This window comes from Lynx rufus, unplaced genomic scaffold (assembly GCF_022079265.1).
Source record: "Lynx rufus isolate CCGP_SWC_20201006 ecotype Redwood Valley unplaced genomic scaffold, mLynRuf1.p SCAF_10, whole genome shotgun sequence".
In the NCBI taxonomy this organism is placed as follows: Eukaryota; Metazoa; Chordata; class Mammalia; order Carnivora; family Felidae; genus Lynx; species Lynx rufus.
The window spans coordinates 68,408,316-68,552,494 of NW_025814824.1; the positions used below are offsets into that span (position 1 = coordinate 68,408,316).

The following is a 144,179-nucleotide window of genomic DNA, read 5'->3' on the forward strand; positions in this document are numbered from 1 at the left end:
ATGGCTGGTTTCAAATTATGTCAAACAGGAATGATGAAAATAGAGTGGCAAGGGGACTTGGGTCCTGGCATGGGTGACTGAATTGATGCACCCTGGAATAAAAGCTGGATACGGAAAACAGTAAAGAAGGTCAGTGAACTAAAAGGCTCAGGAGGTTGGAGAGTGTAGAAGGCATGGTTGAGCAAACATTCTGGAAAGATACTTTTTGCAGTTGATTGGCTAAAGGGAATGAAGATGAGAAAGGGTTGAAGAGTTTGGGGTTTGCAGCCTGGCAGACTGGCCAGTGGTTACGGAACTGTTGGCAGGTGTAGAGTATTGCAGAGGTGAGCTGATTTTCAGGGCATAGTGATGAACTCCACCTTGAACAAGCTGAACTTGAGAGGACAATGAGACATCCAAGTGGAAACGTCACGGGAGGGCAGATGCTCAGAACAACAAGGTTCAAGATGTACCTTTCAGAGCCAGGACCAGAGGTATTATTGGGAGCCAGAGGACTCAACGACTTCCCCAAAGGAGAAACTAGAAGGCAGAATGCAAAGGTTGAGGACCACTAGGGAAATGTACCTTGTTAAAAGGAAGGGGTTTAAAGAGGACCTGTTAACAGAGAGGAAACAGAGCTCTCTGTCATCCAAGAGAAAGAGCTGCATGTGAGAGTCAAGCTAATCTGTTCTGAAGAGTACTTCATCCAAAAATACCTCTTCTTCCTCTTCCTTCCTAATTACCTTTATTGCCTGGTTATGCAGCTAAATCTCCTCCTACCTCTCAAGCTTGGTTTCCACATCCATAAAAGGAAGGTAATAATTGTATTTGCCTTTTAGGGCTGCGGTAAGGAGACAGTGAGGCAATGGGTGATATGCCTGGTGCAGAGTACAAACCCAACAAGCGTGAACTATCCTTATTATTGTCATGATTTGTCATATTTGCCTCTAATCAATGGTCACTCTTTTACAAGATAAGTATATCAAACTTATTTCCAGAGGGTTTGTGTTTTGTTTTGTTTTGTTTTGTTTTGTTTTGTTTTTGATTTTTTGCCTCCCACTTAGCTCTTCCCTTTGATAAAAATGGCACTGGGAAGAGAGACTAATTCAAACGCCGAGACCGCTAATAGTCTGGCACAGTTAAATAAATATGCTGTCATTGTAATACTGGTTTGATTTTCAAGTCCAAAGTTCAGAGGTCACTATTTTCTCTTAGGGACTATGCCTGTGGTTTAGAGACATTGCCACCAGCTGATTGATGCTTGCTGAATTACGACACTTGTTTACTGTATTAGTTTTCTACTGCTATCTAACAAATTACAACAAATTTAATGGCTTACAACAATATCCCTGTACTAGCTTACAACAATATCCCTGTACTAGCTCACTAGGTCTGAAATCTGGGCACAGCATGGTTAGTTTCTCTGCTCAGAGGCTCACAAGGCCGAAGTCAAAGTGTCAGGTACAGTTCTCATCTGGGATTCAGGGTGTTCTTACAGGCTCACTAGTTGCTGGTAGAATTCAGTTCTTTGTGGTTATAGGACTGAGGTCCTTGATTTCTCTCTAGTTGGTTGGCTGGGGATGTGTCTCAGTTTCTAGAAGCATATCCTTTCCTTTCGCAGGTCACTACATAGCTGTATGCTTTCTTCCAGGCCAGCAGGAATGTTTCTGTCTCCTAAAGGACTCACCTGATTAGAGCAGGCCCACGCAAATAATGTCCTTTTTGCCATATAACATACCATAATCAATAAATTGATATCACATCATACTCATATGCTCTTCCCACATTCAAAGAGGAAGAGATTATACAAAGGCAAGGATCGCTGGAGGTGAACTTAGAATTCTACATACCATATTTACCTAGGGAACAGCACTTATGTTTCAGGCACTGAACAAAGCATTGTGGGTACAAGGATAGATTAGATACTGCCTCTGAGTTGCTCATGCTCTAGCCCCACACTATCCAATACAGGAGCCCCTAGCCACATGTGGCTATTGAGCACTGAAAATGTGGCTAATCCAAATTATGAAGTGTCGTAGGTGTAAAATGCACACTGGATTTCAAAGAATTAGTACCCCCCCAAAATTGTGAAATATCTCATTAATACTCATATATTAATTACATATCAAAGTGATAATATTCAGGATATCTTGGTTTCAATGAACTACATTATTGAAATTAATTCCATCTTTTCTTATTCACTGTATTTTAGTGTCTACTTAAAAAAAAGTAACAAATGTAGCTCCCACTATTGGGCAGTTCTGGTCTAGACCAAAAAAAAAAAAACAAAAAAAACCCAAATAAGCACTTCCACCCATACCAGATGTCATGAGAGGAGAAGCCAGTGGTGTTCTGGGTACAAAGGAGAGGTCAGCTTTGGGAATGACAGTGCGAACAGGAAAGGCTTTGACTGTGTGGTTTCCCATTCACAGCTGTAGACGAGGGAGAGTGTGCTTTGGCCCCAATCCCTTCCCAATATGTGGAAATTCTTTACATCGAGCTGCAAAGCAACTACTGCTAGTGACTTATTTATTTATTTATTTATTTATTTATTTATTTATTTATTTATTTTTACTTTTTTATTTTAGAAGACACAATTCAGAGTACGATTCTGAAACAAATACAAATGCCCAAATCTAAGCTAATGCTTTCCTAACAAACCTTTAACTGTTCTCCATCCACCTGGACCTTCTCCTTCTTTCACTTGGACCCCCACAGACAGAGCAACTCTCCCTCTGAGCTACTTTGTAGGGTCCGAAACTTCAAGGCTGTCATTGAGAGCAGCCAGTCTTCAAAAGTCCTCCCAGGCAGTGTTTCTCTGGTCTTTGATCTCACCAATAGAGGGCAGCTATTACCAGCTTAATTAGAGAGTAGTTAATACCTTCTTGGCCCTCCCAATTAGTTCAAAGAGCTCTCTTTGGCTTCCTTGACTTTTGACAAATCACTAAAACAAATGTTGAAATGTGATCTGTAAAAATTTTTTTCTGTAATGGCTTCTTTTTCCAGTGGGAGATTCCCTTTCAGTAATCATTTTAGACTAGATCCCACTTCTCAAAAAGACCCATGTAAATAATGTTTACTTTTGAGACAAATAGTTTTATGTGTAAATAGTTAATACCTGTTATGAATATGCTTGCTATGCATTAGATGTTGTGCTAAGCATTTATATCATCTCATTTAATCTTTACAACTCAAAAAGTAATAATAGTAACAATTATTGAGGGCTTGCTACGTGCTAGGTACTTTCCTAATCTTTATTTGTGATGAAGTTAATTTCAGGATTAAGTAAAATAAAATATGGTAAGTGCTAAGAACAATGCCTGGCACTGGGAGATGTGCTGAGTAAATGTTAACTAATTTTTAATCCTCACAGAGATCCTGTCTCTTAAGTATTATTATTATTATTTCTATTTTACAGAGAAATAAACTGAAGCTTGAAGGGCTTAAATTTGTTGCTTTAGATCAGTTGTTAAACTTTAGTGGGCACCAGAATCAACTGGAGGGCTAATTAAAACAGATTGCTGAGGCCCACCCTTGAATTTCTGCTTTAGGGCTCTGGGGTGGGAGCCAGGAATGTGCATTTCCAACAAGTTCCCCAGCAATGCCACGACACAGCTCAGGGACTGCCTTGCTCTGGATCATAGAGTTCAGAAAGACTTCACTCCAGCCATTCATGTTCTTTACCACAACTGAACACTCCCTCTTTGTCATCTTATATTAATGGAGCTTAAAGTATCTACAAATCAAGCTGATATCAGAACTTAGACAACTTCAAACAAATTATAAAATTATACCCTTTAAAAATTTTATAATCTAACAACTGGTCAAAGGCAAGAAATTTAAGCCATCCAACAGGATAAAATGGTTGATTCACACTATATATTGAGAAATCCTGACCTAAACAGGGCATCAACTCCCTTTCTAAGAAGCATGCCATTCATAAATCCTCATGAGGCAGGGTCTTTTGCTCACTTCCAGCCACCACATATGCTGGCAAAGATGAGTAATATCTTTTCTAAATATACACAGAGACCTTCCCAGGCAAATTATGGCTTCTTACAGTGGAGGAATACACAACACCTTCACATTCAGGGTTTTCTCCAGGGAGGAAAAGACGGCGATGGGATTGAGAAGAATTCACAAAGGGTTTAGTCAGAATACCAATGTTTCTGTTCTTTAAGAAAAAAAAGTAAAACAATTCTGGCAAAATGTTGAGGTTAAAGCTGGTTGATAAGTACACAGATGCTTATTGCATTATTCTCCACATTTTTCAGAATCTTTGGACTATTTTCCAAATCCATATTTTGAAAGGCCCTACGCTACTTTCTAGTTAGTAGGGAAAGCACACACAGGAAAACCAGACACAGCCCCACCTCCCATGATGACCACTGCCCCGTGAAGAAGGTGGTCCTGAATCAAACAATCATAGTGGGTACAGAGGTACAGACAGGGCTGTTATGCAAGACTAAGGTTCAGAGTATGAGGAAGGCTTTCAACTCTCATACTTGACCTAGACATAGAGTCCAGGAATGCTACTCTGAGGAAGTGGAAATTCAGCTCTGTGCTGAAGGACATGGAGGTGTTACCTAGGAGCAGATGGGTTGCAGCTCGGAGAAAACTGTGTGGGGAAGGAGCAAGGAGTTTTCAAAGGAATGAAGGCATGTCTGCGGGTCTGCAGAAAGGTGAGCATGCAAAAAGGATGACATGAGATGAAGCTCCAAACATGGACGAAGGCCAGACTATATTGAGGACTTCAGATTTGATCAGTGCGTTGTCAGAATGTGACGATGGTCATTTGGAAATAGGCTGAAACTGTAAATATTAGAGCCTTGGCTATTAAGCATCTGTAGTATAACAAGTGGTATACTGGCAAACTGGCTCTCCCGGTTAAAAAAAAAAAGTCCCGGTTGGAGTGTTTGCCAGTTTCTGTGGTGTAGATACTCCCACCATGCCTGATTTCAAGCCATCCACACGATGTTACAGAACACGGAGTTGGGAAGAGATGTGTAGACAGGCTCTCATGAGCTGATACAAGCCATTGTATTATACCTCAGTTCTAGACAAACTAAATAGAAATGATACTGTGTACTCCGGTATTAGTGAGAAGCAAGCCGGTGTTGGTGGCAGACAGAATGCAACCCATTTTTTCACAGAGAATATAAAACGTTCTCTTATTTTATGAAGGAATTCACCAGACAAGTTTTGGATTTTGCCATTTGATGTAATCAAATCAAAACAAACTATGATTTCAATCTAACCTTGAGTTTATAAGCGTCATTCATCCTTTGTTCCCTTATGTGTAAAATGAAGAATCCCTTGAAGGGATAGAATCTTTATTTTATGAAATGAGGTCTTTTATAATCAAGATCTAATTTATGCTCATTAAGGGTTACAGCTTTCTTGTTTCATTGTCAGGGTATAGGGGAAGAAAAAATTAGCCATCTGCTTGCTAGTGGTTGCTGACTCATAAAATGAAATAGCCCTCTTCTCTGTATGTCAGAGAATCACCACTGAGGCTGGTTAAGTGATTTCACTTTGCACTTTCAACACCTAGTCCTTAGCCTACTAAGAGGAGGCATCTAATAGATCAAATACCTATATAACTAAACAAGCATTCTTTTTTTTTTAAGTTTTATTTATTTATTTTGAGAGAGAGAGAGAGAGAGAGAGAGAGAGAGAGAGAGAGAGAGAGAAAGCCCGAGTAGGGCAGGGGCAGAGAGAGAGGGACAGAGAGAATCCAAAGCAGGCCCTTTGCCATCAGTACAGAGCCTGATGCAGGGATAGATCCCATGAACTGTGAGATCATGACCCGAGCCAAGATCTAGTTGGACGCTTAACTGACTGAACCACCCACACCACCCCTGTAAGCATTCTTTATATCTACAATATATTCCATCAGAACATGGGATTCATTCTACAATTAAAATTTTAGACACCTGATTTTCTAGAGCCACTCTAGGTGATGGCCTACTGTGTATGAGGTCCTTGGATGCGCTTGACTTTCTGAAGAAGTTTAAAAGAAAAAAAATTCGGTGTTATCTCATGAATCCCAATTTGGTACACCATAGGTATTTTCAGTACCTTTCATAAACCAGATTGTTTAGAAAGTGAAATTTCCTGATTGTGAAGGTTTTTTTAAAGACTGCTCTGTAAGAGTGGTCTCCTTGACGGAGGATATAAGGCGGAACCCTCCAGTGTCATTGATGAGGCGCTACAATAATTTCCCTTGTAAAATATTCCTATATGATTCATTTATTGCATGAAATAAAAGTGAATGGTAGCACACGCTTGCATGGAATATCATTTGAAATCTCTCCAAGGACCTGTTATTACTTTAAAAACACCCCCATTACAATAATTTATCATGAAATCTTATTCATGTTTGCTTCAAGGGCTGTACTTGGAGCCCCAAAGAACCACCCAGGGGCATAGGCCATGGACTGGCCATATTGCTCTGGGAGATCTTCTAAATTTTTATTATGGACATGAATTTTCACACATACTCCAAATTAGGGAAAATAGTAGAATGAATTACCATGTACCCATCACCTAGCTTCAATAATTGTCAGTTCACGGCTGATCTTGTTTATCTTTACCCCCATCCCCTTCCCATTCATCCGACCCCACACTGAATTCCTGAGAGCTTTCAAAGGAAGTTAAGAATCTTATCCTGTGGCAATAACAACTACTCACATTCCCTACTGGAGACTAGACTTTCTTGTAACCTCACAGTAAAAGTACAGCTAATCAAAGAAGGAATGAACACATTTTCCAAGGCATTCTATTGACATGCTCAGGGTTTTTCATCAATCTTATGAAAGAGGGTGACATCTTCAGTTCAAATTAAAGTGACTCATCAAGCCAGAGGGGTGGGTCACTGAGGACATATGACACCTTCCAGTTTAACCAGCTTTTTGACTATGAACACCTGTATAGTCATCTTGCAATGAACCTCTTCCTGACCCATCTGTAGTGAAAGACTCTGTTTACCTGAACCCTACCAGTATAGAAAGAAATGGTTTCAATATTTACTGCAGGAATCCTCAATTTTTGGAGAGTTTGAATTTAAATCAAATTCAAAAGCAAGTTCATACCTTTACTTTAGAAGTAAAGCAAACCGTTGGAAAAAGCATTGGAAGAGAAAGAGAGACTGATTCTTTCAAACAGGAATTCTGTATCTATCAATTTTTCTTCAATAATCAAGCAGGTCTCCAAAGATGTATGTATTAGGGTGTTGTTCACAATAGATTGAGTATTAGGAAAACATTGAACACAATTATCCAACAATAGAAGACTGTGTAAATAAATCATGGAACACCCACACAATGGAATATTATGAAGCCTTAAAGAATGATGGGTAAATATTTGTGATTTTAATAGTAACAAAAATGTTTTCTTTAAAAAATAAATTGTAAAAACAAAAGAAATGACAGGACAACCTACAGATGAAAAGACACTTAAGAGACATGTTAACCAACTGCAATATATTGTATCATCCTTATAAATTCAAGTGTGCACACACACACATACACAAAAGTTGGGGAAATTAAACAATGACCATATATTGAATGATACTATGGAAATTTTTATGATGATTTTTTAAATGTGATAATAGTATATTATTACTTATTAAGTTTTGTATTCAGAGATGAAATGTTATATCAATGGTGTTGTAAAGCTATAGATGAAACAAGAGTCACAAAGTTTGAGGGTTCATTATACTCTACTCTCTAGTTATGCACATATTTAAAACTATGCATTATAAAAAATATTTTAAGTTATAAAACAGGATATATTCTGTGATCCTATGCCTTAGTTTATTTTAGATATCTTTTCTCTTACTCTTCTACACTGAAACATGACTTAGCTTTTTAACACAGACATAACATACTTTTTGGAATAAATAATTTAACAACTTGAACTACTTCGTGTTAGACATTGATCACCCAAAATTTTCTGTTTTCCCACTGTTTCTAATATATCACTGAATATAATTGTTCATAAACTGTTAAAAATAACAATGTAAGACATTATTCTCTCAAACCAAAATTGTTGATCTTCTATTAACCTAAAGCCCTTACATCAGTTATGAACTCACTTTTCTCCCATGGCCTGGGAGCAATTCATGCCTGAAGCAAGCAAAGAGATAAACACAACTCTTTTGAAATCCTGGACTTATAAAGCTAGATCTTAATAAACAAAATAAGGAAGCAATTTCCTAACAGGTGAGTATAGAGAAAAAACAAAAACTTTATATAAATGATTTGGATAGCTTATTATTCTAGGGAAAATTTTGCCTACATTAGTAAGAAAATGTGATTTTTCCAGGTACTAGTTTTGCTTTTGCTCTGTTAGGGTGGCTAGATTTACTTTGGATACGGAAAAGTTAAGTCACCAAGAAACTACACTTTCAAAGTCCTACAAGAGGCATTTAAGCCTCAAGTGGGGCTTTTAGAAAGTGACTGTAAGCATACAAAATGGAATTAGGATAAATTAAATATGAAGTATTTATCAGTATAGAGCCTCTGTTGAATAGCACGTTATGCTACATAACTTGCTCCTACTTTTAAAAACTAAACTACAGCTCCTGTGTGCAGGGAAGAAAGCAGTTTGGAAATTGGATTTTTATGATTCTGCTTGTGTCCCCCAAGGCTCCACATTCTTTAGCTGACTAGGAAATTCTGCTTTGCTTCTAGTGTTGATCTCCCCTCCCTGGCTCTCTCAACTACAGGCCCTGAACCCAATTTTAGGTAATTAAATTCTGTCTCACTCAAGCTCCTGAGCCCGAGAACATCTTCTGTCCAGAGTACATCTTCACATCACCAGAGAGCGGGGTCTGCAATGGGCCTTACTGCCCTGTCCTGTTGCCACATGGGTGCAGGGAGCAGGTGGACTGTCCCCTGACCCCTTCTCCACTAGCATTTCAGGTCATGTGTTTTGGTCTCCAGATTGTTCCTGGGTCAACACCCAGAGAGAAGCCCTAAGTCTCAACCTTCTGACTATTCCTCTAGTAACTGCAGCCTGAGGGCTGGCTGCCTGCATAAGGGACCACCTGGAGCCACACTGCCCCCTGGTGGATGCTGTTCTCCTTAGGTGGGGGCTGAACATAATTCGGATTATGGGATATCCCTCAGTGGTGTGCTGACTGATAAGTTTTCAGGCATTTTACAAGTTGGACTGTTAAACACAGCCATTATTAAAATTTAAATTATATAAACATACAATTAATTTACATTAAAAGCAAAGGTCATAAATACACAAACTCATCACTTCTCAATAATCTTACTACATTTTACTATTGCCTGTGCTTGTGAGTTATCTTTTGTTGTCTGGATGGTGGAAATTACTCCACTTATCAAATCATGGTTGAACTGTAACTACAGGTTGGCTATGGACACAAGAGTTCAGCAACAATCAGTGAAAACATTTAGTGAGAATCAATTGGCTATATGGAATTTAAAGGAGATTGTATGTTTTATTATTACTTATAAATTGTGTGCTACACAACCTTTGTATCAGTAAAACTTATAAATGGATATCATTTTGTTTTTTCCCCAGAGAGCTAACTGTTAACCATTTTGAAGCATACTGCAGTAGCCTTTCCTCCCACTCAGGGCCAGTTCTATGGACTGATTAAATGCTGCCAGTTCTGTTACCTCCCATTACTAACTATGATCCAATAGAAGGTGGGACTCTCACATCCAACCCTCTCTTGTTTTATCTTGTCCAGGTTGAAGGACATCCACTGGCATAACACACCCGGCCTCTTCGGTTCCTTTACACATTGCCCCCACTCCCACCCTGGGAGGTGAACTGACTTAGCCTGCTTGGTGAGTTTAGAAGGAGAAAGAAGTCACACGTGGCCTAGCTCTTGCTTCTGTTCCTTTTCTTAGGGAATATCTACAGAAGGCATCTTTCTGCACAAGGGGAAGACTGCCATGTTCTGGTGTGGCCTCAGGGTGATGAGTAAGTTGGTCAACTGCTGGAGTTTGGTGTGAGAATCCCACCTGCTCACAGATAGAAGCTCAGCTCTATAAAGCGGCATTGATCAGTAATGAGGGCCATAAACTGACCTCCACTGATGACTCCCTTGTCTTATTTCTCCTGGTTCAAAAATTGAATGGGGGTCCTTTCCCATCAGCTTTTGCTCCTGGAGTCCCAGAATGCCTCATGGCTGCACCCATGTGTATTGGTATGCATAAGCCTTTTCTAAGATTTGAAAACTTGAATGGCAAATTTATTTGATTCCAATTCCTTTTATTACCATCATGTGTATGTGATAATAATAATGCTGACACACAATTGGGCACCTTTTACATGCCAGATATTGTGAGTACAAAGATAGACCCGGAAGAACAAGTCTTTTACTGACCTAGAGTGTTTAAGTAACTTTCTCCCAAGGTCACAAAGTGACCAAGCTGGTTGTCTGATTGCAAAGCCCTTGCTCCTTCCATGATACTTTGTCTTCCTTTTCTCTCTCTCTCCTCTCCTTCACCCATCTTTCTAATACCTTCCCTCATTTCCACATTTTCTAGCCCTTTGACACAGAAAACTAAGACGGCATTTGAAACCTCAGATTGCAGTATTTGTGTGTATATGTATGTATGTAGGTATGTATATACATATGTGTGTGTGTGTGTGTGTGTGTGTATATATATGTATGTATATGTATATGTATGTATGTAAAATCCTAGAAAATCTTACCCCAACAGCTGGCCTCAAGAACTTTGGCAGCAAGCAGAAGGAAAATTGTGGCTGTCTTTTTAGTATCCTCCTCAGGTTTCTGATGAGGAATGTCCAGCATCTATTCAAGGTCCTGGGGGAAGAAGTCACAAAGAAAATCGTGTGTGACAGAGACCATAAGACTTCATCAAGCTGGGGTCTGTCCAGGCTTGACCTGGGGTGGGCTCTGTGTGGAAAATGTAGCCTTTCCTTAAATGGAGTGTTTGCTGTTACTTCCAAATTAAGGTTTCTTTCCCTGGAGTCAATAGTTGTGTAATAGGTTCAGGGATTGAGCAAACAGTTTAAAAATTACTTGAGGAATGATTGAGAAAAGCAGGGGAATACACACACACACACACACACACACACACACACACACACACACACATTCTCAATGGCGGTAATATCACCCTCCATAGGGTGAAAATTGGTTCTTGGGGGTTCTCTTTAAATATAAATCACAGGGGCGCCTGGGTGGCGCAGTCGGTTAAGTGTCCGACTTCAGCCAGGTCACGATCTCACGGTCCGTGAGTTTGAGCCCCGCGTCAGGCTCTGGGCTGATGGCTCAGAGCCTGGAGCCTGTTTCCAATTCTGTGTCTCCCTCTCTCTCTGCCCCTCCCCTGTTCATGCTCTGTCTCTCTCTGCCCCAAAAATAAATAAACGTTGAAAAAAAAAAATTAAAAATAAATAAATAAATAAATAAATAAATAAATAAATAAAAATCACAGAAAATACCTATCTACATGCAGTACCTAACAAATACACAGTACATCTATGGTATTAACGTGTCATAGAAGGGATATCAAGAAAAACATGTCTAAAAAGTCTCCTTAGGGGAGCGACATTTTTTCAATGGCTGAAAAGCACTGATGCATATACAGCCTAGCAGAGTATGTGACGCAAGGTAGATATTCAATACGTGTGAATTGTAGTTGTTACTATCATGGTCAGTTGTTACTATGATTGTCCTACAACCTCACTAGAGAACTATGCTGTCCCATCATGGTCAAGGTGGAGAGGCGTCTGTACTGTGGTAAGATCCCAGATGAAGTTAGCTTAGGGTGGATCCTGAATAAGCTAGAGGTCCAGGGTTCTAGAAAATAAGCAGATTTTTGCACACCACTAGAGGACCTCTGGATGCCCCAAAACATCTGTTGAAGTGTTCAAATCCAAAGAACAAGGCATGGCGCAGATGACTGTAGGAAGTGCACAGGCTATCACAATGCCCATTTAATCTTCTGGGGAAAGGAAATGCTCCCAAATTCCAATTCTTCCTGGCCACGTACTCCACCACCAAGTTTTGTGCACTTGCCTTGTTGCTTCTTACAGAGGATCTGGCTTCCAGGAGACATTCAATAAATGAGTTAATACAGGGCTGGGGCAAATGTTGAGCAACTTGTCATGCATGCTCCATGTGCTCTGCATGATGGAGGAAAACTAAATAATGCAATGATTATTCTTAAAACCTATGTCTATGTTACTTTTAGCTTACAAAGTGGCTCCATACATAGTGTCTTATTAAACAACACAACTCTGTTGGGTCAGTAATCTATCCCCACTTGAAGGATAAAGAAGCTGAGGCTTGTAGAGGTCCCTTATTTGTCTTCTTTAGCTACCAAGAAACAACTAACAGCAAGGTTCTTTTCTACTATACTACACCACTTCTAATAATCCTTTCCTACAGAGGAAGAGGACACATGAAATGGTAAAGCTATGGAGGAAAAGTCAAGCACTGGGACTTGGAGGAGACCTCCTTATAAGGAATATGGTAATGTCTGTGAATTGACCCAATCAAGTCATGGAAGACAGGGTGTTATCTTCATGGAGTATAAATCTGGCCCATGGCAGAGCCTCCTGAGGCTGGTCAAAGTCATCAACTGCCAAGTTACAGGGAAATGAAAGCCCATCAAAATAGAGTATGGAAGCATCTCAAGATGATGTGAAATTTGGGATATAAAAGACTTAGGCACAAATGTTTAGAACAAAAATATGACATGAAAAGTAAATGACTAGGTACACACTTGGCACAAATTTTTATTTCAGGGCAATAGCTTCAAATGTAGGAATGATGGATATTTGACTAAGAATGAAGAGAATTTTTGAAAGACTGAAAAGAATGTGTTTAGTCAGATACCAATTCATCTGGCCAAAAGGGCTGTAAATGGAAAACAGATGGGAAGGGAGAAAAAAAACACCTAGATAAAACTGAAATGTGTTTCCATGAATGACATTAAGGAGGGCTGGGAAGAATTTCAACAGTGAGGGAGGTGCCGAGTGATTCAATACGAAAACAATCAGGAAGGACATCAGAAACAAAATGTAGGTAGCAGATGTCCAGATATCATGCACAGAACATACATAAGCAAACAGCAACTTTGATATTAAGGCCCAGGGCAACCAACAAGACCTCACGGATACCACTGAGAGTTGGCGAGATGGAACAGATCCGTGGGAACACAGTGATAGAAGGGTGTGCTGAGCACAAAGACCTGTTGGAAGTAGATGGGGCAGCACTGTAGGCTGTGACAACAATAGATTCAGAGGACTCCCTGAACACTTGGATGAAGATGAAAGAAGAGAGGGACAGAAGTGACATTTTCATGGAAGCAGAGCTGAGCCACATGGAGGAAATCCACAAAACTGGCAGAGCACACACAGTGGAGATAACATTTGGACCCTTGATTCAGATAAAAGCAGAGTTTTTCACTTTCCTTCCTACAATTTCATGTCCTACAGGGTATAGGAAAGAATAGAAATAATTGTGCTCTGATTCCAACCAATGGGAAGAAGCCATTCATCGGAATGGAAGGGATGGGAACCTGGAAAAATGTGGCCACATCATCTTCAAAGTGGGGCAAGACTGAGCTGGATAAAATGTGTACAGAGGATTTTAGGAAGCTAGACTTCAACACTTTTTTTTTTTTAATATAGGCATAATTCCACAAGTTTTCAAAAGAAGACAAAACCAGGAAGTGCTCAGAAACATGACCCTGGGCAATTCCAGTGAGGAGAAAAAAGGTGGGGAGATTCTTAAAAAAAAATCAAAGTGATGGCATAGAACTCTTTAAGCTACGATACAGATTAAATATTTAGAAACATGGAGGCAAATGGTATCGCTACAAGACTGACCTGGAACCACACAAATAGCAGGAATGTTAAAATCCTAGAAGAATCAAAGCACAAAGCATGCAAAAATGGTAAGGACCAGAGAATAGTGTTATGGGACCAAAGGAATTATGATGAGGGATGGCAGAAAGGTTGTATTGTTTCTCAAATGATGTTATGTTCATTTAGGCTCTGATTAGCACTGTGATTCGAGGCTGAAAACACAAGTGTATGAGTATGGTGAAATCCAGGTCTGGGGAAAATGTTACTGATCCCTTTGGGAATCTAATCTGAGACCAGACGAGGTGGTCCACAGTCTGTGGATCAAGTGGCATACATTTGCCTGTCTGCAAACTTTCTTCTTACTATTACTAACGGTATTTCAGCAAGTTGATCTTCAAATTATTGCAGAAGCTACAAGATATCATTCTTTTTGGTCAGAAGAATTTCCTCCAGTTGCATTCTCTCTTTTACTATCAGAGTTTTAAAACTGGATACATCGAGGGGCCCCTGGGTGGCTCAGTTGGTTAAGTGTCCAACTCTTGATTATGGTTCAGGTCATGATTTCACCACTGTGAGCTTGAGCCCTGAGTTGGGCTTCCTGCTGGGTGCAGAGCCTGCTTAAGATTCTCCCTCCCTCTCCCCCTGCCACTGTACGTAAGTAAGTAAGTAAGTAAGTAAGTAAGTAAGTAAGTAAGTAAGTTACGTAAGTAAATTAATTAATAAAACCAGAAACATCTAATTGAAGGCGTTAACACTAACTAGCTACAGAAGGATAGTCCTCAGCAGGATCCCGTTTATTTCTGTAGGCCAAGGAATCTTAATTAAGGTACTCCATCTTTACCAATGAAAACTGAAATATGTTGGAGTTTCTTAAAACTTGCCTAGAGTGGTTTCTCTTGAAAGGACTTGCAAAAATGAGTGTCATCTTTTATAATAACTATGGAGTTAGCTCATAATCAATACACCATTTCTTCAAGCTTATTTATTTTGAGCAAGAGAGCGTACACACAAGTGGAGGAAGGGGCAGAAAGAAAGGGAGAGGGGGAATCCCAAGCAGGCTCCAAACTGTCAGCATGGAGCCCAACATGGGGTTCAATCTCACAAACCATGAGACCATGACCTGAGCTGAAATCGAGTCAGGCGCTTAACCAACTGGCACCCCTCAATACACCATTTTATGAAGTTCAAGAAGAGGCAAAACTGATCTGTGAGGATATAAATTGTAATAGTGGTTGCCAAGATAGATGGAGCAAGGATAAGATGGAAAGGGACCCTAGTGAACTTGCTAGGATGATGGCATATTCTATTTTTCAACTGGAATGTTGATTACATGGATATATGCATTTGTCAAAACTCATCAAACTGTCACTGTATGTAATTACCCCTGTATAGAATACATAAAAAGAATATAATAAATCTGGGTAGTGAGATGAAGAGAAAAAAGAATGATTTTTCTATGATGACTTGACAGTAATTAAATGAAGTTAACATGGTCAAGGAATCAGAAAAAACTAGAGGTTCAGAACTTAAAATTTAGCAGTGCTCTTGAAGTGGACTTAGGGAAAAGCAAGTTTCACCAATGCCCGTGAGTTGTTAATTTCCCATTGGCAAAGTTTTCCAGATTGTGAAGAAATGGCATCACTACCTTTTGTCCAAGTACCAGTGGTTTACAAACTTCCATGCACATAAATATCACTGTGGGTGCTTGTTAAAAACGAAGTTTCTGGAGTGCCTGGGTGGCTCAGTAGGTTACGCGTTCGACTTCAGCTCAGGTCATGATCTCATGGTTCATGAGTCTGAGCCCCACGTTGGGCTCTGTGCTGACAGCTAAGGAGTCTGCTTTGGACTCTGTCTCTCTCTCTCTTTCTCTTTCTCTTTCTCTCTCTCTCTCTCTCTCTCTCTCTCACACACACACACACACACACACACACACACACACACACAAATAAACATTACAAAAAATTTTTTAAAAATGTAGTTTCTGGGTCCATACCTGGAAATTATGGCAAGGTAAATCTACGTTAGTGCCTAGGAACCTGCATTTAATAAATACCCTTGGTAAGGTTTTTCTTAATGTTTATTTATTTTTGAGGGAGGGAGGGGCAGAGAGGGATACGCAGAATCCGAAACACTCTCCAGGTTCTGAGCTGTCAGCACAAAGCCCGATGTGGGGCTCAAACCTGAGTCGATCATGACCTGAGTCAAAGTCAGACACTCAACCGACTGAGCCACCTAGGCACCCCCCCCCCTTGATGAATCTGAGCAGGAACTACTCATGGACCTACACTTTGAAAAACACTTCATTTGATAATCAAATCATAAAACTGGCTACTACTTCCTCTAACTTCAGGCTCTCCAGGCAACATTCTGATAATAAGGCATTTTTCCATGCCTTCACAGAAAAAAATATGCTGCTTCACAGAAAACATGTATTCCAGCTCGTGTGACAGCACTCTTTCTCATTCTAAATAATAAATAGGCATTGGTTTTGTAGTTACAGTTTGGTGACCTTGGTAAATATTGACTTGCCCCTTATAAATGGATGTGCTTACCACGTGATATGGAAAAATTGTGCTTCTTGAATTGTGAGAAACAGAAATGTGATGTGTGCCAAATTTACTGAGATAAAGGGTATTTCCAAAAGTTCCTCTTTAAAGAATACCTATGCCTGACATCATTATGGCCGTTATGTTCTCTCTTTTTTTCTAATTAATAAACTTTATTCTTTTAGAGCAGTTTTAGGCACACAGCAAAATGAAGTAGGAAGTACAGAGAGTTCCCATATATCCCCTATCCTCCCCACCAACACAACGTTCCCACTATGGACATTCTGTACCTCAGCTGTATATTTGTTATGTTCAATGATGCTACGCTGACACATCGTTATTACTCAAAGTTCATAGCATAAGTCAGGGTTCACTCTGTGTCGTACATTTTAAGGGTTCTGACAAATGTTATGTTCTTTTAAGCAATTGAACTTAACAATAAGCATCTGTAAATTAATTTTTCATTCTAAACCTAATTCAATGGATTTTTCAATGATTTGTGTTGTGGTTTTCTGAGTCTAAATAAATGTTCATTACTGACATTTTGGAAAGTGGGAACACGTAAAAAAAATTACCCGTTATTCTATCACTCTGGGCTCACCACTGTGAATATTTGAATTTTTTTCTTCAAGTCATTATTCTATCTTTATGTACACGTATTTTTTTATTTTTTTTTAATTTTTTAAAATTTTATTTATTTTGAGAGAGACAAGTCAGTGCGAGCTGGGAAGGGGCAGAGAGAGGGACAGAGAGGGAATCCCAAGCAGGCTCTGCACTGTCAGCACAGAGCCCAACGTGGAGCTCAAACTCATGAACCGCGAGATCATGACCTGAGCTGAAACCAAGAGTCAGAAAGACGCTTAACTGACAGAGCCATCCAGGTGCCTTTGTGTACATGTATTTATCATGGTGGTGGTAATGGTTGTTGTTTATTTATTTATAAAACTGGGATTATACTATATAAACATCTCCTAACATTGCATCATTGTATCATATTTTAATAATATTAACTCTCCTCTTATCTGATTTTCATCTTTCTTTTTGTATTTATCACCACCTTACATATTTGTTTGCCTATTTTTTGTCCCTTCCTGAATGAGTGCTCCAGGATAGTAGTTATTCCATGAGAGAGTTCTGCTCACTATGAAAAGCCAGTATCTATAATAGTATCTGACACACGTTATTCATATATATTTGCAGAATGAATGAATACATGAATGAGTGGCATTTTATTCTATCAGTAAATATGCTCCAAAATCATGATTTATAATGCTTAAGCAGTCATATACAATGTACCTTGTTGAATGCTCTCCTAGCATTCAACAGTAAGGCCACTTCCACCTTCCCATTTTTATTATTATAATTAATAATGATATGTACATCTAACTTACAAAAGGGAGTTCTTTTTTCTGAATATTTCCCTAGGACAAATGCCCAGAAATAGAGTTATTCTGTCAAAAATTATTTAACATTTTTTTTAAGTTTATTCATTTATTTTTGAGGGAGAGAGAGAACAAGCAGGGAAGGGACAGAGACAGAGGAAGACACAGAATCTGAGGCGGGCTCCAGGCTCTGAGCTGACAGCAGACAGCCTGATGCAGGGCTCAAACCCATGAACCACCAGATCATGACCTGAGCTGAAGTCAGATGCTTAACCAACTGAGCCACCCAGGCACCCCCCAAAATTATAAAAAAATCTTAAAGACTGTTTCACGTATTGCCAGCTTCCAAGAGTGTGTAGGGGACCAGAATATGCCACTCCAAAATACACCACTTTGGCATAAGGATTATTATGAGCTGGAGGCTAAACTGACAGAGGCAGAAAGAAGCCTACCTGGAGCTTCCTTTATCTAACTAAAAGCAGGAACTTCTGAGAAATGAGGACTGCCATTTCACCTCTCCCAGGGAATGAGGTGCCATTCACCTCTCCCAGGGAAGTTTTATAGCCATGAAAAGGACAGAAAGCCAACACTGAGATGGACCTCCACGAACAAACCATACTCCATTAGTTTCCCCCAAATATTTACCTTCCCACAGTTGGTCACCCTTAGAAGCCTACAGCCCTTTTCCTTTATCCTGTCACTTCTCTATGAATTTACTGTGCTTTGCTAAGATGCCATATAAGCCCAAGTTCGAACCACCTCTTTGAGTTATTTATCACTGAGTTCTCCTACATGTATGTGCAACGTATGTGTTAATAAAATTCTTTTGTTTTTCTCTTGTGAATTTGTCTTTAGTTGGTCTAATCTGCAAGGGCCCAGCCAACGACCCTAAGATGAATAGAGGAAAAAAGCTCTTTTCCTTCCCTATAAGTGTAAAAGAGGAAGCTGACACGACTTTTAAAGGCTTAGATCCAAATGGCACAGCATTACTCTCACTGATGTACTGGTTAAAGTCCAGCTTTGATATGGTAAGGACTATACAAGCACATGAGTGCCAACAAGCCTAGTTCACTGGGAACATTTCTGTGCAACTATTACATCACCCTTTTTGGTTTCCCAGAGTTCTTATGGCTTTTCTTTCTTTCTTTTTTTTTTTTTTTTTTAAATATATGAAATGTATTGTCAAATTGGTTTTCATACAACACCCAGTGCTTATCCCTTATGGCTTTTCTTTTGATTGTATTATTTCAAAAAGATTTGGAGGAGTGAAAAAAAAGTATTCTTCATTTTAGTTCACCATATTCAAAGTAGAAGTTGAGTATTTGCTTTGAAAATGGCTATGTACTTTATTTTTTGGCATTTATATTATTCTCTCTCTCTCTCTCTCTCTCTCTCTATATATATATATATATGTATTATGTAATACATTTACAATGATCCTCATTCTCCAATCCCATCAATTGAAAAGGTAATTTTTCTTTGAGAATGAAATCCCTTAGAATAAGAATATATTAAATTCCATAATTTAAAAAAAAACATTTTTAAAATGCCTATTATGAGTTGGTCTTACAATTAAGATGCACAGTAATATTTTCAATTCAATTCAATAGTCAGTAACCACAAAGCATTTATTTTTTTTAAAGCATATTGAGCTCTTATTAAATACATGGCATGTAAGGGATATAAACAATTATAAGACACAGTGCTGTCTTCAAGGGACCTTGCAATATGGAAAATTATCAAATGTAATAAAAATGAACATCTAGTATCCACATGCAAAAGAAGGAAATTGGCCCCTCTATAACACCGTATGCAAATGAGACTCAAAATGGATCAAAGACTTAAACATAAGATCCAAAACTACAAAACTTCTGGAAGAACACATAGGGGAAGCCTTCATGACATTGGATGTGATGATGATTTCTTGGACATGACACCAAGAGCACAAGCTACAAAAGGAAAAATACACTGGACTGCATGAAAATGAGAGTTTTGTGCATCAAAGTACACTGGTATGGTCTAAATGTTTGCGTTCCCTCAAAATTCACATGTTGAAATCCTGACCCCCAAGGTGATTGTATTAGGAGGTGGGGCCTCTGGGATATGATGAGATCATCAAGGCAGAGCCCTCATGAATGAGATTACTGTCCTGATTATAAAAGGGACTCCAGAGACAGCCCTCATCCCTACTATCATGTAAGGACACTACAGAAAGATGGCCGGCCATCTATGTACCAGGAAGAGGGCTCTCACCATCCACTGAATCTGCCAGCACCTTGATCTTGGACTCCCCAGCCTCCAGAACTGTGAGAAATAAATTTCCTTTGTTTATGAACTACCTAGTTTGCAGTATTTTGTTATAGTGGCCTGAATAGACTAAGACAGACACTATTAATAGAACTAAAAGGCAACTCACAGGAGAAAATATTTCTAGATCACTTATCTGATAAAGGATTAACATCAAGAATACATAAAGAACTCCTGTATATTGCTGTTGACAACAAAAAACACCCCAATTCAAAAATGGGCAAAGGAATTGAATAGATATTTCTCCAAAGAAGATATGCGAATGGCCATGAAGCAATGAAAAGACACTCATCACTAATCATTAAGGAAATGCATATCAAAACCACAATGTGATACCACCTCACACCTGTTAGAATGGTTATTAAAACAAACAAAACAAAACAGAAACAAAATGAAACAGAAAAAAAACAAGTGTTGGCAAGGATGTGGAACAATTGAAACCCTTGCGCGTGGCTGGCAGAAATGTAAAATGGTGCAGCCACCACAGAAAACGGTATGGCCGTTCTTCAAAAAATTCAACATAAAAGTATCACTTCACCCAATAATTCTACTTCTGGTTATATACCCAAAAGGATTCAAAGCAGAGATTTGAATAGATATTTGTACATCCATGTTCACAGCAGCATTATTCACAATAGCCAAAAGGTAGAAAAGAAAGCAAATGTCCATCAGATGAATGGAAAAACAAAATACAGTATATACCTACAAAGGAATATTTTTCAGCCTTGAAAAGGAAGGAAATTCTGGTGAACTTTGAAGAAATTATGCTAAATGAAATAAACGAGACACAAAAGGACAAATATTGTACGATCCCATTGATATTATATACCGAGAGTAGTCAAAGTCATAGAAGCACAAAGTAGAAGGGTGGTTCCAGGGACTGCGAAGGGAAGGAATGGAGAGTTGGTTACTGGGCAGAGTTTCCATTTGGGAAAATGAAAAGGTTCTGGAGATAGATGGTGAAGATGGTTGCACACAATGTGAATGTGCCTAATGTCTCTGAACTGTACATTTAAAAATGGTTAAAATGGTAAATTTTGTTTTGCATATTTTACCACAATTAAAAAAATAAACATAGAATAGAAAGTGATAAATGCTAAAAAGGCACAAGTAACCTTTCCCTAGGGTTTTCTTCAGACATGGTATCTAAGATTTCAATCCTATTTCCACCCTGATTCTTCTTACCCACCTGCCCACATCTGCTTTATTTGTCCTTATCACCATCTAATATTCTATAAATTTAACTTTATTTTTATTGTCTGCTTTCCTCCTTAGAATGTAAGCTCCATAAAGGTAAAAATCTTTGCCTAATTTATTCACTGCTTTATCTGCAGTGACTTGAACACACAGTAAATGTTCAGTAAACATTTGTTGAATGAATAGACGAAGTGTTGAGGCAATTGAAAAGAAAGAAAAATAATTAACTGGGCACCTGGTTGGCTCAGTCCGTTGACCATCCGACTTAGGGTCAGGTCACGATCTCACGCCTCTTGGGTTCAAGCCCCATGTGGGGCTATGTGCTGACAGCTCAGAGCCTGGAGCCTGCTTCGGATTCTGTGTGTCTCTCTCTGTCCCTCCCCCGACTTGTGCTCTGTCTCTGTCTCTCTCTCTCTCTCTCTCAAAAATGAATAAACATTAAAAAAAAAAAAAAAGAAAAAGAATTTACTGAGCAGTTAAAGGAAATACTCGAAGAGAACAGGGAATTAAATGTACTTTTAACGATGAGCAGGATTTGAATTCATGAAAGGCACAAGTGATTTGCCCATCACAATGGCAAAAAGAGAAAATAACAGAGCCTGTTAAGTGTTGGCTGGGGGCGGGGAACTAGTAATCTCAAACAGTGTTGATAGGAACATATGTTGACACAGCAATTTGGATAGAATTTTGGTGGGGTCTATTAAATTTAAAATACACAATGTCTAGGACCCAGCAACCTCACTTCTTTGCATCTTTCATAGAAAAATTCTTAGACATGTGCACAGAGGAGGAAAACTGAAGCACAGAAAGATTAAGTAACTTGATCGGGGTCATCTCATAATTGACATGAGGGTTAAAAGTTAATCTAGCAGGCATTTAGAAAAACACCTGGCACATAATAAGCACTATTAATTGTATTTTCCCATTTTTCTGTATAAACCTTGTATGCTTTTGCTTAATTGGATCATAATGCTTTGTTTTCCAATTTGTGAGTAATTTATACATTAAGGATATTAAATTTGTCACATGTTGGAAATATTTTTCAGTTGGTTGTATGCTTTTTATTCTGTTCACATTGTTAGTGCATGATGACATCATAAAATCTTTATGTAGTCAATTCTATTAATTATTTATAATTTTATATATAGCTAGTTTATATATAAGGTAGAAACTATAAAACCAATTTCATGTAACAATAAATACTCAAGAAAAGAGGTATCAGTGGGACAACTGCTATATGAACTTCAAACACTTTGGGTCCTGGGGCTCTTCTTAATTAATATAGTGCAACAATTCTGCAAAAACATAGGCAGGCATATATTACAAAACCACAAATAGTAAACATGGGTCCAGGAGAAAGGAATGCACACTTCCCATTGAAAGATTTAAAAAACATGCTTTTTAAATGCTCTAAAGTTTCTTCAGAGAAGTTTGTAGAATTATATTAACTTACTCATGGTTTCCTTTAAAACAATATTCTAGTTCTCATAAAATTTTCAGAACATTTGGCCAATATACAGATCAGATAACCAACTGTGAAAGAGAGAGAGAGAGAGAGAGAGAGAACTGAAAAGACACTGAGTCCCTGTGCCCATCTTTCCCACCCTACCTAGAGTCAATCAAGCCACACTGCCTTCCTGGAGCCTGCCCCAATCCCAGCACTCTACACAGTTACTTGTTTGTTTCCCCCAGTAACCTCCTAAGGGCAGAGACAGAGCCTCGCTAGACCTGTGTAGGGCCTGGCATATAATTGTTTCCCAATGAATACTGGCGAATAAATGATAATAAACTCATTAGCAAATAAACATGATTTCAACAAAAAGCCAGCTCTGATTTTTAGCTCCAAAGACAAGTCAGGTATATTTGAAATAAATCATAAATTAAAATCAACTTTAGCTAGAAATGAAAAAACCTGTTGAATGAGAAAAAAACAATGTTGAGCTGGGAAAAACGAGAAAACAAAAGAACCCAAACTGTTTAAACACACTGAACTTTAGCAAAAGATCTATTTCACAATTTATTGCTAACGGTTTTTCTAGTCTTGCAAAACTAATGGGAAAATCAGTTCAAATGAGAAAAAGGAATGTTGGGTTGTGTAAATAATACTGTTTAAACATAAAACATGTGAATGCCAGGCCTTTGCCCCACTGGTTGGCTGACTACACCGTTAAATCAACTTTTCAAGTCATAGTTAGATAGCTAAGCTGAGAAAAGTAGTTTTGGAGATAATGTGTATAAAAGTTGAAATTCTAGAGGTTAAAAACCACCTATATGGCTAAAGGGCTTTCCAAAAGGTTGTTACAAATTGTAAACTCACTAGTAAACTATGGAAACACTTTTCCCATATACTTTTGATATTTTTGGAGGTTACTAAGTCTTAATTGTTAATTTTAACACAAAAGTGTCACCTTTGTTTTAATTTGCCTTTATTCCTGGGAGGCTCAATTTTCTTCTTTTTCTGTTCCAGGTACTTTTCCTGATGTTTAAAGAATGTGAGTGACAAAACAAAGATCCTTGTCATCTAGCAGGGGAGACAGACACTACACAAGAAACACAACAGATAAAGTTGCATGTAAGAAAACAGTTAATTTAATAGGGAAAAAAAGGAAAGCAGAGTAAGGGGCATGGGGAATGCTGGATGGGGAAGCGTGGGGCATTATCATTATGTCATATTAAATAAGATGATAAAAGGGACAGGGTAGGTTTCACTAAGAAGATGAAATTCGAACAAAGATTGTAGTAGGTGAAGGAGAGGGCAGATATCTACCTACAGAAGAGTGTTTCAGGGAGAGAACAAAAGACCCAGGTGGGAGTGGATCTGGCCAGTTCAAGGGATAGTAAGGGGGCCAGTGCAGTGGGAGCACAGTGAAGTCAGGGAATTATGTAGCTAATAAAGTCAGAAAAGTAATGAGGAGGAAGGAGGAAGGGCATTATAAAGACTTGGGATTTTACTGACTGAAGTAGGGAGCCATTACAGAGTTTTGAGTGTAAACGAACTGACCTGGGTATTGTAGTTAAAATAGACTTTTAGGAGGCAAGAGTAGAAACATGATGGGCACATAAATGGGTGACTGTGGTGGCAGAGATGGAGACTAGGCATGACCTTGCAGTAAGGCTGTTCTAGCTACCATCACCTCTGAATATCCAAACTGCCAGAAAGATTAGTGTTTAATTCTTGGTATGGTACTATTGTCTGAAGGATCAACCAGGCAGTTGGTGGCAAGTTGACTATCTTGGGCCCTGTGCATACCGGGGGTCAATTTGTTCTCATAAGAATAGACATTTATTCTTGGTATACGTTTACATCTCCTGCCAGCAGAGCTTTAGCCTGTAGCACTGTACAGGAGTTTACAGAGCACCTGATCCATAAACACGGGACCTCCATGCATCATAGCATCCAACCAGTGACCCATTTCGTACTGGAGGTCTAGGAGTGATCTCATGATCATAGGACCCATTGGTCTTTTCATATACCACACTCTGCAGAGGAGCCAACCCGAGAGAGCAATGGAATGACTTGCTGATGGTACAACTGAAGTAACATCTCAGACGGAATACTGTGCAAGAACAGGGTTTCATTCTCCAGAATGCAATCTATACACTGAATCAGAGAAGCCTATAGGGCACTGTTTCCCCAGTAGGAAGACTCTTTGGGTCCAGGAACCAAGGTAGGGAAGTAGGAGTGGTCCCATTTACCAATCCCAGTGACCTACTGGGTACCTTTCTGCCCCCTGGAGGGCCACCCTACAGAAGCAATGACCTTGTAATAAAGAGCACTACCAACCACAAAGAATAAATTCCCTAACTTCACTCTCTTTGCTCACTCCTATCTCCTGCAGGGACTCCCCCAGGAAGTCAGTTGTGGTAGTCCACATAGGTCAGCCTTCTTGGAGCCAATTGCTGAGGAAAGAAGAGGGAAGAAAGAATGATGGGAGGAAAAGGAATGAAAGGTATCTGGCACATTCTCTATAGCAACTCTACTTTTCTGAACACTATTGATCCTCTTCATGTGCTTTTTGTTTTTATTTCTTTTAATTTTTTAAAGTTTATTTATTAGTTTTGAAAGAGAGCATGCGCGAGTAGGGGAGGCTCAGAGAGAAAAGGAGAAAATCCCAAGCAGGCTCCTCTGTCAGCGCACAGCCCATTGTGGGGCTCGAACACATGAACTGTGAGATCATACCTGAGCCTAAATCAAGAGCTGGATACTTAACTGACTGAGCCACGCAGGTGCCCCAAACCTCTTCATGTGTTTTTTAAAAAATAGCACTTATCACCTGATTGTAGATATCTTTGATTTTTAGTTCTTTATCTATTATCCCACTAGAATATAAACTCCATGAGGGGGACTTTGTTTTGTTCCCTATTGTATCCACAGCACCCAGAACAGTTCCTGGCATGGAGAGAGTCTCAACAACTATTTGCTGAATGAATAGCTTGAAGTCTGGCATTTTTGCCATAAGTCAGCAGTTGCTAAATCTCTGCTTGCTCATCTACTTCTCTGAAATCATTTGACTGATTTCCAAAAATGAAAGCAAAATTACCAACCTTGTTATCAAGTATTTGGAATTAACAACTCCTACCCATCTTTTTATCCTGCACAATAGCTCTTGAAGAAGGCCTTTATCCTACAAGGCCTTACTCATGAGCAAACTCACCTCAGTGGCCTTTGCAGGGACAGTTGGGGAGTGAGGTCCTATCATCTATCATGTGAACTGTGGGACTCTGAGTAAAGGCATCTACATCTTCCAAGGAGGCATACAGTCTGTCCAACCTGTGCTATTGGGCCAAGAGTGGTTATGCCTGGCATACAGTTTTTCCAGAAATTAAAAGAAAACAAAAACAACCTTTTATCTGAACACTGGACTTTAGAAAATGTATCAGGTGAATCTTTCAATTGGCATTTAAAATCTACTGTTGCCACAACTATTTGAAAGAATATATTCTCATATATGTATCTAGAAAATTTCTAAAGACCCTCAAAACAGTGGTTATTTCTAGATATTTCTAGAATATTTCTAAATCAATATTTCTAAATATCTATTTATTTTGCCACAAGCAAAAGATTTTTTAAAAAATATACTCCAATATATGGAGAGGCATTTCTCACTGCCCTTTTACTTCAGATGGATAACAGTAGTTGTAGCAGGAAAGGTTTTAATTATAACAAATTAATACAATAAATAAAAGTATAATAAATTTAATATAATAAAAGGTTATGTTATAATAACAGTAAGTTATAACTTCATATTATAAGTGAATGAAATTTATAATAAAATATAAAAAAAACTACAATAAATTATAAAATGTTTTCACAGGCTTTCTTACAACTATTTAAATTTCAACTAAAATGACTGTTAACTAAAGTTCCTTCACCATTTTTTCAGCCAACGCATATTGAGCATTCACATTGCACTATACTTTAAAGATACCATTATGAGCAAGATTGACACAACACCTGGCTTCATGGAGCTTACAAATGAGTTGGGAGTCAGTCAACATACACTACTGAGCACCTACTGTGTTCCAGGCACTGTTCTAGGTGCTTGGGAAAGACCATGAGTAAGGCAAATGAGTTCCTACCCCTAAAATACAGAGATGGGAAGCAAGTAGTATTGTGAGACAGGCCATAAACAGGTTGAAAAATAATAATTTCAAGTAGGTCCATGAAAAAATTTAAGCCAGGGTAATGTTGCACCTATCTCACGTAGTTTTGTTGGGGCCCAAATGAAATTATCCACATAAACAGAGTAGGATGGAGCCTCACCTAGAGGGTTATTATACGTCTATTATAGATCATTGCAGTTTTTGGAGAAATGCTCTCCAAGGAAGTAAAATAGGACCTGCAATCTGAATGATGAAAAGGAGTTAGCCATTCAAAGATGTAAGAAGACAGTTTCAGGCTGAAGTGACCATTACTGCAAACTGCAGAGGTGAGAACCAGCTTAGCCTGCTTGGAGCATGAGAGAAAGCTGGTGCAGAGGGATGGCAGTGAATAAGCCAGAGACAGAAGAAAAGAGATGAGGCCAGAGAATCTGGCAGGATTCAGATCATGTGAATTCTTAAAAGCCAGGTAAAGAGTTTGAATTTTATTCTCAAGTGTAATTAGGTATTAAGAATAGATGTGAGGGGCGCCTGGGTGGCGCAGTCGGTTAAGCGTCCGACTTCAACCAGGTCACGATCTTGCGGTCCGTGAGTTCGAGCCCCGCGTCAGGCTCTGGGCTGATGGCTCAGAGCCTGGAGCCTGTTTCCAATTCTGTGTCTCCCTCTCTCTCTGCCCCCCCCCCCGTTCATGCTCTATCTCTCTCTGTCCCAAAAATAAATAAAAACGTTGAAAAAAAAAAATTAAAAAAAAAAAAAAAAAAAAAGAATAGATGTGAGGGGTGCCCGGGCGGCTCAGTTGGTTAAGCATCCTTGGCTCAGGTCATGATCTCACAGTTCGTGAGATCTCACATCAGGCTCTGTGCTGACAGCTCAGAGCCTGGTGCCTGCTTCGTATTGTGTCTCCCTCTCTCTGCCTCTCTCTCTCTCAAAAATAAATAAACATAAAAAAAAGAATAGATGTGACATGATTTGATTTACGGTTGAAAAGACTACTCTGATTGCTGGGGAGGCTAATGGGGAAAAGAATAGAAGTGGAGAGACCAGTTGGGAGGCAGGTGAAAGATAATGACGGATTAGCCTAAGGCTGTACAATTAGAAATGGTAAAAATGGCTGACTTTGGGATATAATTTGGAGAATGAAGTTGACAGGACTCGATAATGGATTAGATATGGTGGATGGGAAGACAGGAACAAAGGAGAGATTTACCAGGGATGATGACTAGATTTTTGATCTGAGCACCTGGGTAGATACTGGTATCATGAACTAAAATGGGGGAAGACTGGGAGAAAAGTAGGTTTCAGGGGAAAGAGAGGTCCAGACAAAAATCAATGGTTCTGTTTGGTTGTGATAGTCTTCAGAAGGTTGTTATACTCTAAGTGAAGATATTGTTTAGGCAATTGGCTAACTCTGTCTACACTGAAGGGGACAGGTCCAAGCTGGAGGTATTTCAAAACAAAGGACAAGATAAGATCACCTGGTGACCAACAGTGGATATACAGGAATACAGACCGCAGAGGATTAGATATTGAATTACAATACAAGGAGATACGTGCTGTGAAAGGGGAAATGCCAGGTCAGTGGAGAAGGAAGTTGGTCAGGGAAAGAAAGTTCCATGGAAGAATTATATCTGAGCGCTAAGATCCAAGAAAAACCAAGCAGGGACATTATATCAGTCAGAATCATGGCACAGAGATGTAATCTGCAACTGGCCACATGGTTAGTGGTATAACTGTTATTTTCCTTTATACTTGAACCACTTTATGTCAAATGTGTACCTTACTGAGAGCAGCCGGACACCTGGAGCAAGTTCTCTGGAGTTATTCTGCTTGGGTTCAAATGCTGCATCTGTCACTTACTAGGTGGGTGACTCCAGGCACATTACTCAGCATCTCTGCACTCCACTTTTCTTATCTGTAAATGAGCATACTACAAATAGCTAACTACTAAGGTGATGCTTACTATGTTCCTTGTACTAAGTTTTTACATACGTTATTCAACACCCCCCTCCAAAATCAATGGAGTTGAGTTATTATTATCTGTGCCTTACTGATGAGGGACTGGAAGCACATTTACCCATTCCAATATTTATCGTGTGCCTGCTGTCAGGCACGTTTCTTCACACATCGGTTAACACAACAAAATCCTCGCTTTTGTGCAGTTTCAGTCTGGGGTTTGAGGAAAAGAACGATGATAAACTTAATAAATATGTATATTATCTAGTAATTATAAGATGATAAATGCTATAGAGATAACAGAACAGGATAATAAAGCTAGTGTAGTTACGGTTTTCAGCCGAGTATTAGGGTAGACCTCACTGAGAAGGTGACTTTTGAGCAAAGGTTTGAAGGAGGCGAGACAGTGAGCCGCCACTCAAGCATCTGGGTAAAGAGGACTCAGGAGCGGGCACAAGTGCAAAGGCAGGCTCTCAGGCAGGAGCACGTGCCTAGTACCCACCAACCACCCGAGCGCAAGGGAAAGGAGGGAGACGTGGTGAAAGGCAAGGGCTATGTATCCAGTTGCAAGCAGTCTGACTTTTGGGTGACAGCAGCCACTGGACAGTTCCGCCCAGAGGAGTGAAAGAACTTGACCTCCTATATCGGGCCTTCTATTTACGCCCAAGGTCCACCCAGGCAGTGTGGCACAGGGGTCTGCGCTCTCAGGAGTAAAGGATCAGAGTCACCACAGTGGCTCATCCACACGGCAAGCGCCCAGTAAGCGCCGGCCCAGTACCGTGGTTACCACGATCCTTTCACTCAAACCCCGCCTCAACCTACCGCCCTCCTGTTCCCCAGCTCCAGAGCTCGGCTTCCACTTAGCGCGGTCTCCACGTAGCGCTTCCCCGGCTACGGATTGCGCAACTCAGGCAGCCGGGAGGAGCCTGGACGTAGGCGGAGCAGCAACCGGCGGGAGAACGCCCCGGGTGCAGACGCCACAAGGAAGCCCCGACAGCCCTCGAGACGCCCACTGACTGCGCCTGCGCACGCTCGATCCAGGCCGCCGACATTCCAGAGCCGCAATCCGTCCAGCCCCAATTCCGGGGCGGAGTTCTTGCCTGCGCCTGCGCACAGCCTCGCCGCACCCTACGCCTGCGTGCTTAGCCAGCCCGGCCCCATCCCCCAGATTTTTTCGGGTGGGGGAGGGGGCGCGTCTCGGCGAGTCACGTTGATGGCGGCCACCAGCTTGTGGTGAGCTAGCGGATTCTCTGCTTGTCTCGCAGACCCCTCGTGCCTCTTGGACTCAGTGGCTGGCGCCGGGCGCGTGAGGAAGCACGGCGGCCCAAACTCTCGGGGAAGGCCGCAGTCGCGGAGGCAGCGGCGCGGCCCGGGCCCAGGGCTGGGGGAGAGGCCGCTCCGCAGGGCGAATGTGACAAGCCCCCACCCCCACCGCCTTCCTCCCGAGTGCGCTAGGAGCGCGGGCGACCCCGGGGCCCCGCCAGGCCACAGACCCCGCCCAGCGGCCAGCACCCGGAGCAGGCCCGGCAGCGGAGCTGCGCGGCGGCACCATGCTGGTCACCCTGAAGACCCTCCAGCAGCAGACCTTCAAGATCGACATAGACCCCGACGAGACGGTGCGAGCGGTGGGGAGCGCGGGGCCCGGGCAGGGCGGGGGCGGCCGCGCGCGGGCCTCGGGGAGCGCTAGGGGGCCGCCGGGCCTGAGCGGGGGGCGGTGCGGCGGTTCTGTGCGCTGGGCCTGGGCTTCAGCTCCGAGCAGGGCCCGGCAGAGCGCCCGATCGAAGAGAGCCCTCAGCACACCCGGGAGTGCGCAGCGAGCGTGGGGCTCGAGCTCCGGGAGCTGGTTAAGGCCTGAGGACTCAGGGCCGCGGCGGCGTGCGGCCCACGCGAGCCTTCGGAGTTGGCCGCAGGCTTTGTGGCAGGAGTAAGGGGAAGCAGTGGCCGGACGCCGAGGCCCTGGTGGCAGATGGCGTGGAGCACACGGCCGCCGGGCACAGGAGGCCTGGGCCCGGGAGCTCTCGGTAGTGGGGCCAGAGGGGGAGGGGAGGTCAAGGCCTCCGCGGTGATGGAGCCGGGCTCTCTGGGTGCTTAGGTGCGGGAGGGAGTTGTAGGAGTCGCCACTACCCCTGCTCGGACCTGGTTAGGCACTAAGGTCTAGGAGGTGGTAACTGAAGATAATGAGCCTTTTAAAAAAAACTATCAGGTTCCGTCAGCCGCAGAGCGAAAGGTGAGTGGTGAAAATGAATTATTTGCCTCTTCTCCAGAACTGGTAATCCTTTTATTTGCATATACTATCGTGAATCGTTTAGCCGCAGTTCTCCCGCCACCAAGCCCACACCCATACGTAATTCGCACTTCCAGGCCTGTGTGGTGGTGAAGATTTTTTGCGTTAGAGCCCTTCAAATCCAGGCTCACACTCAACTCCAGGTTAATGACTCCTCTGTGGTAGAAGTCTTCTAATGTAGGTATTGGAAACCCTGCACCCTTCCCCCGGCCCCCAAATAACAGAATTTCAGGGAAGAAAAAAAGAAAATAAAAACTTTGAATCTCTTCTGTCGTCAAACCCACGAACACTTCGAAAGTCCACGTGGTAAATTCTCGTGCCATCGTCTGTATTTGTGACTGCAAGATGTCAGTACAACTTTATGCCAAGAATCTAAAAACGCCACCGGTGTAAATCTATTGCTTTTGTTTTTGAATTGTGGTTCCTTTACACCATTAAGATTGACATGTTAAGTTTAAACCAGCTACTTTTTAACAATCTATATTTAAAAAAATAGTTGATTCTATTTTTGGTGGAGATCAGGGTTCTTGGTGTTAAATAGACCAGTGCCATTTGTGCCTCTAACTTATTTGCTATGTAACTGCCTTTCGGAGATGTGAGGATATAATGGTATTTAATTGATGGTTAGTAAATGAAATCGATCATTACCAATGGCTGTCTTTGGGTGAGGATATAGTGTTAAGTTTTACCTGTCTCACTTAACCTGAAGTTTTCTGCATCTTCAATTATTTAAGAAACATAGTTTCCAATCTTTGTGGAATTGTGGCACAAAATAATTTTATTTCAATAATATGTAGAAGTATGCTTTCTGATAAATTCTTAAAGTACAGGAGATAGCAATTATAGATGAGTAACTTTTCAGTATCCTGAGTAACTGACAACACCCTGTGGATTGATATTACTAATAAAAGTCAGATTTTTCTTGAATGTTTCTTTATGGCTTAGTGTGTACTAGTAAGTTAAAGGATGAAAGTTAAAGTGCAGCTGTCTGTTTAACGCTTTCAGACAAAACTTTTTATATAAAATGTCTATTTGAATTTGGTTCTTTGCAGTAATACTGGTGCCACAGGAACTTTACCAGCTTGTAATGTTCTGAATTAATTCCAGAATTATTGAAGCCTCGAGGTTTTTGTAAATATCTGTGGATTAAGTGAAGTTATGCCCTGACTTTCTATAGCTCTACTGGCTGTTCTGTAAGATTTGTAGGCATTTTGTGCATTAATTATTTTAGAGCCAATATTGTTTTTGTATATATTCTTAACTATATTTGCTGTTTACCAGTTTATTTACAAGGGAATGTCTTATGTTACACGAATTATAAATATACGCTTCTAAAAGCGTATTTTTAGAAAGTTCATTGTCATGGAGATTGGCTTTTTCAGCTTTTTGTTGCTATTTTTCTAAATATAATTGTGTTACTATTTATATAAATATAAAAACTAGCATTGTTTGGAGCAAGAAATGAAAACATTTAATCGTTGATATGGAGCATTTACATTAACATGATTTGTAGGATTTCTTTATTTTCTTTTTTTTAAGATTTCATTTTTAGGTAATCTTTACACCCAGTGTGAAGCTTGAACTTACAACCCCAAGATCACGAGTCCTGTGCTCCACCAATTGAGCCAGCCAGGAACCCCTTGTAGGATTTCATTTTAGTGGATTTAAATTTCAGAAATGTTTATAGTGTTTTTTTTTAATATCTTTATATTTTTAATTTTTTTTAATGTTTATTTTTGAGAAAGAGAGTACAACCAGGGGAAGAGCAGAGAGAGGGAGACACAGAATCCAAAGCAGGCTCCAGGCTCTAGGCTCTGAGCTGTCAGCACAGAGCCTGATACGGGCTTGAACAAACCTTGAGATCACCTGAGCCGAAGTCGGCTGCCTAACCACCCAGATGCCCCTGATATCTATTTTTGATACAGTATTTGAGTAGAATTACTGTAAGGAAAGAAAGGATGAATGTTCTATTAATATAGGGAGACTCTAAGTGTCCTGTTTCTAATTTGTGGTGAAAACTAGGTAACCGGGGATATTAGAAATAGATTTTTTAATAAAGCAGAGAAAACAGGATTTTAGTGAGACCTGTAAGGAGATCCACATAAAATGAACAGTTTTTGCTCTCTGAGACTTGTGTTTTGGCTATTCAAAGGTTTGCCCTTGTTTGATGTTTACCTAGAAGGAATTAAGAAAATTAAGTAACTTCAAGTGGCCAATATAGAAAGTCTTAAGAGTTTGAGATGTGCAAGAGCAAAAATAAAGGGAAAAAAAGGACTGGGATATAGGAATCATGAGAGTGATTCATTTGTTGAACATCTATATGTTTAGTGGTCTTTGAGTGGCAGGCAGCATTGGAGGAATACAGGCACGTTGGGACAGGGTCTGTCTGGGTCTTCTGGGAGCCTTGCTGACCTAGTGGCTCAATAGCTATAGAGTAGGAGATGTACAAAGTGGAAAAAGGAACAGGATTTGTTTTTAAATTGTTTGTGTTTGCTTTAGTTTTTGAATGCTGAAACTCCTCTCCCTCTTTTTATTTTAATTAAAAAAATTTTTTTTAACATTTATTTATTATTGAGAGACAGACACAGTGTGAGCAGGGGAGGGGCAGAGAGAGGGGGAGACACAGAATCTGAAGCAGGTTCCAGGCTCTGAGCTGTCCGCACAGAGCCCAAACCTGGGCTTGAAGTCACAAACTGCGGGATCATGACCTGAGCCAAAGTCGGATGCTTAACCGACTGAGCCATCCAGGCGCCCCTCCTCTCCATCTTTTTTAACCGCCAAAATTTTCTTGACACTTAATCAACCATTTTGTACCATTTGTTTGACCGTTACCATGCACTGCCTTTAGTGTTAACCAATGCAAAACAATCTTTTTATTATCACGATAGTAATGCATCCCTTATAAAATATTCAGACAAGATAGAAACAAAATGAGTAGGTTGGATGAGAAGACCATTGCTAAAAGAGAATATTCTTAATTATGTGAAGTTTTGTTTTAAAGAGATGATTTACTGTAAAAAAAAAAAATAGAAATTAGCATTCTGAGATGTCTAATAGACTGCTACTTGTATAAAATTCTTTAAAATTTTGAAAGTTGGTGGGGCGCCTGGGTGGCTCAGTTGGTTAAGTGTCCGAATTTGGCTCAGGTCATGAGCTCACGGTTTGTGGGTTCCAGCCCCATGTCGGACTCTCTGCTGTCAGTGCGGAGCCTGCTTCAGATCCTCTGTCTCCCTCTCTCTCTGCCCCTTCCCCACTTGGGCTCTATCTGTCAAAAATAAATAAACGTTAGAAAACAACTTCTTTTGAAATTTGGTCATGTGATGGACATTTAGAGGAAAATGGAATACAGTTTTTTTTTAAAGCTCAGATCCAAAGTCACTTAGTTTTTTGTTTCGCTATTACTTCAACCCATTGCTTTAACTTGAAAAACCCTTTTGCTATTACTTCAACCCAACCCGGAACAGGTAGATTAGAATAAAACTTGAAATGATTGTAATACGTTGCAGATCTTATTGTATCTGTGAAAAGGTTAACAAGAAAGACTATGTGATATACAGATTTAATCCTTCAATATGCTAACCCTGTCACTGTTTGTGTGCTTTGAATAACTGGAAAAAAAAAATAAGTCTGACATGAAACTTTAAATGAAGAAGCTAAAATGTGATTATATTAACACATCAAAGCTGTGTATATACGTTGGAAGTTTTGGACAAGAAAATTGTAAAGATAAAACAGTTTTAATTACTGTAGACTGCACACTTAGCATATTGTACAGTAATCTACAAAGAATTACCTTGCTTTGTGGTTTATTTGTATAATGTTGGTGATTATGCTGTAAAATGCTGTTTTGTACTTGTATAGTGTATGGTATTTGTTAGACATCATTTATTAGCAACTTGTTCCTATTGCAGTTTATTACATTTTAATATGGTTGTGCTGGAGATAGTACTTTATTATAGAAGTTTCCTAGATTATTAAAACAAGAAGAATAAATGTATTAAAATACTGTATCACAGAGATGAAATTAAGATTTGTTGGCATATTGGTAAATCACAGTACTGGAAGTACCTGGGAAATCTGGTATGGTTTCTGCCAGAATTTTGCTCTTCCTATACCTAGCACATAGTAGGCATTTAGTAAACATCTTTTGAATGAGCTGAATACATTCTTCTAGTGAACTATCAAGTTAGTGATCCCCCAGTGTTTGTATGTTGATTTATCTAATATTTGTTGAGCACTTTAAATATCTTGTCCTACTGTTACAGTACATATTTTATAATGGAACAAATCCGTTTAAAAACAAATTTTAATAACCAGATAATGCTAAGAGCTATATAGAGAATTGAAATAGGATGAGGTAATATGATAGTACATGACTGGGTGGCTACTTTTAAATTGACTAGTCACAGAAGGCCTTTTTGAATACAGTGACATTTAAACTGAGATCTGAATAATAATTACTCCCTTGGAGAAGAGAGTTTTCTGTGGGGAAAGACCTTTTAAGAGTGTGTTTTGGGAATCAAAAAAGGCCTGTATGCTGATCTGGTAGGTGAGGGGAAGGGAGGTAATAGATCTGAGTTAGGCAAGGGGCCAGAGCCTGTAGGACTTTGTCCTAAGGCAGGGGTTTTCAAGGTAAAATAGGAAGAAGCCTTTAGGGGATTGTAGGCAGAGGAGAAAAATTATTTCTTTTATGATTTTAAAGGTTACTTTGCTGTATGGAAAATGGATAGTAGGATGAGCAAGAGTGAAAGCACGGAGATCAGTTAGGCTTGTACAGTAGTCTTAAACAGGGTTTTGACCTGTTTAAGATATGAAAAGTGAATGGATTTGAGATATGTTTGGGAGAGTAGATATGAAAGAATTTTTGATGGGTTGGAATGGGGAAAATTGAGGATTAAACTTAGATTTAGGTTGTATAAATTATGTGAATACTTGTGTTCTTTTCTCACATGTGGAGGGCTGGGAGAGGAGCAGGTTTGGGGTTGCAGTGGGAATTTAAGATTTAAGTTTAAGATGCTTATTAAACATTAAAGAAGAAGGGTGCCTGTGTGGCTCAGTCGGTTAAACATCCTACTCTTGATTTTGGCTTAGGTCGTGATCTTTCACAGTTGTTGGGATTGAACCCCACAACGGGCTCTGCACTGAGTGTGGAGCCTCCTTGGGATTCTCTCTCTCTCTCTCTCTCTCTCTCTCTCTCTCTCTGCCCCTCTTCCAGTTGCGCGAGCACATTCTTTCTCTTGCTCTCTTTCTCAAATAACATTTAAACATTAAAAAAAAAAAACTTTCAAGTAGAGATGGCAAGGAGATTTGTAATGAACCTCTGTCCCAGAGAAAAGTTTTGGTTAGAGATAGAGACCTGACAATAGGCAGCATATGTGGTTGACTTCAATCTGTGGGACTGATGAGATTATCTAGCAGTCTTTTTCAATGCCTATTTCTTCTGAAAAATGAACCCTAAATTATCCACTATATGTAATTAATAGTATGCTTCTAGAATTGAAGAACCATGGTGAGAAGGTTGCTAGGTAATAGGATGGGTCCTGGGGTTGAAGTCGGTTTAGAATTGAAGATTTCACGTGGAGATTCGATAGTGAAGAGTCAGTCAAGGAGCAATCTTTGAGGTAGGAAGAATCCAAGAAAAAATGTTTCAAGAAGGAGGAAAGGATCAAATGTGTCTGATGCTTGAGAATTCAAAAGAGACATGCCCTTTGGTTTTGGCAGCTTGTAGTTCATTAATGACCCTGACAAGTAATCTCCATGCAGTGTTGGAGCCAAAACTTACGTTTGAGTAGATTGAGAAATGAATGGGAGATGAGGAAGTGTAGATAGTAGCTATGGACATATATTGTTATTTTGACATTGTCATTTTTCCTGATGTAGCTGCTTTTATCTCTGTGTTAAAAACGTGTGAAAGTTATCATAGTTCTGAGCTCCACAGCATATGGTAGACATATTTTAAAACCCCACACTAGAATTGTGGAAAATATGTAACAGTGTATGATTTAAAAAGAAGAAATGAAGGCCAATGTGATTAGTAACTTGCTGCCATCACACAGTCAATGGCTCTGGTAGTTTCAGTATATATGTATCTTGCCTGTACCCTGGTCTTGTGATCCTTAATGTCTCATCCGGTGATCTTTCCTTCTGCTCCCTCAATTATTCAGTCCCATGACTGGTAATCAGATCTTATTACCAGTAACAAACTTCCCCCATCCCCAGTAATCTGTTTTTAGTATCCTACTTTACCTTTCCTCTGATTCTAGTTCTAATGAGACCTATAATTCATTTGATCCATACTTCTCTTTGCTGGCCTTCCCTTCATGTTATTGCTTCCACTCTTGCCCAGCTAAAATAGGGTCAGTGATTATAATCACTTTCTTGCAAGGGTCAGCATAGCATACCTCTGGAACCAGACTGCCTGAATTTCAATCCTGGCTGTACCACTTGCTCTGTGACCTTGGGCAAGTTACCCAGTTATGTGCCTGTTTCCTCAGCTTAAAATGAGGGTACTGCCACTGGAAGTACTAACCTCATATGGTTGTTTGGAAGGTTTTATGATTTTGAGATCATACACAGAGTGCTTAGAACTGTGGCTGTGCCTGGCAACGTGGTCCCACTCTCACTTCATTGTTTCTGCTCGGAAAACCCCAGATGTGATTAAATTCGGTTCTGTTGTGCTTACACCTGTGTAGCTAGAAGACACATAGCCACATTGATTTGTCTCACCTAAAATTCATGAACATTAACCTTCGTTGGGTCCTTTTACTGCCTGGTAGTACTCTCCACTAGTCCGTCCATTCACTCTTCTGCTGTCATAGGCAGATTTCATATACTATCCTTATTTTCAGCTGATGACCCCAGATTTAAGATTTTGTTGAGAATATAAAAACAATTGGAACAGAAGAACTTTTGCAGAACCCTACCAGAAGTACCTACTTCTTCTAGTCTCCTTTTGTTGTGGGCAGCTATCTATGGTGGATGGTGCTGAGGCTAGTCCTACTTTTCCACAGCATTTTGGTTGCTCTACTTCGCCTGTGAAGGGCCCACTCCCAGTTCAGCTTTTCTCTTCTGCCTCATTGATTTTTCCATTGTAGAATGTTTGTTTTCCCAATTTTAATAAAACTCTCCCTTGTCTCCACATCCCTCTTTGGCTACTGCCTCATTTCCCTGCTGCTCTTTATAGCAAAAACTTAATGGTAACTCTTGAGTCTGTTTACTTGTTTTTACATTTTGCTCTCTTTCAAATACATCACAGCACTGCTAGTCTAGGGAAGAGTTTTTTCCCCCCCACTTTGTAGTTATCCTGTGTCCTTGAGCACTTAAATCTCTTTTCTCATTAGTAAAATAGAAGTAATAACTTCCTGCCTTCCTTGTAGAGTTGATGTGAAAATCAAAAGAGATCATGGATCTGAAAATTTTTAGCGAATTGTGAAATTAGAAATAAATGCATGCAATTTTTTTTCAACAAATTGTGCTTTCATCGGTTTTCCATTATTTTGATCACTGTTTTTACTGTCTTTTTTTACAAAAAGTTTGTGTGAATGTGGTATCCTCGGACTGGGTCAGCTTGATGTGATCTGCAGTTTCGAACAGTTTTTAAGAGCAGTGTTCTGCTTTCTTTAGTTTGGAAATTATGAGATGGTTTGATAGGTAATGTATAAAATTTCTGTTGCTTTTGGAAAGAAATGTGCTAAATTTGAGCTTGCCGTAGCACAGTGAATTCTACTGAAGGACACCACACCATCTGTTCCCTATAAGTTTCCCTATGTAGTTTCTCCAAGAGCTAATTTTATACTGAATGAACTTTATAAACCTTTTATACATTACATAAACCTTTTCTAGGAGATCTGAATACTTCAAACAGGTAGATAAAAATTATTTGTCACTCCCTTCTCTCCCCCTCACACTTTTGGGTAAATTAGGTAGGTGACTTTTTTGTAGTGTATTAGATTCATTCTCTGCCTATATAGAAACTTTAAAAGTTTACAGGTATCTTGAGAGTTTCTATTTTTCTACTTAATCAGTTTTCAAAGTGTGTCGGTTTTAATCTCGTTGAAATCATATTGTTAGGAATATATTTTAGAATAGATTAATTAAATTGGCATGAATAGTTGGAGTAGCTTAAATATCATAGTTTGTATGGGGAGAATAGGTTCTGAACTTCAAATTATATTTAAAATCATAGCCTTTTGGATCATAACCCTATTTGAGAATTGATTGCCTTTATATACTCTCTGTTCATACATTATTTTATTTTACTTTTTATTTTTTTAAATTTACATCCAAATTAGTTAGCATATAGTGCAACAATGATTTCAGGGGTAGATTCCTTAGTGGCCTTTACCCATTTAGCCCATCCCCCCTCCCACAACCCCTCCAGTAACCCTCTGTTCTCCATATTTATGAGGCTTTTCTGTTTTGTCCCCCTCCCTGTTTTTATATTATTTTTGTTTCCCTTCCCTTATGTTCATCTGTTTTGTCTCTTAAAGTCCTCATATGAGTGAAGTCATAGGATTTTTGTCTTTCTCTGACTAATTTCACTTAGCATAATACCCTCCAGTTCCATCCACGTAGTTGGAAACAGCAAGGTTTCATTCTTTTTCATTGCCGGTAATACTCCATTTTGTGTGTGTGTGTGTGTGTGTGTGTGTGTGTGTGTGTGTGTGTGTATGTGTGTATCACATCTTCTTTATCCATTCATTCATCAATGGACATTTGAGCCGTTTCCATACTTTGGCTATTGTTGATAGTGCGGCTATAAACATGGGGGTGCATGTGTCCCTTCGAAACAGCACACCTGTATCCCTTGGATAAATGCCTAGTAGTGCAATTGCTGGGTCATAGGGTAGTTCTAGTTTTAGTTTTTTGAGGAGTCTCCATACTGTTTTCTAGAGTGGCTGCACCAATTGCATTCCCATGTTCATACATTATTAATACTGTACCCTCAGTAATAAAAAAAAAAAATCTCTTTACTTTTGCTACATTATTTTATTCCTTGGGTCCAGTGGGAAGATTTTTCCTATTGCACTAGTCAACTGACTTTTTTACCATCAAATCTATCTTTAGAATTCGCAGAAATATACTTTGGGGAGAGGAATCCAGAAAATACTCCTTGGTGCCTATGCTAGTTTCCCAAATGGAAGGATACCACTTAAGGAATCAAAAGGAAAAAGAAAACCAAAAACATTGCCCACATAGATGCACACAATCTATGAAATCCTTTTGTAAACATATTTAGGTTTGGGACTCTTTTCTTTTGCTAATGTTAATTGCCAAATTTTGGTTGCTCTTGTTTTTCGAAATTTAAGTAGGTATTAGAGTACTGCCTTAGACTTTTTTTTTTTTTTTTAAGTAATCTCTACACCCAGCGTGGGGTTCAAACTCAAGACATCAATATCACGAGTTGCATGCTCTACCAACTGAGCTGGCTGGGCACTCTAGAATTTTCTTTTTTAGTGCAGACTCCTCAAAATTGCAGTATATTCTTCTGTGATATAAGTAAGCAGTGGTTGTTTCCCTTAAATTACTAACATAATCTAGGCTTGTTATAGTTACTAAAGTATATAAAAAAGTAGAAGTCTTTATGCCCCTGGTCCAAATAACCACTATAGACTCTATTTGCTGCTAGACAGTTTTTTTACCTATGTGTAATATATAAACATAATTTCACTATGTTCTTAAAAATCACTTGCTTAGCAACTAGCTTTTGCCCTTTATAGATAATTATAAATACGTCATTCATTCATATATACATGTATTCAGTGAGTACCTTGCACGTATAGCATTGTTCTTGTATTGCATTGTATTTAAATTAATGCATCTGCACTAATATATTTTACCACTGATGAATGTTTAGGGTTGTTTTCAGTGTTAGGAACAGTAGTGTAGAACACATAACTTGTTCGTGTATCTTTAAAGTGTTTTTGTAAACATCTCTTCAGCATTGATTTCCAGATGCAGAGCTGCTGGATCAAAGGAACTCAAATTTGCCTGCATTAGCGCTCACAAATATCAGCATTTGTTGTTGTTCTCAGATATCACCTTCCACAGTAGCACTAGCCAGGATTCAAATAGGAGATGAGGCACAGATTAAATTGAGTTAAATATTGGGAAGCTCTTGATATACTGCCTGGCATGTGCTAAGTACATAGCATACATGAACTGTTGTTATTCATTCAGCCTCTGTACTTCAGGGCTACCCATTAAAGCTTGCATAAGTCTTTTTACGGTATATGTAATTATAACAGTAATAAGGAAAATATATTGTAATATTGAGGAAACTGGATTATAATAAATATTCAGTTGCTAACCCAATCAACAAGCTATAGTCCTAGAAATCTTGTGCGAAAGTGCCGTGTAAGAAGACTGACATGCCAAAAAAAAAAAAAGACTGACATGCAAAACGACATTTACTATCATGGGGATATAATTTATAAAACATTATTTTTATATTTGAAACCTACAACTTAAGACTACTTTTAATGGTTGTTGGCCTGAACTAAGGTAGTACCATGGGATGCAAAGTAATGTTCACACTGGGAAATAATTAGATGGTAAGTTGGAACCACTGGATGAATGATTTGATGTGAGGAACGTGGAAGAATAGACAAGCATCTCATGGGGATGGGATGAAACAGGATAATTGATCAGATTTTATGTTGGCACTTTTTAATAGACTATTGTGATTGTCAACCATGTTTAATGTTAGATACAGAGTATGTTTTTCCTTTAAAATGCACACAATTTCATAAGAGAAAAAGAAGTATGTGGCTAGGAAAGAAGTTTGATTTCTTGATTGTCAACCATGCTTTGTCGATAGTTGAGTTGATGATAAACTTCCATTCATTTTTTTTTAATGTTTATTTATTTTTGAGAGAGACAGAGCGCGAGCAGGGGAGGGGCAAAGAGAGAGGAAGACACAGAATCCGAAGCAGGCTCCAGGCTCGGAGCTGTCAGCACAGCCAGGCGGGGCTCAAACTCATGGACCGCGAGATTATGACCTGAGCCAAAGTTGGCTGCTTAACTGACTGAGCCACCCAGCTGCCCCAATAAATTTCCATTCTTTATTTAGGGAGAAATAAACATCAAAATGAAAGTTTAGTCCCTCCTTCTTGTTTATTATTAGCCTTGGATAGGGTGGCCTTGGTTATTTATTGGAACTGTAGTGCTCCATTATAGATCCATCTTGTTTGCTGCTTATTGAAACAAGAGCATTGGCATGGGACTCAGCACAGTTAGAGGAGTCACAACTGCATCTGTTGCTTGCCATAACCTTCCCAAGAGAAACCATGTAGAGAGGTGCTGCCTCCTCTTTTTGTTTGTTTTTTTTGTTTGTTTTTGGTAATATCCAGGAAGAAGGCCTTTCTTTATAAGCTGTTTTAAAGTGTGTTCCATTTGATTGGGTTAGGGAAGGTTTAGACAAACTAGATGTCTAGAAGCCATCTGCAGTAAACACATTATGGTTGAAATGCCTATACTAGGATATCTAGTAAAAGTATCCAGTAGAGAGTTGGGTCTGTATGACTAAAGATAAGGAGAGGATTTCACAAATTAGTGAACAGAGAGATTGGAGGAAATCCTGAGGAGTATGGCCTTATGGAAGCCAAAGGAAGACAGTGTGAAGAGGAGAGACAGGTCAGTACTAAGAGACAGGTCAGGTAAGGTAGTGAAGGACTAAGAAGTATCTAGTTATGGTTTTGCTGAATTTAGAGATACTGGTAAGAACAGTCTTAATGGAATCCTGAGCATAGGGAGAAAAATAAGTAGAATTGGGAATAAAGTCCATGCTTCTGTCAGCACTACATTGCATTCTTGAGTAATCGGTGTGGGGTTACTAGTATTACAATGTGTGTAGTTAATTTTTTTTTTTTTGAAAAATGCCTGAGACAAAGGGGAGGAGACTATAGCTAGCAAGAAATAATGGGGGGTTGTGAAGTTTTTGTTTTGTCTTAAAGATGATAGAAAATTGGGTCTGTTTAAGTGTGAATGGAAGTGAACTGGCCTCGAAGGAGAGGGTGAAAATACAGCTGGGGGAGGGTGGGAAACAAAGAATCTAGCAAGGTATTGAAGAACACTGGATGGAGAACCAAGGAACAAGTGAAAAGGATTAGATTTGAAAGAGAGGGATGCCTCTTTCATTTAATAGGAAGAAAGGAGGGGCACCTGGGTGGCTCAGTCTGGTAAGCAGCCAACTTCGGCTCAGGGCATGATCTCGCGGTCCGTGAGTTCGAGCCCCGCGTCGGGCTCTGTGTTGACAGCTCAGTGCTGGAGCCTCCTTCAGAGTCTGTGTCTCCCTCTCTGTCTACCCTTCCTCCACTCACACTCTGTCTCTCTCTCTCAAAAATGAATAGATGTTCAAAAAAATTTTTAATAGGAAGGAAGGAGATTAGGTGGATCTGGATGCAAAAAAAGAAAGTATGTCGCTTTGGTGGCAGAAGGGTCCCTCTGATATCTGCTGATTTTTGTCTTTGTTTTTAATTTGGGGAGGAGGGGCAGAGAGAGAGTCCCCAGCATACTCCTGCATGGAGCCCAAAGTGGGGTTTGATCTCATGAACTGTGAGATCATGACCTGATCCAAAATCAAGAGTCAGAAGTTTAACTGACCGAGCCACCTGGGCGCCCTTGATATATTTTGAATGAAGTAGAAGGTCATCTGTGGGGAGGGAGGAAGTTTTGGCAATCAAATTTAGAGAAGAGTGCAGGTTTGAAATATCCTCTTGGAGAATGGAGGAGAACCAAAAGAAGTGAGGATTTAGGGTATCTTTAATTTTCTCCAGCATGTAGAAGATTGGATGTAAATGGATAGGTAGGGGTTGGATAGTTAAGGTAAAATTTGTTAGCTGAGGTAGGAGGCAGCACAGAGTGGTCAAAGTGAATTTTTTGTTGAGTACAGATGGAAATAAATTCAGTTGTGTGGGTCCAAATGTGGAATTTTGCCTGGGGGAAGCAGCAAAAAGACAAGAAAGTCTGATAATAGGAAGAAAGTGATAGAAGCAGTGGAATTATTGTCTTTGCCAAATAGAACTGGCAATAAAGATCAGAGTGAAAGTAGGCACTCTGGGGACCAAATGCAAGACCAGGTGTAGTGAGTGAATAGTTACTGAGAGCTGGTAGGGATAGGTGATTGATGTTTACAATTTCAAAGATGGAGAAGTTTGGGGATAACAGGATTCAGCCTGTGTTGGGTGGGTAGGTGACTTAAGTAGATTGGAAAGTAATGATCGTGTTGAGGTTAAGGAACAACGCCAGGATTTTGGACAGGTCGGTGCACCCGGAACTAAAGTCTAGTTCTAGTAGATGTGTGTGTATGTGAGTGTGTGTGTGTGTATTCACATATATGTTTATATATAAATATATAAAGTTGATTTTATGTTCTGAAGTGGTATTGCTAGATTGAATGGCCACCGCCCCAAAAATGTTGCACTTTGACATATTGCCTTCAAATATTTTATTGTTTGACACTCCCATTCTGAGAGTGTTGTCTCTTCACACTTAACACCAAGAATTGTTCAACACTGTCTTTTCCAGTATGATGGTGTGTTGAACTAATGACATCTGACACTAAAATTTGTGATTCTGGTTACTAATAAGGTTGAACTTTTTATTGACTATACTTATGAATTGTTGCCCTGTTATTTGTCCCTTATTTCTCTTGGCACAAGAAGTATTTTCTACCATTTCTCTCTCCTTAATTTTTTTGCGTTTTTCCTTTTGGTATTTGTCCTATTTCTGTCTGAAATGCATGCTTAGTTTATTAATTTTTCTTTAATAAACGGTTTTAATGTTAGTCTGTGATTACTTTTTTAGTGAAATCATATAGGTACCAATGTCTGTAGAGTTCTCATTGTTGTGTACTTAATATTTTTTAATCACCCGTTTTTGGTTTTTTTGGAGCAAAATGATTGGAGGTGTTTGTTCTTGTTTGTCCTGCTTTTTTTTTTTTTTAAACTTACAAGTGTTTTGGGGTTTTGTCCCTTCCTCACTCTTTTGACATACAAAGCTAGAGAGTAGGTCCGTTATTTGTTTGGGTTTATGAAAATACAGTGGAATAGTCTTTATGGCTAAACTTTTAAAGTGTATATTCTATGGGTGCTGGAAATAAAAGTATAATTTCCATTGGTTAGAAACTATGTATACATATCAATTAAGTCTAAATTGGCTACACATTCTTGTCTGTCAGGAATGAGATTCCTGCTTATTTCTTTCATTCTTTATTTTTTGCTTCATATATTTCTTTATTTTCCTTTCCTTACATATATTTATGCTATATTAATTTACTCATTCAGCAAGTGTTAATTGAGCAATTACTGTGTACTCCACCACTGTGTACTGGTCTGAGAACTAGAATCACTCATAGTAACACATGTGGTCTATCATTCATTTGTGAGTTTTTTTTTAACCAACCACAGTTGCAAATATTGCATCTCTTCTCTGAACAAAGAAGTATGGAAGGAAATTATTCACCACAGAGTGCTCTGAGCTCTATGCTGTTGCTCAGCTGACTTCGGGCAAGTCATTTAGCATGTAAATGTAAAGTAGCAGTTCTTAGTCCTCTCTTTTTGTTTTCAAGACCCTTTACAGTTAAAATTTGTTGAGGACCCCAAAATAACTTTATCAATGTACTTGTATTTACTGTATTAGAAGTTAAGCAGAGGAATTTTCTAAATGTTCATTTAAATATAATAAATTTAAATTTAAATTATTATATTCATTTAAATATAATAAACCTATTAAATGTTACAACTAATATATTTTATGTGAAAAATTATTTTCCAAAACAACAAAAAACAGTAAGACTGGCATTATCTTACTTGCTTTGCAAAACTTGTTTTTAGTGTTTATTTATTTAAAAAAATTTTTTTTAAGTTTATTTATTTTGAGAGACAGAGCGTGCACAAGCAAGGGAGGGGTAGAGAGAGATGGAGATAGAGGATCCGAAGCAGGCTCTGTGCTGACAGCAGAGAGCCTGATACAGGGCTTGAACCCCACGAACCATGAGACCATGACCTGAGCTGAAGTCTGACCCTTAACTGACTGAGTCACCCAGGCACCTTAAAATGTTTTACTTTTGAGAGAGAAGAGTGTGCAAGCTTGAGAGGGCGAGGGGGAGGGGATGACTTGATCGGAAGTGGGCTCTGCACTGATAGCAGAGAGCAGGATGCAGGGCTCGAACTCTTGAACCATGAGATTCTGACCTGAGCAGAAATCCACCCAGGTGCCCCTTGTTTTGCAAAACTTTTTAATGTTTGGCTTAATAGAAAAAGATAGCTAGATTCTCATCTGCTTCTGCACTCAGTCTTTTGTGAAGTCACATGTTTTGTAGCCTCTGGAAAACTCAAGTATATACTTGTGAGAAAATGAGAGTACAAAAGGCAAATAATATCTTTTGACCTGGTAGACCTCCTGATAAGTAAGGTCTTAGGAATGTTTTTGGCTCCTTCATCACATCTAGAGAATCATTGCTCTTGGCAGTACAGGGTTTAAATAAATGGGTCTTTAAAAGTTACTTTATCTTAGAAATTTGGATAGTATCTTTTGTTTCCTGCACTTATCATGACATGCTAGCTGAATGTATAGGTAAAATCAGAACTGCCAACATAAATTATAGAACAAGGGCCAACTGTAGAGTTGTTAGACTTGTGAATCCTTGTACTTTTTTATTCTGACCCACACATAGCATAGAATTTACTATCTTGTGGAATTTATATCCTGAGTTTACTGATGTTGACGTCAGATTCTCTGAGTGCTTTTTTATTTTTTTATTTTTATTAAAAAAAAATTTTTTTTAACATTTATTTATTTTTGAGACAGAGAGAGAGCATGAACAGGGGAGGGTCAAAGAAAGAGGGAGACACAGAATCTGAAACAGGCTCCAGGCTCTGAGCGGTCAGCACAGAGCCCAACGCGGGGCTCAAACCCACGGACCGCGAGATCATGACCTGAGCTGAAGTCGGACGCTTAACCAACTGAGCCACCCAGGAGCCCCCCCTGAGTGCTTTTTTAAAAAGCTGTTACTTATGGGGCATCTGGGTGGCTCAGTTGGTTAAGCATTCGACTCTTGGTCACGATCTGTGGGTTAAAGCCCTGCATCAGGCTCTGCGCTGGCATTAGTTTTTCACCTAAAGCTTAGAACTGTCAACTTAGACAGTTTTCAGTATTCTGGGGAATTGAAGGAAATGGAATTTTCCCTCTTGATTCTTGTATCTTTAGATTTTTTTTTTTAACGTTTATTTATTTTTGAGAAAGACAGAGACAGAATGCAAATGGATTAGGGGCAGAGAGAGAGGGAGACACAGAATCCGAACCAGGCTCCAGGCTCCAGGCTCCAAGCCGTCAGCACAGAGCCTGATGCGGGGCTTAAACTCATAGAGCTGTGAGATCATGACCTGAGCCGAAGTCAGACGCTCAGCCCACTGAACCACCCAGGCGCCCCTGATTCTTGTATCTTTAAAGTAATGAAAGTAGTGCTCTCTCTGTGTATCCCTATCAAGCAGTCTTTCACCTAAAGCTCAGAACTATCAACTTAGACAATTTTTCGAAGTATTCTGGGAGATAGAAGGAATGGAATTTTTCCTCTTGATTTTTGTGCCTTTAAAGTAATGAAACTAATTCCATTATATCTTCTTGCCTTTTTTACTCCTCTGCCACTGTGCTTTTTGATTAGTTTCAGAAATTGGACTCATTTTCAAAATACCTCATAATGAGCCTGTTGTCATGTAATTTTACAAGACAGAGATCATAAAGATCATCTGTTACAGTACCTCTTACTTTGTAGATGAGACAACAGATAGTAGTCCTCGGCCAAGGCTGATATTTGGAGCCACCTGTAAAGCTTTTAAAAAAGTACAGGTGTTCAGGGGCACCTGGGTGGCTCAGTCGGTTAAGCATATGACTTCAGCTCAGGTCATGATCTCCCAGTTCATGAGTTCGAGCCCCACATCCAGGCTCTGTGCAGACATCCCAGAGCTTGGAACTTGCTTCGGATTCTGTTTCTCCCCCTCTCTCTGCCCCTTCCCTGCTCACTCTCTCTCAACAATAAATAAATGTTTAAAAAAATTAAAAAAAAAATAAAGGTGTTCAGGCCCCATCTCTAGAAATCATGTTCTAATTGATCTTTATGAAGCCCCCTCAGATGACAATGATGAAACATATCCCACTTTTAAAGTGAATCATTTGCATCAGGCTCTGTGCTGACAGCTCAGAGCCTGGAGGCTGCTTCAGATTCTGTCTCCCTCTCTCTCTGCCCCTGCCCTTCTCACATTCTCTCAAAAATAAACATTAAAAAAAAAGTTTTTAAGTGAATCATATGCCTTTCTTTTGTTTGTTTATTTATTTATTTTTGAGAGAGAGTGACAGAGCACAGTTAGTGGAGGGACAGAGAGAGAGAGGATCCCACGCAGGCTCTCCACTGTCAGCACAGAGCCTGACACAGGGCTTGAACTCTCAAACCGTGAGATCACGACCTGAGCCAAAATCAAGATTTGGACACTTAACCAACTGAGTCACCCAGGCGCCCCTGAATCATTTGCTTTTTAACATTCTTATTTAACTTTTATTTTTATTGTAGATGGAACTATTTTATTTCTTAGACCTTTTAGGTTAGAGAGCTTTTCTTTTTTACTCTGTGGGAAATAAGCCCGTAAGCTTTATAATGAGAATCAAGACTTCTGATGTTGCAATTTTTATTTTGAGTAGATTTATCAAGTCAACTGGTAAAAGTTTTTTCTTTTAATCTGTGTATGTGTAGCAGCTGGTGGTAAAGTTTATACCTATACCTAATGATACGCATTAAGAATGAGTCGTTTTTAATATAAATTGTGAAGACATGATCTTTAAGTTTTTGCAAGTATTAATGATTAATATACGTATAAAAGTTTTACCTTGCATTTCTCAGATTCTGGATAGTCATTTGTTGTTTAGACCTGTTAGAAAAAAATGTTTATTTTTCCTTTAGGTGAAGGCGCTGAAAGAGAAGATTGAATCTGAAAAAGGGAAAGATGCCTTTCCTGTAGCAGGTCAAAAATTAATTTATGCAGGTATGAATTAAATATTGAAAGTAATGCTATCTTTCAGATTGTGTAGACAAACTCGTTCTGTCAGACACATACACAGTGTTTGTGTTTGGTATCTTTAAATCAAATGTTAGTGCCTTTTTACCTGATTATATTTCCAATTATATTTTTCTTTATCTTGACTGATCACTTAATGATTTTCTTTGGGGAAAGTATTAATTGATAGAATTGACATTGGTAATTGTTTTAACTTCAGTTATGTGTAAGACAAAGGTTATGGGCTTCAAATAATGTATTCTTTTTTTCTTAATGTACTAGGCAAAATCCTCAATGATGATACTGCTCTAAAAGAATATAAAATTGATGAAAAAAACTTTGTGGTGGTTATGGTGACAAAAGTAAGTTTTAGCCTTGTTCTGTATATTTTTATGCATGCGAGGTTTTTTAAAAAAAATAAAGATCCCAAGTCCAGCCTTTATACTTTAGTGAATACAGTTTATGCACATCCATAGTGGCAGGCACTTGGCTGTTTTTTAAAAAATTTTAAGTTTACTTTGTGTGAACCATAAAGTTAATTTTATACATTTATAGCTTAAACATTTTTAAATAAATTAAAACAGTTGATAAAATATCATGTGAAAATTGTTAGATTTTGCTGGAGTAGAAAAATTGCTAATTATTTAAAGATTTAAAGATGTGATTCTTAGAATAAATATTTCTTATTTTGTGGTTTTAATAAGGGTGCCTTAAAGAGACTTGTTAAATTATGTGCTAGATCTGATAGGCTCAAGCAGAAAAGACATGTAGACTCCTAAATTCAATGATATTTCTTAGTTGATGGGGTAGATTTTTAGAAACTAAAAAAGAAAAAGGCAGTTAAAGAAATGAAGGAATGATTGTTGTGAGGAAGTTTTTTAAAGGGAATTTTTTGTGATTTATTGGACTGAAATATACTTGGGACAGTTTATCAAAGTTTTTCTCTAAAACAGAATGGATATGGGTTCTGTCAGGATTCTGTAATATTTTTATTTAAAGATGCATAAGCATGCAGTAGAGAGTTAAAACAGAGAAGTGTACTCGTGACATGAATTTTTAGGATTGAATTATCATAATCTGAGAACAGTGATACTTGTAACCCTGAAAATAGGTTTAAATAAGTAATTGGAAACCAAGTTTGTTAAGGACTATAAACCATTTATTAAAATAAATGTGAGGATTTTTTTTTTTAAGTTTAAGGTAATATATGCAGTAGAAATACAGAGAGTTGAGCAAGTAAATTTTATTTATTTTAACTTTTAAATTTTATTTAAATCCAAGTTAGTTAACATAGTGTAATAATGATTCAGGAGTAGAATTTAGTGATTTCATCACATACATACAACGCCCAGTGCTCATCCCAACAAATGCCCTCCTTAGTGTCTGTCACCCATTTAGCCCTTCCCCCCACCCAGCACCCTACCAGCAACCCTCAGTTTTTTTCTATATTTAAGAGTCAAAGAGGGGCGCCTGGGTGGCTCAGTCGGTTAAGTGTCCGACTTCGGCTCAGGTCATGATCTCATAGTTCGTGGGTTCGAGCCCTGCATTGGGCTCTGTGCTGCTGACAGCTCAGAGCCTGGATCCTGCTTTGGAATCTGTGTCTCCCTCCCTCCCTCCTTTTTCTCTCTCAAAAATAAACATTAAAAAAATAATTTAAAAAAAAAGAGTCAAAGAAAAAAAGTCTCTTCTGGTTAGCAAGTCAGTTTTAATTACTGCATATTTTTGTCCTGAGTAAAAGCAGCTAAACGGTTTACATGTGTTGGACTTAAAAGTTCGTATAATCCATTAAGAGAACCATTGTGATTTTGCTATGTTAAAGCACTTACTCATTAAATGTTTGGGTTTTTTTAATATAATTTATTGTCAAATTGGTTTCCGTACAACACCCAGTGCTTATCCCAACAAGTGGCCTCCTCAATTTCCATCACCCACTTTCCCGTCTCCCCCACCCCCATCAACCCTATTTGTTCTTAGTATCCAAGAGTCTCTTATGGTTTGCCTCCCTCTCTGTGATTTTTTTCCCCCCTTCCCCTCCTCCATGGTCTTCCGTTAAGTTCTCAAGATCCACATATGAGTGAAAACATATGGTGTCTTTCTCTGACTTATTTCACTTAGCCATTAAATGTTAAACTTTACATACAAGAAACAGAATCATGAGGAAACTTTGTCTCAATTGAGTATTTTTTAATTGTGTTAAAATATACGTAACACAAAATTTACCAGTTTAACCATTTTTAATTGTACAGTTCAGTGGTATTAAGTGCATTCACATTGTTGTGCAACCATCTCCAGTACTCTGTACCCACTAAATAGTAACTCCCCATTCTGCCCCCACCCCCCCAGGCCTTGGTAACCACCATTCTACTTTCCATGAATTTAACTACTCTATACATCTCATATAAATGGAATCATAAAGTATTTTCCTTTTGTGACTGGCTTATTTCCCTTAGCGTAGTGTCTTCTAGGTTCATCCATGTTATAGCATGTGCCAGAATTTCTGTCCTTTTAGGGCTGAATAATACTCCATTGTCTTATCTAGTTTTATCATGAATAGTATGCAAAATGTGGTAGCCACATATTTGGATATGTATATGTTTGGGGTCTTATTTCCTTTAGTATTGTAATAACCTTGACTGTTTAGAACGTAACTAAGAATTAAGCAGGATAGGTCTCAGAATAGATGGATGTGTTTGAAGAATAGCTACTTAGAGCCAAGCTTTTTCTTATTTTACACAGGACTCTACTGATAATTTGTGGTTATTTTATTTTCAAGTTAATAATAAAAGCCATCTATTAGAAGGGGAAGTAGTAGGCATTATAGAGGCAAAGAGAAATGACCTTATTATAAAGAGCCAGGAAAACTGGTTAGATCAGAAGTAAGCAGCAAAACTTCAAAAAGCAGATGGGTTTCCTACCATTTAGAATGAGGCTTAAATAGCACTGTGGCAACAGAGACTTTGCGAGGGCATGAAATGTTATATTATTATAATCATCATAAATAATCTTAAGGGAAATACTAAATTAGCATAATACATTTAAATTACATTTTAATCTAAATCAGAGTTTAGAACATTAATAATTTGCAGAGTATTATATTGGCAGTTTGAAAAGTTATAGGGCTAAACACAAGATTCTTAGAACAAAGAAAAGAGGGAGTGAATGCTCCTAGTATTATTTTTTTTCAGTCCCCTGTCCTACCTTGCACAGCAAGTCTTTCCAGTGCATGCTCAACTAGCTCAGATCAAACAAGAGAGTTATTTTGGTGATGCTTTTATTATTATTATTATTATTATTATTTTTATTTTATTTTATTTATTTTTTTTAACGTTTATTTATTTTTGAGACAGAGAGAGACAGAGCATGAACGGGGGAGGGGCAGAGAGAGAGGGAGACACAGAATCGAAAGCAGGCTCCAGGCTCTGAGCCATCAGCCCAGAGCCTGACGCGGGGCTTGAACTCACGGACCGCGAGATCGTGACCTGAGCTGAAGTCGGACGCTTAACCGACTGAGCCACCCAGGCGCCCCTATTATTATTTTATTTTATTTTATTATTATTTGTTTTTTGGTGATGCTTTTATTTTTTTTTTATTTTTTTTTTTCAACGTTTATTTAGTTTTGGGACAGAGAGAGACAGAGCATGAACAGGGGAGGGGCAGAGAGAGAGGGAGACACAGAATCAGAAACAGGCTCCAGGCTCTGAGCCATCAGCCCAGAGCCTGACGCGGGGCTCGAACTCACGGACCGCGAGATCGTGACCTGGCTGAAGTCGGACGCTTAACCGACTGCGCCACCCAGGCGCCCCTGGTGATGCTTTTAAATGACAATAAATACCTTGAAGTTATAACCTCGGAACTTAAACTGTAAAGTTTGGTAGGGGGTAATTAAATGGTCCTTTTTTTTTTAGTACACATTCTATATATCTCTGAATAGTGGCTTCTATTGGTTCTTTTTTGTAGTGACTTGGTAACATAACAAAGACAAACTGTTAGCTAAAAGCTAATTAAGGTTGTTAGTTAATATATCAGCTTTGAAAGAGTAACATAGTGATTCAGATTGCTAATACTGATCATTTATTAAGTTACTTTACAAAATTATTTTCAAGTTACAAGTTTATATTAGTGTTATGTTTGTAGCCTCCTATAATGGTAGTCTACTTAGAGATCAGGTAATAATGTGGTATTTTATCATGATTCATTATTTTACTTTTTTAATGTGTTTAGCCCAAAGCAGTGACTACACCAGCACCAGCTACAACCCAGCAGTCAAATCCTGCCACCACGACCACAGTTAGCTCCACCACAGCTCCAGCTGTGGTCCAGGTCCCGACCTCTCCTCCCGCTTTGGCTCCCACTCCTACCCCCGCATCCATCACTCCAGCATCAACGACAGCATCTTCTGAACCTGCACCTGCTAGTGCAACGAAACAAGAGAAACCTGCAGAAAAGCCAGCAGAAACACCAGTGGCTACTAGTCCAACATCAACTGACAGGTAAGAACTGTATTCTAGGAAATTGTATCCCAAAACACGTTCATATTAGGAACTTCATGCATGTAGGGGTGCCTGGGTGGCTCAGTCAGTTAAGCGTCCGACTTCGGCTCAGGTCACAGTCTCATAGTTTGTGAGTTCAAGCCCCACGTCAGGCTCTGTGCTGAACAGCTCAGAGTCTAGAGATTCTGTGTGTCCCTCTCTCTGCCCCTCCCTGCCTGATCTCTGTCTCTCTCTCAAGAATGAATATGAATAAACATTAAAAAAAAAGAACTTCATGCATGTGTTTGTTTTGATTATTGTTTTGATCAAACTAACTTTGTTTCTACTCTGTTAAACTTTTCTGAACATTGAACTCTCACTAAAACTAATTTTTGTGCCTGTTTAAATTTTCGTGATCCAGTTTTGTATACTCCATTATTTTTTTTCCCAGGGAGAAGGGAAAGAGGGTCAAAGTTATTCTTCATTTTGTGTAGAAAAATTAGGAAATACAAATGCCCAGAAAGAATTATAAAAATAACTTCATATTTTATTATAGTTTGACATATTATAAATAACTTGACACTGCCCCAGTCATTATTTATATTATTTTCTGATTGTTGTCATTTCTATTGTAAACATCTTTCATTCCATTAAATATTTCCATTTGCTGCATAGCATTGTGTTTGGATCTGACGTTTGTTCACGCTCAACCTTAGAAAAGTAACATCTTTGGGTATTTTCCTCATCTGAAAATTTGTGGGTGGCAACCTATCTCCTAGAGTTGTTATAAGGATTAAATGGAATAATGAATATAAAAGGTGTAAAATAGCACACGGTACACAGCAATACGTATCAGCTGTTGTGGGTACTTCACCTACCACCTTTTGTTGAACATATGGATTGTTTCAGTTTTCCACTGTTTTATCTATATTTTTGTGAACTTTTGTAGACATTTAAGTTTTGCCTGTGTAGATCTTTAAAACCAAAGAAAAAGCACTGGGATATTTGTGGAGCAAGAAATAATTTCTTGTGAGAAGTTGACAAGATAACTGAGTAATTTATGACAAAAGTTTTTTCCCCCAATGGTAAATAAAAGAACCAAAGCAGGTGCTTTATTTTGCTTGGCTGGAGCTTGTACACGGAATTTCTGCTTTATCTGACAGCATGGGTTGTATTAAGTCCAGTGTGCATTGGCACTGGAGCTGTTTGTGTTTTGTGACTTTAATATAGCTTGGGACCTCAGTGGCAATAGTTAGAGTCCTTGGAATCAAAACCAGACAGAATGGAGATCTGTACAGGAGTTGGAAACACGTACTGAAAGGGAAGCATGTTTGTGATAAATACAACAATGATCAGAAAAAAATTAGTTACGATTATTTTAGTGTTTTACCTATGTGTTCAGTTTCTATGTCTGATCCAAGTCAACCATGTTTGGAGGGGTTTGAGTCATCTGGTTTATTGCTCACTTTGGGCCTCTTTTCAAGGAATTAAATATTTCCTCTATGCCTGCCTGCTGCACTTTGCCTTAGTTTAGGCCTTCTGAGACACTGTCACCTAACTTGATGCTTCTCCCACGTACATTTAGAAATGCATTCAACACTCTTACCTAGTGGGAGACAACCAGACTCAGGTTAAGCTGTTCTATCAAAAGGTTGTTGGTCCATTCTGTGTGAAGGAGGGAAGTTAACAAATTTAACACATTGTTTCCCAGACCATCTAAACATTGTAAATGTAATTAAATATATGTTCATCAGTACAGGATAGCCTATTTTCTTACATGTTTTCAGCTCTTCGAAAAGCTTATAGTGAGAATTTCAGAATTGATCGGTACAATCTCTTTTTTTAAAATTTTCTTCCTGGAGGTACAGTTTCACTTACCGATTCTTAAGATTCAGGATTACCTTTTCAGACCTACAGAGGTTGCATAAATCAGTAGATGATCAGTGATCCACAGAGCAGATACTAGAGTTAGTTACTTGGTTGGGCTTTGTACACCATTTCCCCAAATTATCACCACCTTCGAGAAGGGTAACAGAAGGATGAGGGAAGCTCAGAAAACTGGCTGCTTAAATGTGCCTTACTCCTTTCATCTGCTCTAAAACATTTAGTGTCCTGTTAAACACAAAACTTAGTGGGCTAATCATCAGGAGATACACTGGTACCGATTCGAGGGACATCAGAAAGTTTATTCATCACCCCTGGCCTGACTTTTCGTTATTAGTCATTTGTGTCTTTAGGCCAGTTTTGTTCTTTAAAAACTACCGATTGCAATGCAAATCCTATTTGTATATATCTACCTTAGAGAAACTGTGTGCACAAAGACTGCGTTAATTTGTAATTAAAGACAAATTGGAACCAACCTAAATACCCATTAATAAGGGAATGACTTGACCTGCAATTTATTCATATTGGAGAGCAATGCTGCTTGAAGGTGGTAGTAAGTAGGCAGCATCAGCGTCACTGGGAGTATGTTTGAAATTAAACCCCTGACCTAAGTCAGAATTCTCTGAGGGCAGATCACAGAAATCTGTATTTTAACAAGCTCTCCTGGTGAATTTTTAGGCTTCCTAAAGTTTGAGAAGCCCTAATATCCAATAGTACAGACCAGTTAAAGTATGTAGTATATATGCATATTGAGTGAATGTGGTTTCAAGGCTTTGTTATCAAGTGAGAAAAAGAGATTACAAAATAATATGGGCAGTAACCGTAAACCAAACAAAAGCCACAAAACGACATCATATATTTTCTTTGGGTATATATAGTAACGTGTAGTAACAAAGGAACAGCACACTAACTGATAAGTGGTTTCCTCTGCAGATGGGGAAGGAGAAGCAATGAGGCAGAGTCAAGGTTGAAGAATGGCAGTCCAACCTCACCTCACTGTGGTCTGTGATATGTAAAAGGAAATTTTAAAGCCGTATGCAAAACAGCACAAACTGTTCTGTAAAAGAACTGCAGGAAAAAACACTAGTCCTACCAGGTAGTAGAATGTACTCTACGTGGTAACAATTGCGACAATTTAGAGTGACTCTTACTAGAAATACGGCTCAGTTAAATAGATAGTATTCTAGAAACAGACCAGAATACATACCAGAGACTTCATGCAAGATAAAGATGTGATTTCAGACCACTGAGGAAAATGCTGTTGGGATTAATGTCTAGCCAAATGGAAGGGGAAAGATGGATCACTCTAGACAGATCACGATTCAACATAAAAGTGAAACCATAAACAAGAGAACATGGAAAAATAAAAATCTTTAAAAAGTTATAAAAGGAATAATTGATAAATTTGTACATAGAAAGAATTTAGTAAGAGCTTGATTTGGCCAATTAAATGGAGTACTGTGCGCCTGGGGAAAAACAGGTAGTTGTAGTTATGCTGACTGAGATAATCAAGTTAAGTGAAACACATTCAAAAGCAAGACACAACTGCTTGTTACATAGAAACTGCTAGTGGTGGTTGTTCCCTAGGTTGGGGTCTTGGGCAAAATTAGTTTTCCTGTATACTTTTCAGAACTTTTTTCCTTCTGTACATGTTAGCCTATCAAGTTAATGAAGATACTTTAAAAATTATACCAAACAAGTAGTTTAATCATGATAATCATATCGGATGTTAGGATGCCAGGCACTTTGCTAAACACTTTACCAGCAGTAACTCCACATACATACATACGTACGTACAACTTAGCGATACATGGATATTATTGTTGACCCCATTGTATTGATGAACAAACTGAGGCTTAGAAAGTAATTTATGAATTCAAACTTAGATATTCTACTTGCTCTTGCTATGCTATAGGATTTTCTCAGAACTGAAGTCCACTGTGTTCTCTTTTTAAAATTGGGAATAAGTGTGTTGTATACATGTTTTAATCTAACTGCTCCCTTTACTACTTTTGTAAACTTGAATTTATTTTTCTTTGGCCTACTCTTCCTCGTCTTTCATAATCTTGTTTTTCTCTACCTTGTTTTCCAGACTCATCTTCTGCAATTGCCCAACAGAAACTTAGTGCTTTTAACTGATTAACTTTCGGTTACAACTTGCATTTTGTCACACGTCTCCCCATTTTTTGCTTATGCTGTGTTCCTTGATTTAAATGCCTTCCTTCAGTTTCGTATAACATCTGACTGAAATTCTGTTATGTAAAGATTTCCCAGGCCTTTCCAGCCTAATGTGGCTATTTATCATGTACAGGTTTTTCTCCACTATTTGAAAGTAGAGCGTTCCTTTGAAACCTTTTGTAAAAGCAGAAATAGCATAAAGCAATGAAGCAATTACCATTAATTTATATGGAAAAAGTTTTGATCATTCCCAGACCCAAAAAATAACCTCCCAGGCTTAGGACACACCTTGCTAGTGGGTGCACAAAGTAAATTAAGACAAAGCACAAATGCACACACACACGGTTCAGAATTAACAGTGACTTGATACTGAGATGCTGAGTCTAGTTCCAGTTGAAGGAGCTTGGTGGCGCCACTCACTTCTTGGGGTGTACGCCTCTAGAAAGGCTTGCTGCACAGCAAATGAAACACTGTTTTCACTTTTCTTGTAAAAGCAGAAATCCTCTTCAGAGACCATCCTCTGGATTTCTTATAGTTAGTGAAAACAGGTAGTAATGTAGATCTTTTGTAAAAGCAAAGCAGTGGACTGTGAACTATGGAAAAGTGGGGATACTTGCAATGTTTGTATTTCTTCCACTGTGACTTGACTTATTTAACTTCTCATGTAAATTCTTTCAGGGAAATGGTTGTGCATTCTCTTTTTTGTATTCCTTAAGTAGTAAGCAGTCTGGTTATTTTACATCTTTGGACATTTAAAATGATGCATTTGCAGAAGAATGAGTATGAAGATTGGAAATGTTATGGATAAAGGCTTTAGGGATTAATCTAGAGGACAGTTTAAACACTGTAGCCAGACTTTTACATTTAATTAAAATAAAATAATCTCTTTATATAGTGGACAGTTACTAAACTTTAAGTTTATATACTTTCTGAAGTATGATTTTTTAAAAACCTTTTGCAGTACATCAGGAGATTCTTCTCGGTCAAACCTTTTTGAAGATGCAACAAGTGCACTTGGTAAGTGTCTACGTTGTAAATGACCTTATCAGAGGAATCATTTCTTTAGGTCATGTGTTCATCTTCATGGTTACTTATAATCGAGTTGCTAAATGGTTTCGATAATTGTTCGATTAATGTTTCTAAAGACTTTGTAAATTAATGTGTTATATATTGAATCCTTAGAATTGTACTGTTGTTATTCGAGGTAAGCATATTCTTTTAGTTAAAGCAGATCATTTTCCAAATGTGAATTCTAAATATGGTCTTAACAGAGTTTGAACTATGTACAGGTGTATTACAAAATGTTTTTGAAGTCGGTACAGAATGTTACTAAATCTGTCTCACACCTCATCTTATTCTCCTTCAGCCTTTATTCCAGTTTGTAGCCCTGTCGGGTCCCGTCTGTATTTCATTGCTTATATCATGCTTGTAGTGAACATACCTTTCTATCCCAACTTTTTTTTTTTTTTTTTTTTAAGTTTATTTATTTTGAGAGAGAGGGAGAGAGAAAATCCCAAGCAGGCCCCGAGCTCTGTCTTACCAATCGTGACATCATGACCTGAGCCAGAATCAAGAGTTGGCTGCTTAATCAACTGAGCCACCCAGACACCCCATCCCAACTTTAAATTTAACTATGCTGGATGACGCTCTTTCATCTCCCCTTCACACTTAATATGTCAAAATCAGTTTTGTTTTTTGCCCCTGTTTTTCCATTATAACACTTCAGTATGTTTCCTCCTGTGCCTGCTGATTATTGGTCAGTTGGCTGGGAACCCATTCCTCCCTTTGGTACTATTCTGTGTTACTGGAAATGGTAGGGAGGTAGAAGACTGGGAACAGGTGGGAACAGCAGCTTCAGTGGTATGGGCTTCTAGTTTCTTTGCTTACTTAGTTGCTGCAGCAGCAGGGTTCTAACAGCAGTAGTACCTCATGAGATGTAGGGTGGCCTCTGACCTGATTGGACTTGAACTCCATGAACCTCTCATTGCCGTGGAAACGGCATCTTGGCTGCCCATAGCATGTAGGGGCAAAATGTTACTAAGGTCACCGCATGTACCACACCCACATCTTTACATTTACTGTTGTCTGGGACTGCTCTGCTACCAAGTAAGTATAAGTTAGTGTCCAATCAGCAAAATAGAAATCACTCTGTTTCATACAGGGACACGCTTAATACTCAGAAGTCCTTACAGAGATACCGAAAGGACTAGAGATGAGCCAGAAATCGGTAATGTGCTCTCCACTTGCAGAGCTGGAACCCACTGACACTTGTCCCTGGGACTGCCGAACTGTCTGCTGCCACCGCTGCTATCTCAGTCGGAAAGCGTGGTGCCTCCAAGCTCTAGCTGCTGCTACTACGCGTGCACCTCTGAAGACGGTGTCTTACCTTTACGTCTTCTGTCAACCTGTACGGCTTAGGTCATGGGACCCCTTTACTCTTTAATTCACCCAGTCTTTATGTATATACCCTGCTGCTTTAAGCTTTTCTTTTATGGCTTGTGACACTACTCTTTTCTTGATCCATGCCTCTGACTACTCCTTTTCAGGCCTTCTAGTTAATTCTTTTTATTTTACCTGACCCTTAAATATACGGATCTTCTGCGGTTCTGCTCTAGCCCATAGTTCAAAGTTCAAACTCTGGAAATACTATAATGATTCCCAAAATTATAACCCCAGTACACATCTCCTTCTGAGCCTCCAGATTCAGATGTGAACTGATTCATTCTTTAAACTGCCACCTGGAAGATGTCCAACCTCCATAAACTCTGTAGGTTCCAGACAGAGTCCTGTTTTATTCCCCCATCCAATTCTTCTCCTTTGTTCCTCATTGCTTGCACCATCATCTCTAGCAAACATTGGCGTCGTTCTTGATCCCCCTGCCTCTCTTGGCCTGTTGAGCCCAGGGTACTGATGGCCCTCCTTTCTAATGTCTCCGGAATACTTGTTTCCACTGCCACTTGCCTGCCTTAGTTCACGCCCTTACCTCACTAATACTCCTGCATTATTCTCTCCTACATGTCAGTGCTCTGTTATAGTGGGTTTTATAAAAGGCTGATCTAATGAGGTTATTGTTAGTTCCTTGTGCAGTTTCTTGTGACCGGGAAGATAAGACTCTTGATGACACATAAAGGTTCTTCGTCACTACTACTTTTAGTCTCATTAGCTCTCTCTCTTGTGTTGTCCATTGTCCCTAGTTTTCCTATGAGTAGCAAACTGTTTATAAGCATTTATTTTTGAGTTTTCATAACTTGACTAATTAGGAGGCGTGATTTTAGGAGGTGTAACATGATGACTTGGTTTGGGGGCTCAGGAGTCTGACAGCCTGTGTTGGTCTCTGCACCATGACTTACCAGCCATTGATCCCATGATCAAAATAAACCTTTCTCATGGAGTTACTGCGAGACTTAAGTAAGAAACACCATGTTAAAATCGTTTAGTTCAGGTAGTCCACAGCTCCTAATTTCTTTTATCTTGATGCTGAATTCTGAATCTGGGAACTAAATTACTCAGTATATTGGCACTTAAGTAGCTTTGTGCCAGAAGTATATGAATAGGTGATTAAGAAAAAAAATATCGTAACAAGTCCTCTATGGAAGCAGAAAGGAGAAGTCCTTAATTCTAGATATCAAATGCCACCTTAGCTCAGTGATATTTAGGGTTTTTTTTTTTTTAACTGTACTTTTATAGGTAACAAATGCCTTTTGAAAATTCTGCAGAAAATCATTAAACTGGTAAGAGTATCACTGTGCCAGGGAAACGGTGATGCAGAATGACAGGGTCCCTTGCACAGTTGAACTTTTCATTCAGATGGGGTAAAGAAAGAAGGGTGAAATTTGTAAAGTAAATTGCAAATTATGATTAATGATTTTAAGGAAACAAACGGCTTCCTTAAAGAAAAACAGAAGGTGCTTATACATAGGATAGGCAGTACATCTGTGAGACTGTAACATTTAAATTGAGAACTAGAGCCTGCAGAGGAACTGGCCCTCAGACAAGCCTGGTATGTGTGTAGAGGTTCTGCGGCAGGTTTTAGAAGGTACGACTTATGAACTGGAAAATATCAGTGTGGTTGGAGCATGGTGTTTGAAGATGGTTGGGAGGTTTTCTTTTTAAAGACTCGCGTTTGCAGCCATGTGAAGAAAGAATTGTAGGCTTGAGGGAGGCGGTGGGGAGGGGCAGGAGAGGAAGCAGGGTGTAATCCAGAGACTTTTGTGGTCTGGTCTTGAGTGAAGGCAGTGGAGAAAGGGGGAACCTAGGTAGTTTTGCACTGTAATTCAGAGGGAGGATCTGCAGATAACGCTGCTAGATGAGATGTGAAAGACAAGGGGAAGGGAACTGTGATCACCAGTTTTCTGGTTCTTGTACTTGTGTGGAAGGATGTGCCGTTTATTGAAACGGAGAAGGCAAATAGGTAGTGGAGGGGCACATTTGAGGGAGAAACCTTTAGAGATCCAAAGTCACATGTCAATATTGGTTGAGGAGTGAGTGGAATGTGAGAAGTGGACACAGCCTGTGCAAACAGCTCTGGCTGGAAAGGGAAGGGAGCGGACATTTCTGAAAGAGAAGTCGAGATGTGGCCATGGGGGCATGCTTCTGTTTTTAGGATGACATTCTAGGATATAGTTAACTGCTGATCAGGATAATTAAGTGGAGAGTGAAGAGTGGGAGGTGGAAAAGTGAAGATAACTAAAGGGTACAGTTCTTTGAGGAGACAAGAAGGGATGAATAGCACCCAGAACACAAGGAGAAGAAAAGATGGCTTAAGTGAGGTGAGTTTAGTGTAGAGAGTTGGCTTTCTTTCAGAGTGTGGTCTGTTGTCTGACATTTCCATGAAGAGCAAGTTTGGGTCAGAGACAGCCTGTGGGAAGTGATTTCCTGGAATAGCAGTGCTTGGTTCATTGCCCCAGCTCTGTATGGTATGAGAAAGTCTAACTTTCTGATTTGTAACCTCCTTTTTCCCTCTGCTTTGATAATAAAAGGTGTCAAGGGAAAACTGAACTTGTTATAGCCGAATCGATTGCTTGAAATGTCCCTCCTACTTGTTTCAGAAATTAGTTCATCTGTCTCTTCTAGGTTGCCTTCCCTGACCTGCTAATTCTGTCCCATATTTGTGCTACATTTGTACCTGATATTTTTATTGTACTTACAAGTTACCACAAACTTCCTGGTATGAAACAACACAGATTTATTATTATGGTACAGTAGGTTAGAAGTCTAACATGGTACTCACTGGTCTAAAATCGGGCTAAATCACTGGGCTACTATCAGAGCTGCATTCCTTTCTGGATACTCTAGGGGAGAATTTGTTCTGTGTCTTTTCCAGGCTTCTGGAGGCTACCCACATTCCTTGGCTTGTAGCCCCTTCCTCTTTCATCAAAGACAACAGCATAGCATTTGTGACCTTGCTTCTTTTCTCTTGTCTTTATATCTGTTTCTCTGACCCTCTCCTCTGTTTTCCTTCACTTTTAAGGACTCTTGTGATTACATTGGACCCACCCAGATAATCCAGGATAATTTCCCCATCTTGAGAGTCAGTTGATAAACAACCTTAATTCTGCTTTGCCTTGTAAACCTAAGGTATTACAGATTTCCATGGATTCGCAGGGGCCATTATTCTACCTGCTACATATGTGTAGTTTGTGCTGTTGTGCCTCTTTGTATTCCTAGCCCTGCAGTGCCTGAAACACTGTATACACATGAAGCCCCAAGAAATATGTGGAAAATGTGTATTTATTAAATGTTTCCTTTCTTTCCTCTCCCCCCATCCCACATACCTTTTCTTAGTGACAGGTCAGTCTTATGAGAATATGGTAACCGAGATCATGTCAATGGGATATGAGCGAGAGCAAGTAATTGCAGCCCTGAGAGCCAGTTTCAACAACCCTGACAGAGCAGTGGAGTATCTTTTAATGGTGAGAAATATTTCACTTCATTCTACTTTAAAACTGAAAGCTCACAGATCTTAAAGGAACAATAACAGTTCTCAGAAAAATGATAATATATGCTAATAATTTATATAATGCATTTTTATTAGTGTGTTAACGCTTTGTGTTGAAAAGATGTAGTCTCTTTTAAAGATTTTGATGTGATTTTTAGTTAGGAAACAACGTGACTAAATGAGTTGTAAAATTGGCTATCCACTTGGAGCAGTACCTTCTAGCCTATTCATGTCATAATGACAGCTTGTGTGTTTGGAGAGTGGAGACAGATTTTTTTAAATCTGATCTTCCATTTTTAGTAGCTTTTTGACAGCCAGCATACTTACTCCTGGGTATACTGTTTAAGGCAAAAATATCAAAGTGGAAACCCATGCCCAATTGTATTTGTCTTGTACTATGTACATTTTTGTAATTCATTGGCCATCTTTTAAAAATTGAGAGATTTCACTTATAAATTCAGATAGCTGGTTTGTCTGGACAACTCGGATCCAGATTTTTGCAAGGGTTTAGATCATAGACTCTTTAATTTACTATATTCCCATCCATTCCCTGTTACCTGACATAGCATTGTACATTTAATTTAATATATAATGTTATATTATTTGCCTGGTTCCATTTGCATTTGAATTGTCAGCTTGTAGTCAAGGGGATTTTGTCAGTGGTAGTCAAGGGGATTTTGAATAAGTTCTTGTCTTTTACTAGCATAAAATTTTGAGAAATAGATTGTTGTGGACATGGTATTTATGACAGTGAATGTCTGTTATTTACAGATACGGCATGGGCTAAAATAATAGCATAGAATTTTGGAGCAATATTTAATTAGCTTTTTAAAAATCTGGGACGCCTGGGTGGCTCAGTCGATTAAGCGGCTAAGTCTTCATTTCAGCTCAGGTCATGATCTCACGGTTTGTAACTTCAAGCCCCACATTGGGCTCTGCGCTCACAGCGCGGAGCCTGCTTTGGATCCTCTGTCTCCCTCTCTCTGCCCCTCCCCAATTCTCTCTCCCTCTCTTTCTCTCTCTCTCCCTCCCCCTCTCTCTCTCAAAAATAAAAAAAATGAAAAAAAATTTAAAAATCTTAACATTTTATTCCATAATTGTCTTTGGTGTTTTACAGTATTATCAAGTTCTGAATTGCCCTAAATATCATCTTAGAAATCCAGAATCCTAACTCTTGTGGGGAATATAGTTCACAGTTTAACCCATTCATTTGTTTCCAGGTTGTACTTTTGTTAGAAACTCCTTTTCAGATAATAGTTTCAGGAGAGTCAAAGTCAAGAATGAGTAACTGTGCTGCCTCCACCAGTTATTTGCCTACTCATTTGTATGTGAGATTCACAAAACCTTTTATCATTTCCTCTTCTGAATTCTCTTTTCCATTGTCCTCTTGATGAGAGTCTTTAAAATGATGGTAGTCCATTTATCAGTTTGTAATTTAGGAATCATTTTGGATTGGTAACTATTGTGAGTTTGTTTGTGGTACCCTTCCCCCCCCCCCCCCCCCCCCCCCAGAAAACAAACCCTATATTCTATTAAAGTATTACCTTTCCTTTTATGGAGTGACTTAAATGTATACCTGTGTGGAATTCTGCATTAGTTTAATGGAGGCAGGTATTTTAATCTAATAGATCTGAAGTTTTAAGGTATAAAAAATAGATCACTGTTTTCAAAGTTACTACTTTTTAGCATCAAATGCAAATGAATAGATACAAGTTCATGAAACACTTTATTTTCATTTTAATATTCATTTACTTTTGAGAGAGAGAGAGAGAGAGAGTGCAAGGGCGGTGGGGGGGGGGAGTCAGAGAGAGAGAGAGGGAGAGAGAATCCCAAGTAGGCTCCACTCTCAGCACAGAGCCCGATGCGGGGCTTCGATCCCACAGACCATGAGATCATGACCTGAGCCGGAATCAAGAGTTGGATGCTGAACTGACTGAGCCATCTGGGCGCCCCATTTCATGAAATAGTTTAAAGTGTTTTTGATATATTTAGTGTTCAATTCATAGACTGAAAAGAAAAGGGCCACCTTTAACTGTCACTAATTTTTGAGACTTCTATAGCAGTGATTAACTTTTTAGTTTAACAAATCTGTTTGAGATTTTGATGGAGGCTTTGGATCCTCAATCTGCATATAATCTGTCAGCACTTACGGATTTGAATTGGTGGAATGTCCGAAATGTTTGTTTCTAATAGCTGGAGGGACAGCTGACTCGGGCAGCCATTACCCGTAATGCTATTCATTAAGCTTATTTTTTCATATGTTTATGATCTTGGCTTCTGATTTTTATTGGGAAATGGAAGAATTTACCGTTACCATCTCTTACCCAAATGTTATATTTCCTTCTTCATTCTCCTTTCACAATCTGTGTGGATTTCATAAAGACTTTTAGTATGTTGTTATGAAAAGTCTTGTAAATCATGCATCAGAATAGTGTTCCAAAGTCTCAGTGCAGTTTTAAGTTACAACTTCAGAAGACGAATGGTACAAACTTAGAATAAGCATCACTTAAATACTGAAATATTTAAGGTTCTTTGGTAACTACTTCTGTGAATTTTGAATAATCCATTTTAGTTTTTTCTATGTGATACTTTCCAGATGACACTTTCTTAGAACCATGGATCAATAGAGGAGATCCTCCTTCCTCGGCCACTATTGGCCACCTGCCCTGTCTCCATTAGGCTTTTATTCCAGGGTTCATTTCAGAGCTGCACGTGTGCATCAAAACCTGGATGATTTTAAGGCTAGGTTTACAAATATAAACCTTTTTGTCACTGAGCTGGTGAACGTTTCTATGAAGTTTAAAAATTAACTAGGGCAATGTATAGCATTAAAACCAGATGTGTCCAATTTTAACAAAATTTGTATTGATATTTTAAGTTTTTTAATAGTTGGCCTTATAAAACTGTACATTATTACTTAATATGCAAGTTTTGGATCTTTGGTGTTAGGTGTAACCTATGTTGCTATATGTAAACATCATTTTATGATTGCAGTTTTAAATTACAAATCTCCACAACTTAGTAAAATAGCTATTAAGTACAAGTAGCTATTTAAATTTAATAAAATTGGAAGTATATTATAAAGTTAGTTTCTTTAGTAACCTTAGCCACATTTCAAGTTCTCAGAAGTTACACGTGATTAATGAGTATCTTTTTAAGTTTATATATTTTGAGGGAGAGCATGCCACATGGGCATGAGTGTGGGAAAGGTAGAGAGGCAGAGAATACCAAGCAGGCTTTGTACTGTCCGTGCAGAGCCTGACATGGAGCTTTATCTCATGAACTGTGAGATCATGACCTGAGCTAAAATCAAGAGTTGGGGGCTTAACTGAGCCATCCAGGTGCCCTGTGATTAATGAGTATTTTATTGGACAGCACAGAGAACATTTTCATCATTATGGAAAGTTCTGTTGGACAGTGCTGCCTTATAGCAATATGGGTTCTTCTACACCACACTCAGGTCATTTCTAATCTAACTCGGACATATACAGCTTCCAGATCAGTCTTAATCCTTTACTTTTATTTCTGTTTTTGTTTATTTGTTGAGAGGGAGAGAGGCAAAGGGAGAGAGGGAGAAAATCCCGATGTGGGGCCTCAATCTCACAACTATGAGATGACAACCTGCGCTGACATCAAGAGTCGGTCGCTAGACCAACTGAGCTAGCCAGGTGCCTCATCCCTATACTTTTAATTGATGCAGGCACCTGTTTGATGCTTTGAACAATTAGACAAGCACATTAAATAGATGAATAAATCTTTGACTTTGTGTAATATTTAACTAACTTTGAATGTGACAGGATATTTTAAAGCTGGGAAATTGTATTATAGGGGATCCCGGGAGATAGAGAAAGTCAGGCTGTGGTCGACACCCCTCCAGCGGTTAGTACCGGGGCTCCTCAGTCTTCAGTGGCTGCCGCTGCAGCAACTACGACAGCATCGACCACAACAGCAAGTCCTGGAGGTAAAGTGGGGTGTTTGGATGGGGAGGAAACAGTCCTGAATTTTTAGTGTAAAATGAATCTGAAATACCTTTGAGGTGAGGTTCTTTCCTGGAGCATTTGGATAACTCTTTAAACAAGTTCTCTATCCATTAATGTTAGAGAAGGGCCCAAAACAAGTTCTTCCAAGTAGATATTTAATACGTTCTTGCTGAAACATTAGCGCTCTAATTTTGGCAAAGGGTACATCCTGTTTAGCCTATGCCACGAAGAGATGCTTCCCAGTTTGCATTTCGTGTTACATTCTGAAGCCATTCAGAATGTTTGCTCACCTTGTCTCTTTTCTCTCCCTATAAATGTCATAAAGTGTGTATAATTTCAAAGCCAGTAGGATCTTAGTGGTTATTATACAACCAAAGAAATAAAACACTGGGAGGTTGGAAGACTTCTATCTAAAGGTGAAACCCAAGCTTGAATTCAACTCTCTTTACTGGCCAGAACCCACCCTTCCATTGCCAAAGGCATGACTACAGAGGAAAGCCTGGAGCCTGTGATGGACCCAAGAGTTACTTCATTCTCTTTCATTCCTCGTTCTGTATACAGTACTGATGAAGTAATTTAAACTGTTAATTTTGAAGTGGCCCTGCTTAGATGCTTCATAGAGCTTTTAGCTCTACATAGGACATTAAGCTCTGGTTGACAAAAAGCCCTGAATGCTTTGTATGCAGTCTCCCAGAGGACAGGCGTTTCATTTCTGCAGAGTTGGCCTAAGAATGGAAAGAAGAGGCCCCAGCTTTGGTTCAGATTTGGGCTGCTGTCCCAATTAGCAGCGCTTACTGGGTTAACTTTGAGTCTCATTTTCTTCATCTGTGCAACCAGTGTCAACACAAAGAAGGATGAGCATGTTATGTGGCCATTTTAGTTTGAATGATGCTTCTTGAATAATTTAGGAAATAACATCTAAAAATTTTTCCGTAATTCATCGCTAATCTCAAAAACATAATTATATGCAGTTTTTGGTCTCTTGTAGTATAATCAGACAACCACCGCTACCCCAAAAAAGTTACAGTTCTGTATTTTATTTGGTATCCTTAATATTTATTATTGCCATGGGATTTAGGACTAAAGAGTTCTAGATGTATTAGTACTAGGTTGTCTTACAGCTTATTTATCTCAAGCTTTTGTATATTGTAAATGTTTGAAGTTCAATGGTAATAACCAAAGTCATCTTTCTAATTGTAATTTAAGTTTACTGATCTGCATATCTGAACTCTTAACTTCTAAGTATCAAATTGTCTTTCATTTACTTGGTTTAGAATTTCCCAGGAATTCAAACTCAGATTGTTTTTTTTTTCCTTGAGGGTTTAGGTTGTATTATAAAGTAAGCGGCTTTTTTGGTTTTGTTAGTCCTAGGTATGTATTTTTCTTAGGAACAATTTTAATATTTTTTATTTTGATAGAGTACATGCAAGTCATAAATTCTCATTATTTGATAATATCAAGTGCTCAGGACAATTGTAGGAAAACTTTGTTCTTTCAGTTTTCCATACTCTGCTAATAGGAGTAATTTCTGTAGTATGAGACTTGGAAGTTGGTGCTGTTGAAAGATTTTTTGACATTATTTACTTCCTTTTGCACACATCTAAGAACTCATCATATTTACTTGTCAGTGTTTGCTGTCTAAAATTATGATTGAAATCAGCTCTTTGTGTGTAATTGCTACTTTGATTTAAAAATGTTTGTGTATTTTAGGACATCCTCTTGAATTTTTACGGAATCAGCCTCAGTTTCAACAGATGAGACAAATTATTCAACAGAATCCTTCCCTGCTTCCAGCATTGCTACAACAGATAGGTCGAGAAAACCCCCAATTACTGCAGGTAACTGTTGAATCAATTTCAAAAGTGGGTTTACAGAGTATATCATTTTTTAAAAGTCCATGAGAATTCCTTTCCCCTCCACATGCTCTAGAAACTGTTTTTCTGAGGTGCCCTCAATAGAATATGCTATAGATCAGATACACTAACAAAAGAGTCCAGGAGGGTGGAGGTTGGGTTAATTTAAGTTGGTCAAATAATAAGTTTGGAACCACTTTATTAAAGAATCTGAGAAGCTCTGTAGCAAAGAAACTGTTCATGAATCTTTTTTCCCAAACTTACTGTTAGTGAAGCACTGCGTCTTAGAAACACACCCATGGGCTTACGAATGCCCAAGTCATGAAGTATTTGGGCTTTATACAGCATTGTACTGCGTGCTAGTGTGGAAGGTATGTGAGTTCTGTTTCTTTTTATAGACCCCCCCCCCCCAAGCAATTTTTTAAAATTGATTTGGGGGCCAGGAGACGTTTATGAAAGAGAATTTGAATTCTCTTAATTCCCTAATTTCTTTAATACAAGAAGTCACATCCTTCCAAGGATTACATAATCCAGAATCATTCTAAAATATGGCAGTTGTAAAGTTCTAGCTCTCTCTTTTACTTGTATTTAGAATTCTTGGTTTCCTGAAGATACTTCTATCATCGTCTTGTTTTTTTCTGTCCTTCATATCACCACAGCAAATTAGCCAACACCAGGAGCATTTTATTCAGATGTTAAATGAACCAGTCCAGGAAGCCGGCGGGCAAGGAGGAGGGGGCGGAGGTGGCAGTGGAGGGATTGCCGAAGCTGGAAGTGGTCACATGAACTACATTCAAGTGACGCCTCAGGAAAAAGAAGCTATAGAAAGGGTGAGTCGAAGTAAAACTGAAAGTTGAGTTCCTCAGTCACACTAGCTGCATTTCACATGCTCGGTGGTCACGTGGAGCTAGTGGCCGCTGCATTGGATCGCACAGGTGTAGATTATTTCTGCCGCTAGAGGTTGTTCTATTGGACAGAGCCAGATAGAGCATTGTCCTAAGGATTGCAGCAAAGACTGTCTATTTTCGTCCCTGCTCTCATATCTTGTCCTTTGTGAAGCCAAGGGACTAGCACTGAATACTGCTTTAGCTTTCTAAAATCGTTATAAATATATTTAAAAATTAAACATTTCCTTTAGGTGTTAGCATTCATGAAGAAAATGATCTTAAAGTGTATGCTTAATGCAAGATTATCCATTTTTTTATATTCTAGATTTTACTTCACAACTGCCCTTAAAATGTACAATAGATATGTATATGAATTATGTATAAAAAAACATGTATATTAAACATCAGCGCCTGATACTGTTTTTCTGTTTCCATCCTTACTAGGTCATCCAGTTCATATTGAGGCACTGCAATAACTTAGTTTATGCGATACTATAAGTCATTCATTTTTCTCTGGGCTCCATGGTTAACATTTGTAAATAGGGACACAGTTTTTGCCCTGCCTTATTTTACAAAGTGTTTTCAGATGGAAGTCTGATAAAGTGCATTTTAACTTAATACTTAGAAAAATCATCTGGGAGATAATTTGCCCATATTTATGATAAAAACATATCAAGTGTTCAAGGTTTATAATTACATGTTTCTTAAAAGGTACTTTATATATATCATGCTAGTATTTTCCTCCCTCAAATAACATAAGTGAGTGAATGACACTTGCCTCAGTTGTTCTATAGCAAATTTTGTTTTGTTTTAATAGTTAGGGTTAGTTACCAATTCTTGATTTCTGTTTCGGAGAAGAAATTTTTTCTTGTGTTGCTTGTGCTTTTGGTGTCATACTAAGAGAAGTTGCCTAATCCAAGGTCAAAAGATCTACTCCTATCTTGTTTCTGAAGAGTTGTACAGCTCTTATTGTATTTAGGTCTGATTTATTTTGTGTTCCTTTTTGTTTATAGAGTGAGGTGTAGGAGTCTGGTTTCTTTTTTTTTTTCCTTTGGCATGTGGATATCCAGTTGCCTCTGCACCATTTACTAAAAATTCCACTCTCCTCCATTAAATTGTCTTGGCATCCTTGTTGAAAATCAACTGGCCATCATTGTGAGGGTTTACTGGGCTTTCATTTATGTTCCATTGATTTATGTGTTTCTTCTTATGCCAGTACCTCACGGTCTTGATTACTGTGACTTTTTGTAGTAAGTTTTGAAATCTCTGATTTTCTTCTTTCTCAAGATTGTTTTGGCTCTTTTGGATCCCTCGCGTTCTGTATGAATTTTAGGATCAGCTTGTCTGATTTCTATAAGAAAAGTGAAAAAAAAAAAAAAAACAGACTGGGGGTTTGATACTGTTTTTTCTGCAGATCAGTTTGGAGAGTATTGCCATGTTAGCAATATTAAGTCTCACCAAGCCTTGAATGTGAGATGCCTTTCTGTTTATTAGATTTTCTATAATTTCAGAAATATTCTTTGGTCTTGAGTTTGTATTTCTTTTGTTAAATTTATTCCTGAGTATTTTTATTCTTTTTGCTGCTGTTTTTATAAATGGAATCATTTTCTTGATTTCATTTTTGTATTGTTCATTGCTAGCTATATAGAAATACAGCTTAATTTTGTGTATTGATTTTATATCTTACAACCTTCCTGAACTCATTTATTGTGTTTCTTAAGATTCCTGTTTGCAGAATATCATTTGCACATAGGCGTAGTTTTACTTCTTTTCCAGTATGGATGCCCTTTATTTCTTTTTCTTTCTTACTGTGTGTGTGTGTGTGTGTGTATATGTGTGTATGCATGCGCGTGTCTGAATGCCCTATCTACAGACTCCTGTGTATTGTTGAATAGAGGTGGTGAGAGCCAACATCTTTGTCTTGTTCCTGATCTTAGCAACCTGATCTTAGGAGAAGGCAGTCATTCTTTCACCATTAAGTATGATGTTAGCTAAGGGTTTTATTAGATTCCTTTTCTATTGGGTTGAGTAAGTTCCTATTGAGTGTTTTTATCACAAAAGGATTTTGTCAGATGGTTTTTATGTGTTTATCGAGATGATCATATGTAATTTTGTTTCTTTTCTATTAGTATGCTTTAATACATTGATTTTTGTATGTTGGACCAACCTTGCATTCTTAGGATAACTCCCACTGGTCATAGTGTATAATCTTTTTTATATTTTGGTCTGATAGTGTTTTGTTGAAGATTTCCGATAAGGGACATTGGTCTGTAGTTTGCTGTGTGTGTGATGATTTTGTCTGGTTGAGTGTCAGAGTAATACTGGCCTTAGAGAATGAGTTAGGAAGTATTCCCTTTTTCTGTTGGTTGGAAGAGTTAATGAACAATTGGCGTTAATTCATTTGGTGGTTGGTAGAATTTACCAGTAAAATTATCTGGGCCTTGCTTTTCTTTTTGGGTAATTTTGTAATTACTAATTTAATCTCTTTATTTGTTATAGGGCTATTCAGATTTTCTGTTTCTTGAGTCAGTTTTGGTGGTTTTTGTCTTTCTAGGAATTGTGTGTTTCATCAAGAGTTATCTAATTTGTTGGCATAGAATTGTTCACAGCATTTTCCTTTGGTAGTTTTATTTCTATAAAAAGTAGTAGTGTTCCCACATCCCTGATTTTTATAGTAATTTGAATCCTCAGATTTCTTGTTTTCCCTGTTAGTTTAGCTAAAACATTTGTCAGTGTTGTTAATCTGAAGAAAAAAAGAGCCAACTTCTGGTTTTATTGATTCTATTTTTCTAGTCTTTATTTGCTTTCTCTCTGATCTTCATTATTTTTCTCCTTCTGCTTGCTTTGGATTTAATTTTCTCTTCCTCTTTTCCAGTTTCTTAAGGTAGATCCTTAGGTTATCTATTTAAGATCTTTCTGAATATAGGTAGCTACAGCTATAAACTTCCCTCTAGGCACTGCTACAGCAGCATCCCGTAAGTTTTAGTGTGTTTGGTGTTTTCATTCATTAGAGTATTTTCTAACTTTCTTTGTGGTTCCTTCTCTCATCTATTGGTGAAGGATTAGGTTAATTTCTACATATTTTGAACTTCCTAAATTTCTTTCTGTTACTGATTTCAGTATTCATGCTATTGTGGTCAGAGAATGTACTGTGAACAATTTTAATCTTCTAAAATTTTTTGAGGCTAGTTTTATGGCCTAACATGGTCTTCATGGAGGATGTTTGATATATACTTAAAAAGGACATGCAATCTTCTGTTGTTAAATATTCCATAAATGTCTGTTAGGTCTGTTTGGTTTATGATGATGTTCACATCTCTGTTTCCTTGTCAGTCTTCTGCCTTGCCTGGTTGTTGTGTCCAGCATTGAACATGATGATACCGACATTTCCAGCTATTCTTGAATCATTTCTCCCTACAGTTCTGTCAGTTTTGTTTCCTGTATCTTGGGGCTCTGTTATTACATGTATTTATAACCAAAGCCTTCCTATAGTTTATCATCCTATAATGTCTTTGTTTTTAGTAACAATTTTCTGTGTTAATGTATTTTGTCTGATATTAATAGAATCGCTCCAGCTCTCTTTTTGTAACTGTTTGCATGGTGTATATCTTTTTCCATCCTTTTACTTTCAGCATATTTGTGTCTTTGAATCTATAGTGTGTGTCTTGTAGAAGCACATAGTTGGATCGTGCCCTATCTACCTTTTACTTCAGCTAGCCCAGCTTTAATCTGGACAAGAACTAGGTAACAATTATTTTTGAGTTATTTCTTCTCCTTTCATGGATGAGTAGTTAATCGTGCTGAATTGAGACTTCTCTTTTTTTTTTTTTAATTTTTTTTAAACATTTATTCATTTTTGAGAGACAGAGCATGAGCGGGGGAGGGGCAGAGATAGAGGGAGACACAGAATCTGAAGCAGGCTCCAGGCTCCGAGCTGTCAGCACAGAGCCTGATGCAGGGCTCGAACCCACAAACCGTGAGATTGTGACCTGAGCCGAAGTTGGACGCTTAATTGACTGAGCCACCCAGGCGCCCCTTTCTTTTTTTTTTAAAGGTCATTTCTTGATATAGTCTAACACAAGGTGATTTAGACGGTTGAGGAGAGGGTTCATAAAAAATATTTGACAAATATATAGTCTCTAGTGAATTAGATAATTATTAAGTCACAAGTGATTTTTAATAGACTAGGAAAACAAAATTAAGTGGCTGGTGTCACCATTTAAAATGCTGTAAAATTTAAGCAGATGTAAACAGGACACGATATGTCTTGATCTCAAAATATATCATGTGATATTTGTTATATTGATCACCCATTTCTTTTAGTATGAAGTGTTTGATATGGCAAGGAGCTTGAGAGTGATAGTTGAAGTGATGATGAAGGACATGACCTTCTTTACAAATAATGAAGTAGTTAAACTCCTGTCCAGTTGCTTTCATCTATATCTTTACCTCTTACGTATTCAAAGCTGATTTACAAATTTCTGTAGGATCATTTATTTTTAAATAATCACAGCAACTAATTTTGAATATTAATGCCAATGAGTGTTAGCAGAGTATCTAATAGCTTTAACTAGGAAGAGAGAATTTTGTAGGTGGTTGAGCAAGGGTCTAGATTCCATCTAGCTGCTTGGGTTGAACGGTGAATCCACACTTAGATAGGTAGGCATTCATGTAACATTTTCAAGAGCTTTTTCGTGTCTTTCATGTTTTCGGGTCATGATCTGTCAGTACTGCTGTGCTGGAACCCACAGTGTGTTTTCTTTCTTTTCTTCCAGTTAAAGGCACTAGGATTTCCTGAAGGACTTGTCATACAAGCATATTTTGCTTGTGAGAAGAATGAGAACTTGGCTGCCAATTTTCTTCTACAGCAAAACTTTGATGAAGATTGAAAGGGACTTTTTTTTATCTCACACTTCACACCAGTGCATTACACTAACTTTGTTCACTGGATTGTCTGGGATGACTTGGGCTCATATCCACAATACTTGGTATAAGGTAGTAGATTGTTGGGGGTGGGGAGGGAGGGATCTAGGATACAGGGCAGGGATACATACAGTGCATGTCTGCTTCAAGTAGCAGATGCCGCAAATCCACACAGTGTGTAAAATATTATACAACCAAAAATCAGCTTTTGCAGGTCTTTATTTCTTCTATAAAACAGTAGGTAACTTTTCCTAGGTTTCACTCTTTTTAGTGTACTAGATCCAGAAATTTAGTGTAATGCCCTGCTTTATATTTCTTTGACTTAACATTGGTTTCAGAAAGAATCTTTGCTACCTAGAATTTACAGTCTCTATTTCATGGCAACACTGGATAATGGCTTTGTGAAATTGAAAAAATTTTGGAGCAATTGTAAACAGAAATGCCAAATTATTGATGGTTTTTGTTGCTGCTTCAAATACGTATTGAATTAATGTGTAAGAAAGCCCATTCTTTCATGTTAAATACTTGGGGTTGGGGAGGGGAGAAGGGGAACCTTTTCTTAAAATGAAAATAATTACTGCTATTTTAAAATTTCTTGATCATCGAATGTGAGACCCTTCTAACATGATTTGAGAAGCTGTACAAGTATAGGCAGAGTTATTTTCCTGTTTACATTTTTTTTTTTTTTGGTTTGTTTTGGGAAAAAATTGGTAGGTGTCTAATTACTGTTTACTTCATTGTTATATTGCAGTAAAAGTTTTAAAACCACCATTGCATGTTTGCTTTTGATGTATCCCTTTGTGAAATTAGCAGTTTGGGGCCAATGGAGAATTGCAGCATTTGTTTCCCTCTCTTCCCCTTCCCTCTGCAGAAATGTGTTTGTCAATAAGTCGTGAGTTCAAATTGCTGCCTTTTTTTTTTAAAACCCACAAGATGCTGATTCAGTTCAAAATTAGCTAATGTTTCAAAGCTGGGTTTCTGATATTTATAAGTGTTTTTCCTTATTAGATAAGAATATATGACCATTAAAGTCATTAGGATTATATTACTTTCAAAAAAGAAGGTGGACAAAAGTATAAATCCAGCATCTCTTATTGCGTTGGAAAGACTGGCATAATCTTTTGGAAGGGTTGGGAGATGCAGCTGGAAAAGTACTTTGGAAAATATACAATCAAAAATATCTCATGGCATATTAAAAGAAAATCTTAATAGCAGTGTTGGCTTTTATTTGGATTTTTTTCAGCTCTGTTTTTTATTAGACTCTCCTTCATTGGCATATTATTGGATCATAAAGAGGGGGAAAATATCTCCTTGTTTAGTTTTTCAAATCTTTTCTTCTGAATATAAACAAGACTGTTTAAAGAAATAATTTTTTTCCCCTACCATCTGATACTGAGTAAAGAAAATGAATTTGCACAGATGTCTCCCTGCATAATCTCTTGCAATAATCCTTAGCAAGGTTTGGAGGTGACTTTGAAGCTTTTACGTCATGCACTCGTACCTGTCTCTTATGAAAATAAATGAAGCCATGACTTCTCCCCACAGTGTTATCATGTAGTTTAATCTTCATGCTTATACCTTAAATACAGCAGACCTTTGGACTTTGTATTGCCTGTATGTTTTATAATGGATCATGCAAAATGTCTCAGGAGAATAAAATGAGGATTTGTAAATATGTTCATCTTTCAAGGCAGAGCATTGAGTTGGGAAGAGGGTGGCATTTCTGGTCGGAGGATGGAATATTTTCATTTATTTTATGCCATTTTATCTGCTACCTAATTGCTCAGCATAGCGAAAACTGGAAAAAAGAAAAGCAAAAACAAACCAAAACCCCAGCAGCAGACTCTTCTTTTCTCTGGAAAGTGACAGCAGAAGTTGGTGGCACGGAGTTTTTGTCCTTGGACAACAAAACCACAAATAGTGGGATTAATAATTACAAGAAGACAGTTTCAGGCCAAGTTTTGACCATTCTTTACAGTACCTTGTTTTATCTGCTTAAAGAATTAGCCAAGATGCTGTGAAAGAAATAGGCTTTTTGTGACCTTTTGCTGTTACCTTTAATTTACAGTTCTGGTAAATCTTTTAATGTAAGTGGCTCTTTGACTTTGGAATTTTTTTGCATTTGAGGTATTCTGTCATCTATTTCTTGAAATATTTTTATTGTTTAGTTTCTCTATGGAAATGTGAGGAAGCTTAAGTTTATATTTGTTAAATTCTTATTGCCATCCTCTAGTCAAATATGTCTTTTGCATTGTTTAAAAATACTGAAGTGTTCCACCATATAAATTTTTCCTGTACCATGGCTAGGATTCTAGAGAATTAATTATAAAATATTTTCAATACATTCACCATTGCATTTCTCATTTTTTAAAATAATTTTGCCATATAGAATCTTAGATTGAAAGTTGACAATGCCCCTGTCACTGTTTTCTTCAGTAATTGGTGAACATGTAGGGGGGCCAGGTCCTAGTTTAATTTTCTTGGGTCTCCTCTGTTTTTCTCAACCAAAACATCAACACAAAGATGGGATACTTGATGTACCTTAAATCAAGCTTCATGATGGCTTTTAGAAATTTTAGTTAAATTCCCATTTTTCCCGGGCACCTGGGTGGTTCATTTGGTTAAGTGTCTAACTCTTGATTTCGGCTCAGGTCATGATCTCAGTTTGTGAGATCAAGCCTCACATTGAGCTCTGTGCTGACAGCATGGAGCCTGCTTGGGATATATTCATATTCATTCTCTGCCTCTCCCCGCCACCCCCCACTCTTCCCCCTCTTTCTATCCCCCTTCCCCTCTCTCTACCCCTCCCCTGCCACACTCTTGCAAAAATGAATTTAAAAAATGAGTAAATTCCCGTTTTTCCCATGCTCTTGTCTTCTAGCAGCCAGCCTCAAACTGCTACAAAATATTCAACCAAAATTAAGCAATTTCAGGGAGTAAGTGCTTCCTGACCGAGTCCATTCTGGTGCGTTCCGTGGCTCTGAGGCTTGGCTACAACATGTCCTTTTAGTTGATCTCCCATGTCCATCTTGTTCCACTTTGTTCTTCTAAGCCAGGAGCTGGCAAACTGCAGTCCCATGAGGTAAGGTTTTCTTTTCTTTCTTTCTTTTTTTTTTAATGATTTTATGGTGTAAAAATTATTAAAATTTTAGTGTCTATAAATAGTTTTATTGAAATACAACCATGCTCATTTGTTTACATATTGCCTATGTAATACATATTACATATGCCTACTTGTGCTACAGAGGTTTGCTGTTGAATACTTGAAACTGAGACTAAGGCCTGCAAAGCCTAAATAATTACCATTTGGCCCTTTACAGCAGAAGTTGGCCACCACTGTTCTGTTTGACTAGCCCATCATACATTAAAGTATATGATGCTTCCCATTGCTTTGACATTCTTGGCTTCTTGACTTTGGGTCTTACCTTTGGTTTGGGTTGCCTGTGACTGTCACAGGTCCTTTCCAGAGTAGTAGTATCAAGCATCGTGTGCCTTACGTGCTAGCCTAGCCTGTATGTGGTGTCTTCGGGTACTACTCTGAAATTACTCTCTGCTGTTGCTCCGCTATTCCTTGCTCTCACGGTCAAATAATGAAATTTAGCACACAGTCTGAAGCTGAACCTGGCATAGCGATGAATTCACCAGAACAAAGAAGTGCGATGCATGCATCTGGGAATCCTTAGGCCCTAGGATCAGACAACTGGAGGAAGCACCTGACCACAGCTGGAAGAAGAGAGTACGTGGAACCCCCAGATGGGGGAGTGTAGCCATTGGACCTAGTTGGGTGGCAAACTAGTTTCCAGAACAGAGTGCAGGGAGTTTGGGAATGGAGGGGCGGGGTGGGGAGGAGGGCAGGCAGTGACAAGGAGGGAGAGTGAAGGTCTAAGCTTGCTAGGAGAAAGATCCAGCACTGCAGCAGTGATGAGGGCACCACAGGGACAAGGGTGCTGACAAGTTGGTTGTAAAAGGTTTTTTCTCTATTGTGATACTTGATTGTGAAAGCAGTGGTCCCTCGGGTAGAGCTTTTACTGAGAGGAGGCTGGGACAACTATTGAGTTTGAACTACCATGACAACATTTGAATAGTAAAGGATCCTTCACCAGGTAGAGCGTGCATGATTTGTCTTCCAAGAGTACAGATTAGAAAACAGCCATCCCAGACTCACAACTCCTGTCTCTGACACTCAGCTTGCCGTTCTTCATGATGTACGCCCTCATCTTTTCCCAGCTGGTTAGGCATGAGTTATTGATGTTAAGAGGTTGTAATCCTCCTCAGACAGTGAAATGGTCTTCAGAGCACCTTGGGGCAGCTGTTCTCAATGCTGGCCTCGTCTCAAGCAGACTCCTCTCTTTCCCCCCAGTATTTTGGGCAGCTATTACATTTGCTGTGCCAAGAACATTGGGAGGCTTTGTCCTACACTTGTGCTGGCTCTCTAGATGGGCCTTCCACATGGAAACCTGTGTCTCCTGCAGCTGGTTACTGCCTATGGAATTGACAGCTTCTATAACAAAGTCCAAAGCTGTCTCAAAACTCATAAAAATCCAGCGGTGAGTTTTAGTCTGGGTTTTATTTGCCTGCAATCACGGATTAGAAGAATACTTGATAAATTACTCAAAAGTGATTGGTTAGAAACTAGATGAGAATGAATGGGGTTGGTGCAGGTATGCCTTGGAACAGCTCGAGGATGAGTTATTTTCAAGTAATTCTGTGTACTTTGAGGTGATTTTTGAAACTTTAGTATTTCAGTCCTTTAGGGTTTTTTTTTTTTTTTTTTTTTGGCAGGGCTGGAGTTTCAAATTTCTTTTTGGTCAGTTAGGCCTGGTTTGACAGCAGTTTGTCTAATTTTTATTTTGTCTCCAGTTCTAAGGAAATTAAAAGTTTAATAGTTTCACTAAGTTATTTGATTGTAAATTTTTTTTTTTTTTTTTAAGAGAGAGCCAGGGAGAGAGGGAGAGAGAATCTTAAGCAGGCTCCATGGTCAGTGCAGAGCCCAACGAAGGGCTTGATCCCACAACCTCGGGATCATGACCTGAGCCAAAATCAAGAGTCAGATGCTCGACCTACTACGCCACCCAAGCACCCGTAAGATATTTTCATATCTTTAACTTTGGTGTTATAATTTTTATACCGTGTTTACATTTTTTGCAAAGAGCATTAACAACTTTTCACCTCTAAACAATTGCAGACTTACAGAAAAGTTACAGGGACAGTACACAGCACTCCCCTTTACCAGCACCATCCCACCCCAAACCCATTTCCGTTGTGCAGTTGTCCCAGTTAATGTCCTCGTAGCAAAGGGACCTGATTGATACAGGGTAGCACACCATGCTTATAGTTTGCTTCAGTCCATATTCCTCAGTTCGTCCTTAGTCTTTATGACCTTAATTAACAGTTTTTTGTTTTAAGATTACAGGACCGGTGCCTTTTTTTTTTTTTTAATGTTTATTTCTGAGACAGAGACAGAGCATGAGTGGGGGAGGGGCAGAGAGAGAAAGGAAGACACAGAACCCAAAGCGGGCTCCAGGCTCCGAGCTGTCAGCACAGAGCCCGACGCAGGGCTCGAACTCACAAACTGTGAGATCATGACCTGGGGTGAAGTCGGACGCTCAACCAACTGAGCCACCCAGGCGCCCCGAGGACCGTTGCCTTCTAGAATGACCCTCAATTTATGTTTGGTGTTTCCTCATGACTAGACTCCAGTTAAGGTGGTTTTGGAAGAAACACAGAAGTGCCACTGTGCTCTTTTTCACTGCATCCCATGAGGGGGGCCAGGGCGTCAGTTTGGCCCACTGCTGGTTCACTCTGATTGTCCAAGGCAGATGGTAACTGCCAGGCTTCTCCGCTGAACAGTTACTCGTTGTCCCTTTGCATTTAGTAAATGTTTTGTGATAAGATATTTTGAGACAGAATATCCTATTTCTCATGAAACCTTGGCCCATTAGTTTTAGTATCCACTGGTGTTTCTTGCCTGAGTTCGTAGCACTAAGGTAGTTGCCAAGTGGTGATTTTCTTTTTTTTTTTTTTTTATTTTTTTTATTATTTTTTTTTCAACGTTTTTATTTATTTTTGGGACAGAGAGAGACAGAGCATGAATTGGGGAGGGGCAGAGAGAGAGGGAGACACAGAATCGGAAACAGGCTCCAGGCTCCGAGCCATCAGCCCAGAGCCTGACGCGGGGCTCGAACTCACGGACCGCGAGATCGTGACCTGGCTGAAGTCGGACGCTTAACCGAGTGCACCACCCAGGCGCCCCTCCAAGTGGTGATTTTCAAGTTGCATAGTTTCTTCTGCATTTATTAGCAGTCTCCCGTATTCTGGTATTCTCGTTCCTCTGCATTCGTGTGGGCTCAGAGTCCCGTTTTATTGAGTGGCATGTAGTCCATCGCTGCTGCGGTTTTGATGCGTGCATTGTCCCGGGTTCTGCAGTTGTGTGCATTCTGAAGGCTGGCTTCTGTGTTTCTCACCCCTCTTCCTGACTTCTGGCACAATACTGTGCTCCACGCTCTTGTACTTGTGCTCCAGCGCCTCTTCAAGGAGCTCTGGTTCCCTTCCGCAGAGACTGTGTTTAGAAACCAAAAGTTGGTGCTAGATATGCTCACTGCTTCTGGAGTCTCACTGCTCCATCTATATATAAATACTGATGAGTTCACCTCGTGCCTTCCATTCTGGTCCAATGCCACCAGGTTCATCCCAGCTTCTCACCATCCAGGCTTCTGACCCCTTTCTTGGACGGTGAGATACTTGGCTGCCGTTAATGGTCCGTGTGTTTACTCATTTGTCACCTCCAGTGTGTGTGACCGGTCTTCTTAGGCACTCAAGCTGCCCTTGTTGTTTGAGTGCTGAGCTGTTACCCTGTTCAGCCACTTTGCACAGCTGCAACTTTCATGCTTCAGTTGTTACTTTTCACCGGGCTTAAATGGAGGCGAAAATGTGTTTAGATGGGTTCTCCTGAATTCAGCACTCCAGAAATAGCATTTCTGCGAGGAGAAGGCCTTGTTTGTTCCCCTTGGTGTGCCACCAGATCAGTCTCTAGGTGCCCTGGGTCCTAGCACATGGAGTTTAAGTGCTGGGTGAGTTTCCCCAGTTTCTTCTACTTGGGACCAATGTGTGTTTTAGGTGCTAGAAGTGGTTATGGAGACGGCAGAAAGGGCAGACTGGGGGGGGGGGGAATACAGCCCCCGCACTGGGCTCTTTGTGATCTCCAGTGGGCCCCCAACCCCAAATTCTGCTCTATCATGTCTTTTGTCTTGGCACATGGCTGCTTCCTTGATTCATACATTCAGCAAATGATGAAGTCACCCAGGGCCAGGCACTTGGTTTGGGATTGTTCCCACCTCCTTAGTCTTGCTAATTCCTCAGTGTCCAAAACCATACAAGGCCCCTCTTCCTGGAAACCTGTGCCTTTCCTCTCTATCCCCAGAACCTAGTGAAGGGCTAGACAAGAGGAGATGCCCAGTCAATATTGATGACACGTGGGCAGTGAACATATGGTTGGGGTGTTTGCATCCCTCCTGGGCATCTAGGCTCTCCTATCCCTTCTGTCACCCCCCAGTTCAGAGAGCTAAGAAGTTGAAGGATGAACAGTATCCTGAAGGCTGCTCTGTTTTTGCTTCCTCACCCCAGGGACCTTTTCACTAGCTTCTGAAAGATTGACAATCTAGTGAGCTGGCTGGTTGTAGAGACAGCGGTAGCTGGTGACAAATTCCAGATGGGTCTCCATCTGAGACCTCGGTGGAGAGCATACCAACAACAGCTGCACTCCTGAGAATTCCAAGCGGAGGCCAGACCAGAGGGGCTTGGGGGGTCAGCACTTGGACTAACCAGGCCTGGATTTCTGCCTTCACACCCCACACCAGCTATGTGACATCAGCCATGCCTCTCTACCTCTGTGCCTGGTTTCCTCATCCATCCATTGAGCCTGCCTCCAGTGAGAGGCTGGATGGGAGGGCGTCCTTACCAAGGCCAGGCCCGTGTTCAGGCAGAGACTCTGGGAGCAAATGTGGCCAGCCAGCAGCCCTCTAGTGAGCCAGACGACAAAGATTTGCAAAAACTGGATCCAATACCATGCTTCTCAGTCATTTTTTAAAATAATTATTTTTCATAAAGACTAAAAAAAATAACGTGGGTTTACTTAATATTTTTTTTAGATTTCTCATTTTGAATCAAATACATACTGATCGATGTAACCCAACATGAACAAAAAGTCTTGGGCGTCTCAACAATTTTTAAGAGGGAAAAGAGGTCCTGAGAGCAGACAGTGTGAGAGCTGCTTTAGATGATGCTTTAGGAAAGGTTTTTCCACTTTGGACCAGTCAAGTGACCCAGAACACACTGCTTGGGAAGGTCACGGGGGCGCTGGTGAAGGGATGCCTCTTGTCTGCTGGGGACATGTTGGAATATCAGACCCCTGGAGCTTTTTTGAGGCCCCTCTGCCATACTGCTCTCTGTTCCCGCATTCAGGATAACAAACACGACTCCGCTTGGCTTTCAACACCCTTTACAGACCTGCTCCAGCTCATGCCTTCTGCCTGTCTCCCTCCCTCTTTGCCACATACAGCAGGATGTCATTACCCAGGCCTTTCCACACCTCTGGCCTCTGCATATGCTGGTTTCTGCTTAGAAATCCTCCCATACTCCTCTCTCCTCGTGTGAACTCCTATTCAACCTTTAAAACCCACTTCAATGTTGCATGCTTTGCGAAGGCTTTCCTGCCCAGGTGCCAGCAGAGGACTGCTCCCTTGTTCTACTCTCTGAACACATAACTCAGGAACTGTGCCTATCCGAGCACAACTATTTTTTTTGCATATTTGTGTTCTGGACATTGTGTCAAAGCCAAAGACAAAATTTGCCATATCTACCAGCGGCACTAGGAGCTCAGCACCCACGGCTAACAAGGGACCAGTTAGGAGTTGTGCTTTGAAGGCTTGCCTGTGGGGCTGGGGTGAGAGGAGGGTTGGTCTGACACTGTCAACAATAGTAAGCGAAAAGCCCAAGTGAGGGATGGGGAAATGCCAGGACCTGACAGAGAACAGGCTGGAAAGGTGAGTGCCCTCCACTGTGCCCTGACACGCCCCCTTGTGGGGAGAGAGAGCCATGCCGTGGCTCAGGTGGGAGGGCACCTCAGGGCCAGGCCTGGGAGGAAGAACCAGCACCTCTGGGTCACGGAAGACTTGAAGTCAGCCGTGGGGAATAGGCTAGGGAGAGGAAGGGAATATGCCAGCCGAAAAAACCCAGCCCACACTGGACTGCAGTTGCCCACGCCGAGCAGGGGAAAGGAGGGAAGGACGCTAAACCCACAAGACCGTGGGCACTGAGCTTCGCCTGCATTGACTCATTTAATCCTTGTCGTGAAGTGCCTCCCAGAGGAGGAAGCTGAGGCTCAGAGAGGGTGAGCCGGCTGCCAAGTTCTCATCGCAACGTAGCCGAGGGAGAATGGAACCTCACACTTGGCCCCAGGCCATGCCCAAGTACCTCTGTATGCCAGTTCTCTGTCTGTACCAGTGTTGGGGGTGGGGAGACAGTGGGATCGTCCTGGTCTGCGGAGGTCTTGGACCTTTGCCCTCCTATGACACGGCTGGAAGGAGGTGCACAGGGAAAACTCAGAGGATTTGGAGTCAGATGAGGATTTTTATTTCTTCTTCAGATTTGTATCACTGTACATGGAGTGGGTTGGGGGTGGAGAATTCCCTGTCTTTAGAAAAATCAACCTGTTCAGCTTCAGAACCCATCCAGACAGTTCGTGCAGACAAGAGGGCTGGGTCTTCCAGCCCCCTCCGAGAAGCTCCCTGCTCCTTGCTGTCTGTCCCTGGCCCACTCCAGGGGCCACCTTCCTGCTGGAGCAATGGCCCTTGCTTGACTGTGTGGATTCTTCAACCAGAGGCCCCTATAGCCGCAGGCAGAGGAAGGTGCCTGGGAGAAGTGAACCGTTTCCAAAGGGCCATTCTTCCTTTCCTGTCGCCTGGAATGCCTTTTACAACCTTTTGTGTCTCTTTTGTGTTCCTTATGACTTCACAAAACTATAATCTCAATTCTCAATGCAATTCTGAGCAATAATGGACTCGTACTAATCCAGGAATTGACTTAGGCCTCATGAATTTCCCACTGTGGGCTTGGAACATACACACACACTGATGGCTGGCTGTCAACCTGTTCTCTGGGCCTCCAGAAAAAGTTCGCCTCCAGACCTTTGCGCATACTGCTCTAGGGTCTTTCTGGACACTTCTTTCCCTTGCTCTCCCATTCAGTCTTCTAGACTCAACCCAGGTGTCCCCTCCTCCCCAAGCCTCGCAAAATCTCCTGCACTGGACCAGGAATTTCTCATGGTGTCCACACTGGCTGGAGAGCTTCTCATGATCCTCCACACTGGACCAGGAATTTCCCACAATCCCCACACTGTAGTAGGAGCTTCCTATGATCTGCCATACTGGATAGAGAGCCTTCTATGACTCCCCAGCCCCATGCTAAATGGATGGCCTCCCATGGACTCTCCTGTCACACTTGCCACTGACACAAGCTTTTCCTTTTTTTTTTTTTTTTTTTTTTTTTAACGTCACTATGGAAATCACTGTGCTCCTTCAGGGAAGGTCTGTATCTTATTCTATGTTTTCTTAGTGCCTGGCATCTAATAGCGCTCAGTACATTTTGGCTGAATAAATGAACCAGTGTTAAGCAGTTTCAGGGCCCAGGTTAATGATCAAACCTATAAAGCCCTCCCGGATGCTTCCTCCCCCCCCCCCCCCCCCGCCATGGAAAAAACAACAGGGAATGGCTTTTATTTTCTATGTTCCTACAGCACAGGGATGTGGGTTCTCACTGCAGCTCTGATACTCATTTAACTGTGAAACTTTGAGCAAATCATCTTCTGTAAGCCTTAGTTTCCTCATCTAAAAAAAATGGGGATCTTTTTTTTTTTTTTAACAGACCTAGAGAAAATATTTTTTTAGCGTAATTTATTGTCAAATTGGCTAACATACAACGTGTAAAGTGTGCTCTTAGCTTTTGGGGTAGATTCCTGTGGTTCATTGCTTCCATACAACACCCAGTGCTCATCCCAACAAGTGCCCTCCTCAGTGCCCATCACCCATTTTCTCCTCTCCCCCTCTCCCCTATCCACCCTCAGTTTGTTCTCTGTATTTAAGAGTCTCTTATCATTTGCCTCCCTCTCTGTTAACTATTTTCTCCCCTTCCCTTCCCCCATGGTCTTCTGTTAAGTTTCTCAGGTTCCACATATGAGTGAAAATATATAATATCTGTCTCTGACTGACTTATTTCACTCAACATAATACCTTCCAGTTCCATCCACATTGCTGCAAATGGCATGATTTCATTCTTTCTCATTGCCAAGTAGTATTCCATTGTATATATAAACCACATCTTCTTATCCATTCATCAGTTGATGGACATTTGGGCTCTTTCCATGATTTGGCTATTGTTGAAAGCACTGCTGTAAACATTGGGGTACATGTGCCCCTATGAATCAGCACTCCTGTATCCTTTGGATAAATTCCTAGTAGTGCTATTGCTGGGCCGTAGGGTAATTCCATTTTTAATTTTTTGAGGAACCTCCACACTTTTCCAGAGTGGCTGCACCAGTTTGCATTCCCACCAACAGTGCAAGAGGGTTCCCGTTTCTCCACATCCTCACCAACATCTGTTGTTGCCTGAGTTGTTCATTTTTGCCACTCTCACCGGTGTGAGGTGGTATCTCATTGTAGTTTTGATGTGTGTTTCCCTGATGATGAGTGACGTTGAGCATGTTTTCATGTGTCTGTTGGCCATCTGGATGTCTTCTTTGGAAAAGTGTCTATTCATGTCTTCTCCCCATTTCTTCACTGCATTATTTGTTTTTTGGGTGTTCGAGTTTGGTAAGTTCCTTATAGATTTTGGGAACTAACCCTTTATCTGATAACGTCATTTGCAAATATCTTTTCCCATTCCGTTGGCTGCCTTTTAGTTTTGTTGGTTGTCTCTTTGCAGTGCAGAAGTTTTTTTATCTTAATGAGGTCCCAGTAGTTCATTTTTGCTTTTAATTCCCTTGTCTTTGGGGATGTGTCGAGCAAGAAATTGCCACGGCCGAGGTCAAAGAGGTTGTTGCCTGCTTTCTCCTCTAGGGTTTTGATGGTTTCCTGTCTCACATTTAGGTCTTTCATCCAAAAAATGGGGATCTTTATACTTGCTCTTCCACAATCCTATAAGCAAGACCTTACCATGTATGATAGCAACTAGTGTCTGGCGTGCAGTTGGTGCTTACTGAAAGCATATCCGTGTATATAGCCGACCACACTGTCACTGTCTGTTTACCATGTCTCCCCTTAGAGCAGAATTCTTCATGGCTCTGCCCCTGCTCCAGACCAGGCTAGAGCTTGTTGATGGTTTTGGTGACCTTTCTGTTCCCACAGATCTGCTGGGTATTTAATATTCATTGAGCCTCTAAGACAAAGCCCAGCACTAGGCACCTCCATGGGCCAGCAGAGAAAATGATTAATGAGGCAGGACCCAAGACCTCCAAAAGGATCACCACCATCTGGGAAGGAGGCTCAGGCAAGTTCTCCGAGATGACAAGGGCCATTGGTATCTGCCCATGAAGAGCCAACTGCAAGATTCCAAAGGAAACTTGGGACTTAGGATGTGGAAGGGGCTCTTCCCCAGGGCTGTCCACAGGCTATGGAGGTAGGAACAGTTTCCTAAGGCCCGGGTCTTAGGGAGGGAACAGAGAGGGAAGGGTGGGTGCTGGAAGAGAGGAGTCCTTGGGCAGGAAGAGGCTCCTACCTCTCCAAGAACGGACTCTTGATTGGCTCCCACTTATAAGCTATAGATGGTCAGAACCCAGCCTCATAGATTCCTACCTCTTCCAGCCTATGACATAGATACAGCCACCTTCTTGGGGCTTGACACACATTGCTAGGTGTTTACCATTGCTGGTCCATCTGGGAGGGCTGTCCTGGGCTAGATCCTTCAATGACAGACCTCCAATGGGTTGACTAGTGTCTCCATATTCATGTATTGATTCACTTCTTCATTCATTTATTCACATAATATTTATTGAGCACTAAGAGCCAGACCAAGTACTAGACTGAGGATGAAGACCAAGTACTAGACTGAGGATGACTAAGGGCCCAAGCCCTTCCTCAAAGAGTTCTGTGACAGAGCTTTACGAGGCCAGGACAAGTCTGATAGCAGGTGCATAATCAGCATAAAGGTGGGGCATACAAGGTAGTTGGCAAGAAATCAATGGAGGCTTCCTGGAGCAGGGGATATATGAGCTGGGCTACAAAGGTTTGGTGGTTCACACAGCAGGGGATGGGAGGAAAAGACAATCCCGACTGAGAGACTACCTCTTGCAAAGGCACAGGTGCAAGAAAGGACCAGGAAAATTTGGGAATGATGAGATGGTTAGTGTGGCTTGAGCCTCAGTCTAAGAGGTGGGAGGTGAAGTTAGGACTAGGCCAAGTTTAGGCTCTTAAGTGCCATAATGGAGGCTCACACTTGACCTCAAGGGCAGTGGGTGTCAAATGGGTTCAATGGGCAGGCCCCCAAGTGTACATCATGAAATCCGTAAGTATTTACTGAACACCTACTGGGTGCCAGGCACAGAAGGAAACTGAACAGATCTACACTTAGACTTTAAAAGCTACATGTTAATAAAGCTACACTTTATTGGGGCTTCTGCATATGATTGTATTACAGGGAAAAAAAGAGATTTCTTGACTCAAAAGAAACACAAACAACAGTCTTCAGCCTATTGCTTCACTGTGAACCCACTGCAGGTTTTGTTTTTTCTTGGTGGCTGGTTGGGGGGCGGGTGTGTAGTGTCATTTCTTTATTTTGTTTTAAGCAACGGAGACAGATACGGTCAGATCTATTTTCAAAAAGAGAAAGATAATTACGTGGTTTCTCATATGGTGTTTGCAGCCACCATACAGGAAGCATGAAGCCCACTAACCAGAGGGCTGTTTCTCTGGGCCCTGAACGCAAGGCTGGCTCTCTCTACCGTACTGGGTGCTCCCAAGGATAAGGCAACAGTGGCAGATAATGTGGCTTCTCCCTCAGTTCCAGGAGCCAAAAAGAAATGTCAGTTCCTCCTGGGAAGAACATGACCTCCTTTGATGCTGGACGAACGAAGCCAAAGCAATCAAAATACCCTCCCAACCTTTTCTCGGGAAAGAGACAACTCTGAGGATAGCCTGGTGGAGTGAAAGAGCCCAGTCTTTTAAATAATGCAGACTTGGGTTCAAATTCTGGTTTGGCTGTGTGATCTTGGACAAACACACTTAAATTTTCTGAGCTTGAGTGTCCTCATCTGTAATGATAATAGTTATCATTTACACTTACCTTACTCGCCAGTTATTAAGATGTATTACAAAGCCATAGCAAAGAAGCAGGCACAAGACAAAGCAGAAAAATGGAAGAAAACATAACATCCTGAAACAGATCTAGGAATACTTTAGAGTTTGACATATGAAAGAAGTGACATCGAGAATCAATGGAGGGGCACCTGGGTGGCTCAGTTGGTTGAACTTTCAGCTCTTGATTTCTGCTCAGGTCATGATCCCAGGGTCATAGAATCGAACCCTGCACTGGGGTTTGGGATTCTCTCTTTCTCTTTCTCTCCCTCTGACCCTCTCCCCTGCTGGTGCACTTACTCTCACTCTCTCCCAAAAATAAAATATTAAAATAAAAAATTTTTTAAAAGATCAGAGGAAAAGGATGGAATCTTTAATAAATAGGGTTGGGGGAAATTGGCTTCTAACCAGACAAAAATAAAATCACCTTTTTATGTGTGTGTGTGTCTTCAGTTATCTTCAGTTGGCTAAAGACCTAAATGTGAAAGGTAAAACTGTACAGACTTATAAAAGTTCTTTACGGACCTGGTTGAGAAGGAGGCACCATCATGGGAGGTCACCTCCACCACAACAAGGACCGAAACATTTGGCACAAGGAGCCCAAGAGTCAGGACATCCACCTAAGACTGTTGGTAAATCTGTACAGATCTCTGGCTGGACAAACAGCTCTACCTTCAACCAACTTTTGCTAAAGAGGTTGTTCATGAGTTGCACCAATTGGTGGCCTCTGTCCCTTTCCTCGATGACCAAGAAGATGAAGCTTTCTGCCAGGAGGACAAAACAGCTGTGCTGGTAGGGACCATAACAGATGACATGTGCATCCAGGTGGCCCCCAAATGGAAGGTGTGCACACTGCACGTGAGCCACATCCTCAGGGCCAGGAGCAAGATTTTCACCTTCAACAAGTTGGCACTGGACTCCTTCCAGGGCTGTGGCCCCATCTTGTTCTCTGATCCTCAAAAAGGCCCAGAGGTGTACAGGCATATCAACAAGGCCCTGTGAACCACACGCAGCCCCACCAAACCCTATCAGTGCTGCAAGGGCTGGAGGTCCACGTGCACCAGAGGCCATCTGGTCCACCATCACTACAAAAACTAACTTCAGATCCTGCCTTGTTATTGTAAAGATTTGGGGGTGGCTCAGTCGGTTGAGTGTCCAATTCTTGATTTCCGCTCAGGTCATGATCCAAGGGTCATGGGATCGAGACCTACATCAGGCTTCATGCTGGGTGTGGAGCCTGCTTGGGATTCTTTCTCCTTCTCTCTCCCTGTGCCCCTCTCCCATGCTTGCACTCTTTCTCTAAAGTAAAAAAGTAAATAAATAAATAAATAAATAAATAAATAAATAAATAAATAAGAAAGATTTTGGATGCTGGGAAAAAACTAATAAAAGGAATATGAACAGCTCTCTTTGCCACATCTACTGCAAGAGATGAAGAATGAAGACCATTCTCAGCAATCAGACTGTTGACGTTGCAGACTGTCAACATCACTCTGAAGGGACACACTGTTATTGGGAAGGGCCCCAGAGGAACCCTGCAGAGGGACTGAAATCACATCAATATAGAACTCACTCTCCCCGGAAAGAAAAAGAAGAGGCTCCGAGATGACAAGTGGTGGGGAAACAAAACTGGCTACCATTTGCACCATCTGTAGTCACGTACAGAACATGGTCAAGGGCATTACGCTAGGCTTCCATTACAAAATGAGGTCTGTGAACGCTCACTTCCCCATCAACGTTGTTATTCAGCAGAATGGTTCTCCTGCAGAAATCCAAAATATCTAGGGTTTGGATGAGGCCAGGTGTTTCTTGTTCAGTATCCCAAGCCCAGTAAGAGGAGTTGATTCTTGAGGGAAATGATGTTGAACTTGTATCACACTCAGCTGTTTTGACTCAATAAGTCACAACAGTTGAAAACAAGAATATCAGAAACGTTTTGGATGATATCTATGTTTCTGAGAAACGAATGGTGCAGGAGGCTAATGAATAAGATCTAAGTTGTTCCACTACAAAAACAGCAAGATGCCGGATGATTTTTCAGACTTATTTGTGATATTTTAAAGACACAATAAAAGCTGTATTGATTTGAGGGAGGGGGGAGCAGGGAGTGGAAAGGAATAGGAACATTCTTTTAGCCTCAGGGAAGGTAAGGATTTCTTAAAGAAGATTCCAAATGGGGAAGAGGAGGTTGAGGTGGGCCCTGCGGGTAGGGAAGTACATGTTGCTTTGCAGGTAGAGGCCTCCATATTGTCTTGAGGGGAGGCGAAGACTGGACCATGCTTCTGGTTCAGAAGGTTCAGAGGAGTCTGGGAAATTGAAACATTCAGAGGCATCCACCCCGATGTCCCTATCCCATTGCCGGGATCCCAAGCCTTGACCTTGGCCTTGGCCTAACAGACTTGCTTTGGTTGGGTAGTCAACTGCCTTTGAAGTTTGGATTCTGAGACTATTTCAGGCTTGTCTTGAATTCATTCCCCTTTCCTTCTGTGGAGTATGGAAGTTTCCTTGGATGCAATTAAAGAGGCCCTGTGGCTTCCATTTCTAGCTTTCTGTTACCTGCTTCTATGCCTCCGCTGTTCATTATCTTTCTGTAGGAGCCTCCATAGTGCTTACCATGGCCATCTAATATTGTGATCTTTAGAGCCACTATTACTCCCCCCACTGGCCCCCAAGTCTCAAATGCCTGATGCACTCACTGCCTGCTAACACACTCCACCCGCAGGTGCACCATCCAGTTCAGCACTGGGACAAATTTTAACAGTTGGAAGCCACCTTGCACCAGGACATGCCTGTGCTTCACCCCCACCAGTGATGGGGTCCTCCCTGCCAGCCGAGAGGGATTAGCACAGCTCCCAAGCCCCCATCGAACCACCTGCTTTCTTGGACCACTCCCAGCAAGCACCAACTGCTGCAGGTAAGGTTCTTACAAGCAAACAACGAAATGGGTTTCAGGGTTGGGGGCAAGATGTGGATCAGGGAATCAATGCCTGTGAGGGATTGAGCAAGGGAAATCAACTGTGACCAGGCCTGACACAGCCTGGGCTGGCCCATGGGGAGGCCTGCAGTGAACCTCCTCCCCAGGGCAGAGCTATCCCGCATCTGGGTGAAGTGACAGGGTCTTTATACCACACCCCTCGCCCCATCACTCTGCTCTGGAAAGGGCATGACCTCAGGCAGGGCTGCCCTGGCAAGTGCTTCCATGAAGGGGGCTCTGGAAGCCGTCCCCATGTCTACCACAACCCGGGAGAGCAGTCATTGAGTATTTACAGTGTCAGATGAGGCTAAATGTCATACATACTCAAAGGCAGGGACCATCATTATCCCCATGTTTGCGTGCAAGATGAAGAAACTGAGGCACGGAGTGCTTAAATGACTTAGGGTTGCACAGCATGTGACGGAATTGAGATTCCATCTAGAGATGTAAAAAAAAAAAAAAAAAAGTTGAATAAGGGGCGCCTGGGGGGTTCAGTCGGTTAAGCATCTGACCTCAGGCTCAGGTCACAATCTCGCAATTTGTGAGTTCTAGCCCCACATCGGGCTCTCTGCTGTCAGCACAGAGCCTGCTTCGGATCCTCTGTCTCCCTCTCTCTGCCCCTCCCCTGCTTGTGTACTCTCTCTCTCTCTCTCAAAAATAAGTAAACATTTTAAAAAATGTTAATGAAATTCTTTGGGAAGTTTAAACTTTCAGGAAAAGGTAATGCGGAGATCCCTGTGCACCCTTTGCCCAGTGTCCCCAGCTGTTAACATATTGCACAAGCATGGTACATTTGCCACAACTGAGAAAATAACGCTGGGTTATGCTACTATTAACTAAACCACAGACTTTACGTGGCTTTCCACTGATATCCTTTTACTGTTCCAAGATCAAATCCAAGATACTACCTTGCATTTAGCATCCCACAGATTTAGACTCTTAGGTGTAAACTTTTGACCTGTCTGCCTCACTGCCTGCCGTTCCCAAAAGCTTCTGTGGCTGGGAGGCCCTCGGGTGCCATTCACTGCCCCAGGTGTGTGTGGGCAGCCCCAGAATGTGGCATGCCGACTGGCTCACTGTTTTCTCTGTGTCTCCTCTCTGCTGGCATGTGGAGAGAACTCCCACCGGGTCCAACTCAGTAATGTGCTTGTTTTGATTTCGCCCATCAGACATTTCCTGGTGCTTTCCTGTGTGTCTGGGGGTGGGGTGCTGTCTCGGGGCACCCAGAGCGTCTTCAGGCTTGGCCCTGCCTGCTAGCTTACCCCTCCTCTCTGACCTGCCCACCACCCAGGTTCCCTGGCCCTGCAGGTTTGCTGTGAAGAAAAGAGTTCAGTAGGGGATTCCTGTTCTTGCCCCCACACCACTCAGCTTCCTCATTGATCCCTGCTGTGTGTCCGCTCTGGGTCCCAAGCCCCACGGGCAGCTGTCCGCTGAAAACTGTGGCTCTCTGAGCACATGATCTATATACTATGGAATGAGAGAGACCAAGCTTTACTGGCTGGAACGCAGAAAAGATCCGGATTATTGCTCTCCATTCCCACCTTTGCCACTTTCCAGTTACTTGTGAGACTTTTGCATTATTCCACGTCCAGTTTTCTCATGGAACCAGTGAGAACAGCATCTTGCTTAGTGGTTAAAAGAAGGCATGCTGAAGCCAGATGATTTTGGTCTCTGCTGTTTATCTGCTATGTGACCACCATCATGTTATTTAACCTCCCATTGCCTCCGTTTCCTCATCTGTAACATGGGGAGACTAACACCTACTTTTTAGGGCTCTTGTGAAGATGAAGGGAATCAATAAAGACAAAGCATCCAGGACTGCATCTGGCATGGACGAGCTCTCAACTAGCATTAATTATCATATGATTACCATGGATGTTTAGAGAGATTCAAATGAGATCATTATTGTAAAGGTGCATTGTAAATGGCGAAGTATGCTAAAAATGGTTAGCGTTATTATTTTTAAAAACTACTTTATTATCTTGGGGGACACAAGTAATCCACAGACAACTATTGTCTGTCTGGGTTGATTACCATGGTCAAGTATGGCTGGAAAAGGGATGAGTTCATGAAGTCTACGTTCCTTTATGGAGCCCCTATTAAGTGTGACCTATAATTTTAGGCATGTGTGTACTTCTATTTTCTCATTTAATCATCCCAACCAAACTGGGCTGGCTATTTTTATCCACATTTAATGGCTGTCTACCCAAAGCCTCAAGTATGTTCCATCCATCCAGAAGCAGGAATCAGCCTATTTATTTGAAAGCCTCTCATGTTCAGATACTCCTAGATGCTGGGGAGTAAACACCAGCGGCCCCTGCCTTAAACGAACCTACGTTCCAGGGGCAGAGTCCATGACTGTTGGCCTGTCTGCTCTCAGATCCTTCCCTACCTTCCCTTGCTCTGTTGTGTGTCACAGAGGGGCTGCCCTGGAGAGGCAACTTTCCCTGCTTGTCCAATCCGAGTGACCCTCAGGCCTCTGGCAGTTGATCTCAGACTGTTCCCCCCTGAAACTGTGTGAGGGTGCACTTCACTGGAGAAAAAATGAGTCTCGATGACATCACTCACACCCTGAATCCAGCTGGGTCTGAAGCGAAGCCTCTTCCTGGCCTATCGGTCTCCTTTTGGCCACACAGTGGCCTGAAACAGGCCTTGCTGATGGCCCCTCTCCTGGGACTGCAGTGAGGATTAGTGAGAAATCCCATCTGGAGAAGAAAGCCCGATGATCACACCAAAGCACCCAACAGAAGCCAGCTCCAATGATTGGCTTAAGGGAAAGTACGCCCTACTGTTACTGCTGCCATTGCTGTTGTTGTCAGCTGCGCCTGGGTGCAGCCTGGCTTGCAGCTGTGGCCCAGGCAGCCTTCCAGCTGCAGGGATGGGGTAGACCACGGGCGGGGACTCCCCTAGGGCCATTTGTTTGGAAGCCGCCTCTCAGTGTGCGCTCTCGTGGCTTCCCTGCGTGCGTGTAATACGGTAATTGCAGCCTTCCCAGCTGTCGGCCATGCAGACAGCCCAGAAAATGAGGTTGGCTCAGTAAATATTGAACCAAATTATGCAAATAAGCTCCACAAGAGACTCAGCTGCAGAGACGGGGTCTGATTGGTGAGCCCAGCTTGCAGGGGACCCCTCCTCTTCCTGGGACTGCTCTATCAGCCAAAACAGCCACCTGGGGCCCCGCCAGAGAGACTGGAGCTGGGATGGGGCCCAGGGTCACTCCTGCCTGTTCCTGAGGCCCATCTGGGATGAGGGTTGAACAGCTTTGCAGGTGAGGTTAATGGGGAGTGGCATAATGGCAGGGGGTGGGGCTGGCAATGATATTTAGTTCCCGCCACGCATTCACCTCTCCCCAAAAAAGGCTGCTTGGCGAATAAGTCTCTGAGGGCACATGGGGGTAAGATGCTGAGGTCTCAATGCTCTGTGTGCCCAGCTGCAGAGGGAGTGATGGGATCCGCCTTCTCCAGAGCAAAGCATTTCAGTGGTTCTTCCCTACTGGCCAGCCAAGGTGCTCAAACCCCATGGTGGCTGAGGAAATGAAGATTCTAGAAATATGGCTTAGGGAGCGGGATGGGCAAGTAAAACTCTAAAGCTCTTCTGTGGCCCTGGCAGGGCATCCCTGTGGCTTAGCAGGGATGAAAATGTATCTGGCATGTCTGGCGAGAGTGGATGTTGGGGAGAAGGGGGGTTCATGTACGTAAGGGCATCTGGCTGAGGGAGCCCGACAAGTCACAGCAAGAGTGTCGTCAGTGAGAGCGGGGATGGTATAGATCCCACTCTTTCCCCAGAGGAGATGGGATGCAGGCTGCCCATGTTGTACAGAGATACGAACAGCCGCCCCTTGAGACCAGATGCCCCAGCGAAGCATGAGGTGTGGGAAGCAATCTCTTTCCAGTTCCTTCAGGGACAATGGTGAAGTTTAAAGTGATGATGGCAGGGACGGTGCCACTTTGGAAACCCCAGCATGTGATGCTCTGTGTCGTATAAGATGATCCCCTGGGGATGGGCCTGGGTGCTCCCAAGAGATCCCTGCCTCAGTGACAAAACATGGTCAAAGGCAACGTGGGCATCACAGGTCACTGAAGGAGCTGGAGTGGAAGAATGTGGGGGAAGTGTTTGTGAGTTACATGAGTCAGCCCAGGATCGGCTGTCCAGAATAAGCACGAGACTCCCAGTGGGTGGAAAGGGCTCAGCTCCTCCATCAGCAAGTAAGGGCATTATATTAGTTTCCCATTTCTGCTGCGACAAATCACTGAAAAATCAGTGGCTTAAAATAACAAAGATTTATTATCATACAGATCTGGAAGTCAGAGGGTCTCATGGGGCTAAAATCAAGGTGTCACAGAGCTGCGCTCCTTTCTGGAGAGTGCAAAGGAGAATCCTTTTTTCCTTGCTTTTTCCATCTTCTAGAAGCCACCCAAATCCCTTGGCTTGTGGCCACATTATTCAGGCCTCTGTTTCCATTTTCACAAATCCTTCAGCTCTGATACTCCTGTCTCCCTCTTATCAAGACCCTCATGATTACATTGGGCCTTCCTGGATTATCCCCTAATGTTCTGACCAGTGATTGGCAATCTTAATTCCATCCCCAACCTTAATTCCCATTTGCCGTGTTACACACAGACCAAGCAGAGGCAGCTTTTGGTTAGTTTCCTTGTTTTTGGTTGTTTTAGTGTGATCTTTCTCCTCAATAATCAAAACCTTTCTGATTTTACAGCTGAATGTTCCTAAGTATTCCTACTCCTAAATTCAGAAGAGATCATCTTTATCTGGAATTATCCTAGCAGTGGGAAGAGTAGACCGGAAAATCTAGGGAAATCAGAAAGATCCATGAGGAAACTTGCAATTGGGAAGAGAAACAGATGAGTTCTTCCAACAACAACAAAAATTCTGTTCTTGCCAATCAGTTGTGGGGTAGCTGGGGGCCCCCGGGAAGTTCTATTTCTTTTCCATCTTGCCTAAAATAAAATAGTCTTAGACGTAGAGGTCTGGTTTGATCCCCATCCTGGACCCACTAGGCCACAAGCTAATTTTTTTCTCCTTTTTACCCCCCTGGTATGGGTCTGGTTCCTCTTTACTTCTCCAGGCTTATCTCTCTCCACACCCCCTCCAGCCACCTGTGAGGTCCAAGCACATGGGAAGAGCCATCATTCTGAGAAAATGCCAGCACCCTCACACCTACTGGCCTTGGCAGCCTCTCCCTTGTTTTTTTGACTCATCACCCTTTGAGTTCCAGCTCAAAATATCAGCCATTCTGTGCAAAACACTGCACCGTGCTCAAAGATTGGCGAGTAGGCCTCTGTCTGCCAAGCACAAGGAAGGAGAACTGGAGCTAATGAGTCAGTTTTTAAAATCCTCAGAGAAAGCCTTTACTGCTCACATCCAACCAAGGCCTGTGATGAGAGCGCTGTGTACATGGTCTCGTTTTCTCGCTGTGCCTCACATGGACCTTATGAGTCAAATCTTATCATCTCTGCTTTTTGGCTGGCCAACGTTTAGAGAAATTGGGAACATGTCCTGAGCTATGGAGCTGGCAAGTGTCAAAGCCAGGCCCCGACCCCAGTCTGCTAATCCCCAAATCCATGACCTTAACCTCTATATAGTACTGCCTGTGCACCAGAGCCAGAAGCAAAGGACATGGGCAGTCCATAGAGGTGGCCAGTACAGTAGATCGAGCAGGGAACTGGCCTGAGAAAACTTTGGTTTCAGTCCTAATGGGGCCACTTGCATGCTGTGGAGTCCTGAGGGGGTCCCTTGGCCTCTCTGAGCCTCAGTTTCCTCATGCCTGTCTCATAAGCTTGTTGTGAGGATCAGATGGAAGAAGCCCATGAAAGCCTAGGTGATCTTTCTCAACTGAGCATCAGGGGATTATCAAGGGGCATTGGGAAAGGCTTCTTGGCAGAGGTAGGCAAACAGATGCAGGAACAGACGGCCTCTATCCTGAGCCCTCAGGGCAAACACCAGGCAGATAGAGAGAAGACACAAGGGGCCCAGCTGCACAAGCACCGGCTTTCTCCAGAAGCTCCAGATGCTGCAAAACGTAGGTGGGACAGTCCTTGGCTTGGTCACATCCCACTGCTCAGGGAGTCAGCTCTGCTCTTGTGGTAGGAAAAAAAGAAAAACAAGAAGACTCGGAGGAGAAAAGTCCAGGCCTGCTAAAGTGATGAATCAGTGGGAGAGATGAGCACTCACTCCAGACCTGGACTTATGATCGGCTTCCTTTCATGGAGCCACACCGTGAGCTCATTCGATGAGAAGAAAACCCGGCCCAGGGGCCTGGGGTCTGATAGACTGGGGATCCCCATCCAGGTTGTGCTTAATGTCTGAAACTTGGAGTCTCAGCTTCCTCATTTGTAACATAGAATGATAACTGTCCTACTACCTACTTTACTCTGGGTGGATGAGTAAATGGAATAAAGAAAATTTAAATTCTTTTTTTTTAATGTTTATTTATTTTGAGAGAGAGAGAGCGAGGGAGAGGCAGAGAGAGGGAGAGAGAATCCCAAGCAGGCTCCATGCAGCCAGCACAGAACCTGACGTGGGGCTCGAACTCACAAACCATGTGATGGTGACCTGAGCCAATATCCAGAAGTGAACACTCAACTGACTGAGCCACCCAGACACCCCAAGAAAATCAAAATTCTTAATAATGTAGAAAGTGCCCACTAATGGTACTTTTGTGGGGTGGGGAGCCACGCAGCTGGGAGACAGGAGTGTGAAGGGATCTTTTCACTGTGTACCCTTTGTACGTTTGGGGATTTTGAACCATGGGAAGGCATTACTTATGGAAAAAGTAAACTTAGAAAAAAAAAAAACAAAGTCCGCAAGAAAGTCAAAACCAATAAATGCAACTATTAGTCACTGTCAGTAGCAGCATCCCCGTCAATGTTATTTAAAAGGCTTTTCCCCCATAATCTTCCGAGTTTGTGCTTACCAGGTACTAAGGAGAGTAGGTCCTCAGTCTGGGCGATTCCTGGTCTCCCGCTGCACCACCACGTGGGTTCAGATTTCTTCTGCATCTGCGAGGGTCAGACTCCTTGGGGAAAGTGGGTGGAGAAATGCCAACTTAACATCACTTGTCACAGACCATGCAGGAGCCATCAAAGAGCTGGAGCCCTTTCGGGTGACCTTGGAGGGATTTCCAGGAGTGCTGCTGACCGAGAAAAGCCAGATGCGAGGAAACAGGTGGGCTCATTTGACAAAACAAAGACCAATAGCAGATAGCTACAAACAGCAAAGCACAGGTTCGTACCAGACTGTGAACAAGGGCTGACTGCGGGGTGCGGATAGGGTCGGGGAATGAGAGCGGAAGGTTGGTGATTGATTAAAAAAGTGAATAATGCCCTCTCATTTATGAAATTTATACATTTATGAATTTGTGAAATGTATACGCATATATGTATATAAATGCACAAGGAGGTGCAAGAGAAGGTGATAACCCACATTGATGGTGACTAGCTTAGGGTGGTGCCGTTTTAGGTGACTCTTTTTGTTCAGATATTTATATGAATACACTTGACCCTTGAACAACACAGGGGTTAAGGGGCACCAAACCCTGCACAGTCAAAATCTACATCTCACTTTTGACTCCCCCAAAATGAACTACTAACAGCCTGCAGTTGACTGGAAGCCTTACCAATAATATAAACAGTTGATTAACATGTATTTTGTATATTGTATGTATTATATACTGCCTTCATACAATGAAGAAGTGAGAGGGAAGAAAATCTTATTAACAAAATCACAAGGAGGGGCACCTGGGTGGCTCAGAGGGTTGAGCGTCTCTTGATTTTCAGCTCAGGTCATGATCCTAGGGTCGTGGGATCAAGCACCACCTAAGCGTGGAGACTGCTTAAGATTCTCTCTCTCTCTCTCTCTCTCTCTCTCTCTCTCTCCCCACCCCCACGTGTGCACTCTCTCTCTCTTAAAAAAAAAAATCACAAGGAAGAGAGGAAGAGAAAACACATTTGCAGTACTGTACTGTATTTATCAAAAAAATCCACGTATAAGTGTGCCCATGCAGTTCAAACCTGCATTGTTCAAGGGTAAACTGTAGTCCTCATTATCAAAAATCGTTATGTATTATTTATGCAATCAGAAAAAAAATCAAATTTCAGTGTGAAAGATAAGCAAAACAAACTAAGCACCTGCTATGTGCCACTGTAACAGCTGGCATTACAAATAAGGTCAGATTTCTTTTAAAATTCAAATGGGATGATTCTAAGACTGTTTACAAAGGAGTCCTTCCCCCGCTCCCCTCCTTCCCCTACCTACTCTAGTAAATCCCAAAAGCCCAGAAGGGTGGTGTTGACCCCCAGGCCCCACCTGTGCCTGCCTCTCTGCTTGGCCACAGAGAAGACTGGCTGCTGAAGGTGGCCACCATGCCACCCTGAGCACTGCCCCCTGCCATCGCCCTCCCCCTCTGGATCCCCACAGCACCTCCAAGTTCTCAGTGTAGGTTGAGGCGCCGTGTCTTCTGATTGCCGCCGCAGATGCTCACCCTCCTGTTCCTCACGATGGTGGGTGTTCTCCCTTTAATGTCACCCTCGGGGAGCCAGGAGCCGCTGCAGAAATGAGTGCCAGGGGACAGTGCTTTAGTGCCAGCACTCTTCTAGTTCGCACGCACGTGCACACGTGGACATGCACACACACGGCTACTTCCTGCCGGCCACCCTGCAATGCCACGGCGTCGGTGCTCCCAGGCCAGCCTGTCCTACGTCCTAGGAGGAGTGCCCACCCTCCATCCTCAGCGCCAGTCCTGTGGCTGTTCTGCTTGTTGCTTGGGGTTGAACCTGGAATCCACCTTGGGACCTGCGCCCCTAGGGGCTGGAGGCCCCACAGCTCTGTCAGAGCCACAGTGATGAGGGGACAGAAGGCTGGGAGTGCTGTCAGGGAGGATGCCACAGTCCCTCTCCTGACACAGGGGCCAGGGGGCTGCACCCTCCTCCTTCCAGCTTCCTCCCCACAGAGGGCAGTCTTGTAGACAAGAATGAAGTCGCCCTGCCCTCCTTGGCTCGCTCTCCCTTCGGACTGCACCGGGACAAAGTGCTGTCCTCTCCCTCGTGGGCCCAGTAGCCAGGCCTGTCTTGGAGCCTGACAGTTGTCTCAGGCCGGGTGGGGAAAGGGTTATGATTAGAATTGTGGTTACAGTTGCAGTTAAGGTCATGGTTCGGGCTCACCTGGGTGGAAGGGGAGAAGGAGTGAGCAGATCCAAATTACAGCCTCTAGTCCAGCTTTACAGCAAAAAAACTGGCATTTTGATCCCTTAGCTGACTCTTCTCAAGTGGCTTAGCTCTCATGGAATGGAGGCATGTGACTAGTTAGCCAGAACCCAATAAGGAATCACAACTTGACACGAGAACCCTCTTCGTGGTTGCTCTGTGTCTCACCATCAGGTTCCCTAGAGAAAGTCCCTGCTTTGTCTGGTACCAAGGGCCACCTCATCGTTTGCCCCAGGATAAATGGCAGCCGGGATACCTGCTGCTTTGTCACTTTGACCCCGCAGATAGGGAAATCAAGTAATGTGACGGTTGACATTTCCCAAGCTGTTTGTTGTGTAGTCATATTCCTGTAGATCGAACAACTAAATTGATCTTCGGTCAGCTGGTTGCCCTACCCTTTTAGGGAAGGGAGTGCTTTGCTTATGGTGCCTGATTTAGCCTTTCAGCAGCCCTACAGAGTCAGCATCATTATTTCTCCGTTACAAGTGACAGAATGGAGTCTGAGAGGTAACACACCTTTGGTTAGGGCAGAGTCTCAGCCCAAGTCTTTCTGAGCCACCTCAGACGTAGGGGCACCAGCCCAGTCAAAAAAAGACTCAGAGATCTGAGTTTCAGCTCCATGGGGCCCCTCTTCTAAGTTTTAATAATTACACCATCTCCGTTTGGTTCCTTGTTTCCTCTAGAAATTGTAGCAGATCAAAACACAATGAGATACCACCTCACATGTAGTAGAATGGCTGTCATCAAAAATGTGAGACATAGCAAGTGTTGGTGAGGATGTGGAGGAAAGGGAAGGCTTGGGCACTGTGGGTGGGGAGGTGAAGTGGTGCAGCCACAGTGGAAAACAGTATGGAAGTTCCTCAAGAAATTAAAAACAGAACCACCATAGGATCCAGCAATTCCACTACTGGGTGTATATATTCAAAGGAAATGAAAACAAGATATCAAAAACTTATTTGAACCCTCACATTTATTGCAGCATTTTCATAGTAGCCAAGATATAGAAATAACCTAAATGTCTATTAATGGATGAATGGATAAATAAGATACACACACACACACACACACACACACACACACACACACACACACAAACAGAATATTATTCGGCCATGAGAAAGAAGGATATTCTGCCATTTTGGACAGTATGAATGGATCTTGAGGACATTGTGTTAAGTCAGAAATAAGTCAGATGTAGAAAGACAAATACGATATGATATTACTTTTTCAAAGACAGGAAGAGTAACAGCATCTTTGTGTGCCAATGGGAATGACTATGTAGAGCAGAGGGGGGAAGCGTTGCTAGAATACTATTCCTATGGTGCATGAATGAGAGACTACATATCAGTCATTCCTCACCCTCGATCCTCGGTGTTGGATGGTTGGATTGTTTTCATTTATTCAGTGTTGTGGAGCCATGTGTCTCTTTTGTGGATATCTCCACCCTGATAGGAAGGATTCTGGGAACTTGGAAGACAGTTTGAAGAGATGAAAGACAATGCAAATTTCCTGTTGTACTTGCTTGAGCACCTGGACACACAATCTTCAGCTCCTTAGGCACCTCTGTCCTGGTTTGCCAAGTTCTTGGTTAACAATTGGTGAGATCCTCTGTAGCTCCCAGAAAGCAGCATCACTGGGGCCCCAAGTTTCACATCCTACTTCTAATTACTGGTGTTCTCTTTCTGCCACCATCAAGACTGAGGATGATATGACCAGGAAAAAGAGTGAGATGCCAAGAAGGTAGGAGGAAAACTTGAGAGGAAGGTGTGGAGACCCAGAGAAGTGAGCCTCGTGAAGAATGGGGTGATTAACATGAGACTCACAGAGAGGCCAAGGGAGATAAGCACTGGAACGCACCCACTGGGTTTGGCAAAAGGAGGCTATTGACCTTTGTCAGAGTGGTTTCAGTGGAGAGGTTGGGAGCAAACCAGATTGCTGTGGGTTGAGGATGTGTGGAGGCGAGGAAGTAGAGACCAAGTGTGAGGGATATTTGCTCAAGTTATTTGGCAGTGAAGCAAAGGCAAGAGATGTGATGATGACCCGAGGGCAAGTTGGGGTGAAGGGAAAGTTGTTTCAGGCTGGGAGATATTTGGTGGGTTCAGGTGCAGGAACGAGATACCCAGAAGAAGGATTGGAGATCAAAGACAGAAAGGGAGGGGAGTCTGTGGAACAGAGTTTTGAAGGAGATGGAAGGGATTCTGAGTACAACCCAAGGAGAAGAAGGAAAATAAGCAAAAATACAACGATGATTTGAGAAGAAGTTGGGTGTTCAGTTGGTGTACAAGTTTGTGTAGGAGACAAAATTCTGTAGGATGAGGGCCTTTGGGAAATGCGAAATGAGGCAAAATATTTTTGAAGGGCTAGATCAGCAAGCAGGCAAGAACAAAGTAGAGGATTTGGGAGCGACATCATGGGCCCACTTACTCCACCAGCATGAATTTAGAGAATTTAGAGTGATGTTCCCTGCTCCCCCAGATAGGAGGCAAGTAAATGTGACCAAAGGACAAGGGGCAGTAACATGACATCCCCAGATCAGGAATAATCGACACTATAAGTAAGGATTCTGTCAAGAATTACAGATGCATTCCTACCCACCCAGTGATAACATCTAAGAATCAGGCTTACCATCCTTGCTCTCTCTGGCCCATTGCAATGTGGTGGGATGACAGAAACTCAACTTCCTCTATCAAAGAAAAAAAAAATGGAGAATCAGAGAGGAACTATTTAGAAAAGTTCCAGGGGTTCCTGGGTGGCTCAGTTGTTTGAGCCTCCGACTCTTGATCCCAGGGTTATGGGATCAGGTCATGATCCTAGGGTCATGGGATTGAGCCCTGCATCGGACTCCGGGCTGAGTGTGGAGCCTGCTTGGGATTTTCTATCTCTATGTCTGTCTGTCTCTCTCTCTCTACCTCTGCCCTGTCCCCCATTCGTACGCTCTCCCTCTCTCTCTCTCTCAAATGAAAAGGAAGAAAAGAAAAGGAAAAGAAAAGAAAAGAAAAGAAAAGAAAAGAAAAGAAAAGAAAAGAAAAAAGAAAAGAAAAAGAAAACTTCCAGACAGCTCGGTCAGAAAGGAAATCAGCTAATGTGGGGCTCTCTGTAGTAAAAACAGGATAAAGAAGCTTCTTTGAGCATAATAATGCTAGGGCTGTGGTGTTATGAGGAAAAGGGTTGATATTTTTCTCCTAGAAGAAATATGTATTCATCCTATGAGAGGAGACTGTTCCCTTTGGAAGAAGGCCAATGGCTTCAGTGGTAAGGGCTGTTGCCCTCGGCTGGTTCAGAAGGAACGAGCTGCAGAACTCAAACTGAAATTAGAGCACACCAAGCCTCCACACCCCCTCCTCATCCCAATCCATGGGAGTGATTGGAAAACAGGTAGGGCAGCATTTCCCATAACAACTAGTGAAACAGGGTTCCAGAGTTTGCGAGATGCAAAAACTGAGTCAGAGCTCGGAGGTGGGGACAGTGGGTTGAGGAAGTGGCTTAAGGAGAGTACGTGGGTGGAATAGGACAATGAGAGATGGGGGAGTCAGAGAAAGATGGGGGGTGAGTCTGTATTGATGTGGATGGCAGAGTGGCTTCCCAGGCTGAGAAGTCATGCGGAGACTCCTGCCTAGAGGTCCCCAGTGTGTGACTTACTCCTCTGATGTCACCTTCTTGAAATGCTTCATATTATTTTGAACAAGGGGTCTTACATTTTCATTTTGCACTGGGACCTGCAGGTGATACGGCTGACCTTGTGGGAAAGTTTTTAAGAACCTAAACACGGTGATTGAAGTCATTGCTACCACTTTGGGTTGATGTTTGATGTGTTAGTATTAAGGCCAGTTGTATACTGCCAGGCAGAAAACACCACAAATCAGCCAACATCTCCAAGACAAGAGCCCCTCAGCCTTCGTATTCCTCCTCACAATAATAGGGGATGACACTTTACCCACACCTGCTACCGCCATCATGACATAGAAGGGAATGGCTCAACTACACCCTGGCAGCCAAGATAATGCCCTCATCCTTAATCCCCATGGGATGGCATTGTGTGGTTGCCATTACCAGAGGTCTGTGTACCTCTTAGTTCCTTTGAAGTAAGCCAAGTACCTCTTGGCTCCTTCAGTTTCTCTTACTGCTCTCTGTCCTTCATTCAGCAACCATCTACTGGTAGTTATTAGATGACACATGGAGTGTTCCTTCTCCAATCCACCCACCAAGAACTCAGCATGTCTTAGCTACCCTTCAAAATAAAGGATTCGAGCTCTGCGCTGACAGCATGGAGGCTGCTTGGGATTCTCTCTCTCTCCCTCTCTCTTGCCCCTCTCCTGCTCATGCTCTCTCTTTCTCTCTCAAAATAAATAAATAAATAAACTTAAAAAAAAATAATAAAGGAGCCCAGTAGAGAAAGACCTGGAATGAACAGGAAGGAAGGAGTGGCCACTTTCTCCACCCACTTTTCAAGTCAAATTCAAATTCAAAATCCTCTCTTCTCCTGTTGCAAGTTCACAATTTGAAAAGTAGCAATTTATCTTGCAGTATGAGGGGAGACTGGTTGGCTCAGTTGGTTAAGCATTTGGCTTAGGCCATGCTTAGGCCGACTTTGGCTCAGGCCATGATCTCATGGTTCATGAGTTTGAGCCCTGCAATCGGGCTCTATGCTGACAGCTCAGAGCCTGGAGCCTGCTTCGGGTTCTGTGTCTCCCTCTCTCTCTCTGTCCCTTCCCCTCTGTGCGCTCTCTCTCTCAAAAGTAAATATGTAAACATTAAAAAAAAAAAAAGTCTATCTTGCAGTACGAATTTAAAACCTTATCATAGGGGCGCCTGGGTGGCGCAGTCGGTTAAGCGTCCGACTTCAGCCAGGTCATGATCTCGCGGTCCGTGAGTTCGAGCCCCGCGTCAGGCTCTGGGCTGATGGCTCAGAGCCTGGAGCCTGTTTCCGATTCTGTGTCTCCCTCTCTCTCTGCCCCTCCCCCGTTCATGCTCTGTCTCTCTCTGTCCCAAAAATAAATAAACGTTGAAAAAAAAAATTAAAAAAAAAACAAACCTTATCATAAATTTCCAAGGGTGCCTGGTTGGCTCAGTTGGTGGCTCAGTCAGTTAAGTGTCAGACCCTTGATTTTGGCTCAAGTCACAATCTCAGGGTTTGTGAGTTCGAGTCCCATGTCAGGCTCTGTGTTGACAGTGTGGAGCCTGCTTGGGATTCTCTCTCTCCCTCTCTCTCTGCACTCCGCCCCCCTCCTTCGCTCGTGCACTCTCTCTCTCAAAATAAATAAACATTTTTTTGTTTTTGTTTTTTTCTTTTTTTTTTCAATATATGAAATTTATTGTCAAATTGGTTTCCATACAACACCCAGTGCTCATCCCAAAAGGTGCCCTCCTCAATACCCATCACCCACCCTCCCCTCCCTCCCACCCCCCATCAACCCTCAGTTTGTTCTCAGTTTTTAACAGTCTCTTATGCTTTGGCTCTCTCCCACTCTAACCTCTTTCTTTTTTCCTTCCCCTCCCCCATGGGTTTCTGTTAAGTTTCTCAGGATCCACATAAGAGTGAAACCATATGGTATCTGTCTTTCTCTGTATGGCTTATTTCACTTAGCATCACACTCTCCAGTTCCATCCACGTTGCTACAAAGGGCCATATTTCGTTCTTTCTCATTGCCCTGTAGTACTCCATTGTGTATATAAACCACAATTTCTTTATCCATTCATCAGTTGATGGACATTTAGGCTCTTTCCATAATTTGGCTATTGTTGAGAGTGTTGCTATAAACATTGGGGTACAAGTGCCCCTATGCATCAGTACTCCTGTATCCCTTGGGTAAATTCCTAGCAGTGCTATTGCTGGGTCATAGGGTAGGTCTATTTTTAATTTTCTGAGGAACCTCCACACTGCTTTCCAGAGCGGCTGCACCAATTTGCATTCCCACCAACAGTGCAAGAGGGTTCCCGTTTCTCCACATCCTCTCCAGCATCTATAGTCTCCTGATTTGTTCATTTTGGCCACTCTGACTGGCGTGAGGTGATATATGAGTGTGGTTTTGATTTGTATTTCCCTGATGAGGAGCGACATTGAGCATCTTTTCATGTGCCTGTTGGCCATCTGGATGTCTTCTTTAGAGAAGTGTCTATTCATGTTTTCTGCCCATTTCTTCACTGGGTTATTTGTTTTTTGGGTGTGGAGTTTGGTGAGCTCTTTATAGATTTTGGATACTAGCCCTTTGTCCGATATGTCATTTGCAAATATCTTTTCCCATTCCGTTGGTTGCCTTTTAGTTTTGTTGGTTGTTTCCTTTGCTGTGCAGAAGCTTTTTATCTTCATTAGGTCCCAGTAATTCATTTTTGCTTTTAATTCCCTTGCCTTTGGGGATGTGTCGAGTAAGAAATTGCTACGGCTGAGGTCAGAGAGGTCTTTTCCTGCTTTCTCCTCTAGGGTTTTGATGGTTTCCTGTCTCACATTCAGGTCCTTTATCCATTTTGAGTTTATTTTTGTGAATGGTGTGAGAAAGTGGTCTAGTTTCAACCTTCTGCATGTTGCTGTCCAGTTCTCCCAGCACCATTTGTTAAAGAGACTCTTTTTTCCATTGGATATTCTTTCCTGCTTTGTCAAAGAGTAGTTGGCCATACGTTTGTGGGTCTAGTTCTGGGGTTTCTATTCTATTCCATTGGTCTATGTGTCTGTTTTTGTGCCAATAAATAAACATTTTTAAAACAAATTTCCACACTGGAGTCTAGAGAGAAGTAGGCCTTCTAGGCACTGGTGCAGGAGGGAGGTACAAAAACAAGTGAGATAATCACTCAACATAGTTGAAGACAGAAGGAATCCTTGTCTGAATGTCCATTTCTAGCATGTTCTCCATGGGAACACGTGGAATGAAAATGACTTTCCCCCTTTACACTGCATTTCCACTTCTCTCCTCAACCACTGGCAACAGCTTTGTATATATTCTCCTAGACCCCCTGTCTTCACATGTCATATGTGTGTGCGTATATCTTACACCTAATTTTTATACTGTATAATGTAAATTTTTCTCAACCATGTTTAAGTGTGCGGTTCTGTGGCATTAAGTACATTCCTATTGTTGTGCAACTATCATCACTGTCCATCTCCAGGACTCTTCCCATCCTGCAGATTGAAACCTTATATCCATTAAACAATAGCTCCCCACTCCTCCCTCCCCCAGACCCTGGTGAGCACAGCTCTACTTTCTGTCTTGATGATTTTGACCTTTCCGAGGACCTGCTATGTCTCGGTTCATTTGAGCTACTATAATGTGACACCATAGACTGGGGAGTTTATAAGCACTAAAAATTCATGTCTCATAGTTCTGGAAGTTGGCAGTCCAAGAGCAAGACGCCAGGAGACTAGGTACCTAGAGACGGCCTGCTTCCTGGCTTATGGACGGCTCTCTTCTCCCTGTGTCCTCACATGGTGGAAGGGGCAAGGGAACTCTCTGGGGTCTCTTTTATAAGGGCATTAATCCCTCATTCATGAGGACTCTACCCTTATGACCTAATCCAAAGGCCCCACCTCCAAACACCATCACATTCGGGGGTTGAGTTTCAACATATGAATTTAGGAGAGACACAAACATCAGCCTATAGTATCATATAAATGGAATCCCATGGTATTTGTCTTTTTGTGACTGGTTTGTTTCACTTAGCATAATGTCTTGGAGGTTTTTTCTGTGTAGGACACGTCAGAATTCCTTTCCTTTGTAAGACTGCATAGTAGTCCATTGTATGTCTATACCACATTTTGCTTAACTATTCACATAGAACTTTTTTTTTTTTTAACTTCACACACTTCATCCAAAAAACAACAACCTTACGAGGGAGGTACCATTATTGCCCCCATTTTACAGACAAATATCCAGAAATACAGATGAATATCCAATAACCAGAGAATGATGAAGTAACTTCCACTTGACATAGTGAAGTATAATGGTAAGAGTTCCGTCTCTGGAAACAGAATGTCACTTCTTGGCTGTGTTACCTAGCCTCTCTGCTTCAGTCTCCTCTTCTCTTCTGCAGAATGCAAATACTAATAGTACCTATCTTATAAGATTATTGTGAGGATGAAACAAGACAAGCCATGATAATGTTTGAATAGCAGCTGGCACATCATGGACACTCAATATATGCCAACTATTATTAATATTATTTAAAAAAACATGCCGATCTGGAGTGGCTTGGAAAATGTTTATGATACAATAGCCAAAGCAAAAAAAAGAAAAAGAAAAAATCCACTAAATACTGTATCTCCTATGATTGCAATTCTGTGAAAACTCTGTTCATTTATGGAAAAAGGACTTGAGGGAAATACACATATGTGAAAAGAATTTCTCTGTTAGGGTTAGAGATTATGTATAGCTCTTAAAAAATTAATTCTTGGGGTGCATGGGTGGCTCAGTCGGTTAAGTGTCCTACTCTGGATCTTGGCTCAGGTCATGATCTATGATTCGTGAGCTCAAGCCCCATGTCAGGTTTCATGCTTTGGGTTTTGTCTCTCCCTCTCTCTGCCCCTTCCCCGCCTGCACTGTCTCTCTCTCAAAATAGATAAATAAACTTATAAATAAATAAACTTATAAATAAATAAATAAATAAAATAAATAAATAAATAAAATTCATTCTCTGAAATCTTGTAATTTGCAACAACGTGGATGGAACTAGAGTGTATTATGCTAAGCGAAATTAGTCAGAGAAAGACAAATATCATTTGACTTCACTCATATGTGGAATTTAAGATACAAAACAGATGAACATAGGGAAGGGAAGCAAAAATAATATAAAAACAGGGAGGGGGACAAAACATAAGAGACTCTTAAATATAGAGAACAAACAGGGTTGCTGGAGGGGTTAGAGGTGGGGGGATGGGCTAAATGGGCAAGGGGCATTAAGGAAGACACTTACTGGGATGAGCACTGGGTGTTATATGTAGGGGATGAATCACTGGATTCTACTCCTAAAGTCATTATTGCACTAAATGCTAACTAACTTGGATGTAAATTAAAAAAATAAAATAAAATAAACAAATAAATAAAAGAGAAAAAATAAAATAAAATTCATTCTCTAAGGGGCACCTGGGTGGCTCAATCGGTTAAGCTTCCGACTCTTGATTTCGGCTCAGGTCATGATCTCATGGTTCGTGAGATGGAGCCCCACTGAGAGCACGGAGCCTGCTTGGGATTCTCTCTCTCCCTCTCTCTCTGCCCCTCCCCCCCAAATAAATAAATAAACATTAAAAAAATAAAAATAAATAAAACTCATTCTCTAATAAGAAAGGGAGAGAAGAAAGGAAGTAAATTCCAACTATAGACTTTGTCCTTGAAGATGTAAAGGAGGTTCTCAAGCACCCCCCTCATCCCCCCCACCGCCGAACATATGCCTGAGCCATGCTGGGCTAGCCCACCATGCTCTCTTCTCTCCAAAAGCTGCCTTGTGGCTTTGTCCTTCCGAATTACAAACATCAGTGATTTGTCTCCATGGTCATTCATTTACCTATTCATTTAATAGATATTTACAGAGAGCCTCCTATGTGCTAGACACCATTGTGGGCACTGTATATTTGATGGTGAACAAGACAGGGAAGGCTTTGGAGGCTGACTTATAATGAGGAACTTAAGACAATAAGGCAACAAATTCATGAATAAAAAAGATCAGATAGTGCTATGCAGAGAACTAAAATACGGGATTGTGACAGTGGCTGATGGTGCGGCTACTTTTGATGGATGGTCAAGGAAGGCTTCTCTGAGGAGGTGGCACTTCAGCTGATGGCCAGAAGGTACCAACCTGGGAATACCAGGAGAAGAATATTCTGGAGAGTGGACAGCATATTCAAAGACCCTCGGACAGAAGCCTGCTGGTGAGTCTGGGGGAAGAAGAAGAGCTAGTGTGATGGGGGAGGGTATAAGCAGGGTGAGATGAGGCCAGATTGGATCAGGCTTTGTGAGGGAGGGCAAGGATTTTGAATATTATTCAAAGCAAGATGGCAAGCCATTGAAAGGTTTTTATTTTTTAATTCTTTAAGTTTATTTATTAATTTTGAGAAAGAGTGAGCAGCAGAGGGGCAGAGAGAGAGGGGAGAGAGAGAGAATCCAAAGCAGTGCCCCACTGTCAGCGTGGAACCTGACGTGGGGCTCGAGCCCACAAACCGTGACATCATGACGTGAGCTGAAACCAAGAGTAGGGTGACGCCTGAGTCACCCAGATGCCCCAAAAGGTTTTTAAATAAGGAAGTCATTTGATCTGACTTATGTTTTTAGAAAGATCCTTTGGCTGCCATGTGGCAAATGGATTGCAGGGAGGGCACTGCAGCGACCCAGTCGAGGGCTGCTCAGAGATTAAGGTGTTGGCATTGGAGGACAGAAATGGATGTTGGGATATCTTTTGGAGGCAGAGGTTCTAGGACTTGCTGAAGGCCAGGGAAACAGAGGAATTAGAGAAAATTCCTAGATTTTTGGCTTGGGTAATTGGATGCTAATAACTTTTATGGGGAAAATTGAAGAAGCAAATATTTCAGGGGGGAAAAAATCAATAATCCCATTAGTGATTTTAGTAGAAATATCAAACAGAAAGTTCGTTATGCGAGTCTGGGTTTCCAGAGAAATATCAGAGCAAGAATCACAGGTTTGGAAACCTCCATATGTGGATGGTATTTAAACCAGGAGATTGGCGGGATCACCCAGGCAGAGTGTAGATGGAGAAGAAAAAAAGCCAAGGACTGAGTCCTGAGTTTTTTGAAGCTGAGAAATTAAACAGAAAATGGAGAATCTGAAAAGGAGACTGAGGAGGACCAGCCAGTGAGGTAGGAGGAATATCAGCAAGTAAGATTGCCTAAAGCCAAGAGAAGAAAGTGTTTCAAGAAGGAGGGCACCAGTCAGCTGTGTCGAATGTTGCTAAAACATGAAGTAAGATGAAGAGTAAACACAAGGTACTGGCAGCAAGGAGGTCACTGAATTTCATTGCAGACATAATGAACATGGAAGCCATACCAGTTCGTGAGCCCAGTAGGAAAGGGTTTGAATTTTAGTTCCACCACCTACCAGCTGTGTGACTGGACATGTTATTTAATTTGTCTATAAATTTGGATGATGACAATTACCTGATGGGATTGTGTGAAGTGTAAATGAGGTAAAATACACAAAGTTGCATAGCACTTAGTACATATTGGTTCCCATTTGGGGAGCAGCTGTGGAAAGGCGGGAAACTTAGGACAGCCCCAGGGCAGAGGTCTTGGTGTCCTCAGGTTCTGTTTTTGAAACCTTAGAAGTGCTTGTTTTCAAGTAAAAGAAAAGGGTTATTGACCAAGAAGCAGAAAGTTTGGGTGGCTGACTTTGTCAAAGAGGGAGATGAGGGCAGGTTTCTACCATTGCATCCCAGGCTGAGCTCTTAGCTTCTTGGCGTGGCCTCAGGCGTCTTCTCTAATGAAATTTGAGGTCATATGTTTTCATACCAGTTGGTGACTATCCTCACTCCTATTATGTTCTGGACTGAGCAGAATGGATTGAGGCTAAAGGTGACTGACTTGGTGTCTAAAACCTTGAATGGTATGTTCTGACCAAAAGTGGTATTAGGGGTAATGCTCCTGTTACTTGGACAAGTTTCCAGGACTTACAAAAAATTCCAAGGGGTGCCTGGATGGCTCAATCAATTAAGCATCCAACTTCAGCTCAGGTCATGATCTCACAGTTCAGGAGTTCAAGCCCCGCATCAGCCTTTATACCTGCATACCAGCATGGAACCCGTTTTGGATCCTCTGTCTCCCTCTCTCTCTGCTCCTCCCCTGCTTGCTCTTTCTCTCTCTCTCTCTCTCTCTCTCTCTCTCTCAAAAAGAAAGAAAAGAAAAAAGAAGTTCTAGACCCTGCAGTAAGAAGACCATGGTTCCCCTAGCCCTTGCATGGAGAGAAGTGGATCAGACATGAAGCGGATCCCATTTCAGGGTATATTTGTGCTTTCTTCATGTAGAGAGGTAGCTGTGACTATGGAGTAGAAAATGTCCAGAACGAGTGGTCACTGAACAGCAGTGAGCAGGTGTTGGAGTTAGTGCTTATCCCAAATGGTCAGGTCTGGAGTCATCCAGTTCTTAGTCCCAGGAGTTACTGGGAAATGTCAGGGGCTGAGTAGGGAAACTGCCAAGAGATGTAAATGAGAATGAGTGCCAGGAAAGCAGGTAGTGCCTAGGATAGGGAAGGCATCCATTCTACACCCCTTGGTCCATGACAGACACCACTAATCCATCCCAACTCATTCCCACTAAACCTGAATTCAGCCTCTAATCTAACCCAAACCTAAACACATTCTCAACATAGAGTTCTATGCCACCACTACCAGTACTTTGACCTTTGCCTACAAGACAGACTTAGTAAATATTCTCGAATTAGGACAAGTTTACTAATCTAACTGGTGCTCAAATAACTTTGTACAGCCTAAGTAGAGGAGTGAGTCTGGAGTGTAATAGTATCTTGTAGCACCTGACCATCATCTTCAATCCTTCATTATATGAGACTGATTTCAGGAGATGATGGAATTTTGGAATTGAACTTTCCTGGGCATCTAAGAGCAGTTCTTTTCAAATGTTATGATCTTGGTAAATGCAGACTCTGACTCAGTAAGTCTAGAGTGGGAGGTGAGATTGTGCATGGCTAACAAGCTCCCAGGTGGTGCCGATGCAATTGAATGAACTACGGTCTACACTTTGAGTAACAAGGGAATTGACCATGTTAAGCAATGACTCACCAGAGAGGAGAGGAAAATTTCAGACAAACAGGAACCTAATAGGGCTCACAGTGTTCTAGAGAAAACTTGGCAAGATCCTGCAGCCACCTGGACAAGCAATCCAGGATGAGGTAACTCTACCATGTAGACTCATGTTATGAAATATATGAGTAGCTTGAAGAGAATACATGCTCCAAACTCCCATTGCCTTGTGTGCAAGTTGCCACTCATGAGCGGAGAAAGGTGATGGCCACTGGGCACCTCACCTTGTCACTTGAGAAGAGAGGCAGTGAGCAGGCTTCCAGGAGATTCCTTGGACTTAGCTGGGATCAGGACAGGATAGGGGGAAACTGCAGTGTCCCAGGAGTAGAGAAAGTGGCCAGGGGCTATGCCCTTTACAATAGTAGATCCAGCTTTTTCAGGACCAGAGATAGTCCTGGAGCATAAGCAACCAACCTGAGATAACCTCTCTAACTCACTTCTTTACCTTCTCCCTCAGTTTCTACAGAGAATACTTGTTCAAGCAGCCTTCCTGTCAGAGGAGAGCTGAGTTAAAGATGGTTTGCTTATGGGATCTTTAAATGCATGTATTTCATATTGAGTACAACCCTGGCTAGTCTCAAAGCATATTCAGATAGGTGACTGAAGGCTAAAGTAATTGGTTATGAAAGAGGGCACAGAAGAATATTGGGGAATGGCTACCACCACCAGACATAGGTCTTCTTGAGGGCCTCCATGCTAAATGTACCAATGTGCCACACCAGGCAGCATAGTGTGATGGAAAAGGTACTGGTTTGAATTCGAATCTCAACTCCTCACTTAATACCTCTGGATGTTGGATAAGTTACTTCGTTTCTCTGAACCTTGTTTTCCTCATTGGCAAAATATTATCTCCTTGCAGGGCTAATGTCAGATAAATGAGGCAATGAATGGATACATGCTGAAGGCAAGACTTGCCTCATCCTAAGCACTCATGCATGGGGGTTCCCTTCCCAGCTCCACTTCTAAGAACACAGCCCCTGCTGCCCATGAGGAGCTTTGGCAAGGTTGTTGATTACCCCACCTTGTCTCTGCTGGACCGTCTTCCTCTTCCGTCCAACTGGCAGCATGCCACTGGGAAACACATGCTTCTCTTCAATCATAAAATGAAAATGTGAGTGATTAATGAACCACTGTATTTGGACATATCTAGAATGACCATACATCACAGCACATCCAGAACAAGGATCCAGCTTACACCTGATGTCCTGTCCTGTTCAGCAATATAATACTCTCAAGGGTCCCGGTTTGGGTGATAAAGTATAAACTCTAAGGGGCTGTGCAAATACTAGGCAGTGTACATTGTATTTTTGGTTGGAAGTTACTGCTGCTAAGCCTACCTTAAGGCTGGAAACACAAGAGTTGAAATGGTTCTTTTTACCTTCCTTATTTGACCTTATTTGACCCCCTTATTCCTACCTTTTCCCTTGGTCTGAGGGGAGGGACAAGAGGAAACCTGAGGAGTTTTGATGACTGGAGAGAGCCTCAGGAGCAGGAAAATCTCCCTGGCCAGGAGAGTACCCTCCCAGCTCCCCCTCCACCCATGCCCACCATCAGCCACCAGGCTCCCTTCCAGCCCCACCCAAGACCAGTGACTCACCCCCATCCAGGCCTAGACCTGTCTTCAAACAGTGCATGAAGCGTCTCTGCTCTCTCTCTGCCAGTGAGGGTGGCAGATATTGTCCTGAGAATGTTAAACCCACATGCACTCTGGGAGGCCAGATCCTGGCTGGGCCACCTGGATGGATTGTTCCAACATCTCTCTTCATCTTCCTCCTCTCCTCCCCCTCCCCTTACTCCTCCTCTGCCTCCTCCTTCTCCTCCTCCTCCTCTTCCCCCTCCTTTTTTCTCTTTATCTCTCTCTCTCTCTCTCTCTCTCTCTCTCTCGCCTCTTAAGGGAGCTAAAATGAAATTGAGCAATACTCTGGAATAACTGGGTCAAGTCAGCCATGTGTGGGGAGGAAGAGACAATTGACTGTGTAGGTGACTTCGGATCAGGCAGACGCACCATCAGCCAAACAGGAAAATCTGGAAAGTCTATGCACTGACTATCCAAGGACCCCTCACTTACTGGGTCAAGGCCAGCTCCGCTCAGAAAGCTAGAGAGCTTTTACCACCAAGCCCCTAACCATCAGCTTCATCTCCCTCCATGCTCAAAACATACCTTAGTCTTGAGCCACGCTGGACTTTGCTGTATCTCCTGAATATGTCAACTATTCATGCCTCTGTGCCTTTACCCATGCTGTTCCTTTTCCTTACAGTGCTCTCTCCCTTCTTTATAGCTCTGAAAACTCCTACTCCAGCATCTATTTCTCTGAGATTTCCCCAGGCAGAGCTAGTTTCCTTCTCCTCCCTCCTCCCAAAGCACAGCACCTGTATTTCCATCAATGCTGTAGAGATCTGCCTCCCAGCTCATTAGATTGTTAGTTCCTCAAGAGAGGGAACTTGTCTTACTCATCTTTGTATTTCCAGAGCCCGTCACCATTTTTGGCTCATGTGAGGTACTTACTAAGTGTATGTCAAATTGATGAATGAATGAATGAATGAATGAGTGAGTGAGTAATGGTAAGAGGGTTGGCTACGGGGTCAGGATTGGTGTCCCAGCTCTGCCAGCGGCCACTGTGTGATCTTGGCCAACTCACTTAACCTCTCCTAACCTCAGATGCCTCACCAATAAGATAGTAATAATAACACCCACACTACCTACCTCATAGGTCAGCAGTGAGGGCCCAGTGACATAAAGTATGGGAAAGCACCTTGTAAGCCAGAAAGGGAGATGAAGGCACTCCAACCCCATGAAGTCTGCTACATTAATTGGGCTTCAAAGCCCTCACTCCCGGGTGAGGTGTGCACTGGGAACAGAGGCCTCTAGTCTCTGAACTCTCCAAGAAACTGTCAACAGAAGTATCTTTCAGTGCAAGCACAGAGACAGATGGATGTGCTTATATGGAAATGTGTTTTTAACAAATATAACATGAGAATGGAATTCTTTTTTCCCCACATCAAGCCTTGATAGCTAATTAATTCCACCTGGAGGAGAGAGCCAGGGTTTGGGCAAGGAAGAGTCCTTATTCCATGTTTGGGAAAGAAGTTACGGTAGCTATCTCATGAGGATCTGGGGAAAGGCAACGGATAAACCAAGTCATTTCATTTGAAGGATCTCAAAGATTATTTAGTCTGACCTCATCGTTTTACAGGCAACCCAGAGAGGGGACATGATTAGCGTAAGACACTGGGAATTGTCAGAACTGGGCATGACCTCCACTGCTTTTTCTCCGACATAGCCAATTCTGCTGACCCCAGACTGGGATGACATTTCTTAGCCAGAGTCTGTTGATGGTTGTTAGACCAGCCTGTAGACAATGTTAATGATCCAAGGAAATACTCTTCATAGCAGACTTCATTTTTTTCATGGCAAATATTGTGCCCAAAAGAATGCTTTCAAATTGATGACCCTTGTTACCCTCTTGCCTTCTCTCTAATAATCTCCATTTTGTCAGGTCTCACATAGTTTTGAAATATTTATCCCTTTAATATGCCTTTGATGTGTGGAGTGCCTGAGTAGATGCCAATGGCTGTGCTTTGGGACAGTGACACAGGGTCCAACAGGGGGTGCTGTGGATTGGTCCCCAGGTGACCTGGATTTCCACTCCCTGCCCCTGACACTGTGGCACCTTAACAAGACATTTCCATCCTTTGAACCTTTGTTTTCAAATCCATGAAATAAGGCTGAATTCCTTCCTGATTTCAGATCTATGAGATGAACATGGATTCTTGATGCTCACCTGATAAGAACAGGATGTTGCATTCAGATTTATTTTCTTAACTCAGGTGTCATCCCTAGTCAGGCTAGGAGCACATGGTAGGGTGGGGTCCAAAATGGTGTTCCTCAAAATATTTGAGCAGGATGTTAGGTAAAATTTCAGCTGCAGCTGGTAGTTGAGTCTGGGTAGCAATTATCTCTTCTCTGTCTTGCTCTCTAGGACACTGAGGGATAAGAACTCTTGGCCTTAGCCACAGTCACAAATTTTTTGTTTGTTTACCATTACTAAATTATTAATTATTTGAGCTAATGTTCCTGACTTTGTTCCTACCTTCTCTCCTGGCCATCTCTTCAACCCCTATAGCTTCGACTACCACCTAGATGCTGAGGATTTCTCAAACTATTCTCTTGATCCAGGGCAGAACCATATACTCTTTCCTTTGGGCATCATCCCTAAGCTTTAGACTATACATTGAATATCTCCTCCTGAGTGTCCTGCAGTCCCACCACATTCAGCATCTCCTCCATTCCCTTGTTGCTGCTCTCTGCCTTCCCCATCTTAGTAACGATGCCGTATTCAACCAGCTGGCCAAGAAGAGCCCTGTAAATCATTTTGATGCCTCCCTTGTCTTGCCTATCGCAGGTAACTCCTTCCCTAACCCAGCTCACATTCTTCTTTTCCTATTTCCACCACTCTTGCCCTGGTTCCTGCCTTATCATCTGTCACCTGGACCACTGTATCAATCTCTTAATCTACCTTCCTGCTTCTTCCTTAGAACCTTGTCTTCCAATCTATCCTTCACACTGCAGCTGTGAGTGCTTTTCATCCCTGATATAATTTGAATCACCCAGGGTGCTTTAACACACTGATCCTTGGTTCCACCCCCAGAAACTCTAATGTCATTGGTGTGGGCTGTGACCCAGTATGAAGAGTCTTAAATATTCCTCAGCTGATTTTAAAATAAAGTGAAGGTTGAGGGCTACTGTGCTAAAATAATTTTCTTAAACATCTTACAGGGTGAAGTCTGAATCCTATAACTGGCATTACTTAACCATTCCCAACCAGCCTTCCTCATCTATTGCCTTATCTGCCCAGGTGATTCCAGGATGTGGGCAAGGATTCCAGGATATTAGCTACAGCATGGATGCAGAGCGGTCCAGGTAAGGGATGATAAGCAAAAATTGAGAGCAGGATGAAAATGATGAATTCTACTAACCCTTTTGTCCTTTCTCAAACCCAGATGCATAATTAGTAAAAATATTCTTGGATACAAAATCTAATCCATCTTCCTCCAGTTCCTTTTCATTGTACGTCCTTCCAGCATGAGAGTGAATTTGGCTAAGCAAGCAAAGGAACCTAACTATTCTCCTAGTGAACAGGAGGGTGGGAAGGGACAGACTAATACCAGAGAGGCCTCTAGCAAACTATTGTACATATCTGCTAAGTCCCAAAGATGATATAAAACAGTTCTTTGCTTTCCCTTGGAGTAGCCCCTGCCCTTCTTAACCCACCTAAGCTAGACATCGAGCTTGTCTCTCTGTTTGCCTATCTTTTCTTTACATCAAACAGTCCTCTTGGTTTTTTGTCTGTTTGTTAATGTCTTTGCCCCCCACCTCCACCCCAACCCCTAGGGTTCTGCTTCTCCTTTTCTTGGCTCTAACTCATGCTCAGCCAGTTGGGTACATCTGGTTTCCCCTTGACTGAGCTGGTAGAAGTGAGGTTTAGGGACCCTTGGAATCCAATTCTGTAGGACTACACTGTCCATGTTCTTTCCACTGTACCAAGCATCTTTTAGTAACTTTTGTTTTCTGATAAATCCAGACTCTTCTGAGAGCAATCTAATCTAAACAGTATGAGGTCAGAAAGCAGATGTGACCTCAAGAATGAGCATTTCCAAAGGCCTGTGTTTTCCAGATTAACGTTTTGCAATGAGGGGTCACAGTTCTCATGGGATTTCTTAGAGGAGCACTCTGGAGTTGGCATTGGGGGAGGGGGGTAGAAAGTTCAGGGTTAGGAATCAGTAAAACTTCAAGAGTCCTGAATAACAGGTCAGGTTGGACTGAAAAAGTCATTTTTCTTGTCAATAACTGAGAACAATATATTTGCTTTTGTTTGGTTTACGGTGAAGATCCTATGAAAGAATGTCTGAGGAAGTGCTTTCATGGATGGCTGAGCAGAACTCCGACTGAATAAAGTATTGTTATTCTGCATGCAAATGCAAACAATTGATGCCTGGAAGTGAATCATGGAATAGAGGCATTAAATTGAAATGGCAAAACCAACCAGGTGTTGGATTCGTCAAGTGGTTCATATGGTTTTCTAACAAGGGATCATAATTTGTCTTGGGACATTCAAAAACTCCAATGAAACAACACTATGCAGGATGTAACCTATTGAAGATTAAGACGTATGGGCATGATACCCAGATTTACAATACACTGGCTCTTTTGCAATTGAAAATTAAAAACCAGATTTGGGGAAGAAATGTTTCTCTAACATCCAAGAAGCACACCAAGGCCAGAATCCAAGGAAGAAGGTCCAGTGGGGGCTTCTAGAGTGTAATCCAGGTTAGCAAAGCTACATGTCCACAGGGTAAGACAATAATGAAGGGTGAGTGGACTGAGCTTCTGAAGGGCCATTACAGGGGGCAATAGCTACTCCACGTCTGCCCATGGTGGCCTTGTAGGAATCAGACTGAGTGCACCAGATTTTCTGATTTTTCAGGAAAAGCTGGAAATGTAGGCTTCTGTTTGTGCATGTACATGAAATTTCCATTTTTAAGTGCTGTCGGTGGAACAAGTTTAAAATACTGGGTGGGCCAAACCAAACAGATGAGCTGATTGGACTTGGCCGCAAGGCCACCCACCTATAACTTCTGCTCTGGGCCAGCTGGCCACCAGTTAGAACTACCTTGCAGAGGCTTTAGAAATCTCACTGCTTGGGCCTTACCCTGAACCAATTAAATCAGAATTTCTGAGAGTGAGACTGAAGTATGTATGTAAGTTAAAGCTGGCCAAGTGATTCCAGTTTTCAGCCAAGTTTGAGAACCAGTGCTTCAGAGCCTTGATACTCAAAGTCTAGTCCTCATCCTGAAAACTGTGACACTGAAGAAAGTATTGAAGAAGACACAAATACATGGAAAGATACTTCATGTTCATGGGTCAGAATAATTAATGTTATTAAAATATCCACACTACCCAAATCTATAGAGTCTATGCAATTCCAATAAAAAATCTAATGACACTTTGCACAGAAATAGAACAAACAATCCTAAAATTTGTATGGAGCCACAAAAGACCCTGAATAGCAAAGCCGTCTTGAGAAAGAAGAACAAAGTGGAGGTATCACACTTTCTATTTTCAAACTATACTACAAAGCTACTGTCATCAAAATACTATGGTACTAGGGTCCTTGGGTGGCTCTGGGGTGCCTGGGTGGCTCAGCTGGTTGAACATCTGACTTTGGCTTGGGTCATGATCTCAGGGTTTGTGAATCTGAGCCCCACGTCAGGCTGTCTGCTGTTAGCACAGAGCCTGCTTTGGATCCTCTGCCCTCCTCTCTCTCTCTGCCCCTCCCCTGCTTACTCTTTCTCTCTCTCTCAAAAATAATAAATAAAAATTTTAAATAAAAATAATAAATAAATATAGTACTGGCATAAAAATAGACCCATAGACCAAGGGAACTGAATCAAGAGCCCAGAAAAATCCCCACACATATACAGTCAAGGAACATTCAACAAGGGAGCCAAGAATACTCAATGGGGGAAAGAGCAGTCTCTTTAGTAAATAATATTTAGAAAACTAGATATCCACGTGCAAAAGAATGAAACTGGACCTCTATCTTACACCATTTACAAAAATTAACTCGAGATGGGTTAAAGACTTGAGACCTGAGACTACGAAACTCCTAGAAGAAAACATACAACAAAAAGTTCCTTGACATGGGTCTTGGCAATGATTGTCTGGATATGACAACAAAAGCAGAAGCAACAAAAATATACAAGTGGGACTACATCAAACTAAAAACTTCTACCAAAAAAAAAAAAAAAAAAACAACAAAATGAAAAAGTAACCAATGGAATGGAAGGACATATTTGCAAATTATGTATCTAGTAAGGGGTTAATATCCAAAATATATAAAGAACTTACAAATGCAACAGCAAAATGAAACCACAAAAACAAACATAATCTGATCAAAATGGGCAAAGGACCTGAATAGACATTTTTCTAAAAATACATACAAATGACCAACATGTACATGAAAAGATGCTCAACATCATGAATCATAAGGGAAATGCAAATAAAAACCAAAATGAGCTGTCACCTTACGCCTGTTTGAAAGGCTAGCATCAGAAAGACAAGAAATAAAAAATGCTGGCGAGGATATGGGGCAAGGGAACCCTCGTGCTCTGTTGGTGGGAATAAATTGGTGTAAATTGGAAAACAGTGTGGAGATTCCTCAAAAAATGAAGAATATAGCTACTGTGTGATCCAACAATCGCACTTCTGGGGATATATCTGAAAGAAAGAAAATCAGGATCTCAAAGAGAAATCTGCAACCCCATGTTCATGGCAGCATTTACCATAGCCAAGACGTGGAAACAACCTAAGTGTTTGTCAATGGATGAATTGATAAGTATGCACACACACACACACACACACACACACACACAGAAGAATATTATTCGCCATAAAAAGAAAGAAAATACTACCATTTGCAACATGGATGAACCTTGAGGCATTATGCTAAGTGAAATAAGTCAGAGAAAGACAAATGTATGATCTCATTTATATATGGAATAAGAAAAAAAGTAACTATGTGAGGTACTAGGTATGTTAACTAACCTTATTGTGGTAATCATTTCACAATATATATGTATATCAAATCATCACATCAAGTTTTAAAAATTAGCTAGACTAAACTAAATCTTGGGGTGCACATGTGAGGGGTAACACTATTAAAAAATACATGTCTTCCACTGCGAGGCTACTCCTGTTGACTGACTCTACCCACCTGCACCTTCTGGTAACGTTTTTTGCCACCTGGAAGGCTCTTCCTTTGCACTAACTTGTGACGTGTTTGTTTGCTTCCAGTAGGTTGCATAATCCTGTGGCAGCCATGGACCCTCCAAAAGGGTTTAAATCTCACAAGAAGGCGAGGGTGAAAGGGATCCTTCTAAGTGCTGGATTTCTTGAGATTCAAATGCCACTCTGAACCCCACTTCTTGACTTCTCCCTGCAGAGCAAATGGGGCCCTAACTCCTGAGCTAAGCATTCAAGGCCTTGGCAATCTAATGTCATCTTGCTTTGCAGAATTCAGCTCCTGTTACTCCCCATCACATTATGACTCTTGACCTCAAGGTTGTAAGTTCAAGCCCCACCTTGGGTATAGAGATCACTTAAACATAAAATCTTTAAAACGTATGATAAAATAATATTTGCATTCCTCTAAAGCATATAACACAGACCCCTGAACATAACAGGCATTCACTAAAAAAAAAAAATTGTTGGAAAAAAAAAAAAGAGAGACTTCAAAAATTTTATGGCACTTTAAAAAAAAATTTTTTTTAATGTTTATTTATTTGTGCGAGAGAGAGAGAGATGGTGAGGAAGGGAGAGAGAAACAGGGAGACACAGAATCTGAAACAGGCTCCAGGCTCTGAGCTGTCAACACAGAGCCCAATGCGGGGCTCGAACTCACAAACAGTGAGATCATGACCTGAGCTGAAGTCAGATACTTAACCTACTGAGCCACCCAGGAGACCCCAAAAATTTTTTTGGCACTTTTAAGCCCATCTTTGTTCTAGAGCAGACACGGCCAAACATCACTAGTCTTGCTTCCTTAGCTAGTCAATTAGAAGTGGTTGTTTGAAGTGCTGTGTGGAGATAAAGCCACATCTGGCCTTGGGGGAAAAGAGTACATGATTGATTAGTAATGTCTGTCATGAGTGAAGGATTGGCAATGGCAACAAGCACAAAGTGGATTTGACATTCCTGTTCTAGGTGCCTGGCTGAACAGATTATGATTCCTTTGGAATATATGCACAAAGCAAAGTAGAATTTCAGGATCAGCAAAGATAGACATTCCACCCCCTCCCCCCACCCCCCAAGGAAAATGTAGCTTCTTTGTTGCTCTATGAATCCTTTGTAAGGTTCACACTCCTAATTGGTAATGGAACAATTACATTGTAGCCCCAGCTTATAAACTCAGTTCTGCCCATCAGATTTTATCTAATCTATTTGTATCAGTATGAATTCAGTTGTAGAAGGAAATACCCTCACTATTTCAAGTAAAAAGCAATATGATACAGAGAATTCAGTGCTGTAAAAAGAATTGACAGGGTTGAAGGGCAAACTCTGGGCTGAGTCTCAGGAAATGGAACAGCACCACAGAACAGAACTGGGCTTCCAGTAGAGATGCTATTTCTCCCACAACCAGGAAGGGTGGTAATGTTCATCCATCTTCTTTTTTATTTAAGCTTTATTTATTTTTGAGACAGCGCAAGAACGTGAGAGGGACCCAAAAAAAGGGGGGACAGAGGATCCGAAGTGGGTTCCGTGCTGACAGCAGAGAGCTGGATGCAGGGCTGTAACTCATGAGCCATGAGATCAGGACCTGAGCTGAAGTCGGACACTCAACCGACTGAGCCACCCAGGCGCCCCTTCATTCATTCGTCTTCAAGAACATCATCTCAAGCGCTGTTCACGGCGCCAGGTAAGCTCACTCTTTGCATGTTCTCTCTCCCCAGATTGCTTCCCTGCTCCTCCCATCAGAGTCTGTGCCCTAGAGGGCCTTATTCTCATCCTTTCCCAGCCACGGGGCAGCAGGGGAGCGGGAGGGCCAGGGCCCGCAGAAAGGAGAGGATATTGCTTGCCTGTCTGGCTTCCGTCCCCATTGTCCTGACCCAGGTGGTGATGCAGCAGGGCTCCCTTGTGGCCGGGTGCTATCAGGGCGAGGGGTGGAGCGAGCCCTTGGCCTTCATCTCCTTTCACCCATTATTAGAGGACTTTGCTGATGAAATGGCCTTGGCATAGGTGGCGAGTGTGGTTTTCTTTTTTTTTTTTTCTTTTTTTTTTTTTTTAATTTTTTTTTTCAACGTTTATTTATTTTTGGGACAGAGAGAGACAGAGCATGAACGGGGGAGGGGCAGAGAGAGAGGGAGACACAGAATCGGACACAGGCTCCAGGCTCTGAGCCATCAGCCCAGAGCCTGACGCGGGGCTCGAACTCACGCACCGCAAGATCGTGACCTGGCTGAAGTCGGACGCTTAACCGACTGCGCCACCCAGGCGCCCCGCGAGTGTGGTTTTCTTAACCAGCGCTCAGTGTCAGAAGACTCCGATGTGTCAGGACATGGCCACAGAAGCAGCTGCGTCTGTCTTCGACACCACCCAGTTTCCAGCCTGCCCCCTTCCCCGCGTGTGTTCCATCGTCCGGCATTGCAGTGACTCCCGACACGTCACATATGCAGACTCCAGCCAGTGAGTGGGTTCCGCCTTCACCCGCCAGGACCTGAGTAGCACGAGAAGTGGGCATCCACCCCAAGCCCACCTCACCAGCACAGGGGCCTCGGAAACCTCCAGAGGAAGCACGGGAGCCCATCCTTTTGCACAAGCACATTCCTGAACTTCCGGGGTTAGGAGCCCAGCCTCCCCTGGGAGAAAGGAGACAGGAAGACGTAGATACCGAGAAGCTTTCGTCACTACAGAGTCCGCATTTCTCCTTTAAAACGGAAAGAAAATGTGAATATCAGCAGGTGCTAAGACCACAAAAAGAAACACCAGATACCGCGTGCCTCCCATAGTCTTAACAAACACCGCTGATAACCTTGTCAAAAGGATGAAGCTTGATCCCGCGTCTGGACCCAGCTGCAAATTTCCAGGAACTACAAATAAAGAAGTACAACAAGAATGTGCAATCAGCACAACTGACCATGGAAACTCTGTAGGTCAAAAAGGCTGGTTCATCCACTCATGGGTTGCAATGAAATAAAGGAGCTGGAGGAGAAACCTATAGATTAGAACATACTGAAAAGACACAACGAAGGTTTAAAGTGAGCTAGATTAAACTCAATCTTGAATCGCACCTGTGGATGGTAACACTAAAAAACAAAACAAAAACAAATACCAAAACCAAATACCTGGGAGTGGTATGAAAGCATGAAATTTTTTACGGGGGTCTGTAGGGAGTGTTGCGACAAAGTTCTTTCCTTGACCCAGGCCGGGTTCATCTTATTATAATTCATTAGACCATAATTTGGTTTGTGTGGCTTCCTGTCTTTGTGGGTTTTGTTACAATAAAAATATTTTTGAAAAATAAAAAGTTAGAAAGCAGAGAGGGAACTTGTTTCAGAGAGGGGGGGCCCTGCAGGTGGCAGAACACTGCACCAGAATGAGTCATGGGTTGAATACTGTCCCCCACTGTCTCTGAAAAACCCCTGCAGCCGCTCGTGCCTGCGTTCCTCACCTCTGTAATAATGCACCAGCATGGCTAACCCCACCATCCTTTATGTTCTGTGGATTCTGTGTCAGGTTGAACCCTTCAACTGCTTCAGGTTTCAAGCTGACAAGACCCTGGACGATTGCTAAAGTTCAAAACACATTTTGTAAACAAATATGTTATGATCTGGTAAAAGAACACGTTTAATATGGCAGACACTGCCAGGAGCCTACCCCACGTCCATCTGGTCTCCTCGTCTTCTTACTAACAGACCCCTAACTATGAGGGGTAGGAATGTGCCAGCTAAAACAAACTCTATTTCCCATGTTTTCATGTAGGAGAGATGGCCCATGAGGCCAGTAGGTAGGGCTTCCAGAGAACTGTTTGTTTTCCTGATAAAAAAAACTGGCTCAACCAGCTTATGATTTTTACCTTTTATCCTTCCTCCACATTTCCCCTGAAACAGGACAAAGGTCTAGATGAGCCTGTGAAAGAGGGCTGTGTGCTAAGTATGGCCGAGCAGGATGACGGAAAAGTCTGAGTTCCTGGGGCCCCACTACTCGCTGCTCATCCCTGGCTGCTATGCTTCTAGACTTCCTGGTATGTTAAAAAATGAAACCTCTTGGTTGGTAAACCTCTGTGATTGATTTCTGTTACCTGCTGCCAATAGCCTGCTATAGAACTGAGTGCTTCTATCTGCCACAGTAGGGATTTCTCTGAAAACGAAAACTGACATTGCAATTGTCACCTCTCTACCGTTAGGGCATCTGAGAGCCAGTTTTGAGATGATCTTTGCTCTGGCTCAGAAGTAGAATGGCACCGGTGTAGGTAAGTAGGTCTCCCTTGGTTTTGGGGACTGATGGTAAGGAGCAAATGTTTCAGAAAAACAGAGATGCAGGCAGGAGATTCTGAGGCTTTCAACGGAGTTCATTAAGAACATGCTGAAGTGAATGCAGAAGAGCTTTGTAGGTGGCAGAGCTCTGTGCACCTGGATGGGCTGGTTACCATGATCTTCAACTCTTTCTTACATGGTACGAATAGAGGCCTCACAGATGTAAAGAACCACAATGGGAAGAATACTAAATTGTGTTTTATTTATTTTTATTTTTTAAAGTTTATTTATTTATTTTGAGAGAGTGTGTGTGTAAGCAGGAGAGGGGCAGAAAGAGAGGGAGAGAGAGAGAATCCCAAGAAGTCTCCCCACTGTCAGCATAGAGCCCGATGTGGGGCTTGAACCCACGAATTGTGAGGTCATGACCTGAGCCGAAACCAAGAGTCGGACGCACAACTGACAGAGTCACTCGGGGGCCCCGGAAGAGCACTAAATTTTAAACGAGGACGAGTAGTCGAGGCCTGGCCCTACCACCTACTGGCCACATGACCTTGGACAGGTCATTCAGCTTCTATGTCTCAGTTTATTCATTAGCAAAATGAAGAGGTTAATGCCTGCCTTGTGGGACCATTGGGAGGCCTGGATCGATGACATCCGTGAAGCTGCTACCACAGCATGTATTGCACTTAGTAGGTGCTCCACAAATGTAGGCCTTGCTCTTTTCTCACACACAATACTGTCTCATTAAGTAACAGTTCAAATTATATCTAAATTGTCATCCCAAGACTGAACAGAACTTTAACTGTCCTCTGGTCCAGCTGCCATCTAAGGCCAAAATCTCGGCTGCGATATCCCCTTCGGATGGAGAGCCAGCCTCTCTTTGCACACTCTTTGGAGTAGGGAGCTTCCTCCCAGGAACCAGACAGTAGACTTTTCTGAGCTGGTTGAGCGCTGTTCCCTGAATTCTGAGCCATGTACAGTCTCTCCTCCCTGGCCTGGCTTTCTGGATGTCAGCCACTCTGACAAACTTAGTACTTTTTCCCTTGCACCAGGCAATCCGTCTCCACTGGTCAAAACTGGGTCCCGAGTAGTCACTCCCCATGGCGCCCACTCCCTAGAGGTCAGACGCTGGCAGCCAGCCCACAGACCGCTGACTCTGGTCTGCATGTATGGAAGTTTTTTTGACCTCAAAATGTTGTGTTGTTGGTTTTTTTTAAAAAATGGAATTAGTGACAACATTTAAAAATCAGAAGGTTTTTTCACATTTTAAAAGTTTATTATTTTGAGAGAGAGAGAGAGAGAGAGGGAGTGAGCACAAGCAGGGATGGGCAGAGAGGGAGAGGGAGACAGAATCTGAAGCAGCCTCCAGGCTCCAAGCTGTCAGCACAGAGCCCGACGTGGGATTTGAATCCACGAATCGTGAGATCATGACCTGAGCGAAAGTCAGACACTTAACCAGCTGGGCCATCGAGGCGCCCCAGAAGGTCTCACATTTTAAAAACCCAGGCTCTTACAGAAAATCTGTCAATAGCAAGTCTTCATTCCCATATGCCAAGAGTTGGCTGGAGCTGAGTAGAAGCTACGTCAGACATGGGGGGTATCGTGGTCTGCTGTTCTCCGTGTTCCTCACTTCTCTGGACTGACACTCATCTGGCTTGCCTCATTTATATTTAATCCCTGGTCTCTCTGGGCCTTCGGGCTTGCCTCCTGTGCTCCATTCAGTGGGGCCTTTCTTGGATGTAAACAGTTCATTTTCAGCCAGGACCAAGGTAAAACACATTCCCAGTAGGCAACTTGACTTTCTTCATCATTTTTGAGTGTCACTTTTGAACATTTATCCTAAAGAAGCACTTTCACGTGTGTCCTAGGGAGCATGATTAAATATTTCATTTCTTATACTAATGAATAGCTGAATGAAATAAATGCCATGTCATAGAGTACTATGCAGTGATAAAATCAATAACAGTCATAATAAGATAGCACTAGATGTTCAGACTTTTAGAAATCTCGAATAGATGTTAAGTGGAAAGAGTAAGTTGCAAGATAATATAAAAATATGATGCAATTTATGTTTACAGTACAAATAACATATTTACAAATAGATATATGTCTGTAAATAGATAGGAAAGACTCAAGAAGGCATTGCATCAAACTTATCACAGTCATTACTGCTGAAATAAGACTGGCTTTGAGAACAATAGTCTAAGAAGACATTGGCTTTATTAGTATTGTTTTATTTTTTATTCTTTAAAAACATTTTTAATGTTTATTTAATTTTTTGAGAGAGAGAGACAGAGCACAAGTAGGGGAGGGGCAGAGAGAGAGGGAGACACAGAATCTGAAGCAGGCTCCAGGCTCCGAGCTGTCAGCACAGAGCCCGATGCGGGGCTTGAACTCATGAACCGTGAGATCATGACCTGAGCCAAAGTCGGATGCTCAACTAACTGAGCTACCCAGGTGGCCCTAATTTTTTTTTTCAAGTAAGAGTGTACTTATGTATTGTTTGGGCTCTTAAAATCAAATTAAAATTACAGTCCCTGCTCTGTGCAGAAGCATGTTCCTAAGATCAAGACTGAATGTGGAGCAATCAATCACCCTGAATCACATTCTGCTTGCAAGCTTAGTTAGTATGCCATGGGCTTCTAAGGAGTCCATACCTATGGGTTTTTGTGGTAGAGTTCCAATTTTAAACGTGCTGTCTTCCTATAAATACACTCATTCTTGCCAGTCTTAGTCTTCTGATTTTAGGTTTGGAAAACACAGTCACTGTATGCCTCATACAAATTGCTGTTTCGAAGCAACTACATATCGAGGATACATCCAATTTACCAAAACTATACCCTGGAAGCCTCCAGGTCCCCCAACAGGGCTCTGTAATGTATCACTTCTGACCAGCATAAATTCTTGTGGGCTCAGAGCAGGAGGGAAATTCATCCAAGGGTTCCATCTCAGCTCCAAAGGGGGTAATGGCAGCCCAGATGAAAATAGCTCTCAGGGCATTGCTCTGCAGGCTGTGCCGCCTGCCGGCCTTCCCATTTCTTCGGAGGCTGAGCTCTGAACCTCTGGCCGCTGCCAGCGCCTCCACCTCTAGACAGATGGCCTGGCTCCGAGCGGGGCAGGCCCAGGATGGTGCTGGCTGGGGCATTTCCACATCCGGCAGGAGCCTCTGATCCAAGCCGTCCAAGGCAAGACCGAGGCTTGGTCTCTGAGGTTAATTGGCAGAAGACAGAAATGATGCTCGTAAACTTGCAGACTCTCTGGGCCAGGGGTGACCTGCTATCTCAAGGATGGCCTGGGTCCCTGGCAGGCTGGGACAAGCCCAGTGGAGAAGTGGCTCAGTCAAAGCAGAAGGATCGGATTTTGATCGAGTCAAGAGGGGCGATATAAACACAAATCAAAAGCACAAGGAGATATGACTTCACACCCATTAGGATGGCTATTATAAACAACAACAAACAAACCAAACTAAACCAGAAAATAACAAGTATTGACGAGAGTGTGGAGAAATTGGACGCCTCGTGCACTGCCGGTGGAAATATAAAATGGTACAGCCTCTGTGGAAAACAGTATGGTGGGTCCCCAAAAAATTACACACAGAGTTACCATATGACCCAGAAATTCCGCCTCTGGCCATATTTCCAAATGAATTGAAAGCAGAGAATCAAACAGGCATTTACATACCAGCGTTTTGCATACCATGTCCATAGCAAGAGCCAAAAGGTAGAAGCAACGTATCTGTCCATCGAGAGATAATAGATCAACAAAATGTGGTCTCTACATGCGGTGGAATATTATATAGCCTTAAAAAAAAGAAACGAAATTTGGAACCTGCCCAACCTGAATGACCCTTGAAGCCATAATGCTGAGTGAAACAAACCAGACACAGAAGGACAGATAACGTACGGGGTCCCTTAAATAGTTACATTCAGAAAGACAGAAAGTATGGCTGGTAATGGGTACTAAGTTTCAGTTTGGGAAAATGAAAAAGTTCTGGAGATGAATATTGTGATGGTTACACAACCGTATGAATGTACTTAATGCCACTATACACTTAAAAATGGTTACATGGTAAACTTTACGTCATACATTTTACTGTAACTTGTTTAAAAAGAAAAAAGGGAGTGAGGTGTTACTCAGGGCAGAGACGGCCACTGTGGTGGCCTAGTGATGTGGCGGAGGGAACCAGAATCACCCAAAAGACCCTGGGCTTTCATCTGGTGCTGTCCTGGCTTCAGCCATATTTTAATGGACAGGCTTGTGTGAACAAAGTTTTACAGCAGGCATTAAAGCTGGTTCTGTGCCACTCTGGCCCAAACGTCATCATAAATCCAGAGGGGATCAAAGTTAATGATACCTTTAGTTGGGCTGAGTGCAGTTCTTTGTTCTTGCTCTAGTGGCTGGAATTCACGTTCAACTTGACAGGTGTATGCTGTGCTCATTTCCCCTTAGAAGGTCCTGCTTTTCTCTTGTGCTTTTCCCCCAATTCTTAGGGGACAACCACATGTTAAATCCATGTTCCCACGTTAATGCAGAGGTGGAATTGCAAACGGCTGGCCGGCCTGCTGTGGGGACATGGGGGAGGCTGGCTGGGTGGCAGGGACATGAGAGCCAAGGCCCTTGGGGGGTTTGAAGGAAGGAGTGTGACGGTAGAGGCCTGTCGTGTGGCTCTGTGAGAGGGGCATGTGGGTTGAGACCGCTGTGTTGCTCAGAAGAGTGGGGTGTGAGGGCCAAAGTGGTGGGGAGGGGGAGTGATGTGTGTTTATGAGGGCTCTCACCCAGAAACTCCCACACCAACTCTGGGAGATAGGCATGATGATCGGCCATCCCCATAAGTCAGATACGAAAATCAGTTTGGGGCGCCTGGGAGGCTCAGTCCGTTAAGCGTCCAACACTTGTTTTTGGCTCAGGGTCATGATCTCATGGTTTTGTGAGTTCGAGCCCCACGCCAGGCCCTGCACTGGCAGCACAGAGTCTGCTTGGAATTCTCTCTCTCTGCCCCTCCCCTACTCATGCTGTCTCTGTCTCTTTCAAAATAAATAAATACACTTAAAACAAAACAAAGTCAGCTTAGAGAGAGGAAGGAATTCATCTAAATTGTTGCAACGAGTTAGTGGTGAACCTGGGATCAGAACCACGTTTCCTTGGCTCAGCTTCAAGGTAGTAAGTACCTGTTCTTAAGTATATAAAAATTGAGGGTCCCAAGCAGCTTATTGATCCTCACTGACACGTTACATTGTAAATTTGCAAGTATAGGAATTCTGACCACAGCCAGAGTTATCCTTGACAGGAACAGTGTGGCTAGAATTCTAAGACCTGCCCATGATCTCCTCCCTCTGGAGTTCTGCCCTGTAGTACCCCCACTTCTTGAGTATGGTAGGACCTGTGACTGGCTGCCAGCCAAGAGAATAGGGTAAAGGTGATAGGCTAGCCCTCCTTCATCACTTTGTATTGTGTGCCAAAGGGGACAGGAGCTTGCAGATATAATTAAGGTCCCTAGTAAGTTGACTTTGAGTTAATCAAAAAGGATCATTTCCTAGTTGGGCTTGGCCTCATCAGATAAGCCCTTGAAAAGGGGCCCAGATCTTCCCTGACGTCAGAGACTCCAACCACATTTATTATGATCCCACTGACAGGAAATGCCCTGCGTAGGTAAACTCATAGGGGCAGAAAATAGATGAGTGGTTGTCAGAGACTGAAGAAAAGGGATGGGGGAGTGACTACAAATTAGTGCAGGGTTTCTTTCAGGGCTGACGAAAATATTCTGGAAGTAGATAGTGGTGAGAGTTGCATAACTCTGTGAATGTATTAAAAACCACTGAACTGGATACTTTAAAGAGATAACTTTGATGATATATGAATTAATCTCATTTAAAAAAATAAAATCTAAAAATATATTTTAAAAAATCAATACAGAGGATTTACAATATAGTAGCTATATAAACATTGCCTAATGCCAAGCTAGTGATCTCTTCGATGTCATTTCCTGTCTTTAACAGTTTTTAAAAGATTTCCTGTGGCTTCAGGCTGCCTTTCCAATTAAATTGGTTAATTTTATAAAAGGTAACAACATATGGAATACAATTTAAAATTTTTTTTTAACGTTTATTTATTATTGAGAGACAGAGAGACATAGAGCCTGAGCAGGGGAGGGGTAGAGATAAGGGGAGACACAGAATCTGAAGTAGGTTCCAGGCTCTGAGCTGTCAGCACAGAGCCCGACATGGGGCTCGAACCCACAAACTGTGAGATCATGACCTGAGCTGAAGTCGTCACCTAACCAACTGAGCCACCCAGGCGCCCCTGGGATACAATTTTTTAAGTACAAAAAAGTCTGTAATGAAAGATGATGTACCTTTCACCTCTGCATAGTACCTACACTAGTCTCCTTTCTGTATCCTTTTCCTCTTGCTTTAAAACATTTTTTTAATCTTGGGGCACCTGCGTGGCTCAGTCGGTTAAGTGTTTGACTTCTGCTCTGGTAATGATCTTGCAGTGTGTGGGTTCGAGCCCCGCATCGGGCTCTGTGCTGACAGCTCAGAGCCTGGAGCCTGCTTTGGACCCTGTGTCTCCCCCTCTCTCCCTGCCCTCCCCCCACTCACGCTCTGTCTCTCTCAGTGTCTCAAAAATAAGTAAAAATGTTTTAAAAAAATTTAAAAAAAAATTTAATCTCGAGGATAATCTTGTATCAGCACATTTAACCCCCTCCTTTGTTTTTGAACAGCTACATTTTATTCCAGTGTACAAATGCCCATACTCTTATTTAGCAAGTTCTCTCTGTGGAGATTTGTTGTCTCCAGGCTTTTACTGTTATAACCTATGTTGTAATGAATACTTATGTACATAATTGTTTCATACATGTTTGAGTGTATCTATGGGGTAAATTCCTACAAGTGGAGTTTTTAGGTTAAAAGGCTATGCATTTTTAATTTTGATGGATGTTGTCAAAGAAAGCCTCTATGGAGTTTGGGGCAATTTACACTCCCTACAACAATGCAAAAGAGTGCCTCTTGCCCCACAGCTTTGCCAACAGGGGTATGATCAAATGCTTTAGTTCTCATGAATCTCACTGTGTCTTATAATTCTTTTCTTTTCTTTCTTTCTTTTTTTAAAGTAGGTTTTACGCCCAGCACGGAGCCCAACACGGGGCTTGAACTCATGACCCTGAGATCAAGACCTGAGCTGAGATCAAGAGTTAGACACTAAACTGAACCACACAGGCACCTCACCTTGTAGTTTTAATTAGCATTTCTTATGGGTAAGGGTGAGCATCTTTTCATAAACTTCTAAGCACATGTTCCTTTTCTGTGGATTGTCTATCCAAGTCCATTGTCTATCCAAGTTTTTTGCCTACTTTTCTATTGAATTGTTGATCTTATTCCTTATTACATTTAAAAAACTTTTACATTATATATATATTTCTAAAATGAGCCATTTATGGATTTATGTGTTAAAATAATTTTTCCAATGTACAACTTGGGTTCTAATTTTGTTATGATAACCTTTGCCATGGAGGGGAAAAAATTAGTTTTCATGGAATTGGATCTATCAAACCTCCTTTTAAAAAAAAATGATATTTTGATTTTGTGAACCTGTACCTTCCTAACTCTGAGATTTATAAAAAATGTTATCAGGGCACCTGGGTGGCTCAGTTGGTTAAACGTCCAACTTTGGCTTAGGTCATGATCTTGTAGTTCACGAGTTCAAGCCCTGCATCTGGCTCTGTGCTGACAGCTCAGGGCCTGGAGCCTGCTTTGGATTCTGTGTCTCCCTCTTTCTCTGCCCCTCCCCCACTCATACTCTGTCTCTCTCTCTCTCTCTCTCTCAAAAATAAACATTAAAAAATTTTGTGGGGGGGGGCGCCTGGGTGGCGCAGTCGGTTAAGCGTCCGACTTCAGCCAGGTCACGATCTCACGGTCCGTGAGTTCGAGCCCCGCGTCGGGCTCTGTGCTGACAGCTCAGAGCCTGGAGCCTGTTTCCGATTCTGTGTCTCCCTCTCTCTCTGCCCCTCCCCCGTTCATGCTCTGTCTCTCTCTGTCCCAAAAATAAATAAACGTTGAAAAAAAAAAAATTAAAAAAAAAAAATTTTGTGGGGGGTGGCGCCTGGGTGGCTCAGTTGCTTGAGCATCTGACTTCAGCTCATGTCATGATCTCACAGTTTGTGGGTTCAAGCCCCGAGTCAGGCTTTGTGCTGACAGCTCAGAGCCTGGAGCCTACTTCAGATTCTGTGTCTCCCTCTCTATCTGCCCCTCCCCTGCTCACGCTCTCTTTGTCTCTCAAAATGAATAAACGTTAAAAAAATTTTTTTTTAATTTTTTAAATGTTATCTTGGGGTGTCTGAGTGGCTCAGTCAGTTAAGTGTCTGATTTCAGCTTAGGTCATGATCTCATAGTTCATGGCTTCGAGCCCCACATCGGGCTCTGCACTGACATTGTGGAGTCTGCTTGGGATTCTCTCTCTTCCTCTCTCTCTCTCTCTATGCCCATGTCTGGCTCTCTCTCTCTCTCTCTCTCTCTCAAAATAAATAAATAAGCTTTAAAAAAAAAGAAAAAAGAAAAAGAAAAAAAATCTTATTTCATAGTTTATTCTAGAACATTTGTGGGTTTTCTCCCTAGCTTTTAAACTTATTATTTTTTACACGTTTCACAAGACATATAACATCAAGTTTGTCCAACCTCTGTATGTACTCATGTGTTCCTTCAGGTGTTTCCAGAAACCTCTCTTTTGGGATTTTCCATTCTGCACCAATCTGGTCTTACCTCTTCAAACCCATCATTATCTGGGACTTCTTCCTCTGCTTTCCTGGGTTGATTGTTCTGTTCATGGATTCCCATGTCTTTTTTTGTTTCTCCTCCGTTTTGCTATTCCATTTCCTTTTTGTCCCCTCACCGTGCTTGTAGAATGTGGACACTTCCGAGTTTTGTGAATTGGGGCACATTATCTGAACTCCTCGACCCTCAGCTTTCTCATCTGTGAGGAAAACACCTTCCCCACAAGATGAGTTGAGATGACGGAACGGAGAGTGCTTCGAACTGTGGCCGGCATGTTGCAGCAGATCCAGAGTGGTGGCCTGTCCAGCGACAGACACGCTGCTCAAGCACATGCTCTCCTTTCTGCCCCCCCTCCAGGTCCCCACTTCCTCAGGCTGTGACTCTTCCCATCTCTCACTCTCCAAGAAGGATTATCTAGTCACTCACACCAAAACATTCAAGGTGTCTCCAGGAATCAGAACAGTTCCTGAAGTTAAAAATATATATATTTCTTATGGAAAATCTCAAACATACACAAAACCAGAAAGAATGGTATAATAAACCTTCACAGACCCAGCTATAGCATGTATCACTTCAGGGGCAAATTTATTTCATCTCTGCCTCCCCGCATTCCCTATGCACGGCTCCCCATACCTATAGGATCATTTCGAACAAAATCTCAAATCATTTCAATGATAAATATTTCAGTAGATATCTCCAAAAGATAAGAATAAACACACACACACACACACACACACACACACACACACACACTGAAAGAGCAGACCTAGGCCGGCTGACTAGTGACTATGTCCCCGACATGGCCGCAGAAAGAAGTTCCTGCTCAAAACTCAGAACACGCCTCCTCCCCTTGAGTAACTTATGTTTTCTAAGAAAGCAGGCTACCGATTGATGCATTCTTCCGAAGTCTGAGGTGGGAGGAAGGGGAGTGTGAGAGGCATGGAAAGTGTGAGTAGAAGAGGGAGGGCTTCTCTCAGGTAGGGGCCAGAGGCAGCCCTCAACCCTGTCCAGGCTTAGAATGACCTGGGAGCATTTTACCCCTCCCCAAACCAATTAATCAGAGTCTCTGGGGATGGTGTTTGGTGCTAGGTATTTATATAGCACAGCAAGGCTGACAGCCAATGGTTAATAGGTGACCAGTGAGAAACGTTCTGTATACACTGAGGCCAAACATGTTAGAGACCCAGTGGTTCTTAAACTTCAGGTGCATCAGAATCTCCTGGAAGACTTGTTCAAACACAGATTCCTGAGCCCCACCCCCAGAGTTTCTGATTCAGTGGGTCTGTAACACCAGACCCAACATTTGCATTTTTAACAAGATCCAGGTGATGCTGATAATTGCTGATCTGGGACCACACCTTGGCAGCCATTGTTCTATCCTTCCCCAGCCAATCGGCTGAGGCCACGACCCTTCCCCAGCCAATCGGCTAAGGCCATGATCCCTATAAAACCTTTGTGCTTTTGAAACCCACTCTCTCTCTCTCTGGTATCTCACTGCTGCACCGGTGCAGGTAGGGGATTGAGCTCGAGCTAGCTCGAGTAAAGGCTCTTTGCTTTTGCATCGGACTCGGCTCCCTGGTGGTCTTTGGGGATCACGAATTCTGGGCATAACAACACAATACCATAATCACACCTAAAAATTAAAAATAATTTTATTATTTTTTATTGATAGTGTGCACCTTTTCCTGTTTGTATCATTATCATTTTAAATGGTTGGTTTATTCCATCAGGATGCAAACAAAATCCACACATAGCAGTTAGTTGCTATGCCTTTTCCAGTCTAAAATTTCCTTCTGCATCTTTTGCTTCCTCTTGCAATTTGTTTGTTGTTTTTCCCTTGCAAGTATTGTCCTATTATCTAGAGTCAGCCACATTCTGGAGATTGTGATTGCAACCCCAAGATGTCACTAAACTCAGAGGCTGGTTCCTTGTTGCCTTTGGTCCAGCATGGACATCCAGTGCTCAGGCAGGAGGGGCCAATCGGCTCAAGGAAATGGGCAATGCTGTTGTCTTTTCTGCCCCTCTTTGCATCAGCGCCCTGACCAGGTTTGCCACCAAAGTGGGCTGGCCATCCTCGGCACATGGGACTCCAGAGAGCAGAGTGACCAGTGAGTAGGCACAGTGTGGGGAAGAAGGTTTTAAATCAACTTGAGGAAAGGGCACCTGGGCTGCTCAGTCAGTTAAGCGTCCAACTTTGGCTCAGGTCATGATCTTGAGGTTTGAGTGTTTGAGCCCCGAGTTGGGCTCTCCACTCTCAGCACAGAGCCTGCTTTGGACCCTCTGTCTCCCTCTCTCTCTGCCCCACCACAGCTCCCATGTGCATGAGCTGCCTCTCTTTCTCTAAAAATAAATAAACATTTAAAAAAGAAAGAAAAGTGTAAGTCAACTTGAGGAAAAGTTTCTTATAGCTTCCACTCAGCAATGAAGTTTGAACAAGCACAGTAATAAAAATCCATGTGTCAGATGACTTTACAATTTACATATGTTGTGTTATTCAACCCATGTGATGCTACGGTCTAGGTATTATGAAACCCTTTTATAAAGGAAAAACCAAGCTTAGAGAAGGAAAGCAGTATGGTCAGTATCACAGACTGAGTGGTGGAGCCAGAAGTTTCCTGCCCTCTGAAGACACCCGGCCGAGCCTAAACTGTCGATTGGCAGAGGTGTCCACAAGAGGAAATGCAGACACCAGATTGTGGAACTCCCTTCCTACATCACTCTGATGCTAGACCTTTTCATCCATTCACCCATCCATCTGCCTATGCATCCATCCATCCATCCATCCATCACCCTTTTCTTTGGCCATCCACCAGCCATTCACTAGGCACTGAGCCAAGTGCTAGAGACATAGAGCTGAATCAGACTCAGCTTTTGTCTTTTGAGGAGGTCAGGACCAATGTACATACAATCAGGGAGGCAAAAGATGCTGGTATTGGGCCCTCCTGCCAGGCTCTTCTCACAGACATGAGCTAGGGAAGCAAGTGCCAGAAAGCCTCTCCAAGGCAGTGGCTCCTGAGATGTCTGTTGAGACATTGATCAGAATTAGCCAGGCAAGGTGGAGAAGTGAAAGGTGGGGAAGGAAAGGAGAGGGCATGTGTTCGGAGCAGGGGAACTGCAGGTGCCAAGGTCTGGAATCTTGGGAAAGTGAGTGTGTGGGAGGAACAGCGTTTCCGAATGGCTGCGGCAGAGGGTGTGAAGGGCAGGGATGGCTTTAGACCTCAGAGGCCCCAGGCACTGTTATTTTCCATGGCCCCACCCCCACATCATATCGTGCATATGAAAATTCACCCACATCGCGTATTAAATATGAGTAATATATAGCAGTGTAACAGTTGAGGCCAGCTACAAAGACAGTTGACAGAATATTACCTGTTGTAGACATTTCATTTTGCATGTATTAGACTGGGCAGCCTTCTTGTTTTAAAATATTTGGAGAATATACACCCATAAAGAAAGAGACAGTCTGGAAAGAAATCTTTTTTGTAGCTACAAGTCCAATACCTAATTGATAAATCAGTCCTGGAGAGTGGGTCCCTGAAAGAAATACACCTAGAAACGCCTATGAGCTGTCATCCCAGTAGGTCTTGGTTGCTCTGGGGGAGCTTGGTCTAAGAAGCCTTGAGGGCTTTAATCAGGGGCTGGTTGGAAAAAAAAAAATCAGGGGCTGGTTGACAGACTAGGAAGGCGTTAGAGGGAGAATATGGAGGCAGGGAGCCCAGAAAGGAGGCCCTGCAGGGGCTAGATTAGAGAGAGGCGAGATTACCAAGAACAGTTTACCTCTGCTCCCAGTAGGCATGCATTTGCAGGTTTAATGTGTTGTGGGGGTTTTTTTTGTTTGTTTTTTTGCTTTTTGTTTTCTGGTTTCTCCAGCAGGGACCTGAGGCCTGGGGCCCAGGATTCAAGGTTGAACACCTGGTGGCAGAGGGAAGTAAGCCCTGCCTCCTCCAGAGGGCGTCACAGGACAGCTTTTCCAGGGTGGGGGCCAGTGCGCTCACCACTGCCTCAGACAGGGGTTGACAACAGCAGTTTGGCTGGGCTGGAAGCCAGAACCTGGGGAGGTCCCTGGAAGGAGCCAGTCGGGCCAGGAGAGGAGGGGTCATCCTTCCAGAGCCAGGCTGAGACACAAGCTTGACAGAAGAAAAGACCCCAAGGCTTCCCGAGCCTGGCAGCTTCTAGCACGGGCATGACAATCAGAAACTAACCAGACCGCCTCATCTTACCTGAGAGGAAGCCCAGGCCAGGGAGTGGTGGAGGCTGCCCAGGGCCCTGGAGTGTCTTGTAGCCAGGCCAGGACTGGAGGCCAACTCTGTCCTGGCACTTGCCCACCTTTGATTATATATGTGGCTCAGTGCATTGCAGTGGCCAGCCACAGTGCAAACAATACTAATAAATATTAAGCCCTCGCTGCACACCAGGCACCGTGCTAAGCACTTTACATGTGTCACCTACTCTCATTTCATGCCTGCCCTGGGGGCTGGATAATGTCACCTCCATTTCTCCCACAAGGAAAGGATACCCTGAAGGTTAGGGCCTTGTCTTGCCTGAAGTCACACAGCTGTGCTTAACAGAGCCGGTGACCCCCAAATGGTCTCTCTGACTCAGCCCCGGCACTCAGTTTTAATTCTGAGAGGACAACAGCGATGCCACCTTACTATACTTTCTAAGAATATGTAATTGTATGTGGTGACATGACATTCTAGAGCTGGAAAATGGATTCATATACTATTTATATTTTCAGTAGGGATGTTCTAGTTAGTTGACCCTTAGCCAGGAAGTTAAGGACACCTCTTGCCCCAAGCATTCTGGCTAGTTGGTTGATGGAGACCTTGCCAGCCAAGTGACTTTGGAGTTCACAACAGGGTGAACTGCCCTTGGCGGGTGCCTAAGTCCAAACACCCAAATGCTCACCTTTGGGCAAGAGGAGCCCCTAGAGATCAAGACTTTGAGGGCACAAGGGCTCCAAGAAGGCAGTGACCGGGCCAGAGTCACAGGACTGATTGGGCAGAATTGAGACCAGAACATTTTGTGTCTAAAGACTGAACTCCTAACCTCGAAGCTCAGCTGCAAACCAACAAAAGGAAGGACTGTTACAGTAATGCAAATTCACATTTGCTTTCCCATTTCCCAGGACAAGTAAGCAGAAAAGGCAAAACAAAGGCTCCGTGAGAATGTCTGTGTGAAGCACACAGACTAGTATTTCGACTTGGGCCATCCTGAAGCCAAACAAAGGCATTTGAAGGATCCCCGCGCCCACATCATAGGGGCCTCTCAATATTCATTCCACAAATATTGACTGTGAGCACCACAGTGACCAGGATGTTCAAGGTCTCAGCTTTCAAGGAGTTTATGCTCTAAAGATGAGAGAGACTGGGGTGGGGTGGGGTGGGGGGTCACTGAACAGGATACATAAAAGCATATTAAGTGCTATGAAGACAGTAAAACTGGATCATCTGATGAAGGGAGGTGGAGGGGACCATTTGGAAAAACTGGGAAACTGGAATTGAAATTGGAATATAGAAAGAAAAAGAGTCATGTTGAGAGAGAAAGACAAGTATAAAGGCTCTGGGGCCAGAAAGAAGCTTGGTGTGTTGGGCTTGCAATAGAAATACAATGTGAGCACAGCGTGTAACTTCAAATTTTCTAGTAGCTACTTAAAAAAATTTTTTTTATTATTATGTTTATTTTTTTTGAGAGAGAGAGAGTATGAACAGGGGAGGGGTGGAGAGAGAGGGAGACACAGAATCCATACCAGGCTTCAGACTCTGAGCTATCAGTGCAGAGCCCCTCAGAGCCCAACAGAGCCGGACTGTGCCCAACATGGGGCTCGAATCCACAAGCTGTGAGATCACAACCTGAGTCGAAGTTGGATGCTCAACCGACTGAGCCACCCAGGCGCCCCTTTAGTGGCTAATTTTTAAAACATGATAAGAAACAGGTAAAATTAATTTTAATATATGTTATTTAACTCAATATGCAAAACGTTTTATTAATAAGATATTTACATTCTCTTTCTCATACTAAATCTCTGAAATCTGGTGTGGATTATGAGCACAGATCAGGTGCCCAATGCCATATGCACCTTCCGGCTAGTATTGGACAGGCCAGTGTCTGGTGATAGGAGCCTCATTAGGGCTTTAAGCCTGGGATCAGAGTTGAGAGGCTCTAAGGATTCTGAATATCCCAGGACTAATCCTCAGAATCCCTGCCAAAGGCCCCATTCCGGCTCTTCGGAGAGCTGCCTCCGAAGCTGGTGCAGGTCGGTGCACACAGAGGGGAAAGCCCCCAGCTTTCCTCTCCTGGGAGGCTCCTTCTCTGCCCGCCCCCCCCCCCAATCTGATCTTGGGGAAGCCAACACCTGCATGCATGGGAAACCAGCGCGGCTGGCCCTGGGCCTGGAGCCACCTCCCGGGCCCGCTTGGCCAGGCCTCATTCCAGATGCCAGTGTCCGCCCAGGTAAGGTGGGGCTTCTCCGCCAGCCACCCGGCCACGCCTCTTGGACTCGGTTTTGGTTTTCGGGTACAGACAGGTCTACATTCCTCTGAAGAAGCCTTCTTTCTCCCTCCCGGGCCTCATCAAAGCGGGCGAAATCAACAAGAACAGTAAGCCAGGACATCGACCTGCAGTTCCTGCGAGCGCCACGAGGGGCGCAAGCAGATAAGGCCGGTACTAGCTGTTCCCCAGGCCCCTGGCCACCTGGACTTCCCTGCTTCCAAACCTGCGCCCCAAGCTGGTTAGCCCAACTGAGACCCCACTTTCCACCACGATGTTCCTTCCGCCAGTCTCACCCGTAACCTAGCCGGACTGTGCCCGCAGTAGTTGTCTGGGTTGGTTAATTTTCTAGGTCTTGGGCCTCTGCCAAGATGGTGGCTAGGATGCCACTGAGAACAGGCCAGCCTTAGGAAGGAGAGTAGATGTGCGTCAGGAGGCCTGTATGTTTGGTGTGGTGATAGGTGGAGACAAACAACGGTGAATCCAAAGTCTGTGCATTCCGAGCTGGAGCCAGGAACAAAAAAGATTCCACTGTTCGGATGTTTTCACCCCTGAGGCTGAAATAACAGCAGAGGCCTGACTACCCACGTGGTGTCTGTGGCCAGAATAGGACCCACATAATAATGGCTTAGATCAAGGAAGAGCCTTTCCCATTCCATGGTGCAATATCGTCATAATGGCAACAACAGCACTCTCCAAGCTGACGTAGGTACACAATGAAAGCCTTGCTTCTGCCCTCTCTGCATTTCTGTGCACTCCAGTGGCATTCCTGAAACATGGTAGGGGAACTCCCTGACTACTGAGAAGTGCTAGGCCTTAGAGGGACCTGGACTTGGCTGATCCCTAGAAGACTGCTTCATCACCTCTGGGTTACCCTCCCTCAGCCAGAGAGGGCTGTTTGGGGTAGGCTTTCCTGTAGGGCAGTGGTCCTTCTCATACTTCCAGAAAGACTTGGATTGCGTGTGACCGTGCTTTTGTGAGGACGCACTCGACTCTAGGAGTAGCTTCCTTCAAACGGCTCCAATAAATAGACAAAGGCCAGCTCACAGAGGAGCTTACAATTGGACATTTCCAAGGTAGAAGATGAGACCCAATGACTGTACATATCTGGACAGGCTCCAGTTAGCAAGATGAAAAGAAAGCAAGTCTTGGGCTGAGAAGAACACACGGGGTCACGAACGGGAAAGTCAAAGAAGACAGTTTGGAAGGGGCCTGCAGAGACTGTAGGGTTTGGACAGAGGGGAGGAGGACAGGGGCTGCCTCAAGTTCAGTGCCTCGGTTCCTCAGCGGGGCCAGAGTATGCATTCAAGAGCGTCTGCATGTACTCTGAGTGTATTTAGTCTTCAAGGTAACCCTCTGAGGCAAGTACAAATC

General features: G+C 41.9%; 1 protein-coding gene and 2 pseudogenes across 1 annotated transcript; all 3 read left to right on the forward strand.

The window, feature by feature from the left end:
* The first annotated feature begins 29,848 nt into the window (after window positions 1–29,848).
* RAD23B (RAD23 homolog B, nucleotide excision repair protein) lies at window positions 29,849–77,586 on the forward strand. Its single transcript, XM_047067425.1, has 10 exons — window positions 29,849–30,411; window positions 49,033–49,114; window positions 49,409–49,488; window positions 53,348–53,616; window positions 58,619–58,674; window positions 63,442–63,569; window positions 67,424–67,556; window positions 69,286–69,413; window positions 70,088–70,258; window positions 75,091–77,586. Exons 1-10 carry the CDS (start codon window positions 30,346–30,348, stop codon window positions 75,202–75,204), a joined length of 1,227 nt encoding a protein of 408 aa, XP_046923381.1. The 5' UTR covers window positions 29,849–30,345; the 3' UTR covers window positions 75,205–77,586.
* Window positions 77,587–89,892: 12,306 nt separating this feature from the next.
* LOC124526411 (60S ribosomal protein L18-like) lies at window positions 89,893–90,747 on the forward strand (annotated as a pseudogene).
* Window positions 90,748–91,018: 271 nt separating this feature from the next.
* LOC124526419 (60S ribosomal protein L9-like) lies at window positions 91,019–91,664 on the forward strand (annotated as a pseudogene).
* Window positions 91,665–144,179: the final 52,515 nt, after the last annotated feature.

Bases quoted from the DNA above. Each gene is read 5' to 3' on its own strand.
- RAD23B (XM_047067425.1), top strand. From the start codon at position 30,346: ATGCTGGTCACCCTGAAGACCCTCCAGCAGCAGACCTTCAAGATCGAC. The intron at 53,617-58,618 runs GTAAGAACTGTA...AACCTTTTGCAG, and splicing joins AGTCCAACATCAACTGACAG to TACATCAGGAGATTCTTCTC. The intron at 67,557-69,285 runs GTAAAGTGGGGT...TGTGTATTTTAG, and splicing joins CACAACAGCAAGTCCTGGAG to GACATCCTCTTGAATTTTTA.